At 40.1% G+C, this 144179-nt stretch overlaps 1 protein-coding gene across 1 annotated transcript; it reads left to right on the forward strand.

Annotated features, from left to right (window-relative positions):
• Positions 1 to 18138: 18138 nt before the first annotated feature.
• On the forward strand, positions 18139 to 113615 carry PHEX (phosphate regulating endopeptidase X-linked). The gene is made up of 22 exons (XM_061453271.1): positions 18139 to 18766; positions 22729 to 22797; positions 25220 to 25381; positions 41184 to 41270; positions 42325 to 42551; positions 46113 to 46181; positions 47004 to 47120; positions 50416 to 50499; positions 50805 to 50950; positions 57033 to 57126; positions 60735 to 60863; positions 64409 to 64510; positions 80802 to 80879; positions 82502 to 82605; positions 90033 to 90091; positions 98123 to 98177; positions 101262 to 101329; positions 103110 to 103240; positions 106310 to 106375; positions 106483 to 106587; positions 108257 to 108333; positions 111845 to 113615. The coding sequence occupies exons 1-22, from the start codon at positions 18655 to 18657 to the stop codon at positions 111945 to 111947; spliced, it is 2244 nt and encodes a 747-aa protein (XP_061309255.1). The 5' UTR covers positions 18139 to 18654; the 3' UTR covers positions 111948 to 113615.
• The last annotated feature ends 30564 nt before the right edge of the window (positions 113616 to 144179 follow it).

The following is a 144179-nucleotide window of genomic DNA, read 5'->3' on the forward strand; positions in this document are numbered from 1 at the left end:
ACATAAAGGAGCATCGGTCACACTGCCTAGTTTATCTTGTGAAGGGATTTTTTTTTTTGATTGTTTTTTGTTCTTTTTTGCTTTGATTGCAAGATGGCTCCTAAGTGTTCTAGGAGGAAAAGAATGCTGGAAATTAAATTATGACCAAAAGGAAACTTCAGATCAAGGAGTGTTTAGGGTGGACCCAGGAAAATAAATACAAACTTCTTGAAGCTCAAAGGAAAGGGAACTGTGGGATTTAGCTGTCAGGGGTTGTCACTGTGAGCATGGAAGTGTGAAAGGCAGATACTGGTAGCATCTCTGCTGTCTTCAGCTTGTGGAATTGGGAAGACTGGTGAGAATTGGCAAATGTATGAAAACCACTGCTACAGCCATTACAGGCTATTTTTGTGTGACTTCAAAGTGCACAGGTAACTGTTGTAAGTTACCCGACAGGATAAATTCTATGACCTTGATGATGAATGCACAACACAGTGTGCTGTATTGCATGTGCAGCCTTATTAGTGCGATTTACATTGAAAGACCCAAAGGCAAAAGTATTTTGTTGATGCATAATGGAAACATCTTGGTGAGTGGTCTTTTAATATACAAAGACAAGCAGCAGTGGAATTTTAAAATAAGAGTTTTAGTAGGTGAGAATAACAAAGGTCAGTACATGTGAAGCTTGTTTGTTGTTGTTCTGGTAGGTGCTAACGCTTCCCTATTTAACTTGTATTTAGTTATTGAAACAGATGCTTTAGCTTCTTTAAAGAAACATTTTATTCCTTGTTTTGTCCAAATCTGCTCTTAAGCTTCACAGTGGTACATTGTGGGAAATGCTTCCTAATGACTACCATCCCATGTAATACTCAAGTGTTTTGATGTTTTATGACCACTGGTTAGTTATTTGGGGTGGAAGGATGACTGAAGGTTTTTTTTAAGGCAGGAAGATTTTAACAATTCTTTTTTTAAACCCTTATGGGGTTCTTTTTAAACCCCTGTATTCTGTCATGGAACATGCACTGATGTCTGTTTTTAAGAAGGGTAGGATCCTTTTTGAAAGTTTTACCTGTGTCACATAGTAAAATGTTTCTCTACAGTTTTAACATTCTTACTGTATAGATAACAGGTAAATACTGGGGAAAGAGGAGATACCTGCTCACGATTTCAGGAGTTGGTTTTCAGATAGCCATGTGTGTTAAGAAGTTATAATTGAGATGCACTTAAAGAATCATAGAATTATGTAGGCTGGAAAAGATACTCAAGATCATTGAGTCAAGGGATGGTGACTCAACCACTTGGTCAGCCTATTCCAGCCAAAGCTCTCTGTTCGGCCAGGCTGGTTGCCCTTATTGCTGACTTCAAGTCTACTTCTTTGAGATCTTGACCTACTTAGTGAAGCCCTGTAAGCCTTTACTGCTGTGGTGGCTGGGATCAGGTAGACCTCTGGCTATATGAAATGAAGAAGTGGTTGAGCATGCCTAGGACTGCAGCTGAAGCTTGGCAGTGGTAAGGAAAGCAGAGAAAGTCTCTGCCCTCTACATGCCGATGCATGAATGGAGTACACCAAAGCCACAGAGTATAGGTAGCTTAACATGCAGTAACATGTACCTGACATACTGCATGAACATGCTGTTCGGGGACTGCACCCGGCAGATACTGTTGCATCCAGCTGACAGCTTGGCAGTTGATTCACTAGCCTTAAGCTTTGGGCATGCTTTAACAGTCTGCCTTATGTTGACTGTTTATCTCTGCAGGTGCTAGAAGACTTCCGCCTCTCCTGGAGACCTGATGATCTTAATACATTATATGTTTTCATGATGCACATTTTTTGTTGTCCTAGACCCTGTATGTGGTGTGAGCTACAAACTGCTGAAGGTACCTCAGAAGCAGAAGGCTGACCCAAGCTAAAACATTGGAAATGGGACTAGCATGTGGTGGACTGCCAGCACACTTACAGATAAAATACTGGCTCATCCTATCACATACACTGACTTCTGTATCAAAACTGTCCAGGCTGTCACTTGCATGTCTAATAGTGCAAAACAGATGGTACTGTCACATTCCAGCATCTGATGATGGATAGCAATTCTCACAATTAGCTTGCGGTAATGCAGAGGTGCCTTAGAGCTGGTATAGAGCCCAGGCTGTGAGATATGGAGAGCTTGCTTCTGTGTGCACTCCAAAACCATCAGCATGTAGAATGGGGAGTCACTGTGCTTGACTGTCCCAGCCTTGAGTTAAATCTACAGAAGTGAACTGCTTCCAGACTTAAGCAGTGTGATTATTTGGTCTATGGGCCATGCTAGAACTATTTTAAGAGCTTGCTTACAAGACAGACGTAACTACTGGGTTTGCTGAGTCTAAAAAGTATAGTCCTCTTTGTCTCTTGTGTCTCTGAACTTTTCTTTCTAGATGTGCTGCAAATACTCATGAATATACAGAGATGTATAAAAAAATTAATTGACAGTAACTTCTCAGAGTTCAAAAATATTTCAGACTTCATCGACTGGAGTGTTTTCTAAAATCTATGCAATCCAGTCCCCTCAACCCTGCAGCTTGTATGAGGGGTTTGCTCTCTAGGCAATTCTTCTGGTAACTGTGCCATACATATGGTCCCAGCCTTTTTTTCTACACTTCCACGTCTTCATTCTCACCCTGCATTAGCTTGTCTGCTGACAGACCTGCAGCTACTTCTTCTGAGACCATATGGCAAACCAACTAGGTTAAAAATGAGCAAGCAGGAACATTAAAGGGAGATAGAATAATAGAATAGTTAGGGTTGGAAAGGACCTTAAGATCATCCAGTTCCAACTCCCCTGCCATGCACAGGCACACCTCACACTTGTTCCAACAGTTCCCTGCCCTTTTTATATTGAGGACACCAGAACTGCACACAATACTCCAGGTGAGGTCTCACAAGAGCAGAGTAGAGGGACAGGATCACCTCCTTGGACCTGCTGGTCACGCTCCTTTTGATGCAGCCCAGGATACGGTTGGCTTTCTGGGCTGCAAGCGCACGCTGAAGCCGGCTCATGTTCATTTTCTCATTGACCAGCACCCCCAAGTCCTTCTCCACAGGGCTGCTTTGAATCTCTTCTCTGCCCAACCTGTAGCTGTGCCTGGGATTGCTCCGACCCAGCTGTAGGACCTTGCACTTGGCATGGTTAAACTTCATGAGGCTGACATCCGCCCACCTCACAAGAGTGTCGAGGTCCCTCTGGATGGCATTCCTTCCCTCCAGGGTATCAACCGAGCCAGAAGCTTGGTGTCATCGGTAAACTTGCTGAGGGCGCACTCAATCCCACTGTCCATGTCAGCGACAAAGATGTTGAACAAGACCGGTCCCAACACCAATCCCTGAGGGACACCACTCGTTACTGGTCTCCAGAAGGACATTGAGCCATTGATCACAACTCTTTGTGTCCAGCCAGTTATTTATCTACTGAGTGGTCCACCCATCAAATTGATGTCTCTCCAATTTAGAGACAAGGATGCTGTGGGACAGTGTTGAACGCTTTGCACAAGTCCAGGTAGATGACATCAACTGCTCTGCCCCTGTCCATCAGTTCTGTAGCCCCATCATAGAAGGCCACCAAATTGGTCAGGCAGGATTTCCCCTTAGTGAAGCCATGTTGGCTGTCACCAAGCACCTCATTGTTTTTCATGTGCCTTAGCATGCCTTCCAGGAGAATCTGCTCCAAGATTTTGCCAGGCACAGAGGTGAGACTGACTGGTCTGTAATTCCCTGGGTCATCCATTTTCCCTTTCTTGAAAATGTGGGTTATATTTCCCTTTTTCCAGTTGTTGGTGTCGTGGTTTAAACCCAGTCAGGTAAGTCATTCACTCATTTCCCCCCCCTTCTTTTTCTCCCCCCTGCTCCCACAGGGACGGAGAGGAGAATCAAAAGAATGCAACTCCCACAGGTTGAGATAAGAACAGTTTAGTAACTAAGGTATGACACAGATCACTGCTGCTACCACCAATAATAATAATGATAAAGGAAATAACAAGGGAAGAGAATACAACACCTCACCACCAGCCGACCAAAAGCTTGCCCCCCCCCAAGCCCAATCAAGCACTGACCGATACCTCCTTCTACCCTGCAGTCCCAGCCCTTCTGGGTAACTCCCAGTTACATCCTGGGCATGACGTGCTATGGTATGGAATACCTCTTTGGTCAGTTTGGGTCAGGTGTCCTGTCTCTGCTTCCTCCCAGCTTCCCCTCCTCCCTGGCAGAGCACGGGGCTCACAAAGTCCTTGGCCAAACCAAAACATCCTTGTTATCAGCTCAGTTCCCAGCCCGAAAGTCAAAACACTGCACTGCACCAGCTACCAAGAAGGAGAAACATGACTGCTACTGCTGAACCCAGGACAGTTGGGAGCTTCACCTGACTGCCATGATTTTGCAAATATGATGGACAGTGTCTTAGCAACTTCATTTGCCAGCTCCTTCATGACCCATGGATGGATTTCATCAGGTCCCATGGTCTTGTGTACATTCAAGTTCTTAAGATGGTCTCGAATCAGATCCTCTCCTACAGTGGGCTCAAGGTCTTCATTCTCACAGTCCTTGTGTCTGCCTTCCAAGGCTTGGGTGGTGTGGTCAGAGTACTTGCTGATGAAGACCGAGGCAAAGAAGTCATTCAGAACCTCAGCCTTCTCCAAATCTAGGGTAGCCAGTTCTCCCGATAGCTTCTGGAGAGGGCCCACATTGTCACTAGTCTGTCTTTTGTTAGCAATATACCTATAGAATCCCTTCCTGCTATCCTTCACATCCCTACCCAAGTTTAATTCTAACTGGGCCTTAGATTTCCTAACCTGGTCCCCAGCTTCCCAGACAACATCCCTGTATTCTTCCCAGGCCACCTGTCCTTGCTTCCACCTTTTATAAGTCTCTTTTTTCATTTGAATTTTCCTCAGCAGCTCCTTATCCATCCAAGGAGGTCTCCTGGCCCTCCTGCTGCACTTCCTTCTAGTTGGGATGCAACACTCCTGAGCTTGTAGCAGGTGATCCTTGAATATCAGCCAAGAGTCTTGGGTCCCTCTGCCCTCTAGGGCTGTATCCCATGGAACCTTACTAAGCAGGTTCCTGAAGAGGCCAAAGTCTGCTCTTTTGAAGTCCAGGGCAGTGAGCTTGCTGCACGCTCTTCTCACTGTCCTGAGGATCTCAAATTCAACCATCTTGTGATCGCTGCATCCAAGGCTGCCCTGGAGCGTCACATTTCCAACGAGCCCTTCCCTGTTAGTGAGCACGAGGTCAAGCACGGCACCTCTCCTTGTCGGCTCCTCTATTACTTGCAGGAGGAAGTTGTCTTCTACACAATCGAGGAACCTCCTGGATTGCTTGTGCCGGGCCGTACCGTCCTTCCAACAGATGTCAGGGTGGTTGAAGTCATCCGTGAGAGCAAGGTCCTGTGAACGTGAGGCTTTTCCTATCTGTCTATGGAGTGCTTCATCCGCAGGCTCTCCTTGATCAGGTGGTCTGTAACAGATCCCCCCAGTAATGTCTCCCATCGCTATTCTCCCTTTAACCCTGACCCACAAACTCTCTGTTGACTGCTCACCTGTCCCCAGACAGAGTTCCATGCTCTCCAGCCTATCCCTAACATAAATAGCTACTCCCCTTCCCCGGCTGCCAGGCCTGTCTTTTCTAAAGAGCCTGTAACCTTCCATTCCAACACTCCAGTCATAGGAGCCATCCCACCATGTTTCTGTGATGCCTGTTATATCATACCCCTGTAGACGTGCACACACCTCTAATTCCTCTTGTTTGTTCCCCATGCTACGGATGTTTGTATAGAGGCATCTGAGCCAAGCTCCAAATGAAGCTGGCTTATTGGCTGGAGCCTTCCCTAATCCCATGTGCTGAGTCGTTTATGGGTCCCTTCCAGCTTGAGATACTCTACTACATTACGACATAAATTATCCAGAAGTTTGAAATAGCTGCTCCCAAAAATTTGAACTAAAAGGTGAACCAGCAGAAACCAGATGCCACTTTGATCTAATGGAATTTAAGAGCTTTATCTATGTCAATACTCTGCATGTAGCTTTTGTAGAGAGGTGTGATGTTTTTCAATTACTTGTTCATAGAATCATAGAATGGTTTGGGTTGGAAAGGACCTTAAGGTCATCCAGTTCCAACCACCCTGCCACAGGCAGGGACAACTCCCAGTAGACCATGTTGCTGAAGGCCTTTTGCCATTCATACCTTCAAAACTTTTAAACAAAATTTTATTTATGGCAGAAATTCAACTCTTCCAGTTCATTTCAGGTAAATGGATGGATTTTGTTTCTGACGTTAAAAACAATTATCATAATGCCACTCAAGTTTCGAACACATTTTTTCATGAGGGGTTTGGTTTGAAGAGTACACGGACATCACCCATTTCATGCATATAAACTGCCTGGATGTTGATCTTCTTTGCTATTGTCCTGGGTTCAGCAGTAGCAGTCATTTTTCTCCTTAGTACCTGCTGCAGTGCTGTGTTTTTGACTTTCAGCCTGGGAACAGCGCTGATAACACCGGTGGTTTTAGTTGTTGCTCAGTAGTGTTTCCTCTGACCAAGGACTTTCAGAGTCTTATGGTCTCTACTGTGGCCTGAACAAAGTCACGCCACCATTGAGTGCTGCCGTACCGGACATGCTAGAACTTCAGTCTGAGCTGGAGTCCAAGGCAGCCAAGTGGTATGCCACGATTGATATTGCCAATGCATTTTTCTCAATTCCTTTGGCAGCAGAGTGCAGGCCACAGTTTGCTTTTACTTGGAGGGGTGTCCAGTTCACTTGGAACCGACTGCCCAGGGGTGGAAACACAGCCCTACCATTTGCCATGGACTGATCCAGACTGCACTGGAACAGGGGCAAGCTCCAGAACACCTGCAATACATTGATGACATTATTGCGTGGGGCAATACAGCGGAAGAAGTCTTTGAGAAAGGGAGGAAAATAATCCAAATCCTGCTGAAAGCCGGTTTTGCCATAAAACTGAGTAAGGTCAAGGGACCAGCACAGGAGATTCAATTTTGGGGAATAAAATGGCAAGATGGACGTAGACAGATCCCCACAGATGTGATCAACAAGATAACAGCAATGTCTCCACCAACTAATAAGAAAGAAACACAAGCTTTCTTGGGTGCAGTGGGGTTCTGGAGAATGCACATCCCAAATTACAGTTTGATTGTAAGCCCTCTCTATCATGTGACCCAGAAGAAGAATGATTTTAAATGGGGCCCTGAGCAGCAACAAGCCTTTGAGCAAATTAAACGCGAGAGTTCACGCAGTAGCCCTTGGACCAGTCCGGACCGGACCAGATGTAAAAAATGTACTGTACACTGCAGCTGGGGAGAACGGTCCTACCTGGAGCCTCTGGCAGAAAGCTCCAGGGGAGACTCGAGGTCGACCCCTCGGCTTTTGGAGTCTGGGGTATAAAGGATCTGAGGCCAGCTATACCCCAACTGAGAAAGAGATACTGGCAGCCTGTGAAGGGGTTCGAGCTGCTTCGGAAGTGATTGGCACTGAAGCACAGCTCCTCCTGGCACCCTGGTTGCCCGTGCTGGGCTGAGTGTTCAAAGGCAGGGTCTCCTCTATACATCATGCAACTGATGCTATGTGTAGTAAATGGGCTGCACTAATTACACAACGAACTCGAATAGGAAATCCCAGTCATCCAGGAATTCTAGAGGTCATCATGGACTGGCCAGAGGGCAAAGATTTTGGAATGTCACCAGAGGAGGAGGTGGTGCGCGCTGAAGAGGCCCCACCATATAATAAACTGTCAGAAAGTGAAAAGCAGTATGCCTTGTTTACTGATGGCTCTTGCCGTACTGTGGGAAAGCATCAGAGATGGAAGGCAGCTGTATGGAGTCCTGGACGACAAGTTGCAGAAACTGCTGAAGGAGAGGGTGAATCGAGTCAATTTGCCGAGGTGAAAGCCATCCAGCTGGCCCCGGACATTGCTGAATGAGAAAAGTGGCCAGTACTTTACCTCTATGCTGACTCATGGATGGTGGCAAATGCCCTGTGGGGGTGGTTGAAGCAATGGAAGCAGAGCAACTGGCAATGCAGAGGTAAACCCATCTGGGCTGCTGCACTGTGGAAAGATATCGCTGCCCGGGTGCAGAACCTGGTGGTGAAGGTACGTCATGTAGATGCCCATGTACCCAAGAGTCGGGCCACTGAGGAGCACCAGAACAACCAACAAGTGGATAAAGCGGCTAAGATTGAAGTGGCTCAGATGGACTTAGATTGGCAACATAAAGGTGAATTATTTTTGGCCTGGTGGGCCCATGACACTCCAGGCCATCAGGGCAGAGATGCAACATATAGATGGGCCTGTGATCGAGGGGTGGACTTAACAATGGACACTATTGCCCAGGTTATTCATGAGTGTGAAACATGTGCTGCAATTAAACAAGCCAAGCGGTTAAAGCCTCTTTGGTATGGAGGACGATGGTTGAAGTATAAATATGGGGAGGCCTGGCAGATTGACTATATCACACTGCTGACATCCCGCCAAGGCAAGCGCCATGTGCTTACCATGGTGGAAGCAACCACCAGGTGGCTGGAAACATACGCTGTGCCCCATGCCACTGCCTGGAACACTATCCTGGGCCTTGAGAAACAGATTTTGTGGTGACACGGCACCCCAGGGATAGCTGAGTCAGACAGTGGGACTCATTTCCAGAACAGCCTTATAGATACTTGGGCCAAAGAGCATGGCATTGAGTGGGTATATCACATCCCCTACCATGCACCAGCCTCTGGGAAAATCGAACGGTACAATGGGCTGTTAAAAACTACACTGAGAGCAATGGGTGGGGGAACTTTCACGCATTGGGATACACGTTTACAAAAAGCCACCTGGTTGATCAACACCAGAGGATCTGCCAACAGGGCTGGCCCAGCCCAGTCAGAACTTTTACATATTGTAGAGGGGGACAAAGTTCCCGTGGTGCATATGAAGAATTTGCTGGGGAAGACAGTCTGGGTTATTCCTGCTTCAGGTAAAGGCAAACCCACTCATGGGATTGATTTTGCTCAGGGACCTGGATATACTTGGTGGGTAATGCGGGAAGATGGGGAAGTTCTATGTGTACCTCAAGGGGATTTGATTTTAGGGGAAAACAGCCAATGAATTCAATTGTATGCTGTTGCCTGCTGTGTAATACTTGTATAGCCCACCAACTAGATGTCTTTAGGTCACCAGCGACTGGCCCTGACTTCCCTCCAACCATCATCCCAACAAAGAATGAACTTTGATGAAACCAGATGAGTTCTGCGGTGTCATCAGCAGGCAACAATCCAACACTGCACACAGTCTCTCCTGCTCTGAAAGACTGTATCAAGAGATGGAACCCAATATCATGGACCAGATGAACTCAGCAGCTTTATAGGGATTCGTCCATGCACTAAGGAATGATATCTCTCTCTCTTTGCATGTGTGTGGATATATATATATATGTATGTATATGAGACAAGAGTGATGGCATATTGAAAAATGTGGGATCTGAGCATGATGTGAATGGTAAGGACTAAGGGGTGGATACTGTCCTGGGTTCAGCAGCAGCAGTCATTTTTGTCCTTCTTAGTAGCTGGTGCAGTGCTGTGGTTTTTGACTTTCAGCCTGGGAACAGCGCTGATAACACCGATGTTTTTAGTTGTTCCTCAGTAATGTTTACTCTGACCAAGGACTTTGTGAGTCCCATGCTCTGCCAGGGGAAGCCGGGAGGAAACAGAGACAGGACACGTGACCTGAACTAGCCAAAGAGGCATTCCATACCACAGCACATCATGCCCAGTATATAAACTGGGGGCAGTTACCTGGAAGGGCTAGATCACTGCTCGGGTCAGGCTGAATATCGATTGGCGGGTGGTGAGTGGTTGTATTCTCTTCCCCTGTTATTTCCTGTATCGTTATTATTATTGGTGGTAGCAGCAGTGATTTGTGTTATACCTTAGTTACTGGACTGCTCTTATCTCAACCCATGGGAGTTACATTCTTTCAATCATCCTCCCCATCCCTCCAGGAGACGGGGGAGGAAGGGGGGGAGTGAGACAGAGACTGCATGGTTCTGGATTGCCAGATGGGCTTAAACCATGACAGCTATTTTCTTCAAAAATAAATGCAAGACCTGTTATTTAATTTTATTTTCACTACAAGCAAAGTCAGCAACATGGTTTTAGATCCATGTGCAGGAGCACTATCACATATTACTACAAAGGAAAGCACCGGCTCAGTGAGCTACGGCTGGAAGCACTTCAAGGTGATTTCCTTCACCTAGTAGAGTGCTTCTCTGTAGTAAGCATGTGTTATTCAGGAGTGCAGAAGAATGTGGGCTAGGTCTGGATAATGCTTGTGACCTGGCTTCCTGTGCATCCTCACAGCCCAGAAAGTGAACTGTATTCTGGGCTGCATCAAAAGGAGTGTGATCAGCAGGTCAAGGGAGGTGATTCTGCCCCTCTGCTCTCATGAGACCCCATCTGGAGTACTGCATCCAGCTCTGGGTTCCCAAACACAAGACGGACGTGGACCTGTTGGAGCGAGTACAGAGGAGGGCTGTGAAGACGCTCTGAGGGCTGGAGCTCCTCTCCTATGAAGACAGGCTGAGACAGGTTGTTCAGCTTGGAGAAGGAAAGATTTATTTCCTGGCTGCAGTTTTGCCTAGGTAAAGCAGATGCTATGAATGTATTCTGGCCAATCTTACTTCTGTTCATAGTCTTAAATTGCAAGATACTTACCATGACTACCACTTTGTATTAAAAGCACAATCTTCATGACACTTTGACTTGAGTATTGTAAAACCAGATAATGACTCTCCCATTTCAGTCAACCAGTTCAGCTAAGGAAGGCTAATCATGTTTGCAGTAATTTTCAAGAACTATAAAAGCAGAATTAACATCAAAATTAAGGAATTGTAATTCATCAACATCTTTTAAAGGACTGAAATTCTGGTCCTGGCTTGAGAAGTGCATATTGAAGAAGTAAGGGAACTTTTTCAGAAGAGTGTAATCCTTTCTGCAAGCTTCACAAAGGATTTAGGTTTGGTCATTATAATTTTCTGGTAAGCATGCTTGATTGTGACTCTTTTTGTCATATTTATTAGCTTTGCTAACAGTCCTGCAGATTTCCTTACACAGTTGTTACAATGTCTAAGAGTGGCTAGTTTAGAACCATGCTGAGACACTTTCATCAGAGGGTCCCTGGTCCAAACACTTGTTTTCAGGTTCTAGTGAAAATTTTTTGGGAGCAAAGTCAAATAATCCAGCTTTTGATATCTGACAAGTAATTTGTATGTGTTTGACACAGAGCTCAGTACTGCAATCCTTATTCTGATGTCTGTTTTCCCTTTTCCTTTTTCCTCAGGGTAGATAAAGACATTGACACTGTACTGCCACTGACTCTTATATGCTGCAGCCTCCCAGCTGCTAATCTCAGCTGACATCTCTCTTTGTCAGAGCATCCCTTTAAATTTTCATTATTTCACTTACTCTTCTTTTGGCCTGTGAGGGCTAAGGCAAAGTTGTGAATGTCTTCAGCAATGTGCCATCCCTGAGTCTTTGGAACCCCTTATAAGTTGCAGCCACTTTTTCTAATGCTATTTTAATTTTACTGTGATGCTTCTATTAGATTTTTGCCTTTTACAGAGGTATGAATGTTTTTCTTAAATTACTCTGCTCAGAGCAGAAACAATATTTGACATTTTTACTTAAGCCCCTTTCAGATGTGTGCTCTCCTCATGTAAGTTTTTTCTGATGCTAGAAACCAAGTAATCCAGAACACCTACTTTCCTACTCCGGTGTACGCAGGTAAGTCACAAAAGAAAATCGCTACATTTTTTTGGTTGGTCCTAAATAAATCCTGTACCCAACCAGTACACTACTCATCTCAAATTTAGCACTACATTTGGGAAACATATATATGAGTACAGTAATTAGTCCATGTGAGTGTCCACAGGTTTTAGTCAAATTTTGTTTTGTTTTTAATCAGGTTTGGTTATAGATGGGTAAAATGTAAGGCAGTGACAAATCAGTGTACGTTTTATAGCCATGTGCCAATAGAAAAGCAAAACAGGGAAGCTTTATTTTAAATAGAGATGTTGGAAATTGTAGGGAAAGGCTGTCAGAGACATAGCAATTTGGCTTGCAAAGATGATTATATTTGGTGCCTAACTATTTGGTTCTTGAGGATTTCTGTGGCTTCAGGAAAGCAAATGTTTGGTCTTGATGATGGTGCTGTGGTTTAAACCTCATCTGATCTGCCTTCCCTTTCCCAGGAACCTGACCGAATGCATTTAAACCCTCCTGAGGAGCTGCTGTGCATTGTTGTAAGACATGGGCATAATCACTGGAATAGCACCAAGACTGGGACAAGAATATATAATATCTAGAAATACCTCCACTGAGGTATATGTATATCATCCATAAATCTCATGTTGTCATGGGCATTTTATTTAGGACATCGTATTTAAAGTGGGATTTTTTTATGGCTTTTACCTGTGTGCAAAGTTAATTGTGATCTCATTTTGTGATGAGGGAGAAGAAAAAGAATCCACTTGAGTGAAATGCATCAAAATAAAACTAACTTAAGGAAGATCCCAAGCTGGTTGTAGCAATACCCTGGAAGAGCAAGGTTGGGGTTTTTTGGTTTTGTTTTTTTCTCCAGCCTGTTTCCTCTGAAAAGAGAGATTATGCAGTTGTGCTTTCCCTTATGTGTGCCCAATCCCTCCTGCCCAGCCTTGCTCAGTAACACTGGAGCTTGTCAGCCAACTTAAACCAGATTTGACAAGAGGGAATTTGGGCTCAAAGGTATTAAATTCTAACAACTTTTTGCCCTGGTGAAAAGGGTCTCTTGTTTCTGATACAAAGGCTTCTGAAGATAGATTTGTGTTGCTGGAGATCCAAGTGTGAGAGTAGGCAGCAGCCGTTGCTTTTGCAGAGACAGTCATGCTTCTCTGAGGGATGGGGGAGCACAGTGGGGGAATCTCTTTGGAGCAGCCACACGCAGGTCTGGTAGCTTTCCTTCACTTTTGTTTCCAAGTGTCAGTGAATATGTAGAGTCATAGAGCCATAGAATTGTTTGGGTTGGAAGGGAACATGAAGACCATCCAGTTCTAACCCCCCTCACTATGGGCAGGGGCACCTTACATTAGACCAAGTTGCTTAAAGCCCCATCCAACCTGGCCTTGAGCACTTCCAGGGATGGGGCTGCCACAGCTTCTCTGGGCAAGTTGTGCCAGTGCCTCATCACCCTCACAGTAAATAATTTCTTCGTAATGTCTAATCTAAATCTCCCCTCTTTCAGTTTAAAGTCATTGCCCCTTGCTTTATGCCTACATGCTCTTGTAAAATGTTCCTCTCCAGCTTTCTTTTTGGCTCTTTCACGTACTGGAAGCTGCCCTAAGGTCGCCCCACAGCCTTCTCCAGGCTGAACAAGCCCAACTCTCTTAGCCTGTCTTCATAGGAGAGGTCTAAAGAGACCTCAGCTCCCTGCACCCTCCCAGCCTCCTTGTACTGAAGTGTGACTCAGACTTTGGGCTTTATCTATGTGGTTAGAACTGCATGAAGCTCCCATCCCATGACTTTTGGTCCAGACAATCCTTAGTGGACCTGTCCAAGTCCTGAGCAGACTTCTCAAATTCTTGTCTACAACATTCCTGACTCTTTCTAATATTTCTTATTATACATCTGGAAATTCATCCATTAGACACAAACTCACTGGACACCAAGCTTCCTTGCTTCCACTGTTCATATAAATAGTCAGTTGTGAGTGAGCCTCTGGGACAGAACAAAATAAGCGGATAAAGCTCTGGTGGCCCTAATGCAATATTGATAGATGTGATAGTTGTATCCTATCTACGCCCTTGCACCTACAGCTCTGGCCATTGGAAATGTCACATTTTCCAGCAATGTCTTTTTCAGTGCTCTTTCAATTAGATCATATGAGAAAGTGAAAACAATTACTCTGAGTTACCTCAGGTTTAATCCCCATTTAACATGCCTCTTTAGAGTCCATGTCAGCATGTACACTGGGCACAGACTCCAGGTTTAATCTGTGGGATGACAGACGCATGTGATGACTTGACACACATGTTATAGTGTGAATGTGTCCTTTAGGAGAAGTAGTGTTTAGCTATAATGTAAGCTGCTTCTTGAAGAAAAATTGCTGGAAGACCTAAAGCAGTTCTTTCTGCTCAAGAATATATGGATTGTTTCATTAAAGTGCTTTTTCAAGAGCAGCTCTAAAAAAGCTTGCAAAATTGAGTGGTTTAACTTTAATCATCCCAGATGTTTGCTTTCATAATGAGTTGCTGTTTGGGTTAGATACAAGCACCTTTTAGTCAGAGAATGCAGTGTTTCCTACAGCAGGAACAAGTTTTTCTTGGAGTAATAAGAACAGCTTAACCTACTTGGAATTAAAAAAGAAAAATAGTAATTGATTTAGAGAATAAAGTGTTAGAGAACAAAATTTTCTCCTTCACAGGCTGTCCTCTCCACAGTTGTGCTTATAGTTAGTGGAAGAGCTTGCCACCAGCAGTGTTCAGAGCTCTGCAAGGCCTGTTGGCTCTGTATTGGCTCTTAATTAATGACCCGCATTCTCACAGCTGCAGAGACCTTCTGTGATGTGGCTGTACCAGCAGAAAACAATGGAGTTCTTTATTTCCAGCTGTATCTGTCACATGAATAAAGGACGTGAATTTGTGCTGGAGGGTTGCTGTTGGCTGCAGCATGGACATTTGGGGGAGTTTGTGGCAAAGAGAGTATCATTTATAAGATTTAGAGGTCTGAGGACAAATGGTTAATCTGTCTTCAAATGCAACATGCTGGGTTTTTCTCAAGCACACCATGTAAGTGAAGCCCAGTTGGCCAATTCTGGCTACAAACAGCTGCATTGTTTGAAAAAAAAGTTCAAGGCCCCATAGCGGAAGACTTGAAATGAAATGGAATGCAGCCTTTACAAATGGTCAAGCTGTATTAATCTCATGCTTATTAATCTTTTTCAACAAAGCCAGCATATATCTCTGCTTTTCTGCTGAAGCCACTCAAGCTGTATCTGGTGGCTGTGCCACCAACAGTGGTAGAGGCTAAATTCTTCCTTTTACCATGAGCTATAAGTGCTCATAGGACATCATCAGAGCTGTGATGCTTTGATTCTGAACTGCTCCTGTCAAGCTCAACTAATTCCTCTAAGGTAACCTTCAGTTGCCTCCCACATAGGGCAAGTATTTAATGTGCACCATGAGGACAGCATCTCCAAGGAAATGTCTTCTGTAGCTAATGTATTGTGTAACTCAGCATCAAACATCAAGAAATGTGAACTTCCTTGAACCAGCCTATGTAGGGAGAAGTTGACATAGTACTATTGATTTTGGCTCTGATTAAGCACTTTTGCCCAACTCTGGCATAGTGGTTGGAAGTGAGAACTGTGTTTGCTTGTGAAAGAACAAGGTCATACACACATGCTTGTATTTGCTAGTGAATGTTCATATGCATACACGCACACTTACATATGTAGACAGACTTTTTCTAGAAGTGGGGATACTCTTGCTGTGGTTCAGGCCAGTGCATGTTCCAGAGGATTTGCCAGCTTCTGCATATGGGTTTGGGTGGAAATATTTGCACATTGTCCTGCCATTGTTTTAAGTGCCAGAGCAATCCCATTGTTTGAACAGGATCTTGATCAGAGGCGATTCGCCTTCACTCTGAGGGAAGAGTGATTCAGAGCATGTTGCAATTAATTATTGCTTCCCCCCCCCCTTCCCCCATGACTATTCAGTTTTTATGAATGCTTAACAGAATCTTTGCCTAGCTTCATTAAGTGCCTTACTGGGCAAAAATAGCCAGAAGTGCTGTTAGCCTTTCCACCAGTAAGCGTGGCCATGTATTGTGTACCTGCCAAAGAGCTGGAGGAGTTATTACAAGCAACCAACCAAATCCTACCACACTCATCAGAAACACGTATCAAATTCCACAAACTTCTGTTACTGATCAGCAGTATCAGAAGCTGGTTCACATGTGCTCCATGCACCTTTACAAGTATTGCCAGAAACAGACCTCTGCAGCTGTTGCCTGCAGCTGTTTGTGTTTTAGCCCTGATTTCATAGCTCTGTACATGCTGGAGAAACCAAGATGAGTGACTGCAACCAGTCTCTACAGCCACAGGGAAGGACTCATACTATGCCACAATGTAAGTAAGGCCACAAACACGAACATAGAGAAGTCATACTGCTTCTGGCAGCTGATTTGTGATTTTCTTGCCAGATGGGTCACGTACTGCTTGTGGCTGACCCTCCAGAGAAGTCCTGCAGTTGGAGCTTGCTGGTTCTTCTTGGGATATCTCCATGCTCCCATAGCCTCACCTTCTCTTTAGCTGTGCAGGAGAGGGGACTGAATTGTCCAGCCTCTCCCTCTAATCTTCTTCCCTGTCTTCCTTTTCTCTCTTCCCCCCCCGCCCGCCACAATTTTCCCAGGGGAAATAACTGGTTTCTGCTTTGCACCGTTGAAAGCTGTTCTTGGTTTCTGGCCTGATGTTGTCCTAGAGAGAGATCACACCTTGAAAGCAAAATGCTGTTAGTGAAACACTAACAGAGCATGATATTCAGTACATGGTAGCACTTCTCTAGGAAGCAAAAGTTTGAGTTATAAAGTATGGGACAGTTTGAGCAAGGATATGAACATTTAATGTTGGTTGGAGGCATAGAAAGATGATGGACAGTACGCATATGTCTAATAACTGTTCAGCATTTGTACTGTCAGTGGTTCAATACTGACACAGAAGGAAAACCATCATGCAACCAAGAGCAAATGCTTGTCAGATGGTTTTGAGATTTACTCAGCATTCAGATTATGGGCAAAGTTGGTTCAGTGTTGAGATCACAGCATGTCCATGCATTTTCTGTGTCAATACCTTGCCCTTTTGGCATCCACATTGAGACTTCTAGTAATTTCTGATATAAAGACTCAATAGTCAAGTGTCACTTAAATACCTTCTCAAACCTGTGCTACTCTTGTGTTAAGGATTGTTTATTCCAGGGATCTGCTCACACCCATGGAGTCATTCAGGTGTGAATGGGAACTCTTGTGCTGGAAGGTACATGGTCCTCTTGGCTTCATGGCATTTTTTCCCTCTTTCTTCAGCAGATGGATGTCAAAAATTATAGTTTAAATGTGGGAAAAGTAGGCAGGTGAAAATAAATAAATGCTTTTTTGCTGTTCTGTGCCAAGCAGAGATGAAAATTCCTTCCTGGAGCTTGCTGGCAAAGAAGGACAGGAGTAAGAAATGAGGGCATTTTCTTTGCAGGACCACAGCTGGGCTGTCCAGGGGTTGAGGAGTGAGGGTTTCAGGACCTTCAAACTCTTCTGGATGGGGTGGGTTTCCACTTTATGTCCATCTGGTATCCGGGACAACCTGTGTGCAGGGGCTCACATGGGGAAGAAACATTCAGTCTCTAAATTGGCAACTTTGCCATCATATGCACCTTGTGATATATACCTTTCTTCTCTCTGCTTGTGCAGTTTTTTTTTAACACATGGGTGGGGGCTGAGAAAAGAACTCCTAAATCTGCACAGAAATAACTCAAACACATAACTGTTCTGGGAGCATGAGCATGGCAATGCCTCTCCCTGCATCTTTTTGTGTTACCTGAGAATCCAGCTCTGGAGGGAGTGAGAGCTCCTCAGAAGGCTGAATGTCACAGTCAGCTCAGAGAAATTCACCCTGAAATGATTATCAAGTCTAAGCCAAAAACTGAAAAATCCATTTAAATAAAGCTTATTATTGTTATTATTATTATTATTACCCACCAACTTGAAGTGCTAAATAGATACTTTCCACTAAACTCATACTAGTACTTGACTTGGAAACAAAGGATCACCTCCTAAGATTCGTTATGTATCAGTAAGGACTAAAATAACTTGACTGGAAAAAATAAAAAGTAAAATCTAGCTTTTAAAGCATCCCTATTCCGTAGGTTGTGCTGATTATTGCTTTGTGCTGCAGGACTGTGATTTTTGGCACGCAGTGTCACATACCAAATTCCCAAAATAAAATGCTACATGATATTCTAAGAGCGCCTCAGAAGCTTTAAAAAGGGATTTGTCCACCGAGTGGGTATCTCTTCTGGTGAAGCCAAATGATGCAGCAGGAATGGTTTAAGAGGCGAAAACTTTAAACAGCAGATAATTAGTCATTTTAAATAAGCACGAGGAGAAAAAAAGGAAACCTTCCATCAGTTTTATGTTCATAAAAGTTGTCAGCTATCATGCTTTGATTGTAAAGAGTTTACAGCTATATGTTTGAATAGCTAAAACATCTGTTCAGCAACATTGTGAAATCATCGTTTTCGGAGCCCTTGATAAGGGGGACTGCTGAGTGATTGGCTCATACCGGCTCTACAGGCAGCAAGGGCTGTACACTCAGTGGTCACCACTCGCCTTTCCTCCTCCTGGTCAGAGGAAAACGTAGGAGACAGCTACTATTTTACACGCAATTTTCCTTTGAGAGGCAGAGAGCAGGAAGTGCCTAGGAAATGGTTCACGACAGAAACCTGGAGCTGTAAATAGGAGAGAGGAGGAGGAGAGCTCATGGGTGCAGTTTGTGAAAGCTGAAATACTGATACTACAGCAGCAGAGGAAACCCAGACTTCTGTAAGAGCAAGCACATCCTAGGCCATCCCAATGGAAGGAGAGACGGTACCTGAGTCCAGCAGAGCAGCCAGCAAAGCCACGCGAATTGCTCTTGGGATCTTTGTGAGTGGCACTGTTGTGCTTGGCACTGCACTTTTCTTGGGTAAGTGAAAAGGTTGAGGATAACCTCAATGCAACCCTCCCCAGCGTGGCTTCTTGATGCCAGAGTTTGTGCTCCACAGTCTGTTTTCGTGAAAATCTCAGTCTTTTCTTCTTTTCCCCTCATTTTATACTTATGCTGAAATGGAAATGTGTCAGGAGAAGGATTTGTTGTGGGAACACTAGAGCTAGAAGATGCAATGTGAGCTCATGTAACTTTCTGAATGCTAAATTTATGTTTGGATACTCAGTTGAATGTGTTCTCACCAGAACTGGGTTCTTGCACAAAACAGGGAGAAACGGGTGAAACTATGCATGTCACTAATGCTGGTTCCAAATGCACAGTTTATGATCGATGTGCAATAATACTCTCTGTTTCCTGAAAATGAATCTGTAGTGCACACATTTTATGGAATCTTTTGGGTTTTCCTTCATTTGGTTTTCATTTAGGGCTTGACTAATATTCCTGTAGAAGGCTTCAATAGTGCATATGCTTGCACATTTTTTAGATCTTTCTCGTCTTCTATGATGAATCGCAAAGTCGGCTTTGCAAAAATCAGAAAGATTATATCCAGGATAAGATTAAAACTTTTTGATCACATTCATAAGCTGTAACTGGATGAAATAGAGAAGGAATTAGTTTTTCTTTTCCAGCATTTGGACTCATCTGTAGATTGGTTTTGTTGGAGTATTGCTTGGAAACATACATCTGCACCTATAAAATGATGTGAAGAAGTATAAACGAACCCAGAGCCACAAAGCAGAAAAAAGAAGAGAAACCAGTGTTATATCTTGTAAGAACTTTCAGAGGCAGATACTGTCTGAGAATAATTCAGCCCAACTCTTCATTTCTTTAGACCAACACAGATTTCCCTGGACTAGAGGGAACGTAGCCTCTAACCATTCTTTTGATTCCCTCCAATCCTTTATAATTTTGTGATCTTGTTAAAAGGTTGCAAATAGTTAGTGTTTTTCTGTTCTAGAGCAAAATCTCCAAACATTTGAAGGCAAGTAGCTTGTGTACAAGTGAGTAATCCCACTCGGTTCAACCAAACCCTTCATAAATGTGAGTAGGTTTGAATCTTCAACTTGCTAGTACAAAATGTTGTTTCTAGATGAAAAACAATGTTTTTAATCTCAAGAATAAAGTATCAAACACCAGAAGGTAATGGAGAGACCTTATTTCCATTTTATTTTTTTTAGCACTAGATTGTTTGTTTATTGCTTGTAAAAAGCAGACATTTGCCACCGTAGCTTGTCAGAGATAGAATTGTTTTATCCATAGACCAGACATAAAAATTTAAGCCAATATATTAATTCTTAGACATAGTTTCTAAGGGTGCTGAGGTCTATTCCATAGCCAGTGTCAAAATTTTCATTGGCATAACTGCTGAGAAAATAAAAACGCTGGCTGTGGGTCAACAAAAATGTTTGTAGGATTTATTTGGGAGTTGTCCAAGGTTTTCAACCAAAAGAATAAAGGAAAAAAGTTAAATTGTTTTGGCTCAACATTTTATCAATACAATGTTTCAGAGTTTCATTGTGACACTCTTGTTTGTAAGTTTAACTCTTTTTTTAGATTTGTTAAACTGTAGAAAGGAGACTGTTATTACTGGTCCTGTGAAACATTTTAGGCACCTCAAAATGACTTCTTCAGTTTTCATTTATTTTACAAAACTTGCTGTTTCTGGTACACCTGGAATGATTTCCCTTCAATTTCTCACACTGAGGAGTGACACGTAGCCTTCTTCTGCTTCTCTTGTTTTTCTTCTCATGGGTTCCTGCAACTCTAAGAAGGAATCTGAGAGAATTACATATTTTTATTTACTGTTGCTCGGTCTTTCCAGCTGTAGCCATACTATGACTCCAGCAGGAGCTACCAGGGGAGTCACTTGGCATCAGATTGGGTCCTGCCTGCAGCTCTCTGGACGGTAGTGTGGGTTGTAGCAGGAAAGGAGCCACTTCCTGCTTAGGAGCCAGGGTCAGAGCAAAAGGAAGCAATTCATTCTCCAGTTCCCCTGGGCAGGAAAGAAGTCATGCAACTTTGAACTTTAATTCGGTAGCCTCTCCTCCCGACTTGGTAGACCCTGGATTTCTCAGATTATAGGAACATCCACACCATTTGCTTCTGCATATTGGTGTTTTCCCTTTCCGTTTTTTTTTAGGAGAACTTAACTACAATGTGTATTTGCTTAAGAATCTGGAAACAGGTTTATAAAGGAAGAAGCTGGGACATTGAGTGTTATAACAACTGTAGGTAATAATGTAATGGTTAGTTCTCTTAACAACAACAAAAAGGTACAAGAAAGAAGCCAAGTAAAAATTTTCAATCAATATTAGCTGTTCATTGAAAGGTAAATGTTACTGCCAAATAATTGTTTTTAGTTTGCTCTAATGGTGATGTTGTAAATGGAATAAAACCAGTTGAAATGGTATTTTGCATTTGTTTATAAGTATCAAAACTCTGAGGGCTACTTCAGATTCTCTACTGATTCGTTTTAGTTCTCCCTGACTTCCCACTAAGTACGAAAGAATGTGCTTTGTTAAGGAAAAAAATCTAGAAAACTTTCAAGACCTGGATGGGTTGTAAAAGGCTAACTTTAAAAAAGGGACAAGATAAGCTGAGAGGAGAGCAACAATTAATAGGCATATTATTCATTATTTGTGCTTCATGTGGCTCAAAATCGTATTTTGGAGACCTCCATTTCTCTTGTTTTTTACTATTCTTCAATCTTTATATGTTTCAAAATCTCATGTATTTCTTGGCTAATTTACAAAGGTGGTTTCAATGTGTTCATGCAAGCTTTGGTAAAGTTATCCAGAAACAGTTTTACATTCTCAGTTTCTAAGTAAATCTGATTGTAATCCAGCAATTTCTGTTGTTAATTGTCATTAAAGCTATGGGGCTGGAAGAGATTAAACTCTTACTTTAGTTATTTTATCGTAAAATTTTCCTGTGCTGAAATACCATTTCACATTTTCCTATCCCTTTTGAGCAGTATATAACCACAGGAGAAACTGCTTTATAATTATCAGTGCTGGTGAAATTATGATACCTTGATACATTCCATTGTTGTTGTTGTTTTTAATTTATTTTTTATTTTGCCATGGACCAAGTTATTAATATAATTAATATAATTAAACATTTGTCTACTGAACACATCTACTGAGTCTTCATCTACCCCTTGGGATTCTCCCATCCTCATCCAAAGTATCAATTATCTGCGTATTTGCTGCCTGACAACAGTGTCTGCAATTAAGCTTCTGTGGCAGCTGTAATACAAATTTTTAAAAGATGGGCAAAATTAACTGACAATTTAATAGTTCTCATCCGCAAAGGTTTTGGAAGCAAATGCAGTTACAATACATTTGGGAGACAATTCAGACAGAAACTGTGCTGTGCTTTATAAACCACAGCTATCCCTATGCCCATTGCTGACTGGTGTATTCTAGGCTGGAATAAGGGGACCCTGAAAGCATCCTGTTGGTGCTGGGTCATGCTGGTGGGGCTGTGCAGCTTGGTGCTTCCAAGCAGTGTGAGCCCCACAGCTCAGGAGGAGCTGTGGATACCCTGTGGAAGGTGGCTAGATCATTCCATGTTGCACTGCCAGCTGTGGAAGTTGCATCTCTGGAGGATGGTAGTGACAATGATTAATTGTCTGCATTGTGTTGGTGAGTAGGGCTGAAATGCTGTGACAGGTGCTGTGCAAACCATATGCTGAGAAACAGCCCTTTCTCCATCCTGCCTACAAGCAAAGGCAGAGAAATGAGGCACAGGAGGGCAAAGGTTTTTTTACAAGCTGCAGTATTTACTTAATATGAGTTCTAAATTCTTTAAATCAGTGTAGTCAGAGATGTGTTGAGGCCAGAGCTTGCACGGACATTTGAATGATCAGGTACACAACATTTGGCTGCAATGGTCAAAATTCACTACAAATGATCTCATAATGGTTTTCCATTTTGCAGTTAGCCAAGGTATTATAAAGTTTCAGCCAAAGCAACAGTACTGTTTGACCGCAGAATGCATTGAAGCTGGTAAGCAACAATTTTATTTTCTCTATTGTATCACAATTGTAGTATGTTAATGAAATAATTATCCTGTTTAGTTTTTTTCATGAGACATTTTACTCAGAAATCATCATTAATGAGGGGAAAAAAGTCAACAAAGTTTTAGAAAGTCACTGTTTAAGTTGCTAAAGATCTGTGTATATTCTGCAATTGAAATTAATGTTTTAAATTTTTTTAACTCTATTCTACCCAGGTTAACTCAAAGTTTCCCATAGGGCTTATTTATTTTTTGTCTAGAAACAAAATATTGGGTGACTTGACCTTCAGGTGTATTTTGGTGTTCCAGTAGTCAGCAAACTAGCAAGTGAATTGCTAAGCACAGAAATGCATTAGGGCCAGATCTTGCACAGATTGCACAATTGTAATGTGGTGACTGTGACTCAAAATCTGCTAATTCCCTATCAGCAGGCTCTTTTCCCAACACAGAGATACATGTGGTAACCTTCGTAGAGCTGGGACATCTATTCATATTAAATGTGAGCTAAAGGGACCAAGATTGGTAGGACACCAATTTTGCGCCGGTCAGTTTTGAGAGTTTTCCTCACACTAAATAAGAGTCTTACAATTGAGTATAAAGATCAAACAGTAGTAACCACATCTGGAAATCTGCCCCTAGAGTTATTTTACTGGAAACAAAGTGGACATTGTGCGAATTTATAAGAGTATTTATTTCCATTTTGAGTCATTTGAAGCTGATATTGTGAGGTGTTTGGCATGAGAAATTCTGTGGGACTCTGTAAATTGCAAAATTTGCAGATCTCAGCATTACCAGGATGTTTCTTGTCATTCTGCTTCCACTCTGTGATGCGCTGATGGTGCTCTTGGTCACCGTGAGCACCATGCTCTAGGGCTGATTCTTGAATGAGTGCAAATACCTAAGTAAGGTGTGATGACTAATCAAAATACTACCACTGCCAAAAACCCAACCAAAACAAACAATTGTAGGGGCTTCATCATGAGCTTCACAACAAAAAAAATGTCACAAGTTTAAATCTAAATTGGCTTTCTTCTTCTCCCATGCACACAAAATAACATGGAATTTTGGGTAGGCTCAGCCGGAGCTGGGATTTTAACCAGAGCAGACTTGGACACCTGCACTTTCTAGCTCAAAGTGCGCTGAGTAGTGACTACATAGTATCTCAAGGCCTAAGCCCTGCCCTGCTGTACAGCTTTTCATGAAAGAGAGAAAATTACCAAGGATGGAAATGTCTTCAATGTAGTCAGTTTGAGAGTTTCTTATGTGAGAAAGAGAGTTGCAGCTGAGATATACCATTGGAAGATTTACTCTAAGTGTATGAAGAAGTTACTGCATGATAGAAATAGTACCATAAAGTCTGTAAAAGTTATGTGAATTCCTGCTAGAAATTTGAATCAGTTATTTGGCTAAATCTCAAAGCACATGGTCATTCAGCCAAAAAAATGTAGAGTATCCACATATTCCATGTTACTCAACCCATGCAGATTTATGGCACGGTCACTATAATGTGTGAAAGGGCTAATGGTTTTAAGCTAAAAGAGAGTAGACTGACACTACATATAAGGAAGAAATGTTTTACTATGAGGGTGGTAAAATACTGGAACATGTTGCCCAGAGAGGTGGTGGATGTGCCACTGCTGGGGACATTCAAGGCCAGGCTGGATGTGGTTCTGGGCAACCTGATCTAGTTGAAGATGTCCCTGTTCATTGCAGGCGAGTTTGACTAGGTGACCTCTGAAGGTCCCTTCCAACCCAGTCTATCTTATGATTCTATGATTAGGTACTCAGAAACTACTAAGTCTCTAGCTTGTCAGATGAATCTCTTACCAGTCTCACCTGCAATAGCAACTAGCGAGGATGCAGTCACAAAATGGAGCTGAAAATACTACAATTATCTTTTCCAGTGAATGGTAGATGAGAACTTGATTTGTTTTCCTGTGCAGCTATTCAGCTTAAGGTAAACAGTGCATAATTTCTGGAATACTAATTACAATCTGATTGATATGTGTGCTACTAAATTCTTCAGGCAATTAATTCTATCATGGCAACAATGAAGAGCCTGTCTTCAGGTGCCTGGCTCCAGCAGTTCACATTCCTGCAGTGGTTCCATGGTCATTGCTGTACAGCACTTAGGGACATTCATTGGAGGCATTTTGCAGGGGGTTTTGCTTCCCATGCAGGCACTGTTGGATGCTAGAGACGCTGGGTGGTATTTTTAACACTATTTGAAAAATTACAGAGATCAGGGCAAACATCAGTCCCAAAATGGGCAAGGCTTAGCTTGCAAGTGAGGTCAGCATCATGCTGCAGAGACTGGTAGATGTTAATACTCGTTTGTGGAATGTGGCCTCGTGGAATTCTCCGTTTAGGAAAAAATGTTCCACAAAATCTGTGTGGTGTCTTTTTTTACAGCTGCTGGCATCCTAAGCAAGATAAATCAATCTGTAGATCCGTGTGAGAATTTTTATCGATTTGCATGTGATGGCTGGATATATAATCACCCTATTCCTGAAGACATGTCAAACTATGGTGTTTATCCTTGGCTGAGACACAATGTAGACCTCAGACTAAAGGGTAAGTATGTCATTACTGAAATTGGTTGGTTGCCCTGTTACTGTAGCTTGTTAATGGGCTCATTTTGAAATGAATGAAATATGTTATTGTTGGTTTCTTATTGAAAGTAACATTGAGACAAAGTGAATTATAACAGAATCAGAATTTGGGAGGAAGAATACAGCTGCTCAAAACCCTGCCAGTAAAGAGTAGAGGGACAAAAAGATATTCCTTATACCAAAAGAAAAGGCGAAGGGATTTGACCACTTTCCACCTTGCAGTGTAGACTGGAGTGCAGGAGCACAGCACTCACATTTAAGATTGTCGCAGATCCAGACAAACATCAGGCTAGGAGAATGCTTTGTCTGTAGCAGTGGCCAATAGCAGGAAAAAAATACAATAAGGCAAAACCAGAGTGATATTTTTCAGTACACTCACCTAGCTCTTGGCAGGAGGCAATTTACAGATTTCCGGAGACAGAGGTTGTTTGGGTATTGAGTTTCCTTCGTGTTGCAGTTTAAGCTGCCATTGAAGTACCTGAGCTGTCATCAGTGAAACAGAATGCTGCTTAAGAATGTGTGTCTGGAGGAAAAAATAGCCCTGGGGTGGAAGCGTGTAGGAAGAGAGGTATTTTAATGTGCGTGTGACTTGACTTTGTGCTATACTTTGCAGCAAGGCCAAAGGCTTCATCAGGAAGCTGTGCAGACCAACTGGGGAGAAAGGGTGATGATTACTGTTGGGTAGGAAAACCCTGCCAGATTCTTATAATCTTCATTAAAAGTGAGTCATGCATAAGAAGGGAGATGGGCAAGATTTTATTATTGTTGGTGGTTTGCTTGAGCATTGCACACCTTGAGCACATTGTTGACATAAGAGCCTGATTTGAGGTCACCACAGAACAGAGGTCAGTTTCACAATGCTGTATTTAATTGTAGCATTTATTTGTCTCTTAGATTTTGTACATATGTGCATGTGTAGGCATCAAAGCTCTTCTCCACTTGCTTTCTTCAGCCATATCATGTTCTATTTTTCCACCACTGAGTATTTTTAAAGCTGCATTCAGTTTCAGAATATTAATTTGGAATCTCAGTATAGGATATGATCTGATGACTGCTGTTTTGAGTCTGCTGAAGATGTCACAGAAGGAAAGATGTCACACAAAGGAAAAAATATTGCCAGGGCCTGTTTTAAGTTATGTTTTGCATTCTAATTGTTCTGCGGCCAGAATCAGGCTGTATTAGATAACTGCACATCCTGCACAAACCACAGCCACAGTGAAGCCAGTCCTAATTGAATATAGAGTAGTAAGCTGTGACTCATCCTTAATTTCCTCTTTTTACAGAGCCTAATCAAGAACATCATGCTATGCCACATTTTTATATGGTTTTCTTACTGCAGTCCCTTTAGAAGCTGCTAATCCATAGCTAGTAAAGTGTAAGACAAAGAAAGAAACTTCTAAGTGAGAAGTATTTGCTTAATGGAAACTCTATATCAAAAAAGGGGTGTAATGAAGTGCCTGATAATAATACGTGGCCTAAACTGCTCCTTGGCATGGTAAAAGGACAAAGATGTGAAACGTTGGGTGGTGTAGAGGAGTTGATTTAATATAACATTTTTCATCCTCTTCTTAGCTTTCTATTTAATAAAGTTTTCAAAATGTAATATTGGTAATAAAAAAAGGAAAAGGAAAGAAAAAGAAAAAAAACAGTGTTGGATGTCACTGTTGGTACCTGAAATAAGAAGGCATCACTTCAGCCTCTACGTGTATGTTTCAGCTTGAGTCACCTTGATAAATTAGCTTGATACCGAGTTATTAATTTGTGGATGACCAAAACCTTGCTATCAAAAGTTTTAGCAAGATGAAGAACTCTTGCATAGGGAAACTGGTATATGGCTGACCAGACATTGGACGCCATTTTAATTTCTCTTTCCTAAAGAACACTTAGTGGAACTATATACTTCCCTTTAAATATCCCTGTTTGCATTCAGTAGATGAAAAAAGACTCAGTCTTTAAAGAGCTGATTATTAAGTAAGTTCTATTTTATGAAATATTTATCACATTAAAGAAAACTATTAATCTCCAAGTGATAACATGGCTTGGCCAGAAAGCCACATTTTTCATATTTGATGTTCTTTGATGTGATATAGACGAAAGTATTTATTCAGGCAATATGTTAAAAAATGGTGCTACTTAAAATAAATTATTTGAAAACATCCAATCTTTTTTCTGGTCTGTGAATTTTCCTGAGCCTTAGGCAAAAAAAGTATCTGTGCAAAGACCTGTGTGTAGCCTTTGTTACACAAGGATATCTTCAGTCTTCTGGAAGCTTCATTTCTTGTTGAGGGACAATTGCTAGGGAAGATCTTCCAGTTGATAATGGGTAGCAAGTGTAAGAATTAGTTTTGCCTTACCAAAAAGTGATAAGTGTAGCTGTATAATGTACTGAACCCTGCATTAAGCATTACTGGGTTTGAGAGAAAAGCTTTTTCTTTTTCCTTTTTTTTGAGGTTGCAGACACGCAAGAGCATACAACTTTGCAAGTGTCAGCTTCAAAAAAGGGCAGAACATTTTCTGTATCAGTGAACATTTTCAGAGCAGAACATTTTCTGTATCAGTCTTTTTCAACTTGTTTATCAATGACCTGGGTGAAGGGCTAGAATATGCCCTCAGCAAGACTGCTGATTACACAAAGCTGGGGGCAGTGGCTGATACAACTGAAAATTGTACTGCCATTCAGTGTGACCTTGATAGGCTGGAAAATTGGGCAGGGAGAAACCCAATGAGGTTCGACAAGGGCAAGTGTAGGGTACTACGCCTGGTGAAGAAGAGCCCCAAGCACCAGAGGAGGTTAGGGGCTGACCTCCTGGAGAGCAGTTCAGCTTAGAAGGACCTGGGAGTATGGGTAGGTGATAAGTTGACTATGAACTATGACTATATGAATCATATATATTTATTACTCCCATGGCTTTCTCTGGTTGTTTTAGGATGGATTCAAACTAAAATCAAATAACAATTTTCTCTTTATTTTCCATCCTTTGAGGGTCACTTGGATTTCTTTTTCTCCTCACAGAGGACTCTACAAACCACATGTGTAACTCACGTTGGTCTCCTAGCTATGCAAAATGAGTAAAGTCCTAACCTGGTGAAAGCAGTGGTAGGTCTCTCCTTGGACATCAACAGCAGGATTTCATGCATTGTGGAGAAATACACAGAAGATAATTGTAGATAGCCAAAGATATGTCAAAAGCAGAGATTTAGGGGCTTGGTTATGACCCAGATCCAGGTAATGAACATCTAATATTTAGATTAAAATTTTTAGTTCCTTATAGAACTGTCCTGGATCAAAGTACTCCTACTTCCAGTTAAGCGTTCCTATCTGGACCAGGCTGTCTGTGACTTGAAGACAGCCTTTCATTTGCTCATATGCTGCAGGCTTGTTAAAAAGTCCCTCTCACTGGTTAAACACTTTCAGGGTCGATGGGCTTCTGCAGAAGTTCTTGGAGTACTTCAAAATGGAAAAAATTGCTTTGACTGTGGCAAAAAGCAAAAGCTACCTCAAACTGCAACTGTTTCAGCCTTATGTCAAGATTGCAATGTCTCTGTGAGTTAATAAATGTTTTTCACTTGCCATAAAATTTCCTGCAAAGCTCTTTGTGTTCCTGATGATTTTTTCCAGTTTGATTGGTGACTTTAATTAAGAGTTTAGGAGCACTATTGTCTTACTATTGAAATGCAAGTGTTTTTTTTGTGAATAATTCAGAACTTGGAAGTCTGAGGCAAGTAAATCAGTGCCTATTGCCTGTGGTGAATGTTGATCCTGAACCAAGCAGTTTCTTTTCCTTTCTCTGAAGTCTGCAGAACAATGATGTACAACTGGGGCTTTTGCTCGGCTTTTTTTTTTTTTTCCATTTTTTTTTTCCAAGTGACCATGCAGGAAGCAATAAATTAAAAATAAAAAAAAAACAACAAACCACACAAACATTCCTAAATCTCAGCACTGCAAACGAGCTGCTTTGAATTATGTGAATCATTTGTGAACGAGTCTTCCAGGCCTTTTAACTTTGATTTATGTCTGTGGAAACCAGTTTACAGATTAGGTCTCCATACTGATCTTGGCCCAGTGAGAGACCTACTTCAGACTAATTTGCTGCACTAAGCTTTCTAGTGTGGCTATTTTCCGAATAACAGTCAATTTAAAGTGAGGAATTTCCAATGTGGCAAAGAGAAAGAAATGGAGACTTTTAGGAGGATATGGTGTGTGGGTTTTTATAGAACATGAGACAGACAGCAAACAAAATAACTTGGCAGTGTAGGCAACTTTTCCCAAGATGATCTTCAGTGGTGTTCTTTAGAAAATATATTGTTTTTAAAGTAGAACCAGTAAGATAAAAATATCTCAGTGTGGAAATACATACTGTTTGGCCATAGCATAGTTTTTTCAGGCAAATCCCAGAAGCTGGTGTTGAGTAGCTACTGTCAGTGTTGAGTGGCTGCTGTCCTGCATGGAGGGCCCTGTGCAGCAGGGCTCTCTGGGGCTGTTTTCTCTTCTCCCACCCTTCAACAGGTGCTCAGCTGGGACTACTGGGATGGCTTGGATGTGGTCCATGAAATCTGTAATGTAGATGCTGACACCCATCCCTAGGTTTCTGTATTAGCTGACCTGTCTTGGAATTTTTTTCCTCCAGAGGTATCTGGTTGAGACCTACCCCTAGCAGAGAGGGAGAATACCAACAGTAATTAAAAAGCAAAGCAAAACCCCCAAACTCAGAAGGTATTTATGTTATTGCCTCCAATATCTTCGTGTTGGATAGGTGCTCCCAGATAACAAGATAGCAGCAATCAGCAACGATGCTTAATGCGATTTTGCTTGATCTTTTCTACCACAAATGGATCTCTTTTCAATGGTGCAGACTTTTTTTTTTCTCAGTGGTCCAGATCTTTCCTGTAACGGTTTATTCATTTAAATGTAAGAGAAAACATAAGTGGACAAGTCAGGTAAGTATCTCTGAGCAAAAAGTTGAGAGCTTTTCATTATAATTAGGTACCTGAGTTAAAGGTGGAGAAGTTAGGATTTTTTCCAGGCTTTGTGGCTGCTCAATATGAAAACTGTATTTGAAATGGATGATTTTGGGAAACCATGAGTACAGAAAGGAGATAATTTTGGTTCCTAAATGAGGTTTTAAGTCAGTAGAATAACCGAGCCACATGATTCCCACAGCATCTCTCTTGTTGGGACGCCAGAGTGGCATCCAGAGCCCTGCACTGGAATGGTAGTGGGCCTTAAAGCACGCTGCCGTTCCACATGCAGCACATTTCCCCTGGATTTACAGTGAACCTCTGTTTTGGCTGTTGCCTGTAGGAGGATGATATGTTTATTATATCTCCAGATACTGAATTTCAAAATGCCTATATGTCTGTACTTTGGACTGGTAGCTTTGCAGAAAGAAGATAATGTACCTTGGAAGGTATAGCGACCCACCACATCTTATTCCCGTTTTCTGAGTGAGAAAAATAATTACACAAATATGTGTTGAAAGTCTCAATATAATAAAGTAAACCTAATGCTGCCATTTAGTACAGATATCTGCCTATATTATAACAACTGGGGATCTTGCAGTCTTCTTGTTTAAATGCAGTTTAAGCTCTTGTGCCTAACGTTATAATGCATGTGTTATCTCATACAGCATAATACTGGGAGGATGGGGGGGGGGGGGGGGGGGTAAAGGAAGGGAAGGGGGGGAATATTGTTCAATGGATTAAGACATTATTGAAATTAGATTTATGAACAGAGGCTCTCACATCCCCATAAGATGATTTTTGGTTTTGCTGTAGTTTGTGTACAATTATGTTAATTGACTTTTGGAGGAGCTCACAGGATGTGCTTATCTTTTCATATACAAACTCAGAGAATTTACAAAATGCTGAAACTAGAAGCCACCAACATTGTCATTTAGGAAACACACTGTATATTTGGGCACTGAGCAGCATTAGGAAGCACTTATGTAAGCACAGCTGTTTGAATGCCATTTCCATGGAAACTTCCATACTGCCAAAATGGATATTCAAGAAGGGAATTGGGCAAAGTCTTCATCTTCTCAAAGGGTGAGGGGGAACCCATAAATGTCAGCATATTAGTTGGGCTGGTTTGTGTGAATATAGCATCCTTTCATGAAACTGCTATTTGGGAACATTTGTTTGATTTACTTGATTTATGTTACCTGGGAATATAAATGAATTAATTAATTACTAAATCTTCATGCATTCCTGTGGACATGCATATTAATTACATCCTCTATTAACACAAAATTAATTCATAATGATTAAATGTTCTATCATAATGTCAGAGGAACTAGTAATGATGGGCTGGTTATTTTCAAGAGTCACTAGTCTATCCACAGTGACATGGACGCTGCCGTCAAGAAATAGGTTGATGGGCATTAATTGTAGCAAGTATAAAACGTTTGCCTGAATTGATTAATGTGTTGATCCTCATTAAATGCCTTTAAGAAAAACCCAAAAAAACCAACAAATAAACAAAGAACCCTGCCAGCCAAAGCCACAAAATAAAAGAAGAGGTGGGGGAGACAGTTTATCAAAACAAGGCAGGCCTAGATTAAAGCATCAGCTCTACAAAGGCAATTCTGCAGAATGAGCTTCTGGAGCTCCAGAATACACAGTAACTTTTATTGAAAATTAAAAAAAAAAACCCAACAAAAACACAAACAAACAAACAAAACCAACAAAAAACCCACTTAAGCAACAAAACAAAAATTTAATGGTTTGAAAATATGGAAATGATCATATTTTAAGGCATATCTGAGGCTATGTAAAAAAAGGCCTTCCAAAAGGGACCAATAACCACATTGATTGGCATCCTGTCTGCTACTGCCTTCCGAAGACGTAGCAATATAGAATATGGCAGGTGGTAGGACAATCTGAGTTGTGTCTTGTACCCCGCATTATTTCATATTCCTGTGTGAACAAGGAGTTTGCTTGTATGAAAGTTGCTTGAAGTAATTATTTTGAGTTCTTATGTATTCCAGTAAGATGATTCTGGTGACCTGATTATGGGGAACTGAGGGGAAAAACAAGAAAGTAGCAGAAGGCTGATTAAGGAGGGAACACAAAATATGTGAAAGTGGAAATAATATATACTTTGGTAAAATTTAAAAGCTACATTATAAGCACTAGAAAAGTGTATTTACTAGCTATTTGATTTTATTTTAGACTCAAAGGGAAAAGCTTTATTTAGGCAAGGATAGTTTTAAACATATAGAGAAAGATTTTTGCAAGCCTTTGATATTTGTTTTTCCATGTATATATTTAGCAAACACAAGAGAAATCTGGACCATACCACATTAGAAATTTAAAATAGGTATTTATAAAATGCATTTAAATAATTTTTGTAGTGCATTAGACTCTAAGTTCTTCCTTTCCAGTCCTCTGAAACTGAACAATGTTTACAGCCACCAAAAAAAAAGGGAACAAATAGCCTTAATGTCAGTAAGGTATTTTTAAAAATTTTTTGACTACAGTGGTGAGAAAATTTTCCTTAATTGTCATCTTAGTTGTGAGGGAGTGAAAATTACATCTTTAAACAGCGTGTTTTCCTTTTTTGAATCCTGGAAACAAAGTTTTATTTAAAATCTGATCATTTGCAACTCACTTCTTGTAAAGAGTCTGGTGGAGATGAGGACTCCAGACTGTACATGGCAAACTATAAGTCTGCACCAGACACCTAAGGTAGCAAGAAGCACTGCAGGATGATTCACAGAACGGTAGTTTACAAAATAGTAGATGAATTTAGGTCAGTTCATATTTTAGGGAAGCCTCAAAACCCAAATATTGCTATCAATTGTTAATAGAGGAAATGGGTTGTACTATACACTAAAGTTGAATAGCAGGAGAAATTCTCAGAATAACTTGTCTTTTAAAAGCATAAAGGAATTTAATCCAGACTTGAAATTATGTATTTGAAGTGGGGTTACACTGGTGTCGGAAGAGCTGTAAGTAGGCTTCTGCACCCTACACTGAGGTTTGACTCTGGCGTTTTCCAGGCAAGAGAGAACTTGCTCTGCTTTTCTCCCAAGACTTCCAGATGCAAAGCAGCTCTGAAATGGAAGATGGGCAGTTGCATTAATGTGGGAGTTTGACCTACGCTTATAAGCCTGTGAAGAGGGATAAAGTTGTACTGAAACATTAAAACTTGTGACCTACAGTAGGAGATGTCCATGTCTTTTTCAGGAGAGTACTCTAAGAGAACAGATTTAAATCTAAGAATAACCTTGGCTTGACTATACTTGTCTTGTTCCCAAGAAGTACATGCAGCTTTGAAATATGTCAGTAAAGTCTGTCACTTCCTTTTAGAACATATACACACACATATGTATATATTTATATTCTTCACCCTCCTCTCTATACCTCTCTCCAGCTATAGGGGTCAGGTTTTAAAACTGACGAGAATAAAAATATGTGTATCAGATTTTCTACTTGGACGATATTGTAACCTGGACTGCTTGTGTTGCAGTACATTAAACTCATATTTTCATGTCACAAGACAGGAAAGTTACCATTGGTCAAGTGATCACAACAGTCTGGTGTATAATATTCAGATGATGTGGCCAGTGCTTTTTATTTTGAGGTAGAACATTGTGCATCTGGTAGGCCTTCATCATAAAACTTACCATTGTTTGCTCTCCTTTGATTGACTTCAGGCTCTGGAAAAAAGAAATTGGAAACCAAATATTCTAAATGAATATCAGCTGACTCCAAACCATTCTAAAAAAATCACTCTTGGAAGATGCAAGTTCCCATTACAGTAATTAAGACTATGCATTAGTCTAGCTGTGATTTCCATAACAGCAGCATGGTTCTGAAGTTTTTTTGTATGCCTGTTGGCATCTTGGCCACATCATTGCTCTGTGAACTGTACTAAACTTGACTTTTTAAATCCAGTTTAGAGGGAGTTTGAAGAAAGGGCAGTGTCTTCATGACACAGTTGAATTCCTTAGATACCCTTAGTGGCACAAGTGTAGTTTTCTACTTCAGTTTTAGGGGTTACGGTTACTTTTCAGGAACTCTTTTGCCATAGTTCTTTAGTGTGAAGAAAATATGGGATTTAAGGGTTAGACATTCTATATGAAGACTAGATTAATCATAATTTACTTATGGCTCAGTGTTCTCTGGGAATGACAGAGAACAAGTGTTGTGTGTTTGTTTATATTTTGGCAATCAAACCAAGCTCTGAGTAAGTTTTTCTCTACTTTTAAGACGAAATTCCTCACAGGACATCCTTAAAACAGCCAGCTGCTGGCATCAGAGGATCTCTTTCAAATTTCCAAAGGATAACTTGGGTTTTGCTGCTTCACAGAGGTAGCACATAGTAGTGTTAACCTGAGAAGGAAACAAAGCTTGTGGCTGACAGCTGATAGGTCTTTTATTTTTTCTTCTCATCGGTTTAGAAATCTGACCTCTATAGGTGTAGACCAGCATAGAGAGGAGGGTGAAGAACAAGGTATTGTTCAAAAATTGAAACAAATATCCACCTTTTCTGTCATCATTATTTTGCAAAGAAATTCCCTTTCCACAGGCAGAATTCCTGTATTTTGGTCTAAGAAACTGAAGCTCATAAACATGCAATATGGAGCAAATGCTGGTTGCTGTCTACTGCTACCCAAACCAAAGGGAGAGTGTGCTATTGCATTAAGGCTTTTATAGGGCCTTACTGTGGACAACAGAGCAGCTTCTGCCTTTGGCCCAGTGAATGGGAAGGCATGGGTATATGAGAAGTCTTTGGGCTGTTTTCTGGATCTGCTTCTGGAAACAATACATTACAAACTGTTTTCAGTTGTAGTACTGAGCATCATCTAAGCAGTGCTGACCAACTCCCACTGTCACTGACATTAAAGGGACTAAAGGGGCATTCACCATCTCCAAAACATCAAGCCCTTTGAGTGTTTGGATCAGCTTCAGCAAGCTCATAAAGGAGCACCATTACAATCAGTAGGACTCTGATATGAATTAGATAAGGAGGAATTTATCCTCTGTGGCTCACTTTCTTTGTCTGCAACAATGGATAATGTCTGTATCTCCTTGGTCCCAGATGTCTAAGAGTGCTTTGAGATCCTTATCCTAAATGTATAAAGTGCAGCTCCGGGAGTAACCATTAGATTATCTCTTATGACCTTTCTTGTATCACAGACAATTACATTACCTGTGTAATGAAGCTCAATAGCTTGCACTGGGATAAAACATAATTCACATTGGCTAAAGCTGATCATCCAGAAATGCATCAAGTCTTGAAGACGTTAAGGGTTAGAGAAGCCATTATCTCCTCTGGTCGCTTGGCTCCAGTGATTAATCACTGTCACTGCTAAATTTGTCTTCATCTTCCAACTGTTAGTTTTCTCTGTGCCTTTTTTCGATAAAGACCTCTTTGGCACCAAGATTTTTCTAAGGGTGGAGTGCTTTCATGCTGTGATCCAATCACCCTTCCACCATCTCTCATGAGACAGATAATGCTCCCTCACTAAATGGCTTCCCCTTGCCCTTCTATTTCTCAAGATACTCCACTCAAAGAAAAACCAAATGGTTGTGATGTTTTCTGCACCCTGTCCAGCTGTTCAACATTGTTTTTACAGTATGGACAGCCAAAGGGCAGGTAGTGTTCCAGTCTGTCTCACCAGTCTGTGTACAACAATAAGATAATCTCCCCATCTGATGCTTTTCTCTTTTTGCAGTCCAAGACTGATGCTTGTGTTGCTCTGGGAGTTCATGCTGAATTAGTTGTCTGTTTCCAGCTTTTCACTCTTCCCGAGTTACAACTTTGGAGGAAATGGGATGTTCCCTTTGGGCTCTTGTATAGTTTTGGGGTTTTTTGTTTAAAGCCCAAGCATATTCCCACTGGGACATTTGCACATGCAGTTGTTTGGGTTTTTTTTTCAAGATATAAAGTATTATAATATATTTCAGATCACCATCTTATATCACTGTGCAAACACTTCAGTTTGCATTTTCCACATACAGAAGATGTTTGTAGAAGGATAATGGAAAGAAAAAAGGTGTTACTATCTTTACTAGCGCAATGTATTCTCCATATCTGGGGTTGGAAATTGCAGAGAAATCTTCCTTTTTTCGCTCTAGAACAAGAAATAGCTTAGCAAATTACAGTGTCTCTCAAGAATGCAACTCAACTGTATATGTTAGAATACTGTCTGATAGCGTATAGAATATATACAATTTGCAGATCACACTGATAAATTGAATCAATATTTCTAATCTGAATAAATGGTATGTATGATTCTTTTCCCTGCAAATCTGGCTGTACAATCCCCTTTTAATGCACTCCAAGTCTGAAGACAGAAAGGTACAGGATTTCTCAGTACTGTAAATAAAATGCAGCAGTTGAAAACCAAAGTGAAGCTCTGAAAGACAGTAGGCTGGAAAATCAACAAGGGCTAGAAATGGAAAGTAAGATTAAAGGTGACACTTAGCCACAAGACTATTCTTAGCAGCTTCAGAATAGTATGCAGTTAAATAAACACACACACACCAGCAAAGCTTACTTTGTAAAGTGCCTTGCTCTCACTTTTAACAGCAGATGATTGCTATTTACTGCAGGGTAGTAAACCACAGGAAGCTGGCCTTTTTTAGTGCTCTTGCCCTGGAAAAAAAAAAAGTGTCTGAAGGCAACTCAATATAAACTCTTTAAACTCTCTTCCTTCCCTTCCCAACCCCAGCTCCCCACGCCCCTATCCCAGCTGTGGCTTTTCTTCCTTGGCTGTCTATCTGAGCATCTACCATTCAGACAACTGAAGGTCATTCCCAGCTATGGAGTGTTTTGTTGTTGGTGATGTTGAGTCTTTGTGTTTTGTACAAGAGCCAGGGAAAACAATGATGCAAAGCCAACCTGGGCTGCCAGAAGTGCAAGAACTTTGATTTGCAATGGCAACCTCCCTGCCCTCATCCCCTGGCTAGAAGAAAATGAATGATGAAACAATTTACAACCTCAGAAATTTTAAGATATCATGAACACCTTTAGCCAGTTGCTGACTGTATAAGTGGTAGTTGCTTAATAAGATGAGTTACGGTATTTCAGTGCTGAGGAGCAGAATTACCATTAGGTTTTGACACTTGCCATAACTAAGTTTTAAGCGAAGGAAAGCACAAATTTTGTGTGTGGACATCCTGTGCATATGGAAACATGGACAATTAGGGGCTGAGATCAGGAGCACAGGCCAAGATCCCTTTTGTCTTAAAGAATGACTTTGGAATTAATTTGAAAGTGAAGGAAGTAAGAGATATGACTAAATAAGAGCTGCTTTGCATTCAAACATGTACTTCATGTTTGGTTGGGGAAACATGATCATTGACTTTATATTCAAGGTGGCTTAAGCTACCCTGGCTCTCTTTGCATGTCCTGGTGACTTTTTGCTGTGATTTTCTGCTTCGTATTATTGGCAGGCTGGTGTTGTGGGTCAGTAGCTGCAATAAGTTGTTAAATTGTGGTTCGTGCTAATAATGATTCTGTTCTTTTTCAGAAGTTTGTAAATAAGCTTAGATTGTGGTTTTTTTTAATCTCTAAAGCTAAATTCCAACTCTAGAACTGTGACATTTAACTGGGAGCTAACAAATGAACTATTATTTCAAGGGCTGTTTTTTCATATCATTGGAGTGCTGTGTGTTTCTTGTCTGGCCAAAACAATTTGTTCCTAAAAAATCTTATTTAAAAATAAATGTTTGGAGTCCTAAACTGGAATATTGCTTCGGGGCATTGGAGCTTTTAATTTGAAAGAAGGCTAAGTTAAAGAAAAAGAAATAAGTTGCAATAAGAACAAACTCAATATCCTTCTCAGGACTGAGAAAACTGCTTTAGTCAAAATGCTGGTAACCCTGATCTCCCTAACTTGGCCACAGTTTTTAACTCCAGCTCCTGGGCTTGAGAAAAGCCTGCTAAACTGAACTTCTCAGTGTATTTGTACAAATACAGAATCCCCTAGTGAGGGGTGAGAGCAGGTGATTGGAAAGACAGAGTGGGGAACTAAACAGCAGGTCTGTGATTATCTCATGAAGCTGAACATTAATTGATGTGTGGTGGTCTTTCACTTCCTATCCCTTAGAAAACCTTGTAGGTTTTGCTTTCATTCTGGTGTCCAAAGGGAAAGTATCTGAAGCCATTAAAATTTTTCAAGGTGGGAAGCGTCTTTCCAGCCAGATATAATTAAGAGCTGAATTTTTTCAGAGGGGCTCCAGCTCTCCAGAATGCTGTGCTGCAGAACTTGGCATGCACTGACCCACATGATCAGAAATGCTCAGTGCAGGAGGGGGGCTGCTGCAACCTGCTGCTATGGCGAAGCTACTCACAGTACCTGACATTGCTGATTTAAAGATAGCTTGATGTGTCTACATTGATTTCATTCACAGTACTGACTTTCTTTCCATGGATACAGCAAATGGTAGGTAGCCTAATTGATTACCCATATTTTTGATTAGCATACGTTGCTTCTTGTCTTTTCTTGCTTTTCTTCTTTAAGAAGAAGTTAGATATTCAAGGACATATATAATCCATATGTATTTATGAGTTAAATAAGAAGTGAAATTCTAGACCTTGTATTGGATTTTATACTAGCTAATGCAGAAATCAAGTGGATGTAACCATTGCTCCAAGTTTGAGCTTGTAACTCTCTCTGGAAGCTTAAGATTAAGGCTGTGAAAACTTCATAGCCTGAAGAGCACTCCTGGATCACATCCTCTATATCAGTGACAGCAGGATTCAACCACCTTATCAAAGCTTTCATTGTTTGATCACTGGACTGTACATCATCAGAACCAAGAATTTTCTTCATAAATGAATTCTTAGCAAATTGACAGCATCTACCCTACCTCATCCTTTGCAATAGTGCAAGGAGTGTTACAGCTTCTTCTGTTGCATAATAAAATGGCTTGATGGGAAAACATCAGGTCTGATTTTAACAGGATTTGATGCAAGTGTGTTCCTAGAGTTTATTTTGTTTTACTGAATCTCATCCTCTGCATCTCTCCTGAGCTTTAGCTGGGCTTCAGCCATTGAATTTTATTAGCTTCAAAATTTCATGGCTGTGCAGTTCACTGGCAAGGAACAAAAGTTATTGCAACGGCTTTAATAGGAGTGTATTTTTTTCATCCTCAGTTTAATGGAGGTTTCAGTTACGGTTTCTTTTAAAATGCCATTCTTAAAACACGAACAGGTCCAATTATTCTACTAAGAACTGTGGACATTGAAGATATGTGTTGATGATTTGCATTATATTGTATTTAACAAGCTGAGGATTTGAAGCCAAAACTATTGGGAATTGTATCCAGCAGTATTTTTAGGGAAAATCTTATCTATAAATAAGAGAGAAGGATCTCATTACATCTCCCAAGGATCCAAGCAAATGAGTTTGACTTGGTTTTGGTTGTTTTGTTGGGTTTTTTTTTTTTGTTTCTTTTTTTCTGGGGGGGTGTGGGGTGTGGGGTGTGTTGTGGTTTTATTTTATTTTTTTTTTTAAGGAGAAAAAGGATTGAAGGGAGCATACAAGTGGCATTTTCTCATCACCAGGGCATTCTTTGACTACTAAACAGTTTGAGGTCAGCAGTATGGACCTGGGAATCTTCTTTTGCACATTTTTCCCTCTTTTGTGTATGGCATGCTTCTTAGCTCAATACACAGGGCCAATCTGCACTGTGCCTTTACTCATTTGAAACCATAGCACAGAGAAGGCACTTCTGAATTTTTTAAGACATTTTAGCTCTGGCTGAGCATTCAGCAGGAGGGACTTGGGATGGTTCCAGCAAAGCCACTCTTTCCAGTAGTCCTAGTAACAATAAGCTAATGCTGTGCAGGACCTGTTTGGGTCTTACAAAACCAGGTGAGGTCCAACAGGGTTTACTAGGTTTCTGTGCTGTGCTTAAGTACTACTCTGCTTTTCTTCACCATGGAAGTGCTAATGCTGTGCTGCACCTAAGCAGATAGATCTTGTTGAAGCTAAGTTGCCTCTGTATTTAGTTGTAGTATGGGTATCTGCAGCTGCATCATGGCTGATTTACATCTTGGATAAAATGGCTTGAGGCAGCTGAAAGTGGACTGCTCAGATTCACATGCAGTTTTCACGCTATTATACTTCCATAAGGAAATGTGGGGAATGCAAGCAGTAGAGAGAGATGATGGTTTAGAAAAGCTAGTTTGGCTTTCGGTCACCAAGGAGACTGATACCCACAGTGTGAGAGAGCTATGTAGTGTAGCTTTTCAGGTAATAGTTGGACACTTGGCCATCTTTGTCATTTACAAGAATGAGGCTGTGTGTGTTTGACAGCCACAGGGTAGTTCTCTGCTACTTTTTTCAACAGCAGCAGATCTGGCAAAAGTGAATGCCACTGGTCTCGTTCCTGGGATTCTGTCATCTCTGTTAGACCCCAATTTCATAACATACCAACACCAGAGGCTGAGCCACTTGAAAGACTCTCTGCCTCCCTGCCCTATTCACTGGTTCCCTTCCATCCTCATCCCGTGATTCACTATCCACTCATTTTGCTAAGGGTTGCCGTTTGAGAGGATGAGTCATACGCAGTATCTGTTACCTGCCTTTAAATCTGTCCTCTTAAAAATAAATAAATAAATAAATAAATAGTTATTCTCTGTTGGGGATCGAAATAAGTGCAATTATGTCTTTGTTACTGCTTAAGAAAATATACACAGAACCTCAACCTTAATTAAACGCTACGATTAAAGTAAATGCTGGGACAGACAAACAGACAGTTTCTACATTTTTTGATGCATTGAAAATAATTTGGTTTTTTTTCAGCATTGCTTGAGAAACCCATCAGCAAAAGGCGAGACAGTGAAGCTGTGCAGAAGGCCAAGATCCTTTATGCATCCTGCATGAATGAGAGTAAGTGGCCTGATTTGAGAGGAACACATATATATTACCTGTGTTTATAAAGCAGGCTTTTTCGCTCTCTGCTGAGGACAGTAAAGCTTTGTGCAGAGGCACAGATTTCAGTGATTCAACTGAACATGGAGGATTTTCTACATATTTCTGAAGGTGTCTATCAAGACTGAGGTACACCAAGGCACAAGAAGTCAGTTTTATGGAGACCTCTGCTTGTCAGAAAACTGTGAAGGGATGTTTACCTCTGCAAAAGTATGCCAAACCATGCCTTGGAGTTGTGGGGGTAGCGCCTAGTAAATCAGCGGAATCCTCTGATGAAATTTCATACTGACACTTTCAAGACCCTATTGCTTAGTATCTTCTACCTTTCTTTAAATTTACTTGATCAAAACTCTTCCACAGGGCTGGGTACAGACAGCCCGTGACTCTTTAGCTTAAAATGAACTAATGAGCCAAGCAAGTCTGGAGAAGGACCCATATAGCCACATATGTGGAATGATTTTCCTGAGTTTGAAATGTTGCTGTAAGGTGATGCACACTAGTCTGGGACACATCACTACCTTATGTATCTGCATGGGTGAAAGATGAGTTGGGAGTGCCCTTTGTCCTGACTCTTTCAGACTTTATTTCCTGCACAATTTTCTTACAGCACAGCCTGAGACTGACTGTCAGCAATTGAGACAGCCTGCCCTGCAACCTCGGTGCCAAGATGCTGACCTCTCTAGCTTTGATTAAGTACAATAGCTCCCTCCCAGAAATAGTGAAGTTCCTATGCTCGTTCTTAAGTGAGGATTTTTTTTTTTTTAATTTATTTAATTCTAGCCCTTTCCCTTTTTGAAAGGCACTGATTTGTCTCTCTTTTTCTTGATGCAGATAAACTGGTTTGGACTCCCATTCTTCTGTGCTTACAGGAATAGCAGAGCCTTTGGGTTTCAGCTTTTGTGCTTTGTCTTGCCTAGAAGTCAATCAACACCGATAAATCTTTGTGCTTGTGCGGCTGCCACTGGATTTGAATTGTCTGGAATGTAATTGTTGTCATACTTTGACATTTCAGATAAAATTGAAAAAGCTGACGTGAAACCCCTGTTAAGTATACTGAGACACTCACCTTTCCAGTGGCCTGTGCTGGAATCCAACATTGGACCTGAAGGGCTATGGTCAGAAAGGAGGTTTAGCTTAGTCCAAGCCTTGGCAACTCTTCGTGGTCAACACAGTAACTCTGTCTTCATCCGTTTATATGTGGCTGCTGATGACAAAATCTCCAATCGTTATATCCTGAAGGTACTGGATAACACATCTAATGGGTTACTTTGCATGGTATCTTGTGGTCTCATTTTTTAAAAAACATGTTTGCATACCAAATGTTTACACTTGATTATTGTTGGTGTTATCTACTGATTTACAGATGAACATAGGAGGTGATTTGTGGGAAAGTAGAAACCACTAGGAACCACATGCTATTGAAAAATATTTCTGTAAAGGATATTTTCTTCTTTCAAATGACAAACAAGGTAAAAAGTTCTCATTGGACCAATGTTCAGGGTGTAGGTACATGAAAATGAGAAAGGCGCACATCTAGTCCAGGTGGTGTTCTTGTGTGCTGCTTATGACTGCTGCTTATGACTCATCAGTTACATGAAGAATGTTTTGTGTTTGTGAAGATGAAGAATGGTGCATCAATAGCATATAGCTTGAGCTATTTTTCTTGAGATAGAAACACATTGCTTTGTGCCTATACTGCATATAATAGCACAGGTGTATCCCAAGCACTATTAAACCTGAAATACAGGATTGATCCTGTTACTGAAATGTTATAGCTTTTGGACCAAAGGGTTACCAGTTTGTTAATAGTGCATGGCATTACACAACAGTTTAGATTACTGAGGAAAAGACCCTAGAAATGTTGCCTCACTGTAGTCTGACAAAACTCCAGGGAGAGTTTTATTACTGTGAGATGTCACTGTGGCAAGAGTGATTGCCTGGGCCGGATGCATTGCTGTTTAAGAAGTACAGATCAGTAGCCAGAGCAGACCAGCCCTACACTGCTACAAGAAAATAGTTTATGAAAGCAAGAGCGAAAGGACAAAGAAGAAAGTTATGATGCCATTCATCACAGCAAAATAGGATCTATGATCCTTACATTGCTAGCATCTTGGCTAGTTGTAGGGATGTAGTCAGGAATACGCTGTACTTGAGGATCAAACAGCAGTTAACTGTGGTGGTACTAGAGTGGATGTTGATTCTGAGACAGTTTTTTGAAATGCCTTTTGACTGAGGCATTAACCTGGTATATATTTGAAGGGTAACTTTTCCCCATCTCTAGGACATTTTCCTGAATAGTCAGGTCAACAGCAGATCAACAGTTCTCTGTATTAAAGATGTCACACTGCTAAGACATTGTTCAGATCCTGTGAGGACCACTTTGCCTGGAGATTTCTTTAAAAGAACTGAAACAGTAGAATCAGGAGAGCTATTTAGTTGTCTCTTGTCATGATATTTCAGGCCAAGTCACCTGTCAACAAAAGGCTGGGCAGTTATATCCTTGTTCCTGGTCTCTTGGAAACAAAAGTATCACAGTATCACAGTATGCTAGAGATTGGAAGGGACCTCGAAAGGTCATCTAGTCCAATCCCGCTGCCGGAGCAGGAACACCTAGATAAGGTTACACAGGAATGTGTCCAGGCGGGTTTTGAATGTCTCCAGAGAAGGAGACTCCACAACCTCCCTGGGCAGCCTGTTCCAGTGTTCCGTCACCCTCACTGAGAAGAAGTTTCTTCTCAAGTTTAAGTGGAACCTCTTGTGTTCCAGTTTGTATCCATTACCCCTTGTCCTATCATTGTTTGCCACTGAGTAGAGCCTGGCTCCATCCTCGTGACACTCCCCCTTTATATATTTATATAGTATCTTCACTCAGTATGCTTAGTGGCACCTAAAAATTAGACATCTAAATAACTGAAGCACTACGTGGTATAAATGATCTATTATTCCATAGGGTATTCTGTTGTTGTAAATTTTACTAAATCTTGATCTGCAGAATGTATCCAACAGTATTTGACTTTGTCCGTGTTTTAACAAATTCCCAGGGGAGCAGAGTAATACCACAGAGTGTTTCAAATATGCCTGTGAAAATGGCTCTATTGCAAAATTCTTTTTGTTCAGCATTGCAAAATCATGAGTGGATCAGACAAAAAGTAGAAATTCCAAATAAAACTTTGTTCAGGTTTCAACATGGTCTTTTCTTTTTTTTTTTTGAGAGCTGAAGAAGTTGGTGAACTTTTTTGTTTATATTTCATATTTGTGCTTCTTGGTTTCAATGTGTTGTCAAATGTAACCCTTCAGCCAGGAAAATTTGGATAAGCATTTTATGCAACAATCACATAATTGAAATAGATCAAATCATCTGAAGTTGACTATTACCAGGACACACACATGCAGAGCATAAGAGTATATTATTTTTACTTTGATATGAAAAACGAAGGTGATATTATTTTTCAAAGAATCAGGGTTGCACTGAGCATCACAACTACTCTCCTTTTAGTGGGTGGTTTATTTATTTATTTATGGTATGCTTTAAAGGTTGAGAACATCAACAAGTAGAGGAAAAAATGACATTCATTAATTCATTTTTAGATTCTAGGTTGTATTTATTTAGGTCATTTTTATAAATGTAGAAAATGTGAAATATAAATGATGCAGGATTTAGATTAAAAAAGACTGTGAAATTATTTTAATAAATACACTCTCTCTTCACTAGACTTATCTTGTAAAAGCAAATACAGCATCAAAATAACAATTTTAAAACATCAAAACTGTTCTTTCTGCTCTAGTTAGTATCTTATTCAGAGTCTGGATGCTGGCTGAATTTTTTCAGCTTCAGCTTCCATACCCTAACTTGACCTCATTGAATTGAAATATTTTTAGAAATCTCAGTTTCCAGTGGTGATTTTAAGATAGATGCTGTGCTGTGAATTTTGCCTGGTGAGGAACTTGAAATAGTAAGCAAATTCTCCCATGTAATCATTTCACACAAAAGGCTAAGCGCAGATCTCAATGAACTTTCAGGTCTGGTTTAATTATCTTGAGAACCTTACTCCAATATATGGGTGACTGTAGAACAACAAATTTGATCCATGTTTAAGTCAAAAATATAAGTAGAAGTCAAAGATCCACCTGGAATTACCAGACGTTTTTAGCTAGTGTACTGGAGGCATAGCAATTTCCTGTGCATAAGGGCAGTAATTTCTGTGGCTAATATCCAGCTGCTTTAGTACATCTGTTCAATAAACCCAAATACAGCACTTAGTGCTGGTCTAGGGTGAAGATCAAAAGTGTAACCTAATTTTGATCAAAAAGGTTAGTGATGCTTTCCAGATACACAGCAGCAAATATGCTCCTGTACCTAATGAGAACTTGGTCCATGTACTAGACTAGTGTTTGTCTCAAGCTGACTGTTGTACCCCGGAAATATCTATAGGATGAATGGTCATCACCACCAACTGTAGACCCAGTGCTAGTGCATTACCTGCTTGCTAACAGAGTCATAAACACATACATTGTGTAGGTGATTCTTTGCTGTAGTATGTGGCTCAGATATTGCAGTGGGCATCTGAGGCTTCCCAGATCACAGTGATGTGATTTAAGTATTGTCTGTCAGCACAGTATAACATTTTTCTGTTGTTTTGAAATCCTGTGAAACTTAGGCTGGTGCAATGTATTAAGCATTAGATATTTTCACACATCTACCATAACTGCCAGAAGAACAAACCTTGCAAGGTTTCTTACTGGGCTACCTTTGAATTCTGATGAATTTACACACTGAACGCTGCTTGTCATTTTTAACAGCTTGACCAAGCAAGCCTCTCTCTTGCATCTCGAGAGGATTACCTGGAGAACACCACAGAAGCCAAATCTGTAAGTATCATTAACAGGACATGAGAATGACTATTCCCCCCCCCCCCTCCATTTTTTCCATTGTTGCTTTTTTTTCTCAAACTCCAGACTCAGAAAGGAATGCAGCTTGTTTGGATCAAAATTTTTCAGGGTATCTTCTATCAGAAAATACCACCACTACAAACACTCTTGCAAAATTTCTCAAATGAAGATTTTTGTAAGACTTGGGGTCCCCATGCTTTTGTTCTTTCTTGGAAGGGGCCTCCAGAGTTCAACTTGTCCAACCCTCTGCTCAAGCAGTGTTGATGTCTGGAGTACAATACTAGTGACTGTCCTCCAAGTCTTTGTGCTGCTGATCACAATCCTCTGGATCTGACTCGGCTCGTTTTCTATCCACTTCAATGTGCACTTCTCTAACCTGTACTTTTTCAACCTGGTAAACAACCAGAACTGCTCTCCTGTCTTTCACCAAGAAATTAATGTAATTGTAGAAAGTAATCAGGTAGGTTAAGTATGATTTTCATACACATTGTCTAATCCCACTTTAAGAGATGTAAGTGTTGTCAGTCTAATCCAGAAGTGTCATTTGCATTCCCTGAGATTTATACTCCGTGAACCACAGTGGGTATCTCTCTGTTATGCGCAGTATGTTTACAGTGTTATTTCTCCTTTTTTCCTTGATGACAGCTGGCATTCAATGTAAGGAAAGGACAATTTTGGTTGCTAGGTCATGAAAGTACAAAGTATTATACACTTTGCAATAGCTGGGCATTTCTGGTCTACTGCTACAGCTGTGCTCACAATAAATCCAGTGGTAATTTTACTCTTTTTGTTTCTTTACAGTATCGAGATGCCTTTTTGCAGTTCATGGTTGATACAGCAGTGCTTCTGGGAGCAAATGCTTCACGAGCTGAGTCTGATATGAAATCGGTTTTAAGACTAGAAGTTAAAATAGCTGAGGTTGGTAACCTAATGCAGGCCTGAAGCTAGCTTTTACCTCACAAAAGTGCAATACTTCTTCAAAATGAAAAGCCATTATATCAACAACCTTAGCAATAATTTTTTCAGTCTAGCCTTGAATACTGCCAGGGATGGAGCATTTACCACTTGATGGAGTGTCTACCACTTCTTTGGGCAACCTGTTCCAGTGCCACCCTATGTTAACCAGACTCACTAGAGGTAAGCCTAGGGTTGTCATTCCAGTGTTTGCAGGACTGTGCTGACAAGGTTGCTTGATTTGCCGTCTCAGTGGAGGTAAAGGATGGAGATCCATGCGGCAGCAAAGACACAAGGGTTATTGATCTATTGGAAACCATAGAAACACCTGAGAATGGTCATGTAGGAATTTGGGCTTCTCCCCCTCCAAAATGTGGTGGCATCAATAGCTCAACTCAAGTGCATCTACACCAATGCATTGAAAGCCACTGTGCAGCTAGAAACCTATGATCAATGGGCTGATGCCAAGTGTATGAAGTTTTAGATTGTATATTAGGAAAAATCTCTTCACCAAAAGGGTTTTCAAGCACTGGAACAGGCTGCCCAGGGAAGTGGCTGAGTCACCATCCATGGAGGTATGTAAAAGATGTGCAGATGAGGTGCTTAGGGACGTGATTTAGTGGTGGACTTGGCTGTGCTAAGTTTACAGTTGGACTCAATGATCTGAAAGGTCTTTCCCAACCTAAACAATTCTGTGAGTCTATGATTCTATAATTTTGAGCTTGGGCAGAATTTGAGTCCCTGATGTGCAGTTATGTTGAGAATACTTTACCATGTATTCAAGAATCAGATCAGGCTGATTCTCTGAACAGTCTAAAAGCAGTGCAACACTGAGGTGTGACATTGCTGCTTGATAGCGAGAGGGCAGTGGTTACAGTCACATGGCAGTTAGCTCCTGAATTGCTTCAAGGGGCACCTTTGGAGAGGGGCCGAGAAACTCCATGAATTTTGATTTAGCAGACCAACTGAATTTGGTAAAGCTAAGCAGAGTTAAACCTGGTACTTGGTTCTGACTTATTTACTTGGTGACATTATTTACCCCCTTGTGGATTTTAATTTATGCATTAGGACTATTGCAGGCTGAAGGAGCATTTCTGCTTCCCCATAGCCCTGTTTCAGTATGGCTGCTGCAGGAATCCTGTTCCTCAGAGCTGCAAATCCACTATCATTTCCACTTCTTCTAAAGCTAGAGAGAAGAGTTAACCTCAGTGTTGGGAAAACAGCAAAAGTTAAGGCTACAAACTTGACACTGATTTGCAGAACTGTCAGCTGAGCTATTCCTTCATATCACCATGGAAATAAGCTATCCCTTGTGAAATGCTGAGTATCCTGTTAAAAGAGAAACCTGTTTCATAGGACAGGTGATGCAGCAGAGTACTTTTCCCCTGGTTCTGCTGTTGCAGTCTGCAGGAGGAAAGGCAGTGATGCTTCTTAGTGGTTTATACAGAATTGAGGGTCATTAACAGTAGTAGTAAATCAGTGTTTTCATCTCTGCCAAAAGAGATGAAATTTTGCCGGACTCTTAAATAAAGTCCAATATTCAGCTTCAGATATGCAATGTAGATGGACTAATGAGCATATACTTCATAGTGACCCAGTAGACTTGAAAAACAGAAACTGGTTTTTGTGTTTATTGGTGATGTGATAAGAAGATGCATTGCTGCTTCTGGTAACTCTAATGCTTTACTTAGCAAATGTCTTACAGAGCTTTAACCCACAAAATATATAGGTGCAGTTACCATATACAATGACATGGATCATGTAATGCATAGTCATGCAACTGTCATTTTCTCAGGTTCTGTAATGCATAATTATGCAAGAAGCCACACTTGACTTGCTCATGGTTACCTAATTTCTCTTTAGTATGAATACTCTTAAAATATATCTAGATTATTAGGCATGAGTCCAGGGACAAGGGTTTTGGATAATCCCTAACGAGCACAATGATTTGTATAAACATTTACCATGATTTCGAAGGAGATCTGTTTGTTTCTTCTAGGCTTCTACTATATTCTGTGCTCCTCTGCATTCATTTTAAGTGAATGTATGTAATGGAGAATTTATGTGTCCAGGAAGAGACAGGAAGGATAAAGGAAGGATACTTTGGATATAGGAAGAAGTGTCATGCTTCAAGAGAGTTTATTACATACAAGGAAGATTTCAATTAGGTTTGAATTTCTGGAGGAAGGGGAAAAGATTCGAGAGGAAGGGAGCAGACAGGTTCAAGAAGAGTTTAGAGACTTGTCAGGTAAATGAAATTAGCAAAAAGGGAGAAGAAAGTTATATTTTTTTCTGAGTGGCTTGAGCAATAGTAAAACCACAGGCACTTACTGGAGAATTCTGGTTGGAGAACCACCAGCTGTATGGTTACTCTAGCGTCGACCTCTGTCCTCTTTAAACTGCATAGCGTACAGCCTGTCATATAAGATTTACCTTAGAGCAGGGATGGAATTGCCATCAGGAATTCTTGTTTCTCTTGAACACTGAGAAAATTTTGAGCTCTGTCTTGTGCTTGTTTTTTTTTTTCTCTTATGAATCATACTGCCATCTTGGAATCTGAATGTCCTTTGTCAATTACGAAAGGACTTGTTTTGTGTTTAGGGTTTCTTTTTGCTGTGTCCTTGGGCTTTGGCACTAGAGAAAATCCTGAGGGCTGGCTCCTCTGGTCACCCAGATGAGAGACCTAGTTGGAGAATGCTTTAGATCATGTGTGGCCTATATACCCAGGTTTTCTGGTAATGAGGATGGTGGAGTAAAGTGAAGAAATACTTGTATGTATCTGGCTCTTCCCTCAGATGGAGACAGGCCATAGCAAGAAAGTGTTCAAATCCAAGAGACAAGATGCAATTCCACCATACCTATCTCAGATTTGACCTTTTAAACCATATAGTTTGGAGCTGGCTTCTACCTGACATGATGGGGTGAATAAATATTAGTGGTCTCAGTATGCTTTTACCTCTTATGAATCAGCATGCATTTCCTTAGAACAATCAGAGCTAAAATTGGTCTAATATGTTGAAAGAAGACATGCAGCTCATTAAATTTCCCAGTAATGAGTTAAACTGGCAATGGGCTGTGTTCCATTTCTCCTAGTTAAATGTCATCCTTAGAAAAGGAAGTTAATGTTTTGCTTGGAAAGCAGGTGGTGAGATATTTCTGCACTAGGATTTATGATGGACAGCAATAATGTAAGAGCAGGTACTTACCTTATTTTGATGATTTTGGTTTGGTTTTGATTTTTTTTTTTTTTTTTCCCCAGATCATGATTCCATACGAAAATAGAACAAGTGAGGTGATGTACAATAAAATGAACATATCGGAGCTTAGTGCCATGATTCCACAGGTTCGTTGGGAATAATTGCAAAGCTATTCTTTTAATGTCTAACCTATGTAATTTAGATTGCCTTTAGTGGTCAGAGCAGCATGTTAAAGGAACATCATCAGGAATGTGTGTACTCAATTATGGCAGATGTCATTTTAAATACAGTTACGAGTTTACTGAGGTTTGAAAACACATGTAAAGACAAAATGAGATAGTTTCTAAAGTCTTCATAAGATTTGAGACCATTGCTCTCAATGGTGCACTTTAGTTAATAAATCATCTGTCTTCATAATCTGCTTTAACCAGCCTCTCTTTTGTCATTGCAGTTTGACTGGCTGGGATACATCAAGAAGGTGATTGACACCAGACTCTATCCTGAGCTCAAAGATATAGGTCCTTCAGAAAATGTGATTGTCCGTGTTCCCCAGTACTTCAAAGATTTATTCAGGATACTAGAAAATGAAAGGAAAAAGTAAGGATCCTATGATAGTTTCACGCACATTTATGAGAGGACATCGCTTTTCCTGTTTTTCTTTTTTTTTATTTGCTTTTTTTTTTTAATGTGTTTCAGATAATCTTGGAATCAAGTCTCTAGGCAAAAGGTCTGTTTGGTTTTTTCTGAATGAGGATATAGATATTAGCTTGTGTGTAGCAGGAGAATTTGCAGTTTCAACACCTTAATTTATGGAAAACGTGTTGCATTAAAGCTGCTCTTTGCAGGTGCATTCAGCATCTCTTACTTTTATGGGGTCTTGTACATTGTCAGATTATTTACACCCATAGGACATAGTTGCAACATGCAGGTAGCTTAGATTAAACATAGTAGATGTGCTTTGCACAGGGAAGCAACACACCTTTGGGCAGTGTGATGAAAAAGTGTATGTGAACATGACAACCGATTTCAAAACATCATTATTGATGTCATCCAAGTGATCTCTGTTGGGGCATGTCTCTGAGCTTTTAAAAAAATATTGTTAGGCTGTTGTTTCAAAAAATAATTTTTTGCTGATTATGCAGTACTGCCACAAATAAGCTTATGTTTCAGAAAAAAAGACTAATTCAGAAGCATTATATTGTTGCTCTGTGTCTCCAGTGACAGAATGTTTACATTAATTTGTAGTACCTGTAAAAATAACACAGAAATTGAACAATACAAAAAATAAAAATGATTGATCTGCCTTCAGATAAACAAAACATCCTTTCTTTATAAAATTCTAACAGATATCATTAGTGTGCCACCAATCTTAATCTACTGAAGAAGGTCTTCTAAATATTTTGGGCTGTCCATGCTTTTTTGTATCTCATAGTTAGTTACGTCACTGGGTATAAAGTGGTGATTTAAGAGGATGTGTATATAGCAAGACAACAGATAATTAGCTATTGCCTCTCTACAAATGCACTTAAACACAAATTTATTCCGTAACTACAGGGTAAATACCTGGAGACTTTTCCTGTTAAGGTCTTATTCAGGGAAAATCTGAGTACTGAAGAGGAGTTAAGCCAGCTGGTGACATGACAGAGGGAGGCTGGAATAATGACTAGAGAGAATGGCAATGCCTGTCTTCAGCAGAGCCCAATACCAGCTTCCTGACTCACACAGGTCAGGAAGTGGGCAAAAGCAGAAGTATATTCATGCTGCATATCTTACAGATGATAATGGTTTGGGCATTTTCTTCTCAGTCTTACTGTTAGAAATTTGCATCATGAAATGTTAGAAGTTGCAAATAGCGCTAAATTCAACCCAAGCAGGCTTCAAATTCTTGTTTGTAAAACCCATCCAAACAGTCTCTGCATGGTAACAAAGATCATGTTTATATGTTAGATGATGATTTTCATTACTTAAAATGTCACAGTCTGCTCCAGAAGTAACCTTGTTATCCGGTCTGAGAAAATTAGGAAATCATCTTAACGTGAACTCCTAACAATGAGGTCTTAACCTTTCCATGTAATGCAAACTCTGAAAGCTAAGAAAGGGCATTTTCTTTCAGGTAATCTCATTTCTTGTTCTCCATATGATATTTTAAAGGTTAAATTAATGCAAACAACATGAATTTGGGTTTTTACTGCAAATATCTAGACCAATCGAATTTGTAGTAAAGCATTCCCAAATTTTGGATTTACTTGAGTGATTAGAATGCCAATTAACTTCTCACCATTTCAGGAGATGCAGCGTCATTAGAAGAAGCAGGTACTTTCATCAAATTCATATCATTTTCCATTACAAACCTTCTATCCCTAAAGTATACTTTTATTCCAATGCCTTGTGTGTCCCCTTCCCAGATGAGCAACCTGCTGTCATAGGTACTATTCAAAATGGCAGAAAAAAGTAAGGATCTGTCAAAGTACTCTGTGAAATTTGTTTCAGGTGGAGGGAAGAATGGAGGGAAAATTAAGTCTAGTTACAGAAGCTGTTCTTCATGATGAAGGTGACAAGCTGTGCGGACTCACAATAATCATATTAAAAATTGCTTCCTTGGAGAACCTGCTGAATAATCTTGAATTGTGAAATCATTCACATGGCAATATTATTAGAAAATAGCACTTTGGCAGGCTGTAGAGTGAACTTTGTAGAATGAGGAAGTTATCTACTTGACAACCCTGCTGCATATAATCATGTTACTGTGTAGAGTTTGAAGTATGTGTAGCTGTGTAGTTTGGAGGTCTGTCTGAAATTCCCAAGCCAGGGCACTCCTGTGAATCCAGCCTAGGAGCATGGCTGTCTGTTGAAAGCTGCCCAAGAAGCTGGGTAACTAGCCTAGCAGGAGTTTCCATTAGCCCTGAGCTAGGAAATTTAAATCATGCCAGGTGTTCAGTGCTGAAATCAAACTTTGTAAGAAGTCTTCAGGGATTTCTTTAGTTTTTTAAGGTACTGACTAATTTTAAATGGAGTTTATATCTATTACAGGAAGAAGAGTATTGTTGAAAACCTAGATGTAGCTGTGGTATCAATAAGATAATGGCAGAGCTCAAATACAGCTGTGCCATGTAAGACAATAAACAGGACTGCGCTATCACCTCTTGGGAGCCCCTTATACCCCTTCCCTTTTTACTTGTGTGCTGGGGCTTTATGTGTAAGCTGTAAAGAGGACACAGTATATTGTGTCATTGTTGGAAATGTTTTCAGCTGTTGAAGGAAGCAGCTTTATCATTCTCATGGATGTCGGAATGAATAACTGGTTTCCTTTGCCTTACCTTACCCTCCATCTTTATAGTGTAGGACAATTAATAGAGAAGCACATTGTAATTCCTGAAGCATGAGAGGCATTTTCTTTAGGGAGGGATGGGGGCACTAGATCTCCTTTCTGGTCTTCACATCCTCTGAAACATTAGAGAGAAGTTACAATAGCTTGAGTTGAACTAGTGCCTCTAGCAATAGAGGTGGAATTTTTTCAGTACTTATAGTTTGATTCCTGACTCAATTCTGAATATGATTTTCAAACAGATCTCAATATTTCTGAAAGGGATTTTTTCCTTAAAATGTCAAGTAATTTGTCCATCTATCTCATATTTAATCTATCCTCTTTAATTACTACAGTGTCTGTTGATTAAAATATTACAAATTCACAAAATTTCACATCAGCAATCTACTTTATTCCCAGACAGGGTAGAGAGTTCCTTAGTAAATATTCATAAGATGTGGTGTAATTTTAACTGTCCCAGCAAACAAGCTCTCTACCACTTCCTGTGGGAGTGTGTATCACACTAATGGTCATATTGGTTAAGAGCAAGCCTACGCTTTCTGTAACAGTCTTTTTGATGTTAAAATAGGGTACTATGTACTGTACTCTTCTGACAGGTTACAAAAACAAATGCCCTGATTTTATTGAAAGAATAGAGAAGATTTTTATGTTTTATGTGTGCGTTGGATTTTGCTCTGACCCTCAGTGTACTTACTTGTGAAACTGGGATGAAAATCACCTCAAGATATCACTGTTGGCATTTACTAACCAAAATGTGTCGGTTTCTAAACCAAATGAAGATGACCAATTAATTTTGTATAGTTAGCCAAAAAAGGTAAAATGATCATCCCCAAAATAGGTAAACAAATTCAAACAAAATATGATTTCTTTTTTGTTTTGAAAAACAAAATAAAGAACACTGCCCCTCGAAGAAACTTACAACAGCAAAACCCCTCATGCTTTGCCCCCATTGCTGCCCTCCATCAAATAGACATATCTGGGCTTTGAAGCAAAGCCTTCCTATTGTTTTTTGGTTTTTTTTTTTTCATCTTATGCATTGGCGAATTCTGGTGTGATTGCAATCAGGAATTATTATAATCTCATCAGGCGACTTGGTTTTAGGATGTGTCAGCCTTCTTTCCCTTTCCAAATTAAAACAAACCTCAATTAGTTGTGAGATATTTCCTGAAACTGACAGCTGCCTTCATTATTTACGTCTGATACAAAAGTTTCTGAATTCCTGTTGGCATTAGTGTCTGTGAATAAGTCACCTTTTGGAGACTCATCCTTGACATATTTTAGTCTTTTATACACTACCAATTTGACAGAGATTCCCCAGCTTAACCAGAAGGAAAAACAGCACTGGATGAGAACAGGAAGCACACAGAATGGAGAATTGATTTTTTTTTTTTTTTGGTAGCAATTAAATACTGAATTGTAACCTATAATTGGTTTATGATAGAGATCTGTTTAGCTGGGGTTTTTAACCTAAGACTTTTAATCGAAATGAAGTCTTTAAACCTTTTAGTCTTTAGGACTTGCATAAGTACTGTTGTAGATCCACAGAGTAGTTACAGCAGGAGCATGGATGCTATTCAGCTCTGCTGAAAAACATGAGGCAGAGTTGTGAGGCTTGTGGAGTTCTAGTCATTTACAAAAACAACAAGAGCTGAGCATTTTTAGGGTGCTTCAGTTGCTATTGAGTAAGGAAATTCCACATTGTCAGAAATATGTTAAATGGAAGATCTATACTTTCTGGTATTTCATAGGTTGGAATTAATTTTTGATGACCCTAAAGCATTATCTCAGAATGGTTTGATCATCTAAGCAGAGCTAACTGTTTTAAATTTTGTAACATGTACTGTGTTATAAATGTACATTATTCATGCTAAAAAGAACTTTTTTGGATCCGTTTTACAATTGTTGTGGGAATTTGTGTATACTATATGATATATCTGTATACTAAAAGATGGAATATGTCCAGTGTGAGAGACGAAGTGTATAACAGGCAGGATTTATATATACACCACAGCAATTCTCTACTCTCCTGTAGAAGCTGCACTGGTCACAAAGACCAGTAAGTATCAAGCCTTTGAAGTGGCAGTTGGCTTGAGATTGCCACCCATCTGCTCTTGGTGTAGTGTCCCACTTGGATGTGTACATGCTGCTGAAGTTACTGGGTCATCATGTGCTCAGTCACCTATAGAAAATATGTAGTTATAGTTTGCCTTAAACCTCTCCATTCTCACCTCTTGGTCACCCAGCCAGGGAGGTGATAAAGAGTATAAGCTTCCATCAACATATCCTGAGCTGGAGGCTTTGTGTGGGTGTATTGGAGCCTGGCTAGAAGCAGTCCATAGCAGCATATTTGCTGCAAAGGAGCAGTTTTCCTCCCTATGGAGAAGTTTGTGGCCTACCCCAAATGTTATATATATCCCAATGTAGAGCAAACAACACGTGGATATCCATAATCTTAGAGCAATGGCTATCCATGCAAAATATATTGTGTAACACAAGATGAGAATAATATGTGTAGGTGATTATTGGACTTGTTTTGGGGCTGAAGTTGAATTGCATATTTCACAATGCACATTTACCTCACAGAGCCACTGCTGAGCATGGGGAGAGCTCTCAACCTAGACTAGATAAATCCTCCATTCAAGCGCTTGAAGTTTTAGAAAAGGGACATAGGTGTCAGGTCTCCTGGGAATTTTAAACAAGTTCTTCCAGGATCTCTCAGCCTCACTTTTTATGATTGTTGTTACCGAGACCTCAATTTTTGGTATTTCAATTATTCATCTGACAAAATAAGAGGGGTAGTACTTTAATAACTGTATGGGTAGTAAGAACTTCTAAAAGCATACTGATAACTTATAATGTAAGATACGAATATGAGGTATTGATAGGATATTTGAGATGAACTGTTATCTATTCTGTTTCATAGTTATGATTTATGTGGTCTAGCAATGAAGAGAGATAACATTCACTTTTATTTACAAAAGAAAAAAGAGTTATTTTCTTATCTCTGGATAGAACTTTTATGCAACTCTTCTTATGACATGTTTCTTGCCACTTCTATAGAAAACAAAAAAGGTCTTTTGAAAAAAATAATTACCTGAAAATAACATACTAAGAAATTGGCTCATTATAAATATCCCCTAGAAGATGATTTCATGGTACAATTACATATTAGGTGATTGCATTCGTACAGATTCTTCTGTGTGATAGGGATTTATCAATTTGGTCGTCACTCATTAATTTTCAAGGTGAAATTTCCACCATTCAGTTGAAATGTTTGCAGAGATATTTATGTGAGTAGTTTGTAGTACCTCATATGCTATTAGATGTCTGATAAAAATATGTCTAATTTAACAGGACTCTTGCTAACTATCTGGTGTGGAGGATGGTTTATTCAAGGTTATTTAACCTCAGCAGACGTTTTCAGTACCGGTGGCTGGAATTTTCTCGGGTAAGTTAGGGCTTTTATAGCATTTACAACAGTACCAGTGTCAATAATATTGGTTTCCCTTACAGCTGCTTATACCTTTGCAAAATATGGAATGTTTTCCATGCTAGGTAAATTTCTTGAATGAACATTTGTTGTTGAAGACTCCCTCTAAACCAATCAAGACATACATATTCTTGCATATGACACAAAGGAAAACTTTTATGTTAAGGAGTTTTTGAGACACCTCTTTAAAAACCTTAGTCTTCGTATGCAGAAACCTGACAGCTGTAAAATTTTCCAGTTAAATGCCAAGGCTGTGACCTGTGCTGTTCCTGCAAGCCAAAATTGTTTAGCCAAAATCCAATTTTAAGAAAAAACTCCTACTGTTTACGCATGCATGAATATAGCTCTGGTAAAACTAAAGTCCAAGATTTCATCTTCTCTGAGCTTGTTCAAACCTCTCTCATGCTCTAGTGCCAGCTTTACATGAGCTCTGGCACATACATACAGCAGCCATTTCTACAGAGAAGCCAATTAGATGCCTTCCAGCCTGGGGCTGCAGAAGCCCCAGAACACATTCGTCACCAGCCCAGTCTGTGAGAGTAGACCTAATTATCTATGAAGTTATATGGGCATTTATGTAAAACACATTTATTTGATTAAGTGAAGCCTGAACAGAAAACCACCCTGATAATCCTATAGGCAGCATAGAGGCTCTTTAAGCAAGCCAAGGATGAAACTGAAACTGAAAGATGCTTTGTCTTGTTTCTAAGCTACCATAGTTTAAAATGTGAACTTTTTGTTTGTCATTGAGAAAATTAGCTGCTTGGTGACATTATGACAACTTGAGTCTGGCATGATGCTGCCAGTGATGTGGTACAGGAGGTGTGGGTGCTCTGTTCTCCCTAGTGAGGCATGCAGGTGCCTAATTGAAGCACCCATAATGTCTTTCCTTGAACAGTAGTGGAACAGTTCTGAGTGGATCACATGCCTAAAAATCAACTCAAATATCTTGATGGAATCTATGCAGGAAAGGCAGTTTCTTACATTTCTGAAATCATATTCAAATCAGTCTTGCTAAAGATACCATTTTCTTCATGCCAAAAATATGAGAAACAGCCTGTCAGAATCACAGCGACAAGTTTGTGTGTCCCCTCCTTGGGTATTCCTAGCTAGCCAGGTAAAATAGATTGATGCTGGCCATTAGCCATTCTGCAGCATAATACTGAGTTATATTGAACTATAATATTGCCAGGAAAATTCCTAAAAGGAAACCTTAAACTTTGAATATTATGCTTTTTGATATGGTAAGTAGCTGTTGACACTGGGTATTTTCTCCAGAAGCTTAAGGATGAATCTAATTCACTTTGATTCAGTCCTTATTAACAATGTCATCAAGGGTTTTCATGTAAGTAGCTGTGAAAACTTAAGAACAGCACAGCAATGGCAGTGAGTCAGCAGCTCATTCCCATTATCTGCCCGTGGGATCTGGAGATGGAGAGTTAGTTAAGTGCAGTAAACAGCAATAGCTAATAGTTAATAGCTAAGGTTAAGTGCAGTAAAGAGCTCAGGGGAACAGACTTCAGAGGTCAACAGAAAGGACATGGGAAATGGAGTCCAAGGCAAAGGTTTGAAAGGCTTTTTTGAATAGATTTGTTCTGTCAGAGGCTGGATGACTAAGGGCACACAGATCCTTTGGGATCGTAAAAGGAACCCAGCAACCTCTTGCCAGGTGAGTGAAGAAAACATTGGATGACTTGTTAAAAGTCATGACCATTAGATGAATCAGTGACCCCTAAAGAAAACGATATAATTAATTAATTAATTCATTCATTCATTCAGCCTCACCCATCATAAACATAGTATTTTTTCACTAGGTTTTCACTTTCTAGTGGTGCTTTTTTACATCTTTGTATTGAGACACTTAAAATCTTTGCAAAGAGAGGAAAAAAGGCATGATGAAACGTCAAAAATCTTCAGGTTGAGAAATAGGACAGACCTGCTGACTCCAGAGAAAATACTTTGATTACCACATCAGCAACTACTAGCAGCTCCTCTGCAGTGGCGCTTTGAGTCATAGCGAATGTGCAGTGGCACCTGGGAAGAGATCAGTTAACTGTGCTGTGGAGCTCTAAATTGACTGGGAGGGCTTGAAACCTGCTATTTATAGTCGCTGTTACTACCTGAAGTATTGTGTTTTAGAGTGGTATATTAATATTAGGAGGACTGTTTTAAGGGAGTTCTAGTTGGCTGTTGTAACATAAATATCAATAAACCAGCTGTGAGGTATAATCCATTCCTCTAGGCTCTATTTTTATTGGTCTCACAGCCTGTGCTGCCTTTCTGTCCTCCTTACAGTCTAGCTGCTCTCAAAATAACGATAATTATTGTGTTGAAATAATAATACGTCACATTCTAAAAGCCAGCTTTGTCTCCTGACTTTTTCTGCGGCTGATGTATAGTCAAAGCTTTTGGAAGGAATTTCAAGCTCTGATGACTAATGCCATGACTCCCTTTCTTTCCCTGCATCAGGAAAAAGCTCTATTGTAGTTTTGCTTGGACCTTGGAGAGAAATTTTCCTCTCTACCTTTTTTTTCTTTTTCTTTTCCTTTTTCTTCCCCCCTTTTTTTTTCCTTTTTTTTTTTCAATGCTTTGTCATATGTTTTAGAAAAGGAGCTTGTTTTCAAACTTGGCTCTATTTAGGAAACTATTACCTTATTATGTATTGGTTTGGCTAACGTGGTTTTCTTACAGAAACAGTGTTCTCTCTGTCATTGAAAATCTATTCGCAAACCTACAGTATTAATAAAGAGCATTTGAAAATGCAATTCACTGGTGGCTTTAAGTACAAGTCATTGATTAAGCTTAATTACAGACAATTTGATGGAGAAAATCAGTCTTTGAGCTACCAAATTATCTAACCTTCAATAGCTGAGGGATAAGCTACTCTGGAATTTTCCAATGGAATCCTTTCCTACTGGAAAACAACAAATCCAAAACCACCAGTTTTGCTAGAAATTTAATCTTGAGCTCAAAGGAGGAGAAAACTGGGAAAAAGGCTCAAAAACTGCTGATCAATGTTTAAAAGGCTTTCATAATCTGTGAAAGGCCAAAATCCCTATCCATCCTAACCTGGTCTGGTGTTGACTGTATTCTGCTTTTGCATAGCTGACTGGTGTTAACTACTGAACTGTGATTTTGCTTATTCTCTGTGAAAAATCTTAAGAAGTTCCTTAAGTGGAAAGGGAACTCTTTGAACCTTGAAAACAAAAAAGAATTTCTTAAATCAGCACTGCTATTGTTTACATGGACCCATCTTGTATTTTGTTGTATTTTCTTATTGTATTTTTTTTTTTAAATGAACTTCTACCTTGATGAGAAAATGTAATGTTGAGGGGGTAAGCAACCGCAGTAACTTTATTCTCATAAGAAACAGAAACAAAAGCAGCAATGTGCTTGAGCTCAGAGATTTGTCATAGCACTTGATGAAAATGTTAATAACTGTATTGTTATTGTTTCCTTTTAGTAACTATTTGACAAGCACACTTTAGACTATCCTGTATACAGATGCAGACTTGTTCTTCTTAAACAGTATAATGTTATGACCTACTATCTACACCTGCCAACAGGTGATCCATGGAACCACAACTTTGCTGCCCCAGTGGGATAAATGTGTGGACCTTGTTGAAAATGCTCTCCCTTATGTTGTGGGTAAGATGTTTGTGAATGCCCATTTCCAAGAAGACAAGAAAGAGATGGTGAGTCCTCTGAGATCTCTGTGGCTTCCTCCTCTCAAATTGCCCCTGATGTTAGATCAAAATTTAAAAAGAGACAAGAATCTTTAAAATACTTGAATAGGGGAAAAAAATATAGGGAAAAAGTGGAACAAATCTGAAGAACCGTCACCTTTCTGTCCATCTGGGCACTTATCATTCTTTCCATCTGCAGCTCTTTAGACAAATATGTAACCAGATCAAAACTAGGTTGAACATAATTAATTTGTGTAAATGATGACAATCAGGCTGTGCAGGAAGAGAGTGAGGGGTATTGATGAGAAATGGTTTAATATAGCTAGTGTAACTCAAAGTTTTAGCTGCCTAGTTAAAAGACTAGTCAAGACTGCTTCAGGGAGACCCTTTTAAAAGCTGACTTTGCTACACCTGTAGTCCAAACAAGAAAAGTGTAACTGATGTCTGGCCTGAATTAAAGGAAGCTTAGAGCCATATAGAGTTTATATTTGTGATTCAAACCTTTTCAAATCTCTTTTGCTCCATGGTGAAGGAAAATAGTCTTCCATGCTGCTGAGTTCAGCAAACAGCTTTTAGCTGGACATTCATCCTCTCTCTAAATCTTCAAGCATAGCTGCATTATCACTTTTCTTAATAATATATTCAAATGGTTATTTACTTTTCACAGTAAGTTATGACTTTCAGTTAATATTTTTCTCATAAAGGTTTCCAATATCTGCTTTTCTGGCCATTGATTTCCCAACAATAATCAGTTTAAAATCAGCTAATTTAGTCATTGAACTTAGCTCTCAGTGCAGGAGCGCCAAAACCATGTGAAATAGCATCCTGCACTGAGAGCAACAGCTCTGTGATAGCCCTTCACTGCCCTGGCTCAGTAGCCTCAGCTTGTCTGTTTGACTTTGTCTGGTTTGACTGTTTTCTCAGGGAAGGACTCCATTATAGACAGACCAACACTCTGATTTGGCTTGTCCAAATATCTGTGACATGTGTTTCCCTCTCAGGTCCTGCATTTCTTCTGCTACAGCTGGTGTTTCTTTGGCCTTCAAACGGAGTTTCCTCTATGAGATCCAGTTTGTCAGTCTCCTGCTTCTTGATTGAGTTTGTAATGCGCTATTTGCCAGTTTAGTGGCAAATACATTTCAGGGATACACAGTATGACTTCTGCGCAGGATAAGAGGGAAGAAACTGTAAGAAATGTACACGTTATGGAGGCCATATGGATGAAAAACTTTTTCATGTTTGTATATGGAAGGAGAATTATGAAAAGTCGATAGAGAATGATTTTCTGTTGAAATGTGGCCTAATTAAAATATTTCTTAGCGTGTATATTCAATTCAGACCAACTTTTTGCAAAACAATTAAGTCTGAAATCACAATAGCCTCCATAGTAAGAAATTAATATACAATTTATAGTGTAGATCAAAAGATTCAGACTTGTAGCGACCTGCCCTTGGAGATAAATCAGATACAAGTGAAATTTGTTTCAATCTGTTTAAAAGTGTGTTTTTCAAGGTAGTCATTTGCGGTGTTATAGTTTTTGTTTCACTGGATTTCAGTTCTATTTTTCTTTATTAAGCACTAAGGAGGCACTTGAGAAAAGTACTCTTATTTGTACAGACTTTTTTTTATCTTTTTTTTCTTATATCTTTTTTTCTTTTTTCCTTCTGGCTCATGGCATATATCTGTCTATGATAAGCAAATCCTGAGTTGTGGATAGTATGCGTTCTTTTTCCTCACGTTTTGTGCCTGATGTTTCATACCTTAGACACTTCACTCCTTTCATCAAGAAAGACATTATTTGTGTCTAAATATAGCACTGTTTCTAGCCCAGAGTGCCTGCGGTGTTTCTTACAGCTATGCCTGAGCAGTTTCAGTAATAACTTTGATAGCAGGAATAGGTTTCTCCCCCTGCCCCCTGCAGCTACAACTGGTGCGTAAAACCTAAGTATGCACCGGGGCCCAGCTGCAGAGCTTGAGTTTGAACTTGCAACCTGCAAATAGAGGGAGTTCACCTCATTAGTGCACTAAGTTAATTGAGTCAGTGCTCTGTCATCAATATCTTTAAGTTACCCTATTCCCTGGGATGCAGTTTACTGTGACTGTTGAATGTTCAGTCATATTTAATGCTAGACCTGTTCCAATTGTTCCATATTGCCTCTAAAAACAATAAAATGTTTTTTGAAAAGAGTAGTAAAAACTGAGTAATCAGTGGAGCTTTGCTATGTTTCGTCTGGCTCTACCACAAATAAAGAAGAGTTCCAGCTTAAAATATACAGCCGATATATATATGGCAATTTAGGTAAAGGTAACATTATTTTCCAGGATTTAGTCCCCACGTTTCGGAGCTACTAGGTCCATAAAATAAAATTATATAAATCTCTGGTACTTGATGTTTTCATTATTATTAAATGCAACGTAACTGATAGTACAAAGATGCAGTAAGTCTTCATCCAATGATTATCTGTCATGTCTTGTGCTATCTCAACTTTGGTTTGGTCTGTACTAAGGGACTCAAGCAATGACTGGATCCCCCCAGTTACCTCACTCTCACACTGTTCTCAGTGGCTACCTGTTATGAAGTTCATCTATTGATATATAAATAGAAGCAGCTGATTGCATACACCTTTCTGGTCTGTGTTACCAGGTGGATACATAGCCATGAGGGCTTTTCTGATCTTTAGACTGATATAATGCATGTCTTAGTGACTAGATTTCTTGTTTTCTGTCATTTAATGTGCATACTCACTAAACACTGCTATTATTATTTCTTTACTTGCCTGTGATACGCTGGTGGGTTTGTATAGATGTCTGAAGAAGCAGTTAAGATAAAACGGGTGTGGGTTTCCTTAGCTTTGCACAAATGCAAGCTGTCACTGGTGGTTCAAGACCACAGAAACAGTTAAGGCTGCTCAGTGTTGAGAGCCATGCCCTCTGTTCCTGCAGTAAGTAAAGGGTAGGAGTCCTTCACAAATACAGCTAAATACAGGCCAAATATTTGCATACTGCTTTGTATTTGGATCATGATACTGTTAGCCCAAATTCCACCCCTTGGCAGTATTGTAAGGCATGTCTCAGTCTGACATAAACCAAACAAGGCTACAGATGCTGTTTCTGGAGAAAAGGCTTTGTTTGTGCAAATGCCTTGCAGCTAGCTCCTTCTTCTCCATGGTCTAGTGATCTAGAGCCAAAGTATCAGAAATCTTCCCAAATCACTGCAAATCTCCCAGTATTTTTTATGATTTTAAGATAGACATTCTCACAATTGTGACATGAAAAGATCAGCAGTGAACAGGTTGTGTGGTACATGTGAAGGAAAAGAAAATGGAAAGAAAGTTATTTTCAGAAGAAGTGTCTGGATTTGAAACTCCTCTGGATTTCTCCAGAGAACTGGAGAAAAAACAAATTAGCCGTCAAGGAAAAGAGCAGGTACTGTCTGATTTGGAATCATTCCTGGTCTAACCAAATCAATTACTCCTGCATGCATCAAACCTTTTCTTGCAATGATTCTGCCATGACATATTTTACTTGGGAGGATTTTGCTAAATATTTTTCAGATGGAGGAGTTGACTGAAGGAATTCGCTGGGCTTTTATTGACATGTTGGAGAAGGAAAATGACTGGATGGACTCTGAAACAAAGAGAAAAGCTTATGAGAAGGTAACAAATATAAATGTTGAATGGGTAAATTCCTGTTATGGTGAAGGTTTGATTTGAGTGAAAACAGAATGTCATGAACTGTACTTGCAGTTCCAGTTAGCTACTCGTCATTTTGTTCATGAAGGAACACGTGCCACATTTGTACAGCTAGAAGTTAAGCCGTCTGAACTCCTGCTTCTCTGCTGAAGTTACTTTTATTACCACTCACCTGCCGACCGATACCCAGCCCAACTGAGCAGTGATCTAGCCCTTCCAGGTAACTGTCCCCAGTTTATATATTGGGCATAATGTGCTGTGGTATGGAATACCTCTTTGGCTAGTTTGGGTCAGGTGTCCTGTCTCTGCTTCCTCCCATCTTCCCCTCCTCCCTGGCAGAGTATGAGTCACAGAAAGTCCTTGGTCAGAGTAAACATTCTGGCCAGCAACTAAAAACATCGGTGTTATCAGCGCTGTTCCCAGGCTGAAAGTCAAAAACACAGCACTGCACCAGCTACTGAGAAGGAGAAAAATGACTGCTACTGCTGAAGCCAGGACATAGGATCACACCAACCTACAAACTGAAAACGGTGTCTAAAATATCTGGGACAGTTGAGGGTATTTGGCTTGAAGATGGAGGATCCAGCCTTGAAGGGAATATGCAAATGGTCCAGGTCCTGTACCTTGTCCAGTGCCATGGTGGGAGGCCTACCTTGAAAGCCATTTTCCAGGAGTGCAATGACCATTCCAGCTGACACCCATCTGCCAGTAGAATAATGCCAGTTATGAAGTGTTATGATCAAGGATGGCATTACAGGTCCTGATTACTTTCAGATGGAGTGATGGTAAAATGCAGGAGGTAAAGACAAAGGCCGGCAGAAGTACTCAAAGCTCCCTTTTCACTCTTCTCCCACATTTACAGCATATGATACATTGCAAGGGAGCTTGTCCAAATTCAGAGCTCTGCCCCAGAACAGCAGTCAGAAAAGGCATAAACAAAGAAGAGTGGAAGGCAATGTGTAGGACTGTCTCCTTGTTTGTTGAGGCAATGGGATATTAGTAAACTAGTAAGTACCCTCTGAATAAAATGACATGCAAATGCATCTGAACTGTTCCTGCTTGCTGTGCTTGAATAAAAATAGCAGTGTTTTGTTTTAAAAGCAGATACAGACTTCAAATTATAATTTTTTTTTTAAATTCTGATGAAAGGGCTGTTGAGACATATTTTCATTGAAAAGTTTTAAATTCCATACACAGCCCGTTTAACTTTTACACAGCAGTGCTCTTCACAGATGTGCAAATGAAACAGAGCTGCCTAAATGCACCAATAAATTCAATAGCAAAAGAACAAGAGTAAGATGCCATTTATTTTCTGCTAACCTGCTGGTTAATAGACTGCAGTTATTACTTCTTACTGGCTGTTATGCTTGGATTTTTACTAGAAATACCGTTGGAAATATAATGATCTTTAATTTAGATATTTGACAAATTTAGTGTAAAATAAGAGCAGGAAGATTTTCTAATTATGTTCTTAACAGATATATCTAACTTTACAGGCATATGCATATCTGATGTTGAGTTTTCTAGCAAACAATCTGCTTAACCATTTTGTTCACAATTTTCTACCTGCCTTTCAGCAGAGAAACAATACAAGCATTGCTGCAAACTAAAAAGCCCTTCTGAAAAGGTCCCCCTTTCCCAGTTTAAGGAGAGTTTTGTTTGAAAGGTAGGTTAGATCTTTTGTAGGTAGAGATGTCTGTTTCTGTTGACACACTGAGCAAGCTTTCTGTACTTTGCTCCCAATTTAGGCATCTCCTTTAAGTTTCTAAAGTTGATGGGGTGTGTCTGTGCTGAACACGTGACAAACTAAATTCAAGCAATACAATAAGACATAGTACTACAAATAGCAAATTGTTTAAATCCATTCTCATTGAAAATTGATCAAAATTACTTGAAAAACAATTTTATAGTTTACTGATATAAGAGCAAGGTCAAGCTTGTAAGACACAAGCGTTATGTGATGACTTAGAAATTACACCAACAATTACATAGTAGGGCTTATAAATTTAAGTTCAAATTCACAGAAACTGCTAGATGGCTAGAAGGAAAGCCTCCAGAGAGACACCCTAGTAGATTTCCAGACATGCAGTTTGTGCATGCTTATTAAATGCTACTTATTGCTAATGATAGGTACTGGCTTTGTCCCAGGACATTTGGATGGGCATGTTTTTAGTTCAAGAGATAGATTCATTAGATGTATTGTCAGATAATTCACTGGGGAAATCTTCAAAATCTGTTACTGTGTTCCAGTTAAATCCCATGAGCCCAGCACTTTATGCTGTCACTTTTTAAATACTTAGACTTTGATACAGCAGCACAGGCAACTGGAATTTGGAAGTGGGGATTGTTTGGTTGTTTAAAAAAAAATCAAGTCCAGGCTGAATGAGCAACCTGGTCTAGTGGGAGGTGTATCTGCCCATGGCATAGGGGTTGGAACGAGATGATCTTTCAGGTCCCTCCCAGCTCCTTATGATTCTATGATTACTTTATAATATGCATCTATAAAAGTGACATTTCGTTGCCAATATTTGTCACCCACACCTTGAAGACAGTGCCAGTACTGTGGATTTCACAACTCAGGAAGGAACTTAGTTTGTTCTTGAATTGAAAAGCAAGTTGTGTTTTCTGGGGGGGGGGGGGGGGGGGTGGTTCTTCTCAGGTTCACATTCTGGACCACTATCAAAATATAGGCAAGTGCTATGACAGTACAGTGGGATGCTGAATGTAGCTTCTTCCAGATGAAGGCAACTTCATTGCTCTCTACAGCCTCCCGAGGAGGGGAATTGGATGGGAAGGTGCTGATCTCTTCTCCCTGGTATCCAGTGGTAGGATGTGTGAGAATGGTTCAAAGCTGTGTCAGGGGAGGTTCAAACTTCACATTAGGAAACATTTTTTTTTACAGAGAAGGTGTTCAAACACTGGAAAAGGCTTCTTAGACAAGCCTGTCCATGACTAAGTCATTTGGACAATGCCCTTAACAACATACTTTAACTTTTGCTCAGCCCTAAATTGGTCAGACAGTTGGAGTAGATGATTCTTGTAAGTCCCTTACAACTGAAATATTCTATATTCTATTCTATTTTTTTCTTTTTATCAATTAAGTAAAGAAAAGAAGTCATTAGGTAAAGAATATCTTGAGTTTTCGTTTACATCAGTAGCTGTCACATTGTCCCTTATAGCAATGCAGAGTAAAGTTCTATGGCAGAACCGCATGCTGCATGGAAATAACTGATTCCTATAATTTTCTTTTTTTCTGAATTTTAATCTCACTGCATTTTTTAATTTTTCAAATGCTCTGGAAAGAAAGGAACTGTAGAAACCTAGTGAGTTTTGTTTACTGGTCCTGATCCATTTAATTTGTCATTAATCCTTTCTTTAACTTCAGGCATAGTTTAATCATTAAAAAAATTTTTACTCATTTCCTGAAAGAAGAATAAGGTCGGTGTGAGATCTGGGTGTCTGGACTGTGAGCATGGAGAGCCTTCCTAGAAAAACTCTTATGCTCCTAATGGTGATTGTATCTTTAGATGACAACACGGTGATGCAAATGGCTTGGCAGGCTTTAAAGAGAATTAGCTGCAAATAGTCTCTGTGATTTGGAAACTCACTGGTTTCCATGTTTTCTGCTGCCTGTTTTCTGACTGGTGCCCACCTTTCTTTTGCTTGGCTGAGACCAAACTTGTATACCTTGCTGTCAGCCTGATGTTTTGCAATCAAAGGGACCATCGACCTCCAAAGGACTTACAAAAGGCCCTCTGGTAGAATCGATGCTTGAATTTTGCTTTAGGCAGCCTGTCAGCTCTATCTAATCACAGTAATGTTTCTCCATCTGTGACTCTCTTTGTGTCTGTCCTGTTGTTTTAAGTTGCTCAGAGGGGATACTACTAATTTGATGAGGACAAACCATATCAAAAGCATCAAATCTGTTAGGCTATTCGATTTAGGGAACAACTGTCTTGCAGTTTAGATTTCCGAGAATTGTCGTTTTAGCCCTTGTGTACTTTGGAGTGAAGGTTTGACTTTCCCTCTGTAACAAAACAATGTAACGAGATAACATCTAATAAATTCATTCTATCCTCCCTCCGTTCCTCTCTTTCTGCGATCGAAACATGGATTTAATCCAGACTCTCTGAAAGCCAGTCTTGCAAAGAAAGTTTTTAACAAGGTTAGGTGAGTTGCCTGTCCTCACGTGCAGTTCTCACCTAGCTCTCTGGATGGAGCTCATGCTGCTTCCAAACATGCTCCGAGCCGGAGAGAAGCAGTCGGCTGTGCTGCGATGCTCTGTTTTCTGCCCTGTCCTTCCTCTGCTCTGTTCAAACCTTGCTTTATTGCTCTGTATTTGTCTACCATCTAAAATTTGCTTAAATCGTGCCTGTCAACCTCGCGAGTTTTCAACGGAGATATCTGATTTTAAAAAGCAAACAGACAAACAAAAAACCAAGCAAAGGTTAATCTTCTTGTGGATTTAGCCTCTCTTTTTTTGTAAGGGTCATTAAATTTTGTCCTCATTCAAAGAACAGAGAAATTATCCAAATGAGTGCATCTCCAAGGGTGTGTCTGGCAACTGCCTTCAAGTATGTGGTCTGTGAGTTACACAGTTAAGGCAATGCAGAAAGGCTCCCCCATCGGCTGCCCAGGCACCTGGTGAGCTCAGGCCACCTTGCAGCCTCAGAGAAGGGATGAGCAGGTGAAGAGAGGGGGGAGAGAGAGGAGAGCCTTTTGTTTCACTTACAATGGAGGTGGAGCTTGCAGCCACCTATGTCAGCCAAATGGTATTGACAGCTGCATTTTATAAGGGCAGACTGCAGGGAAAAGGGAGAACCTGCAACTGAAACTTCATTGACATGACTTGTGTGACTCTCATCTTTAAAATAGTAATTTATTGCTGCTGCTCTTTAGAGGATAATTCAATGGAAGATCGTCACTGAGATGTAAAATTGTTCCCTTTCTTGGGCAGGCGCTATTAATCACTATTTTTCCTTCATGAAATACCTTTTGTGCTTGGCTTTAACTGGAAGCTTGAAAAAGAGACTTTTACATAAATGTCTGTTTTTTGAAAGTTTGCAAATCTCCTGTAAAATAGCCTGTATTGTAGAAAAGTTGGTGAGGTTTCTTTTGCTTTGCAATACTATTTTTAAAGTATGGGTGATAAGCCAAAAAAAGCTTGTTTTTCCTATAATAAGATTTTTCTGTAACATTATTAACTTCTTTAGGTCACAGAACATAAATCCCAAGGTCACTGTACAATCATTTTTTGCCTTCTGAACTTGCCTGCGGCTTGGCTGTATTTCTCTCTAAGGAAGTTGCATATGCAACGTTTGTTTTCTTTGCATTTCTCTGAGTCTGAAGGCTGAAGCAAGAGGACCTCAGGAAAATATAAGGACAGTCCATAACTATCTGTATCTCTCTCAGGCAGCCTTAGGTACCTTTGTTTAGCCTAAGGGGTTTGTTCTGCTGCTTTAGAGAGCTACATCAAACCTCCCTAGATAACAGTGTAATTTAGGCCAGTAGTCCTTAGGAAATCAGGAGCCATCTGTATAAGCCTCGATTTAACAAAGTATGGGTACTTTAAATGAGGTAGGTGTTCATAGGTTATCCCACTGAAGCCATTCTCTTCTCAGCTGGAACTTACTGGTAACTGGTCCCCTACTCTCTTTCCTAGTTCTCTGTCATTTTTCTCTCTCCACATTTCGGTGATTTCACTACGAATGTGACAGCCATACTGCTCAGACCAGAGGTCCAATGTCTGGTTCGGACAGCGGCCAAACAGTAGCAGATGTTTGGAGATGAACATAAGGACAGGGCAAGCATGAAGGGATATATTTCCACTATCCTCTCCTGGCCTCTAACAACCTGCAGCCCAGTTGCTTCGTGAACCAGAAGTACTGTCTTTGTATTTATTCATATTTTTCTGGTATAAGTTTGTCTAATGACTTTTTGAACCTCTCCTGGGTTCAGCAGTAGCAGTCATGTTTCTCCTTTGTGGTAGCTGGTGCAGTGCTGTGTTTTGACTTCCAGCCTGGGAACAGTGCTGGTGATACCAATGTTTTTCGGTTGTTGCTAAGTGATGTTTACCCTGACCAAGGACTTTGTGAGGCTCATGCCCTGCCAGGGAGGAGGGGAAGCCGTGAGGAAGCAGAGACGGGGCGCCTGACCCAGGCTAGCCAAGGAGGTATTCCATACCACAGCACGTCATGGCCGGGGTGGGGGGTAACTGGGAGTTACTCGGAAGGACACAGGCTTCTGGGTCGGACTCGTTTCTTGGCCGGTGGTATTGTATTCTCTTCCCTTGTTATTTTCCCTTATCATTGTTGTTGGTGGTAGCGGTGGTGTTTTGTGTTGTACATTGGTTGCTGGACTGTTCTTGTCTCAACCCGTGGGAGTTGCACTCTTTCGATCCTCCTCCCCATCCCTCTGGGATAGGATAAGGGGAGAGCCCCGGGGAGGAGGGGCTCAATTGCTCTCAGCCCGGCGCCACTCACTGGGAGTGAGTGAACAAGCTGTCTGGGTAGGGTTTAAACCACGACAGAACCCACAATTTTTATCATCCATAACTTCCCAATACAGTGAGTTCTGCTGCCTTACTGCATCTGCTTTTGCTTGTCTGGGAAATGTCACCTTCTCCTCCTATGTTCTTGTAGCGGGAAAACAAGAGAATCATAATTGCCTCTTCTTTTCTTGTGCCCACTCTTGCTTCCGTATAAAGCTAGCACAGCAATACATCCAGGGAGTATTTAAGCCTCCTGCATTCGTTCACATAGACTATCCAGGGTGTGCACTAGATACAGTTCTGAAAAACAACTTTTAATTAAGACCCGAGACATACCCAGACAAAAAGGCCAGACACCACCGCTTCAAGAACGGAAATTAATCTTGCTTAATGCCATGCTAACTTTGCACGAAGATGACAAATCATCCAATCTGAAGAGCGGTCACTGGCTGCTCTGCAAAAAGAAAAAATGTCTTTTGTGTCTTGTGCGGTCTGTGGACCCATCCTTTGTAAAATAATGCAAAAATATGACAGAGGAACCAGCCTTCTGTATCTCAAGTGGCCTTATTCTAGAATGAAAGCTAGCGTAAGGCTGACAGAACACTACATTTGGTAAAAGAGGGGGATGGCATTTCTTTCCAGGTTCTTTTAAGATGACTTTATATCTTTGCTTCAAGTATCTCAGAGAACTTTGCAAAGTGTAAGACTGCCTCAGAGCACTAACAGAAACTGCCAGACTCACTTCAGAAGACCTAGGAAAAGAAGGAGAAATTTTGAAAGCCTCTTGAAAGGCATTTGGGCTCTTCACTTCTGTTTAAAAGACAATAGCAGTGACTGCTGACTTTCAAATTTACTGCTTTTATTGAAACTTTGATTTAGATCTTCTTGAAACAACCTTGTAATTTCTAAACTGGAAAGCATAATTCTGCTTAGTGCCACTTGAACCTTGGCCACTCTTTTCCATTGTGGAATTAAGGTTTCTGAAATCAGGGTGGTCTCTGTCTGGATGCAAAAATTCAAGGTCCTGCCTGTATTGTAGAGGTTGCATTTCAAGGAACAGTGAGCAAGTCTCCTGATAAAGTTGAAACATGAGTTAGAGTTCAGAAAAGGCAGGCTCAAGGCAGGCTCACATTTTAACTCTCTTCCTACGTGTCTAAAGCTCCCTTGGACATCAAATATATCACCAGGAGCTTTTATCTTCGTGGTGTAACTCATCTTTATTTTGCTGTGTGCAGGGACTTGTGAAAAGAAGGGGACAACTGGATAGGAATCGGAAAGTGAAGCTGTGCTGCTTGGAAACAATGTAGGGGATTTGAAAAGTTTGCTCTATTTTTCTTGTTTTGGAATTTGGTCTGGACATTGAGGCTACTGCTCCCATACCATCCCTGAGAAGCTGTTTAGAAAATGCCAATGTTTAGAGTAACATTTTTCACCTGGAAGATACAAAGAACGCAAGGTGCTTTCCCTCTAACATAGAAGTGTTCCACACTTCCTCTGAATAAAAAATAGGTCTTCACTTTCCATCAGATTAACAACACTTCTCCTTTTTTTTTTCTTTTTTCTTTTTTTTTGTTTTCAGTCAAATGTTTACTTTTCATTACAATCATTAATTTTTGAACTTAAAGAATAATCTCTCTCACATCCTGAATTTAATTTAACCTTCTCAGAAGGACTGGGCTTTCCTGTTTAGGAACCACAGGAGATGTTCTTCTCCACTGGCCAGAGCTGAAACTAATACCCATGGCATGTTTGTTTATCTCTTATCTCTGGGGTTAGATCACTGCTGTCAGCTTCTCCCTTGTTATCCAGCTCCTGCTACTGCTCACTCAGTTGTGCAGGGATGTCAGTTCCATTAATAACCTGAACACCGTGCAAACAGATAGTGCAAAACAGGTGAAGGGAGAGGAAATTGTATTTAACCCCGATGTTGAAGCTGTCATTTTTCAGACTTGGCCATAACTCCGTAAGGCCAGAACGTGCATGACATCAAACACTTGTGACAAATCTCATGCTTGAAATAGAAAGAGGGAGAAAGACGGATGGGCACACCTGCAGATGACCAGGGACCAGGGTGAATCTGAAGTTTTTGTAGCAGAAAAGCAACATGAAAGCATTGGTATGCCAGAAGACAGATTGCTTCTTCCAAAGGGCAGCAAGTCCTCCACTGCCCCGGGAAGTCTCAGGCAGTTCCAGCTTTAGCTTTCATTATCTTTGTTGTTTCACCAAGTCAAACTTCCTTCTGTAGAGGAACAAAGACATTGTAGTGCCCCTGGCTCAGCAGTAACAGATATTGACGTATGTGAGACCCATTCTCTGTATGGAGGAGTCTACAAGGACATGCTCAGGTGTCTACTTGTCATTACCTCTCTATTTTCAATGAATATGCATTTCCTGACTGAGGTGATCTCTATGTCCTGTGGTCCTGGGTTCAGCCCACCTGAGCCACCAAGAGGAAAGCTGCCTGCCCTCTGGGAGTGAGCAGAAAGTTCAGCAAGGCAGGGCTGTGGGCTGTGGTTCCCACAAGAATCCTCAGCCTTGGGCATCGAGCTGTCCAGGAACAGCAGCCTGAGCAGCACTTTAACTTGCCCCGGTATTGTACTAGTCATGGAGGTTTGAAGCAAAGCTGTGAAATATTTAAATGGCTTCAGGTACTAGTATTGTTGGAGTTTACTTTTAGAGGTGCTTTATCACAAGGAGGTAATTCCTTTAGAGGCCTTTCAGATGCCAAGACACTGTGCCTAAGAATAAAGCCTTCTTCAGCTGTCCTTCTTTGTGAGGGAGCTGTGAGGTTTCTTGTGCCCAGCTTTCTGGGTAAGTGGCGAGTTCCATCAAAGTGAAAATAAATATATATGTATAATTCATTTAAAAAATAAAAATATACAAAGTTAGGAAATAGTGAGGGATTTGGTCTTGAGTAGAAATTAGAGCATTTCCTGCATATGTTTTTTCTATATTCTGCAGCCTACATTTTTGCCTGTGTATACATTTGCTTTCTCCCATATATTATAAGGCATGGGCAACCTGCAGCATCCTTATTGGTACACTGCTGGTCAGGGTCTCTGTTCAAGCAAAAGGAATTTCTCCCCAGAGGGAAAACTTGCAAGTCCTGAGCCAAGTAATTCTTGTGTTTAGGTCCTTGGTCCCTATTTCAGTTTTAGAATCATGTAAGAACAAGTCTCTACCATGCCTGCTCTCAGCTATATCTAGACTGGATCTGATTCTCACTGGTGGCTAGAAACAAAAAGAGAATTTTTCACATCCTATTCACTAACAAAAAAAAAAAAAAAAAATTGCTCTGCAACCTTTGCTTAAACAAAAACAGCCTTGAAAAAGGTAAAAGAATATGAAGTGATGGAAGCAGAAACTAAGGTCAGAAGTTGTCCTTCCCTGGAACAGGTTATTCAGAGTTTTGCATAAAACTGCCAAAGGAAAAGCTGTGGTTACCCATATCCCATACAGCTGTGAGGGAGAGAGAGAGTCCTTGCCCTTTCCTGGTCCCTGAGGCTGCTCCTCTCTTAGTGTTTGGTGCTAGAGATCTCTTCAGCACACCAGGCTTTTTGGGTCCTTGGGACTTTTATTTTGTCAGTGCAGTGGTTTTTCTTAAACCTGTTGTTTTCCAGAGCTAAACCAAAAACAACAGAGAAGATTTTGCAGCAAGGTGGGTGTGTTTCTTGCAAGAAGTGGCATTAAAGTGGGAGTACGGATTGACTGATGAGCTCTGGGGGTGAACAGTGGAATGAATGCAGGAAGGAGTTTCAACAAAAAAATGCAATATAGCAATTTCTGCAGCTCACTAACATGCCAAAGCCCAGTTAGTTTTTTTTGTTGTGTCATTCCAAATCCTTGGGATTCTGGTGCAAAATTAATTTCGTAAGGATATGTAAAACGTAATTTCAAAAGACAGATACATGAATTTTGAGTTAGGGATGTGTGTTTGGTTGTGATTTGTTGTTTGTTGGAGTTTTTTGTTTGTTTGTTTGTGGGTTGTTTTTTTGTTTTTGTGTGTGTGTTTTGGTTTTGTTTTAAGAGAAAATTTAATTGGAAAACACAGAGGATTGCCTGAAAATAAAGGCATGACAAGGTACAGTCTTCTAAAGTGCTAAGGACATATCCAATATTAACTAGAGTGCATGGGCTATTAGAGCCCCATGAAAGGCAGCATATATATATATATATATATATACCTGCATAATATTAATTACAGTCTGTACTTCCAGCTCTTGTTTCTGGCTTGTTTAAAGTGCAGCTGGAGGAGCTCCTACTGTCCACATATACCCCAGTATAGTCATACCCTAAGTGATCTGCAGGTTTTTAGAGGGGAATCCAGTGCAGAAATCTCCATGCTGGAGTGGACCTGTCACTGCTGCCACGGTGCTGTGATGCCATAGCTGGACCTAGTGCAGGCTCTGCATATCTGTGCACTATCCTTTCTTGTGGTCTGTAGGCATGATCCCAGGTCCCCTGAGAACCCAGAGACCCTTAAATCTGCCTGAAGAGCTGTGGAAAGTAATGGTTATGTGCTAAACACATCTTTTGCCAGGGACTCAGTTGTGCTGCTTTGCTGTGTAAGTGCATGTATGTATTGTATAATTACAGAGGAAGAAGACATTTGCTGTATGCCATGAAGAAATTTATTTCGTTTACAGAGCTGTGGTTCTGTTTATCAAAGACAGCATTTATGTCTGTCACATATAATATTCTTTATATAAAATAATGGAATTGTGGTAATTGTCATACAGAAGTTATAAATGAAAAATATAATTTAAATAAAATTGAATTCTTAGCAAAATTAAGACAAAGCTGGCAGCAGAATGAGATTGGAACTAAGCTGGTAGGAGAAAATATGAGTAGATCTATTAATTATACTGCTGCATTGAACTGAGGAGTTACATTTGTGAATTTTTCACAGTGAATTTGTGTATTTATAGAAGTAAAACTGTTTCACATTTTCTGTGATCTAGTTCAGTTCTATTGCTAAAAGAATATAAATAATATACAGGATTAGTTTAAACTGAAAGTTTAATTCCAGTGAAATTGTCATCATAGTGCTTGAACCACTGAAAGCCAGAAGCAAAAGGGATTTAGGGCTGGGAAGAGTGACATTTTGATGTATATTGTTGCTTTTCACTCTTCTGTGCATGGCAGTCCTAGTAAACTTTTAGGTGCTTGCAACTTTATGGTTAGTAATAATAATATTGTCATTTATTGTCTAATTTTGGATATTAAGACTGAGTATATAATCCCAACCAACAGTTTGCTCTGAAAATTTTGTCCCTTTTGCCTCTGTTTCCTAGGATGGTAATGTATGGTATGGTATTCTGAAGTGTAGTAGGTAATATTTTCTTGTCGGTAGGTTTCCTTTGAATAAGGCTTTGGTTTCAAAAGATGATGAAGACAAAGAGGTAACTAATGTAACACACAACCCATTGCTGTTCCTTCCCCAGTTTTCCACATTGTATGTTCTGAGCACTTGTCTTGTACTAGTTCCAACAGTTGCTGGGTCCGTGTAGTGAGTGATTCAGCTCATTGATGTGTCAGAAAATTAGCTGGGGGAAAAACTTGCATAGATTTATGCTGTGTTAGTGAGCTAAACAGCCTCCCAGAAAGATGTGGCGAGAGGTGAGGCAGCCTTTGGAGGCTGTGAGTGAGCAGAAGCATGGAGAGAGATGTGAAGAGCAGGGGAGAAGAGCAAGGACTAGGACATACTTTTTTCATTTGGCAGGACAAAGCTGTCAGATGGGCTCAACTACTTTTAAAACCACAGTGTATATTTTACTGAAAACAGCTTTCTGTGTATGTGATGAGTGTGATTATTCACATAAGTCTATCTATTTATCTATCTATCTATCTATCTATCTATCTATCTATCTATCTATCTATCTATTTTTAACCCCTAGCCTCAAGCTATTACAGGAATGGAATGATAGCTGTATTTTCCATCTTCATAATAGAATAATTTAGAATACCAAAACCAATTACTGAAATACAGAGGGGAGGGTTATGGTGCAGTGTGAGGTGGTGGTATGTGAATGATTATTAAATGAAACACCAACTCTGTAAATCTTGAAAAGTCTACAGACTTTACATTATTGTGATATGCAAATATAAGAGAAAAGTTAAAGCCAAAGTTTAACAATAAGTAGTTTTATGATTAGCTATATTCTGGAGTATGGATTACAGTCAGTTCACTGCATGTCAGGCACTCTTAAAAACAACCATTTCAGGCCAAGTGTTTGTATTTGAGTTGCCACTTCACTTTTTAATTGCAGTTGATGATGTGCAAATCCCTGATATTTTATGTGGCCCCTGCATATGAATGCATGAAATAATACACACCATTAAGGTGGGCCCAGTCCATCTCCCACTCAAGTCAGTGGCTCACTTCCTACCGATTTCTGTAGGATTGGGCATTAGCCCTGTGGTGAAAGTTTTCCATATTTTGCACTCTATTTTTCTAGTTTTTCTATACACAAAACCTACATAGATGCAGTGATATTTATGCAGCAGTTTTAGCAGATGGCTCTTGAATCATCTGTTTTCAATGAAAAATGAAAAGACCAGACACATACATAAAGGCTGAATTAATCTTTGTAATTAAATGGAACATTGCTGTGAATTATTTTAGCTTTCCGAATGTATTTCATGCTAATTTTTCAGTGAACTGTAATTGTATTAAATTTTTATATTTTTAGAAGCTTGAAAATTATCTTCACAAAGTTATTGTGAGTCAAGTTGATATATAGAAGATCTGTGTCAGACTCATAAAACTTTGTCAGGGTGAGATATATGTTTTGTTTTGATTTAGTTTGGGTTTTTTACAGCAAGTACAATACGTCAGTAAGTGATGTTGCTAGCAGGCCTATAAAATACCCAAATCATATTCCAATTGTCAGAAGGCTCACATGCTAAGCTTGGCTGTCAAGTGAAAATTCAACCAGACTGGAAATTGGGATGCTTTGTAGCACTGAAAAACATGTGCATTCCCACATTGGCAAGTTGTTAAGTCAAAAGTGAAAGGTCATTTATTATTTTGTGTCTGTAGTAAACTGACTTGCAATGCTCTCATCCTGCCAGAAAGACATACTGATGATGAAATCCTGTGTGGAAATCAGTGGGGAAACTTCCATGCGTAATTAGCGGTAGAGGGAGTAGTCCCACTCTGAGTCTTCTGCTTGAAGCCTGCTCTCGCTGGCTGCTGGGATAGAAAACAGTTATCATGACTTACTCTAAAGCACTCTGCTTCTCTGCGTCACCCCCTGCAAGAGCCTGTTGGTTTTAGTGGCAGGGGAGGAAGCATGCAGTGATGAGTTTTAATTTATTCGACAGCCTAAGGTAGGCTGACTACTTAATAATAGCTGGGGGGAGAACCCCATCACCTCTTTTCTTCCTGTACACATGGTTATTTAATATGCAAATTAGAGAAAGGAGTTAAATGAGCCTTTAAACCATAAAAAAGTTGTGCACGGTGTGTTTATGGTTGAGTCATGTGCGATTACCGCACGGCTGGTTCTTGTACATTTGTCACATTTCATTTGCTTTCCCTGTATGTATGTGCATACCTCCTGGAAGGCCAGTCTCTTAAACATACTTTTAATCTTATCAACGGGAAAATACTGAATTCATTATCAAAGAGCAAGCCAGTTGTAGAAGAGTTATCCACTTCTTGTGCTGTATGAATAAGGAGTCTTTGAGATGCTGTTAAATATTACCCAAGTGAACAGAAAAGAGCCAAGTAAGCAATATGGAAATTTAGAAACCTGCTCTTAATACAATGCTTTCTAACTAGTCTGTTGTGTAAATTGGGCTGTTTGCTGGGCTCCACTGAATAGGCTTGGACCTCATACAAAGCCTGTGGGAAGAATCTGCTGTGGAAGAAGAGATCCAGATGGATGTAGCAGATATTCCACAAAGACCCCAAAATATTCATGCAGTGAAGTGGGGATGGACATAGCATGGTCACAACCAAACAATGGTTGTGCACCATGGGTTTCAGGGCAGGGCCCATCTCTGCTTCTTTCAACAAAGAAGAACTGCCGGATCTAGGCTGGCTTCATAGTCCTCTGTGTTTACAGCCAGTGAGGCATGAATTTATTTGCTTTTATTTGGAAGACAGGAAGAAATGAAGAGTGTCTTTAAATGATATAACACAGCTCAAATCCAAAAATATTCTTTTATGTGTCAAGAAAAAAAAAGATCAATAATTTTTGATCGACACTGTACTGGCTAAATCATTAATGAAATATACTGACACAGATAATCCTTACTTTTTCTTTAAAAGACTCTCATGATTTTTCACAAGTTGTGCTATAAATTGTTTTTAGAGGGTTTGCTTTTCATCGTGTAAGTTGGGGTTTAGATTAAATCTGTTTAATCAAAATGTGAAGGGGCTCAATTAAGTAGACTTAACACAGATACTACTGTGATTCAGTTAGGTACTTGGGAACACATGCAGAAGATTAGAGATTCATCAGACTCGTTTAAGCAGCTGATTTAGTAGAAAGTAAAACTGATGAGTTTTGCTCTTTGCTTTCTCAAGACTAGTTGCAACTAGGATTAAAGCACTGGAAATGGAAAAGGAAATTTTCCAGTTCCTTGCAAAGTTCAGTCACCTGGGCCTGACAACACCATCAGGAAAAAAAGAGACACTCTTGATTATATACAGGCTTGCAGATGAACTGTGCTTCCCCCCACTACCACCTTTTTATTCCCAGCCCATGGACTTAAAATACCTTGAAAAACTGCTCTACCTTCTGGAAAATTGAGAAAACATTGTTGAGAGTTAATTTGGCTCATTTCATATTTCCTGTTCAGCATTTGTCTTCCATTGCTTTTTTTTTTTTATCACTAGGGACATTTGCATGACAATGGGATTTTTCTTGTTTAAGAGATCATCTGCTGCTGCCACTAATTGCCTACCTGAAGTTGTAATCTTCTGTTTGTGACATCTTAATTATCTCAACCACAATTAATTGTGATGTCACAAATGGAGGATTATGACTTTGGGTTGGAAATGCAATAAAGAAATTGAAGTTTGATGAAGCAAAGAGGCCTTCTTGAAAAATAAAAGATGGGACAAAATAATTTTGATTAAATGAAGGCAATCCTCCATGAGCTTCCTTTTTACAGTCCTGGAACAGACATTTCTAATTCTTGCTGTCATAGGAGGCCCTCTTGTATTGAGACAGTATGGATGGGGAGATCAGAGAGAGAATTTCATTGTGCAGGAAGAGAGATCTTCCAGGGGAATTGTCCCTTGAACAGTCACTCGCTGCAGCAAGAGGGAAAGTTGGTGGACCCCAGAGAGGTTCAGGATTTGCCTGCAGAGAGCAGAATGCAGGGTTGGTATGGCTGCAGTTGGTTTAAAGACCTGCCCATTTATAGCACTTCATATCTTGCAATATTCATTTGAGTTTAGACATCTGAGTTTGAAGAACAAATTTCCAGAAGAGCTTTTTTTGATCAGCGAGGAGAATTCCAAAGAATTCAGGAGAAATTATACTCAGCATCCTGAAAACATACAAAGTAAAAGCTTTGTGCTACCCTTTTGTGCTACCTTTATTTCATCATGTCTTTAATTTATTCTTTGTACTTGTCGTATTCGACTTCATGGTATGTTGCCTTACCCTTTTGTATCCTGCTGCTTTTGTTCTGGAAATATGTTGTTTCCACAAAGATGCTGGGTGGCTGGTGAGGGTTAAAAAAAGCCATATGCTGAGAAATAGTTATATCTGCCAACACTTTGTTTTATTTTTAATTTTTTCAAAGGCAAACGCAGTTATGGCAAAAGTTGGTTACCCTCAATTTATAATGAATGAAACATATATTAATGAAGACATCAAAACAGTAAGTGTCAGACTTGCAGATTTCTTCTTTTACATATTGCATCCATCTTTTACATATTGCATCCATCTTTTACATATTGCATCCATTCTTTGCTCTGTTTCACTGCTATCTAAAATCAAAGCTTCTCTTTTGTTTGGCATGCATCTGGAGTTCTGATTTCCTGGTTATTTTTAGATATTGAATTAAGCATGCTAACTCTAATATCTAAATTGTTGATCCCTGTCTGTCTAAGTGAGATGACCATGAGGCCTGCAAAGAACCTTACTGCTATTAAGCATTTTAAAGGTTAGGCATACACAGCCATAAATTTTGCAATTACTTACATAAGTGAAGCAAACCAAAAGCATTTATTCTCAAAGTAATGGTCTTCAAAAATTGTAATGCATATTTCCTTAAAATATCACAATTTATGATGCCCAATGTAAGCTCTCCTCTCCATTGTCTACTGTATTGCTTATAACTGTAACTAGAGGTCCTAACCAACGTATAGGCCTAGTGTGCTGGCTGCTGGACAAGGATACTGTGGAGGCACTCCTTCCTGACTCACTATCTCTTCAGCCTAACTAAGGCAGGAAGGCAGATGATCAATAATAATATATTTTACCATTTTCCAAAGGGAAAAATGTGGCATGCATGTCCTCAATTTTATTTTACAGACAAAGTAGAATCACAACTTGATCCTGAACTGCTAAGATACAAGAGTGCTAGTCATTTTAGCCAGAGAACATGAACAGACACTAGAGGCATAATTTATTCAGAAAACTTTGAAGAACTAACTCTACCAACCTAGTACTTGTTCCTGGAAAGAGCAGAGTAAGATGGTGCTGTGAAGGCAGTGTAATGAGAGAGAGGATGTGACCAACTTTATCACTCATTGTGCAGATTTTTTTTTGCCCAGATAAGTAGTAATGTCTAGTGAAAAACACTTGTTAATCATGGGTGCAAAACCAGAGTTTATATCTGAAGTTCCGCATCCTTACAAGTCCCAGGATTGACTGAAACCGGTGACAAGGATATCATCTGGACTTATCATCTTCCCTTTTCTTGCATAGTTAATTGTGTGCATGTGTAAGGGTTGTTTTAGATTTGGAGGTTTATAGAAGCATGGAGTCCTCTGTCTGTATACATTTAATGTGTGAAACAGTAAGAAAGCAGTGGCAGAACTGTTGGAGAGTACAGAGTATGAAGAATTTGTAATAAAATGCAAAATGAACTGAAAAAGAGGGCTTTCTTACTTTTTTTTTTTTAAGTGGTTTTAAGATGCACTTTTAAAAATAAAAGTAAACCTATTTCCTTCTGGAAAAGAGGTTGTCTTAATAACAGCCATAGAAATGTGCAGTCTGCAATTCATCATTGGGCATTTCTGATTTCCTCAGCTGCTCTCTGATCAGCGAAGAGCTTTTCCAGTGTTCCAGTCCCTCTTGTAGATCTGTTCAGCCACTGTTTCTTAACTAAGCTCGCATAATATTTTTTCCTCCTACCAACTGTAAACATTTTACTTCCTTTGATAATGGCTAAAAAATCAGGTGATTACGTTGTTTAAAATGAAAGTCATGTTTGTTTTCTGTCAGCTTTTGTTTCCTTGGATGTGCTTTAAAAATGCCTGTGCTTTGTCTGTACAGCTGAAGTTTACAGAAAGTGACTATTTTGGCAATGTGTTGCAAACTCGCAAATATGCAGCTCAATCTGATTTCTACTGGCTGAGAAAAGAAGTTCCAAAAACTGAGTGAGTAGACAAAAGGCAAATCTACATAATCTTCTATCAATATGTTAATTCATATTATCTGATTTATACAGTTGATGTTTTAATAGAATTATATACTCTGCAACATATTAGGATACTAAAGGCCTACAGGGAACCCCCCAGTAATTCTGAAACTCATGTGGATAGTTTTTTTTGTTGATTTCTAGGTATGCCTGCTCTGATGCACAGCAGTCAGATACTTGCAGCTTAATTTAATGAAAAAAGGGGTAATTGAATCTCAACTAAAAATGGATTATGTCACAGTTAAAATTTGGAATGGTACAGCAGGGATTATGAAAGAAATTTTCTAAGAATGGAAAAATGAGTAAGAGATAATGTTATCATTGGTAATAATAACCAGCATTGTTAGTTACCTGCTGATGATAGCAATGATATGGAATAAAACATAATACAATTTATATATGTTTTTATTTATTTGTAAACATCAGGGTGCAGATTGTGTCACATACTGTCATAAAATACATGAGAGAATCAATCTCTTTCCTTACTGGTGGGTAATCAAATCCTTAAAATGCAAATTAAAACCTAAACAGAACTTAATTAGTTTAATCATGCTACTTAAAAATTATTCCTTCTGAACACAGACTGAAATTGGTGCTGCTGCTCAGCTCCTCTGTGGTATTTTCTTAGGGCTCCAGAAATTCTAACTCAGTCTCAATCATACCTTGTTCTGGGGGTAACTGAGCTGTGAGTGAGGCAGGTAAAGGATATCAGCAAGACAGGCACAGGCTATTCCTGATTAGAATATTGTAACCTGGCCCCTTATTTTTGAGAGGTTATTTATAAGATAGTTTAATTGCAAATTTTACTTTCTCATCACACCCTTGCCTGACACTGCAATGGTTAATCCCAGGGAATGAATTTACAGCCTTTCCTTCTGCCCTGGATGCCAGGGCTAGATTGTGACAGTACATTCTCTTCTGACCAATAGTTTTCATGAAAGCAGTGAGATAATACTTGCCCTTCTATAGCAACGGTGATCAGCAACCTCTTCCCCTTGAACAGCATTGGGCCAGCACTAACACAGAGCACACAGTTTCTTGGCACAGTGGGAAATCTTTCCTGTAAGGAAATTAACTAGCAGGTAATCCCTGACTGTACTCCTCAATGGCTGTAATGTGAGAACTGTTGCATGGATATGCTTAAAAAATGAAAGTTTTACTTGATTGCCCACTAGAAGATTGAACACTTTGTCATGCTTGTCTTTACCATCTTATTTCAGGGACTACTTGACATCAGTCCCTTCATCAACATTATCTTGCTTTTCTTGGCATCCCGCAGGGCATACTCTGGCCTGGGGGATCCCAGCTGGATTTTTGCTGTCTTTCCTTTGTCAGCATAGCTATATGCTCTGCCTTTGCAGGGCTAGGGCTAATCCCCACCTGAGCCCTCTGTCATAATTATTCATGCTAGGAGATTATTCTACCTTTGTGCCTGTTTGGTGATTGAAAAGGGCTCTGAAAGTGATGTCACACTGTTTGCTTTTCTGTGTCTGCTGAGGGGTGTGAAGGTGCTGACAGCGATTGTCATCTCCAGTCTTTTTTATTGCAGTAAACCGGTAACTCCCAACCGCTGACCTGAGGCGTCTCAAATGTGGTCTTAAAAATATCAGTACTTGCCACATTTTAACTATCGCACTCTACTGCTTTCTCATGTTTTCACTTCTCTTTTTTTTCTTTCCTTTTTTTTCTCCTGCTTTTGTTTTGGTTTGGTTTTTGTTGGTTTTTTTTTTTTTGAGCTTTTGTACTTCATAGAACTCTCAGATCTTTGGTCCACGCTGAAGCTTCCCACTGTGTTAAGACCTACCTTTGGCGTTTTGTTTGTTTGCTTCATTTCTTCTTCTCTCTAGTTCAGTAGGTTGTAGCATAGCATTTACATTTCGAGATCAATTTTATGAGATTGTCCAAATTGTGAACTGGAAAAGATAAATAGGAAAATGAGTGCTTAAAGAAGTTGCCTGCTGGTAAAGTAATATTACTCCAAAAATGTAAACCGCTATATTTACTGTCCAGATTTCTCAGCAATATTATTTCAAACTGGACTCACTTTCCTCACCATAGTCAAGTAAATGGAAAATCAAAATGATGGTTCACTCAAAGCACCAAGGAAACACCACATAGGAGCTGGGAGATACAAAACAATGGAGTTTGATAAAGCAAGGAGAAATGTGAATATCGAAGTGGAAATCAGTTATTCTGGAAATTCAACAGTTTTGTAATCTAAAAAGAGGAAATTTCCCCAAAAGCAGAAGTAATGATAAAAATTCTTGTCCTCTTTTCTGCTCCCTCTCATCCTAGCAGTTATCTGCCTTACAGGAAAAAAGAAGTATGGGGGAAGTCAGGTGAGGCATTGCTCAGGGCATGGATGGGGGGACATACCCAGCCCAAGCTGGTACTAAGAAGCTGTGACAAGGCATGAGGGTGCTGAAGCTTCCTATTCTGCCAGTCCCAGGGGCCAGGGCTCCCTGTGGGCACCACAGATGCCAGAGGTACAATTTGCTGGCCTCAATTGCTGATTTGGATGCCAGCTGTGATCCTAACAGCTGGCTGGGGAAATGGTTGTCATCTTCACAGCTGGCTCTGTCAAACAAGAGAAGTGTTCAGGTATCAGGAGAGAAGCATACAAAAGGGATTTGTGGCAGGAGCTGGGGAATATGATGCATATTCCTCAGGTTGAATTGAAGGAGCTGAATGGAGAAAGTGAAGCTGGAAGAGGGGAGCATGGGAGGAAGTGGACCAGGTATGAAGGCGTTTATAACCCAGGTGAGACACAGAGCAGAGGGAGGTGAAAGGCAATGTGTGGGGAAGTGGTGGCCATGTGGAAGGGAGAGATAAAGGAAAACCAGGGATTGAGTGGTATTTGCTTATCCATCAGTGGAGCTGTATACATTCATACATACAAACATACATACATGTGTGTGTATATGCAAGCACAGATCCGTACCTTTTTAACAGAGATTTGATCTGTCCTTAATGCTGACATAATAGTTAGTGACAGATAGATAGCAAGGCATCAGAGGACTTCTTGGGCATATCATTTCATTATTATTAATCACTCTCCTTTGAAATCAGGACATCTACCTTAAAGTTTTCTAGACCTGGCCAAATCTTTCTTCACTTTTGACTCAGCTTTCAGTGCTGGAGATGTTGGTATCTAGTAACCCTGTAAGAGGACACAGCAGAAGCATACTATGAGAAGATTCCTGGGAGTCCTTCAGGACCTATTCCAGTTTCTTGACCACACATTAATGTTTGTAAGCCCTCGCTCTTGGTTCTCCACAGGGGAGGGCAGCTCTGAGAAGTGCTGGGCTGGATGCCATTAGGGACAGTATAAAAACTCCTTCTGCATAAAGGGAAAAGAAGCCATGAAAGACACTGGGCAGGCTGTTGTCTGCTGAAGAGATGCTGTTGGTAAGCTCAGAAATCCTGTGGGTGGACCTGCCCTGGAGAGGAAAGAAGGGAAAGAAGCCTCCTGGAACCGTTTCTTGGTCTTTGAATCTCATTTTAAGCAGTGGTGTGGCACTGGAAGCTGTGCCCAGCCTTACTATCCCAGTTTCATGCCCAGTCCCAGGGGAGACTGATGGCAGCCTGGCTTAGGTGGCTAATCCTCTCTGAGTCTACACAGAAAAATGTATAAAACAGTCTAACAACAGGAAGATTAAATACATTTTTGAAAGTTACCTTGAAGATTGCCCTTTAGAAGTTTTTCTTTATAATTCTTTCTTCAGAAGCAATTTTCCAGATTCCAGCCTCATTAACAACTTTGTACAGCCTTTCACTCCTAACCAGGTTAGATGTTTTGCATTCACAAGTTCTTTTTTCTTTACTTATATGAGCTTAAAAAAAAAAAATCTTACTTGGGACATTGAACACAAAATCCTGCTCCACTTGAGAGATTTCTTCTAATTAAAATGGTTGACAGAAAAAAATTGAAAATTCAGTTTGTGCTTTACAGACAAATTAACAAGCTTTTCCCTGTACAGTAAAAATTTCCAGCCACCCCTCTTCACCCTTGGCAATGTAGTACACTATACTCTTAACTTGGAAAGGAAGATATCACAGAGAAAACTGTAGCCTAAATGAACATAAACCTAATAGAGCATCTGCCCCACTTGCTATCTCAGTGCAGGTTTCAGATTTCAATTCTACAGGAAAAATTTCAAACTTACAAGTGTCAAGTCTACAGATTAGGTTTCCTCTGATGCAGTAGGCAATAGGTAAGGTTATGGGACATCATTCAGAGCTGTCCTTTTTCACATGTTAATAGCAAATGAAAACAGTGTAAACAATTCTAGATGTTTTTGTATTTCGTTTAAAAAGTTTAGAGGTTAAATAGGTGAAGAGGTTAACATCTGTTATACCTGTCTTTTTTTTTTCTATCCTTCTGCTAATAGATCAAATGAAATTGTAACCAGACCCAGAGCAAATGCCCAGGCAACCTGACTCCAAATAGGAATGGGAGAACTATCTCTAAATTTGCTTCACCTTAAAATTTAACAGTGACATCTATTTGTTACAGACCTTCATATAGTAATTCAGTGTGTTATTAGTTAAGGTCTGTCACTGAACGTTCAAACAATTCAAGAAGCTCATTGAAAGAGGATGACAGATGAGAGGTGAAGCTGTTCTGCTAATCTGAATGGAAACAGTCTTGGTTATTTCTGTTTTTTTTTTGTGTAAAATGCTCCCTAAATCTTTTTGAGGGTGGCTCAGAATGGTACAACAAAATGCTGGAGTGAAAATATGCTCCTTGCTGAGTGTCTAAACATCAAATATGAAATTCAGCAGTCTACTCTGCTTGTCACTGGAGAAATCATATTCTTCCCAACTCCTTGTCTCAGCTGCTAAGTCTTCTCTTTCTAGCTGCTTAAAAACATAACAAACTTTATACAAGGTAATTCTCGAGGCCTCATTATGAAAGAGTAATTTGGAAAGAACTTAGTGCAGTTTTATAGTGAGAAAATGGAGGCTGATATCAGTCTTTGGCTCATATTATGTTCAGGAAACAGGATGGGCTCTGTTATTGTAGTGGTAGATCATAAAGAAAGAAGCATTCTCGGGATGGGAATGTTGTGATGAGACTTAGCTGCTAGCATGTCAGTTACAAGTCTATGAGTTCACAGATATGAAAGCCTGGTGTGATGTCTTCCCTTAGTAGCTGCAGACTAAATGGCAACAGCCTTTGCAGTTGTTCTCCAGTAGAGTGAGGTGCATCTCTGCTGGCAAGTATGTTAATCGCTGGTTAGCTCCTCAATAAAAACGGGTGCAAACTTGTTCTATTACAGAGGTGTTGCATGTCAATTAAGAGCTCTTTAACCAATGCTTGTGGGGGTTCCTATCTTGAACTACCTGTGGTGAGCCCCTGGGGCTGGAGCAGCTAGGAGGGTGGGGAGAAGAGCAAAGCACATTAATCTGTTTTGAAGTATTTGTTATCCATCTCAGACTGTTGATCCTATGACTGGAAATGAGAGGCCCTGTAAGATACTTGTTATGAGAAGGATTTGTAAAAACGGAGGATTTGTTGCCCTGGAAGTTTTTCTCATGCTTAAAACTTACTGTTTGAGAGCACAGAATGGCTGTTTTAAGTAGAACAAGCCAGCAGGGTGAGGTAGAAGTCACAGCACTATGTGTCTTTGTTCAAACTTACAGTAAAATCTAAATTAAAGTGTTGAGTGTGTCAGATGCGTTCTTTCCTCATGAAAAAAGGGATAGAGTCCTCCAGAGCCACCGCTAATTCTGGAGAGCAGGTCCCACCACAGAGGTGGCTGGCTTCCATCCTTCAAAACAGTAGAGCTGATTGCTGATGTGAACAAACTTGACATTGATACATAGCTAATTAAGCCCCCTAATTTTTACTTTATCCCCTCATCATAAGCATTCTTTCTTCAGTTTCCCATTAACTCACTACATTACCTCTAACATTTAATCTCATTATTATAGAGGAAACGGAAAACAACCTCCCCCTGCTCCTCCCCTTCAGAATCTCCGAGTAAAAAACCCAGGGAGAGTGATACGTGGCAATTAGAGCCTATAATGCAATGGATGGTTAAGATACTTACATGATATCACTCTTTGCTTTCATTGGTTAGTTTTTCTTGTTGCTGCACTATAAAATAAGCCACTCAGCTTTGAAGATTGGAGAAATAGATAAATTTATTGATAAAAGACAGAATTCTGCCATACTAAAACTCTCCCCTTTTTTTTTCAGTTTATGTGAGAACATCAGTTGTCAGAAAACCAGTCAGGATCTGCAGATAACTCATTCATTTGATGGTGCTATTCTGAAGCACAGATTGTGTATGCCACTGTCACTGACATCACACTTCCTGTGTTCTGATAGACCTTCCTTTGTCTTACTCTTTGTTTTGAGCTCCTATTTCTTATCTTTGAAAGAAATTTTCCAAATCAATTGCATTCCATTCATTTGACTTTACAAAACTTCCAAGTAATGCATTGCTAAAGACATCAGGATCTTCCTGTTTGGACATTTACTAGAGCTGTTTCTAATTTATTATGAATTAACCCCTAATTCTCATGATTTTACTACTTTTATCTCAGTTCTTCCTTATAAGATCAGAGTGGAATCTTGGACTCAACTCAGAGTTTCATCTGAGGGGATCTGGATCTTGCTGAAGGCAGCTGAGATTTTCCACACATATGGGTGAAGCCATTATCAGTGTAGATGAGGTTAAACTAAGCAGATTCATAAATCCTATTTGCTATTCAAACCTAGGTTTCCCTCCAGTATGCACGAGAAATCTAACTATGAGAAGAAATCCTAATATTCTTTTAAAATTTGATTTGCCTTGCAAGAGGTCCATGTGTTTATAAGCATGCTGATGGCCATTTTCATTGAGTAGGGCACAGAATCTGTTTATTTTGAATTTAGGTTCCCAGAAAGCACCTGCCCATGTTTCTGGCATCATCCTAATTATTCAAGTTGTTGTTCAGCAAAGTGCCTGAAGCCACTTCACTTGTTTCAAAATTCTCTAATTTCAAGAGGGAATTTCTCCACACGTGGTTGAAAGGCACCTAACAAAGTTTTCACAGCTGCTATCAGTGTTGCAGCTTCTGTTGGGTGAACTTCAGCTTATCAGCCTGGCAGATCTCACAAGCAAGAGGGTAACTTAGAATTAAAAGGATTAGGTAATAGGAAACCTAACAATCACTTCTCTTGAACTTTCATTGCACTTAAAATAAATCCATTAAACAGTAGCTTTCAATGTTCCAGAAAGCATCTAGGTAACATGTTGAAATGGAGAAATACTTTAATGTAGCTTGTCCTTGACATTTTCCTTCCTTTTCACTGAGTTCACTCTACCTTTGCTCATTCTGTTCATAAAGTTGTGTAAGTGTACTGACAGCTTATTTCTTTTGCTCTTACTACAGGTGGTTTACAAGCCCAACGACTGTAAATGCTTTTTATAGTGCATCTACCAACCAAATCAGTGAGTATCTGACTTCTGAGCTTCCTTATAAAGTGCTTGTTTAGGAGTTGTATGTGTCAAGCTCCAGATAATATCTGTACAGTTTTGTGTGTTTGTGACTGAAAATAAGTGAGAAGGTAGTTCTGGAAACCCCAGGGTTCCCACAGATTTAAATTACTGTTGCTTGACAAGTTACCACATGTCAGCTGAGTCGTAGTGGCCATTAGCTTAAATCACTTTTATTAAAGCTTAATGTTTCTGTCTTCTGTTTTCTGTAGCAAAAAGATGTGTACACATACCTCCATAAATATACAGTGATAGCTGCCTTCAGTCCTCTAGTTTTAATAAATATGTATCAGTAAGCATGACTAGAGAAGACTGTGAGACAGACCAGAAAATCTAAGAACTGGTGGCCAGTGGGTTTGTTCAATGCTTTCAAGGACAAGAAGTGGTATCTGTAGTTAACTTAAAATTCTTACCTGTAGAGTCTGATGAAATTATCTCGCATGCACAGTAAAACCTTTCTTCTGCTAATTTTAGTTACTGGCGGGTTTTAGAGAGCATAAATCTGGATTTGGAAGCACATGAGGTGAAAGAGCTGAGTTTTTCAAAGATGTGTGTGGATCTGGATATTCACTCCCATTTATTTTAATGGGACTTTGCATCAGAAATTTCTAAGTGGCTATTAAAGTCTACACCAGTATTTCTGTGTACAACAGCACTACCTTTACCCTGACATTCTTTGCTCTTATATAAGGCTTGCAGGTTAAATCAGCCTTCTTGCTCTGTGCTGTCAGTGTCTGGAAGGCAGCTGCCATAATCTCTGTGGTCTCAGTCCCCAAGGACAGGCATGTCTAAAATCGTTGAGTGACTTCCCCTTTTACTTCTGCATCTCTTTTGGTTGCAGAGAGAATTACTTTTTGACAGGGACAATGTGAATATATCACACTGAACAGGTTACAGCAGAGGACTCACAATCTGGGTCTGCTGGTATCTTCTCCTACCTATTTCTGTAAACAGTTTTTGCTGTCAGACCACTCACTTAAATTCTTTCGACTCCAAGTGAGATCATTTGTAAAGTGTGTGTGACAATTAAGCAGTTCTTTTGCTTAAATCTATTTCTAGGCATAGACCTCTCTACCTTCACTAGAAGGTTCCCATCATTAAACAGCCACTTTTTTGCTGATCATCTGAGGCAGATTTCCCTGAGCTGATCACAGCTCAGAAGTACCTGTAAAGTGTGACAAGTGCTTTTTCTGCTGAACTAAGCACCAGCCACCACTGCTGCTTCAGATGTACTGTGTGAAGAGAGAGGAAGACTGGCCACTGCAAAATGAGAACCGTTGCTCTTATGTCTTCTTTAATATTGGGTCCTTTCAAGTTTCAGTAGCATTCGGCTGTCTCAGCCTCTCTGCCATGGCACATTAGAGAAAGCTGTAACAGAGGCTGGAGTGACTGAAGCTAAATTTCCCACTCACTGTCTTTAACAGTGTCACAAAGCAGAGAGCTGTCAAATGTAACCTATCAGTCATGGGTGTCGAGGCAACTGTATTTTCTATCATAACTGCTGACCTTATTATACTGCTGCTCACTGTCTTTAGGACTGTTCCTAAAAGGAAAAGGATTTAGGTGGCTCTTTCTGAATAAAACCCTCTCCTACCTGAGAGAACGGTACAAATGTAATCATGCCCTAAAAGCAATGTACATTAAGAGGGAAGATTTAAAGAAAGGCACAGTACAAAGTCTTCCGCTGTTGGCTGATGTGATTTGCAAGGGAAGAGGCCCCAGCGGATGTGGGAGGAACATGCTTAGGCCTGAAGCTGCTGATGAATATTCAGCACATCGCTGTTGAGTTCCCATTAATGCTGCTGGGAAAGAACTTCAGTGCAGGAAACTGAAGTTTGTGAGCCCATACATACTTGTATAGCGTGATGTATATGCCACACAAATCTCACCCACAGCAGTTACAAGCTTACTGCTTTGCAGCTAAGCTTTCAGTAGTAATCCATACAAAGTTCTGCCAGCGTTGGTGATATGCTACAAAAACTGTGGTCTTTTTAAAGCTTAGTTAAACAACAGAAAAAAGTTCTACAATAGAGAGTAAGTTGAGAATAAGAAATAAGCATGAACAATAAGCAATTATAAAATAAAATATAAGGTTGTGATAAAGCAAGCCCAAAAATATTTTGAAGATCAACTTTCTAAGAACATAAGAAATAATAATAAAACCTTTTTTCAAACACACTGAAAGAGGAGAGTGTCAAAAATAAGCATACGATAATTCTTTGCATTGGAAAAGTTTGTGAAGTTCTTATCCTGGAGGTTTTTCTGATGGGAAGTAAGACCCATGAATTCAAATCTAGGGTCAATAGAAGGTACTTTAGAAGAAATTCATAAATGAACTGTGACAAATATAAAGACCAGATTATGTTCTCCCAGGTATTTCAAAGGAACTTAGACAAGAAATTGCCAAACAACCAGCTTTGATGTATAGCTTATCACTTACAGTGGCCTTAGCACAGGAAGAATAGGTGTGGCACGTGTTGAATGCTATTTTTCAAAAGGGAATCCAGAGGGATCTGCATAAAAAGTCATTCTAGAGCCTATTTGAAGGAAACTATGTTCGCAACATGAATGAATAAGAGAGAAGGAATAACCATATGATACAATTTTTAGAAAAAAAAAGTTCTTTTTTTTTTGAAATCCAGAAAACGAATAAGTGTTCATGATGTGCTATCTTTATTCCATAGAGCACTTTCCCAATGCTATTAACTGGACGTTATCTTGGGAAAGAAAGGTTCCTTGTTTTCAAAATAGGAGTTATGAGGATCTGTGCTGGGAAGCAGATGATCTGAAAAAGAGGGCATTCTGTTCTGAACAAAAGAGCAGATGGATATAAACTTGTTCCAGGAGGAAAGGTCTCTCTGCTACTGATTGCTGGAGGGTAGAAAGATACACTAGTAGAAAAATTGCTTCCCAGATAGGTGCCTGATGCTCTTTCCCTACACATCTACTGGTTACTGCTGTTTTTGCTCTTGGTAAATGAGTTTAGTAAGAAGGACAATTTCAGGAACAAGAATTTGCAAATGCACAATAAAAATTGTTTCTGGAAAGCAGCTTCTACGTTAACTGGAAAATACCTGGTCCCAAAGTTGATTTTAAAAATTAAGACTGTTCAGTTTGGAAATGGAAATGTACTGTGCGATGTTACGAACATATAACCACAGCTACTCTAAACTTGGTTGGTTACCGAAGGCTTTGTGAAAGGGTTTAGAGAAAAAGCAGCATCAGTGCCTTGAACCACGGAGCCTGAAAAGGAGCTGTCATGAGGTACCTGCAGAAGTGGAGGAGAGCTTGAAGATTCTGATCACATCTGAATTTTAGGAAGCTGCTTTTGCTTTTTGTGCTCAGAGCACAGAGAGGTCTCTCATACACTCCTGGTGGAAGAATTAGAAGCTCTTTTGCCTCTGTAGTCTGTATCACTGGATGTAGGCTTTAAACAAGAAATCACTGCAATCTCCAAACAAGTCTATGAAATCTTCATATGCAGGCAAAGTGTTAGTGTTTTTAACTTGACCACTTGACTACTCCATTACTTGAAAGAAAAGGTCTTTCTTCACAAAAACTGAAATTATTGGAGACTAGAAACTTGATAATTTAGAAAATTATTAGATTTTTGAGAATACAGCAAAACTTGCACATGAAGTAAATTGTAACAAATCTTGCTGCACATCAGTGCAAGCAGCCATATGTTTGCTATTGCTTCATTTAGTTTTCATTACTAAACTACTGATAACTTGAATAGACAACAATTCTGTTAATATCTCCAAAGCAGAAATAAGTAGATGTATCAAGATAAGATGTGCTGGAAAGAGCAGAGTTAAAAAAGTGGTACATATAGTTTATCCTATTACTATGCAAATTCACTCCTGATGTTTTCTTTACATGAGTTCTATTTATTTATTTCCTCTTTTACCATAATACAAAGTGTCTTAGATTAACAGCCATGCATGTTTATAATGGTTGTTAATATTTTTTTTAATCCTAGTTTGGATAATTATTTTATTTTCTTTGCATTTGCTCATCAATTTCTCCCCAGATGTATGGGCACTTAAAATAAAAAAGACACATGTCACTGCCTTTAGATTCTAAAAAGGTGTCTAAGTGCACTTCCTATATTCTAAGCATACTATCTTTTTAACTATCATAAGTGGAATGCAAAAACATTTTCTGAAAGACTCTGTTTATTGTAATGCACTCAAAAGCAGTCAACAAATATGTGTTGAAAATAGATACAAGTGATGATCAAAGTATGCTAGCATACTTCTTTTAGAGAGAAGGTTTTATTTTATTACAGCACTAAAATATTGGCCCTTGAATATGTTAAGGATATAAGGGAATTGCTCATTAGACATTTGGTGTATTTAATTTTTTTTTCCAAGTGTAAATCTGTATGTCTGTAGAATATATCAAAAAAAGTACCATTTGTGGGTTGTGAACAGTAATGAAAACTGGATTTACAGTGAACTGAGGAAAATATAAGCAACACATTCATGAGGTATAAGCTTGAATAGATGTATTGGATAATTAACTACTGTTGATATTATCTCCATAAGTTTATACCCATGCTCCTTCTAAGTCATCTGTGCTTGTATTGCAGTTCTCTAGTGAAAGTCAAGAGGCCCCTTTAGAGAGCGGCTTCATTACATGTTACAGGAAGAAGATATAATCTAAACCAAAATTCTAAAATTACTTTTGAATTAGCATCCATAGAGAGAACCACAGATGAGAGCTCATATTAGCCAGTAAGTATCATCTTTATAGAAAGCAGCAAACAGATATTGATGCTGGCAGCTTGCTGATGCTGTGAGTTGCAAGGGAGAACTCTTATCTTGCCAAGAGCCAGGGAAGTGCTGGCAAACAGCACACAGTGCTGTGGCCAGGGGAGGGCAAGAGAACTGCTCATAGGGGCCCTTTCTCTTCTCTTAAGAACTAGACTAATTGGAAGGTTATTGATGAAGTAGTTTCAAGTGTGCCATTAGTTTCCAAGAGGTTAATAAACATAACAGTTTTGGACTGAACACTTTCTGAGCCCTGTTATTAAGTAAGCTTTAAATGTTCTTAAGTGAGCCTTCATTTCAATTTCCCTGTTTACTAATGACCAATATTCTCTTTTATTTAATTACAGTCATAGGTGAGATGATGCCCAGTCCTTACATCCTTTCTTAATTTCTTCTTCCTAAGAGTCTTATCTATATATGTATAAAACAGGAGAACATTTTCTTTGATTTTTTTTTTTTTTCTCTGTTTATTTGTGGTTTTGTGTGGGTTTTTGTTTTGTTTTTTTTTGTTTGTTTGGTTGGTTTTTTTCTTCTTCTTCTAGGGAATCCAGAGAGTGTTTTCCTTCAGAAAATAAACGTCAGAGTTTCTTGTAAAAACGTGTTTTCACAGGTTTCCTAGTCCCTTAGCATACAGTATTCATTGGCCCCTCGCAAGCCATTCTCCCATAGAGGCTGGGAAATTTGGGTTCTTGCTTTTTCATAAACACAAAGAGCCTTTTGTCAGGTAGAGCATAAACTGAGCCAAGAATTGAACCAGAGGCTGCTGAGTCCTCTGCTTTAAAGACGACCACTTCTTTTTATCTGTTAATGAATTTATTTCCTACTCATCAGAAAGTTAAGCTTTGTATTCACACATAGCATGGAACAGTTACTCTGCCTTACACAATTTATATTTTCTATCCTCATTTTCCACAAAACTTGAAATTAAACATAGGATTCAGGTCCGTGTTATGACAGAGATTTTGATCCTAATCACTTACGTATGGTGCTCAAAGCTGTCTGAGATGGTTTACAGCATCCATAACGTTTCCCCATTTTGGCGTATTTGAGAGAACTAGCAGGACACCCTTGCAGAGGCAGGATATGCAAAGTCAAAAGGCGCTGGGAAGAGCTTCAGTTGTTCAAACAGAACTCCGTGGAACCATTTTAAACAAATGTATCCTCCCTTTCATGCTGTTTTTAGGTAACTAAACACCCTGGTTGTCTTTATGTTAATTCCTTATGTGAAATCACTATCCTTTGTTTACTGACCAGCAGTTAGTCTTCTGCTTATATCTTATCTCCTTAGAACTCTCCCTCTGAATTCATTCAATAACACTTGTAAAACAAGTTACAACTGTTGAACACATCTGAGAATTGCCAGTACAACAACAGAGTACCCTGTATACCACACAATTTAGCACAGCTGTCTTCCATATCCATTGCTTACATACTGGATTCACTAGCCTGTCAGAAGTTGCTTTAAACAAGCCAAATAATATTGGAAATTGTAAATGCACTAACTTGGAATAAGGCTTTAGTAGATCTTGTCTTTCTTAGTTAAAGATACCATGCAATATAACTGAATAATGTAATCGAACTATAGAGTTTGAATTCATATTTAGATTTGGACTCCAAATTTCCTCATGATTTAGTGAGCCATGTCATGTGTTTTTAGTTTATTTCATCTATTCTTAGTCTGCACTGTTTCATTAAACTAACAGATGAAATGTGATTGCTTGTGTCTCCTCAGTGAAGTAACAATATTACACTGAGTCTCAGGATTTTCATCTGCAAAATGTGTATAGCAATACCATGAAGGTATTAGCTGGTAAATGCATTCATTAATGGCAGTAAAGCCCTCGTAAAATTGAACAAAACCCCCAAACTTTCATACCTGAAATACAACCTTTATAGCACCTTGCTGAGGAGAGAGGTCAAAAATAATATAATGGATAAAATGAAGCTAGAAACCTTCAATTAAGTTAAAAATAGTCCAGTGCAGAGTGCTGTCAGAGCTTCAAGATCAGCATAAATACAGAGTGAAATATTTGAAATGAAACAGATGTACTCCGCTGCCTGAAATGTCCCTGTGCTCCCGAGCAGTAAGGAAAGGGGAAAGTTCAGCAAAGAGTCACTGTCCAAAGGTCCTGAAACAGGGTTAGGAAAGCCAAAGCCTACCTGCAATCTTATTAGGGATATGAAGTGCAACAAGAAAAGTTTCTGTAAGTGTAGCAGCAGAAGAAGAAAATGTAGGGAACACGTGGTCCTGCAGCTGAATGGGGGCAGGAGACCTGGTGACAAATGACATGGAGAAGACCAAGGTACACAATGCCTTTATTACCTCAGTCTTTACTGGTAAGACTGGCTTTCAGGAATCCCAGGCCCTTGAGACCAGAGCAGAAATCTGGATCAAGGGGATTTCCCCCCAGTGGAGGAGAAGGTGGTTAGGGAGCATTTAAATACACTGTGCAGACACAAGACTGTTGGATCTGGCAGGGTTCACCTGGGTGCTAAAAGAGCTCGTGATGTCGTCATGAGACCACTCTTGACTATCTTTGAAAGGTTGTGGTGATTGGGAAGGTTCCTGAGAACTGAAAAAAACAAATATCACTCCTACCTCCTACCCAGGGAACTACAGGTTAGTCAGCCTCACATTAGTCCCTGTGTACAAGATGGAGTAAATCCTGGGAACAGTTTCCTTGACCAGCTTTTTATGATGAGATGACTAGTTTATGTTCATTTACCTTTGATTTTCATAGAATGAATAGAATAAGGCTTACTTTTTATCACTTTCATACCCTGAAGCAGTCTCTTGCTGCACTGAAGCCTCACTAAGCTAATACTTTCTGAATTCTTGTTGTATTTTATATATATATTGCCTGTGGATCTGTCAGCATATCTCAGGGCAACCCAACAATTTTCTTCACAAGAAACACTGGGTGTTTATTCATAGGTACACATGCACTTTCACATGTATGTAGCCATGGAAGAAAATTAGGTTCTTGCAGTGCAGCATCTTGTTACCATTGTGGTCCTGAGGAAGGGAGGATCTCTGTTTCTTCTCAAAGATCCTCTCTACTTCACTCTGAAACTACCACCTGGGGAAAGCTCCTCTAGCAAAACCTTCTGAAGCTAAAAAAAAGGTCATAAAATCTAAACCCTTGGGTCTTGTGATATACAGCTATTATTCAGCTGTATTGAACTCCCTGTCATTTTTGCTGTTTTGCAGGATTCCCAGCAGGAGAACTTCAAAAGCCTTTCTTTTGGGGAACAGAGTATCCTAGGTAAGTACTGCATCAGGGAATCTCATACAGTGGAAATGAGGAATAACAGGGATTTGAAATACATACAGACAAAGAAGAGGGCATGGAGAAGAAGGTTACTCTGCTGAAGACAACTAACAAGTGGTGCACAGGAATTTTGCGTTGTCATTTTGTAGGGAAAGCTTGGCCCTTGGGCTGTGAGTTCTTCCCTGCTGCATCCTGCTTTTACTATTGAAAAAACATACTTTGAAAAGTGCTGCTTTGTGGGATAACTTTTCTTACCCTTGGGAGCTGTCTATGTTGCTGTTGTCTTAAACTGATGACTGATTTCTCTCAGGAACTGATGATTAAATGCACCCGAGTGGATGTGTTTCAGTGCTATAGCATGCAGTTGTAGCAGTGTGCACATGGCAGGTATTAAAAGGAATTGTAAATCAGATAGCTGACACTTCCTGAACAGAAGTGAATACCCCGAGAAGCCATTTATTGTCAGTTTATTGTTCATTTTCTGCTAATACCTAAGATTAACATTGGGCTTTCATCTGTGCCTGTTGAGGTGCATGAGAATATCTCCATGTGCATGAGCAATTGACTGAGCAGGCTCATGTGCTACTATGGCCAAAGAAGAATAATTATAGGTCACATGTATTTAATTTTGAAAAGTCACTGCTTTTATGCAGTTCAATATCTTTTAATTTCAGGCCAGGATATGACAGTGAAAAGTTTCTGACAGCAGATTCTGAAGGTTATTTTGCAGTTATATAAAGTCAGCTAATGGTGAATATCCTTAATAAATCTTTCTTTAAAAAAAATCAGAATTTTTTAACATTTTGGGTTTGCCATCTTCCAATCCTTGTAAACAGGATATTTGGCAATATATGTAGAAAGACACATTCAGTTTAGGAACAAATGAATTTGCATTCAAAGAGAATTCTTATGAGCCAGGTGACTTTCTAAGTGGTAATTGGGGATTGAAGAAAGTCCTTTCTTGTTAAGGTGAACTTATTTTCTGCTGTACGTATTGCAGACCTGTTTCTAGCCTTGCTTTCTGAAGAGATTTCTCTGTACCCTGACCTTCTGTGATAGAGATAAAATTGTGGTTCTTTCAAAGAATTATACTTTGTTCATTTCTCTTCTTTAAAGGTTACCTTAGCTTAAATTGGTTTTGCTTGAGTATGTATCAGAATGAAATTTAGTAAACAAATGTAGCTGGTTTATATCAGACAACAGATTGCTTTTTGTCCTTGAAATATTCTGGATCTGTTTTCTGTCTGCTTAAAAGAAACAGTACATGGCACTGGAACAGAAAAATCATCAGAAAGTCATCAGCACTTGCTGGAAAACCAATTTAGCAAATATTTAACATTTAGTGGCATTTTAGTGTCCAGTTCCAGCATAATCACTGTAAAACAATTGCATCTATTTGCATAAAGGGAAGCTAAGCTATCACCTCACATCTCAGTACATGAAACAAAACATCATTCAAATTCATAGTTAGGAGTCTTCAGTGTCAGGCATATTGAAATAGACTTCAAACTACCTGAGCTGGTAGCTTTCTTACAGTCCTCTTGAGCTTCCCCAGACCCAGAAAGTTCACCTTTCATGTGGTACTTGTCAGGCTGCACATAATCCCATCCATCTCTGTCCAGCTGTGCCTCAGAAGTGAAGAGCATGAACAGATCTGGGAGCATTTCTAGCAAAACTGTTGCTGGACAAAATGCAACAGGGGTTCACAGAAGAAAAGACCAAAATTCATCCCAAACTTCACCCTGTCTTTTGGAGCTGGGGGGAACCCTAAGAGTGCCTGGGCACTAGCCTGTATTTTTGTCCTTGCCGCTTGTGATGACCGGGTAGCCTAGAGGAAAAATGAAATATATTTTTTATTAGGGCTTGTTGTTTTTTCTTGGCCTCTTTATGTGTTTTGTGCCATTCTTTTCATACTTCTCCAGCTGCAAAAGATCCTGTATAATGACTTCAGATATAGAAAACAAGTCTTAAATACTACATTTAGTATGGGTAATTATCACTCTGTGCTACACAAGATTACAAATTTATCACACAAAAGGATGATCTTTCCTGAAATGTATAATTTTAGTAAAGGTTTGCAATAGTACTTGGGGGAAAAAAAAACAGTAGTGAAGACTTTATCACATGCAAATTACTTTTCAGGAAAGAAAAATATAAAGTGAAGAATTGTCAAGGGAGAAGGGGGAATTAAATAATACTTTTTGGGCATGACTTAGATGAGTAATTAGTGTGCTATGGATCATTAGGTCCAGTAATAACATGTTACTTCAAAACCCTCTGCCTTTCTCTTATTTCTATAGAATGTGTTAGAAATACTATAACTATAAGCTACTTTGAAGTATGGCATCTTAATAACTGAAATAAATAAAATCACAATGAACAACATAACATATGAAAGATGCATTTTGTAGATCACTTCATTCCATGGTATCCATTGCATTTATATAAAAAAAGCCCTGAACCTTTCCCTCTTCCATCCTGATTTCTCCCAGATGTATGTTTATTTAGATATAACAAGAAAAACATAAGTAATTGTCAATCAGGAATGCAAAATACGTCTTTCTATTCTGTTTCACCAGTGCATTAGACCTGGCTATAGATCATGTCCTATTCCTCGGCAGGTGCAAGGAAATTGCCTGAACTCTCTTTTTAAGACTGAAAGGAGATCTGCTTAATGCCTTACAAACCAGCGTCAGTCGCTTGCAAGTCTGTTTGTTGCAGTCTTTGATTTATTATTTTTTCATTATGATATTAAGAGAATAATTTCACCTGTAACTTTGTCCCATTCTTAGTTAGGATACTCACAATGCTGTAAGCTGAAGGATACATTTTGGAGCTCACATGATGCCAATAAGGGTATTGTTTAGAAGAATGTTTTTTAAAGTTTTATATTAAAGGTTGATTTCAAAGAAGTAAGAGTTTAACATTCAGGCTTTCAACAACTTTAAGTCAAAATTGTGCAGGTATGATTTTTAGACCCATTCCCCTCCTCCAGTTTAAATAAATAGTCATCTTTGCTGTCCTTTAACATTTATGAGTGTGGACACTTTCTGAGGAAACTGTTTCTTTGTGTTACAGGTCATTAAGCTACGGTGCCATAGGAGTAATTGTTGGCCATGAGTTCACTCATGGATTTGATAGCAACGGTGAGTATTTTATTTTATTTTATTTTTGTTAACAGTGCTGAATTGTGTAAAAAAAAAAGAATGAAATTATAAAGTTGTATCTTTAAATTTATTTACAATATCTTGCTTGTCTGAATGGAGGGTTTTTTTGGTAAGTTGTGCCAGAAGTTTGATGCTTATCTTGAATGGAAACTAAGAGACTCAGAAAGTCCTGGCTGGGGAGAGCGGGAAGGGTAAAGAGATAACTTCCGATTGATGAAAATGACTTCCAAGAAACTTTTTCATTTAAGTTTTGACTGTTTCCAAGAGGTGATTATGTACCAATATTAAAATACAACACTGGAACAAAAGTGGAACAGAAAACCTGTTGCAAAATATATATATATAATTGAGAAAAAAGAAATAGTCTAAAAATGTCAGACCAACTGCCCTGAAAAACTGGGTGGAGCAGGGCATTACCACCATCTAACTTTGGCTATCACAATAAAGTTCTTTTTAAAATCAGGCTCCTGAGAGAGAAGGTGGGGAGGAGAGATAGAAGCACAAACCTCCTCCTCCTCCGGGGAGCAGTTCCGAGTGGCTGACATTCCACTGTAACTCATTGTCAAGAGAAACCTCTTTCCACTGAAAACACAGGGAGTTTAAGGAAAAGGGGGTTCTGCCTCACTGCCTAACTAGTGAGCTAAGTTGCTTATGTTTCATCACATTGAATACCTTTTAAACAATAAAAGGGAAAACTTGTATCCTGTTGGCGCTGCTATGCAATGTTTTGTGTCAGCAAACACTCTAGAACGGAGAAATATTTCTTCCAAACTCGAGTCTCATTTGTAGGTTATCTAATCTCCATCATGTCTCCAGCCTGTTAGAAAGGAGCATAAGATTTGACACCCTAAGCAGACTACTGCCTCTTGCCCAGGCTCTTACCTTCTGAATATAGAAATAAAATACATCTGTAAGGATTTTGTCGTCTTGGACAAGAGAACTAATAGGGAAAAAATAAGGAAAGAAAAAAATTAAAGAAAGCATCTTCAGTACTTGGTATCATGTCTACTGGTTTCTCCCTACCTCCCTTTCCTGCAGTCGTAACGAAGACTCAAATCATAGAGCAAGTCTGTGTCCACACGGACAGCTAAACCTGCTCTCAAAAAGAAGTCCTAACATATCTTGTGTCTTGTGTCTGACTGGCTGGAGACATGATGGAGATTACTCTCCTACAAATGCGATAGAGCAGAGACCTGAGTCCCCATTTTCCGTGAGCCATTGCTGTAACCATCAGCCTAGGGAATTGGATGTATGTATTCTCCTTGCTTCCTTGAATAGGATTCAAATGTTCTGGTTTTGCTGCAAGGCAAAAAATTGAAACTTCAGAAGTTTCCGTCAAATGGATTTTTTTTTTTTTGTTTCTGGTCAAGCGTATAATTAATTAAGAACAAATTAGTTATCATCAGGTTTGCAGAAACAGAGACATATGGGCTGAGGATGAAAAATACTCACAATTATACTTACAAGAAAGCTCATATGCCTCTTACACTATGTAATTATAAAATATAGAACTCATTAGTCATTGCTATTTTTTTCTTTCTAAACATGGAAATTATGACAATAAATAGAACACCATCTTTTCACCACTGACTTGAGTGGGATCAAGATTTTGTACATTGATCTTATACATTTTGTATACACACTTGCATGAGTACATTAGCATCTAATTTCTGTACAGGTGATAGATTCCAAAACTGGAAAACTATGGGGTTTTCTCCTATAAAACCATTTGTTTTCTTTCTTTCTTTTTTTTTTTAAGGTCGTAAATATGACAAAAATGGAAATTTAGACCCGTGGTGGACAACTGACTCTGAAGAAAAATTTAAAGAGAAAACAAAATGCATGATTAATCAGTACACTAATTACTACTGGAAGAGAGCTGGCTTACATGTATGTAAAATACCAGTGATTGAAAGCAATGATGCACAAGGAGTTTGGTTTTGTTGTTTTGTTTTGTTTTTTTATTTGGGTTTTTTGTTTGTTTTGTTTTGGGTTTTTTGTGAGGCTTTTTTTTTTTGGTTTTTTTTTGGTTTTTTTGGGGGGGGTGTTAAATTATCTTTTTATAAATCCCAGTATATTGGGATATTAGTCTACCAACTTCATTTCTCACAACAAATCATTTTTTGAAATGAATAATTGTGATAAAAATTGTCTGTCAGATTTGATTAGTCCAGTCAAATACCACTAGCCACACCTTGGTGACAGGGTTAAACCACTTCTCCACATCATATCATTTTGGAATCAGAGGAGGAAGATGAAGCCACCCATCAGGGCTGGTCTAATTACAGTGAGCATGTTAAATGTCTTCTGAAGATGAGGTCTGTAATGAAAACTGAGCAGTCACTCTTTTTAAAAAGAAGAACATAATATCATGTTTTATAGATTGCTTTAGCAATTCCTCCTGTTATTTATTACAGCTATAAAATGGATGCATAAACTCTATTTCAGATTCAACTCCTGCTATTTCTTCCATGTGTGCATGCAGACCCAGTTTGTATCTCAAATGAAAGAGTATGATAGCAGTAGCTCACAGAAAAAGATTGAGAAAGAAGGTGCAAAGGAATGGTTTCTGTTTCACTGTCTATCAGAGCTATGGGCTTCCCTGAAAATGTGCACATTATAGAAGTGTCTAAGATGAAGTTAAACCAGGTTAAATCCCTGACCTCAAGAAATTAATAGCTAAAGTTCCAATTCCCAGCTGGGACATGACTTTAATCTTAATTTTCAGGAAAAAACACATACCCCACCCCCTACTTAATTCTACCACTTTTACTTACATTTTAGAATCAGAAATACAATTATGTCTTTGTCTTTTAAGAATAGAGAGGACACACCGAATGCTTAGCCTTAACACTTTCCTTAGGCTGTTTGTATTAGTCTCGACAGTAACAAAGCCATATTGTAGCTCAGTCTAAAGTCCAACAACTCAGTCTTGAAGTACTTCATATAAGCCAATTTACAACTAAAAATTCTCAGGCTCATTCCTGAATGTCTCCAGGACAAAAACAGTTAATACAAAAATTCCATTTAAAGAAGGTCATTAAAACCTTCACCAAGGGCTCCTGCCGTTGGCTTGGCCATCCCATTTACCTTCTATGGTGTTTCTTGAGATGGGGTAGGTCTGAGTTTCCCTTCCAATATAGCTACTGCCTTTGAACTCTGTGGATGGGCTTACTAGAGAGATCCTGTTATCCACAGCTTTATCATCTGCAAAGCTTTTTCCTCCTATTTCCATGGGATATATTAAAATACTTTTTTAGATGATAGAAGAATCTTCATATTTTCTGCCATATTTTATAGCTCCTGTATAAAGAGGTATGTATGCAAAGAGCTTTTTTATTTATTAATTTATTTTTGTCTGTCATTTACATCAATTTTCTACAGGTATTTTACCCCTGTACACATATTTTTCATGGCTCAAGAAACCTATTTACTTTTCTTCTTTCTCATTGAGTTGCAATAAAAATGTCTCCAGAAAAAAAGCATAATGAAAGAAAAAGTGGATACAGAAATAGCTTCAGAGTGCAATAATCACATGAAGTCATCTGATCAAATAAAGGGTTTATCATGTCCCTGAGCCCTGTCACGAACTGTCTGTACAGAGTAGTCTCAGATACCTGACCCAGAGCTGCCTGAGATGAGCAGAAAGACTTCTTCCACTTATTAAAATGACCTATGGCCCAAGTGCCACTGCTGGGTTACTCTTATGCTCTAGATCAGTCTACTTCACAAGCCCGCTGTGGGAAAAAATGCATAAGTAGGTAGGCCAGAAAAAAGGCAGTGTGTGCGTATTCCCTGCTGTCCTAGCCCCTTTTATCCTAAAAGCCTCTCTCCCACCTCCATCTCCAGCCTCCTGAGGGGAGAGAGAGCTGATAGGAAAGGGTTACACTTTCCTCCACTGCTCCCATACCTCCTCTATTACACCCTTGAGGAAGATGCCTTGAGTCCAGTCTGGGTGCTTGTCTGCTCTGACTGTTGGGGCTGTGCACATGTGCCTGGGTGTCCCCTAGATCCTTTTACTTCTTCTTCTCCATTTTCCCCTTTACTGTCCTGAAATGAAGGTGAGTACTGATGCCAACCCCTCCTATACTCATCCCTGCAACATGGGAGATCCTATCGTCAGAGCATCTGCAGGCCAGCATTGACCTTCAGAGCTCTACTCAAAACTGCTCTGTTACTGTGCTTATTTGAGGCACAGTAGAAAATAAAACTGCTTACAAATACAGTTTAGTAGCACTAAGACTTTAATGGGCCCGGTGATCAGAGATAAAGCTGCACCTGCAGAAATGAGGATTTCTTCATAATGATACTGCGCTTGGTAATACCGGGAGACTGGCTTTTTCACAAAGTTTAGATAGCTCTGCTTCTCACGATATATTCTTGTTGCTATTGCTCTTGCTTTTGGAATTAATACTGGGGAAAATCTCCTTTGCAGCTATTTTTAGAGCACTGAATCAATTTCAGTTCTGTCTCAGACAGTTATTTTTAATTATGCTGGTTTATGTTATGACTTAAAGGTCATTTTAGCGTGCCAATAATTTTATATAATATAGTTAGTTTTAACATCCCATGAAGAGTTATGTAGAGAAACAAATATAACCTTTTAGGTAAAAGTTTAAGAAAGGGGCTAGTGGATCTCATGAGTAATCAGATAAAATCAGTCTTCAGGGGAAAATTACTGGTGCTCAGATCAAAGATCAAGGACGGATTCTTGAGTGTATTTTATGTATTACATTTTGTGCTACAGAGATCTAGGACCAGAGCCAGGATAACTCATCACAGAAAATTGTTTACTGACAAGTTTTCACATTGAAACCCAGTTTTCTTAACCAGAGATATGGTGTTGAAATTGGCTCAGGTTGTTCTTGCCTTGTTTTATTTTTTCCCCTGCTTCTTGAAGTTCATCAAGAAGGAAGTTCAGAAATGGGTCAAATGACTGATGTCCTTTCACTCTGCCAGGTGAAAGGCAAGAGGACTTTGGCAGAAAACATTGCAGATAATGGAGGTTTGCGAGAGGCTTTCAGGGTAAGTACATGAAAAATATCTGGAACATGGTATTATTTCTTAAAAAAAGGAAAAAGCTGTTTAGGCTCCATGCTGCTGAAAGGCACTTAGTATATCTTTCTTATCAGGCATACAGGAGATGGATTACAGAAAAGAGGGGAGGAGAAGAAGAGCCTTTACTGCCAGGCCTTGAGTTCACACACAACCAGCTTTTCTTTCTGAGTTATGCCCATGTGAGTAGTACAAATGTGTTTCAAATCCCCATCTATTAACCTGCACAGCTGGCAGTGCAGAGATGAGACTGCTTTGTTTCAATAATCTACACCAGTCAAATCAAGACTTTTCAGGCTATAAGCAGAGACTTGCTTTTCCAGGACTATTATTTCTTTTATCTTTTTTTGTCTTTGTCCTCTTCTATCTGCGGTGCCAGAACTGCTAAAATTGTTCTTGGTTTTGCTCAGTGTTGTCAGAGCAGCTTTCTTTCCTCTTGCTGCTTTCCTCCACTACAAGAGTCTTTTTGCATGTATTGACTCCTGAGCCTCTTCCTATTTTAGCTTCCCAGATTTCTGATGCTTGTAATATGCAGCAGTTTCTGAATGCTTCCACTACAGACTGCAAAACTTTGATAAGAGATGTGATTTTTTTAAAGACAAACATGTAGAACAAAGGAGAGAATCAGAAATTATTTACTTGGTTAAGAGTCAGGACAAACACCCCATATAAGAAGTGAAACTTGTGCTATAAAACTGCCCACCAGTTGAAGAAATTAATCATCAAAACTGAAGAAACATGACCTAATGCAAGCAGTACAACCAACTCTGGCTGAAAAATCGTCTCTCTGCTGAGAGTCAGTATGGCAGTGTATGTGTCTATGGCCATTTCAGTTTGACAATATTGACCAATTGAAAGACCCCAGTTAGGTCCTTTAGGCTGAGTTGACTTTCACACTGTGTCAGTTTTTCTCCAAGAAAACTTTGAAGCCATATGGAAGATCTGGGGGTCTCACAGGACCGCTGCAGGAATCATATGTCCAGTGGACCCTCTGATGGGAAGCACATGCACAGTGATAGCAGTGTGTGCCAGTTACCCTTGAGCTCAGCTTATTTCCACAGAGCTCAAGTCACCCAGCAGACTCATTCAAACTGCCAGGGCTGTCTTCAGCCAGGCAAAATTGTACTGAAGTCTGCATATCTCATGGGCAGTCTGGCTTAAAGGATGTTGTCAATAAGAAACATTCAGCACAGAGCTTAGTTAAGGTGGAGACTGGTTAAATGGGAATTTTTCATGTAATGGATACAGCATAAGAGGAATTATTCAGATGTGCAAATATTCTCTCTAGCCTGTTTTATGGTTAGTTACAATTGGGTCAAGTATTGTATCAGGAATAGTAAATTGGGTACCACTGGTATAAACTTGAAAAATGTGTAATTTCAAAAGAACTGACATTCCAACATGGAACAAATACATCAGGTAATATAGCTGCAATTCTAGACATGATAAGCACCATTATGTGTAATAGCTTTGAGACAAAGAAGGAGGCTTGGTAATTATTAAAATTATTAAGGCATAAGGTGCTGCAGCACAAGCTGAAAAGCAAGCTACCATTGAAGAGAAATTCAGAAAAAGAACTAGTAAAGTGGCTATGAGCCAACGATGGGAATGAGTGGGTGAAGAATAACAGTGGATGAAGACTGGATCCATTGCAGGATTTGAAAACCAAGAGAATATGCCAACAGAAACCTACAAGTTAGCAAAGGTGAAACAAAACGCAAGTTTGTGGTGGTTTTCTATTTTGTGCATTCTGTAAGTAATAGGCATCTTAAAAACAGTGGCCTTACATTCTGCTTTGTTATGAAGTCATCCCAGATAACATGTTTATTTCTGCTTTTTGTCTTTTATTAGGTAAGATGCAACTCCTTTAGACCAGAATCTGCAAGAGAGCAAATATATACTGGAGCTCACAGCCCTCCTGAGTTCAGGTAAGTGCAAATAATGCATTTAGTCAGTGTGCATATAGAACCTGTCACTGCAGCACAAAGTGCAGATATTTAGCGTGTTAAAGAGAGGTTTAAAAGCAAACACAAAATTAGCATGTGCTCTCAGGTTAGATTGAAATGGAGCTGTTTTTATTAGGTTATCTAGTGCTATTACAATTGCTCTTCTGTAAAAATGAAGGGCTTACATGTACCTTCAAAAGCAGTTGAACCAGAACACGCTCTGATCCCTGTAATATCCTGTAATCATGGCCTGAGTATCTAAAATGTCTCATCTTTATTTTTTTTCCCCCTGTGCAATTCTAGTTATATATGTTAAGAGGGTCTTTGATTTAATCTTCCTGGATTCATTAAAAGCTTTAAAATTATTACCATGAATTATATTGATAATGCAAGCAAAACATGCCCTGTAAATTCAGTTAGAGATTAAACTCTTCAACCGGTCTTCAATATACACTTTGCTTGCAGGAGCTGTGATAGTCCTGCCATAACAAAGTGTCTGTGTCTTTGCCCAAAAGGCTTCCCACAGGCTACTCAGCCACAGATATCCATGAACCCCAAGAAGGAGAGGCTGGAAAAGAGGGAAGGTTTAAAGACTACATAAGAATTAGGAAGCCAATGTTTGTTTCTCCACTTCTCCACAGAGTTTGTGTAACCAAGAGCTAGTTGTTTCTGTTGAGTTTCTTATTGGTTGCATTTACTTAATTGTGTGTTCATCCTCAGTTGAGTGCTACATTACCATTGTATTTGGAGGAAGGATGTTAACTCCCAAGCTGATTCATAGTGGAGGTATCTCTAATACACTGGATTAGTTGCCTTCTGGAAATTCCTGCTGCTTTCTGTTGACTAAAGAGGGAGCTGGGATTCCACCTTCTCAGTGGGTTACTTTAGGTGATAAAAGCCCTCTTTGCCTCAGCTCTCTCTTGGTAAACTAGAAATAGCAACAGTGCCTTCACAGGGCAGCTGTGGAGTTGCTTCACAGGCACTCTGAAATATTCCCTGGACACAGCCGTATCAAAGCTGAAGATACAAAACTGGCATGCATAACACGCCTTAGGCTACTTATAACCAGAATGGGTTAAGGAATAATGAAACTGGAAACATGATGATACAAAAAATTTTAATATAAACTAATGCTGCAGATGTGTATGCTCAGTCTTGGTAGACTTGTAAACTCTGCATTGAAACCTGCAAAGGTGCATGCCTTTTAGCAATTGAAAGTACACCATGACAATGAGGACAGAAGTCTCAGGCTGATCTCCAGCCTACAGATTGGTATATTTTCAATGGTTCCTACCTTTGGCAAGATTTTGGTAAAATAACCATCTCTTGCCTTTTAAAGTCCTCAGATCTATTTACCTATACACATGATTATATATTCTGAATCATTATATAGCTACATTCCCATGAGATGGAGCAAATCCCAAAATATACAGGGAAGCCTGGGGAGAGAGCATTCATGGGGAAAGCTTATGAAGGAATCAGGCTAACAAAAGAAAATTCCATAGAAAATTAGATTAATTTGGGGTCTAGAAAATACAGACAAAACTTTTTCTTAGTTTTTATATAAGATACTCAGTACAGGCTTCTGTTTCAGACATGAAGAGAAACTGTGATGCTTGTCTGTTCTTGCAAATCATATCAACTGGGTTAACAAATCATATTATCTGTTTCCTTCAGCTTTATATTCTAAGACCATTATGAGTGTCACAGCTGTACAGCTAGTTTCAACATTGATAGCTCCTGCTATCCAAAAAACCCAAACAGTCCTTTTTAAAGTAATTATAAAAAGTAACTATAAAAGCCGTAAGAGATGAGCAACACATATCCTGAGCATAGGCCTGTCCATCTGAGCTAGTCACTCAAGGTTTTCACAGCCAAAAAAGAAGAAAAGGCATTGTGGAAATATATTGATATCTATCATCTTTCTGTAAGTAATAAGTTTAGATTACTTAGACTTTGCAAGTACATGTTTTTTTTTGACCACCAAGGGAGCTCAGGGTGACCCATGCAGGGGAAAGCGTCTCTACTGTAGTTCAATGGGATGAAATCCAGACAACCCACTCTGACTCCACAGTTAATCTCTGACAGTATCAAACCATGGGTAGAAAAGTCATGTGCGTGGGCATGTTATAATCTTTCTCTGACTATATTCTAATATTTTCAGTATTAACGTGTGTCTTCACTGTAGTTGAATGCCAGTTTCAGAGCAAAATCCCTGGCATGGCAGGCAGAACTCCCACCAACTTCAGCAGCAGCTCTACATGACCAACTCTTGTTGTTCCAGTCCCTGAATATGTATTTGCAATGTTGTTATAATAAAACCGTATATCTTCTTTCTTTGTAATTCTACCTAAAAAACTGACCTTTAGACATTTTTTGTGCCAGCTGACTGCAAATTTTCTTACTCACATAAAGTCTATCAATATAGTAAGAATGTTTGCTACCATGCTGAGCTACACTGAGAAGCTGATTGTCTGCAATGGAGAAAAATACCTTCCCACTGCATAGCAAGGGGGGTGAAAAAACATACAATTAATGTCTCAGTCAATACTTCTTTGCTTTTAACTCAGAATGCTGTTTACTGTAACATATTTCAGGTTAGTAAATTCCAAGTTATTTAAAAGCATAGGAAAAATCAGCAAACACCAAAATCCCAAACTAGCAATGGTAAAATAGCACCTTCTGACAGCATCAAATAATATAGACATGAAAGCAGGAGCCAAGGATGACTGAATACAAAGAGCAAGCTCTTCCTCTGTGCCTGAAAGTGCCAGTCTCGGGTGCAGACACATTGTCTAGCTTGCATGAGGCAGTGATGTGCTGCTCTTTCAGTAACACACCATCTGTGGTGCAAGCAATAGAGCTTGAGAGCTGGTCAGGGCAGAAGCCTCAGAAAATGTATTTCCAAAATGTCAGAGGAGTTGAGATGCTCACAAGGTAAGGCTGAGCTAGCCAACAAGAGAGGCTCTGTCTGCTCCCCTTTGCCCCCAACTTCAGGCTGCAAAGTCCCAGGGAGCCAGTGTGTGTGTGTGTGCACAGGTGGACAGAGGATGTTGTTACAAGAACCTGGCTGGCATGAGCCAAATCAAACCACTTCTAGCACAGCCGTGATGTGTCTTTACACACTCTTGCTTGCTGGACTGCAGCATTTTGGCAGGTACTAGAAAAAGGATTCCATCTTGCAAGGCTACTGCTGATCTCCCACCTCTGCTGCCAAGGGTCAAATTGCTCTAAATGGCACAGTACCCTCAAGGTGTAATTGTTTTGTCAAGTTTCTAGCAAAGTAAGATGCTTCTCAAAGCAGTGAATGGAACAATATTATCTTCACATTAACTGGGCTTGCTTCTTCTGAACTTTTGGGGTTTATTTTTTGAAAAATTATATGGAAAGCCTGAAAATTAAACTTGAAGTCAACACAGTGAAACACACACACGCCTGTGGTGTTTAACCAGAGACAGTCTGCACGTCAATCACTTCTGTCTTTTCTTTGCAGAGTTATCGGTGCCATGAGCAACTTTGAAGAGTTCCGTAAAGCTTTCAATTGCCCAACAAATACAACAATGAACCGAGGGGCAGGATCCTGCCGGCTGTGGTAGACGTCCATTCCAGGTCTTCTGTCAAGAGGGGTCTGCAATGTGAATCGCTGCACCTGAGCTCAAGCCTGCTGCTAGAGTTTCAGAATAACATTTTGCAACCTGGAGAGCTGTTACTTCAAATGCATCACCTTATCTATGCTCATTACCTGCATGGATCTAATCACTCTCTATTCAAAGCCTAGAAACACTCAAAATGGAAGAGGATAGGTTTTCTTTTTTATCCATAAAACTACTCCCTCTCATCTTCAGTTGCACTGCTGTTGATGGGTAACTGCCATTATCAATTCTAATTCCTGATTTATAGCTGGGCCAAAGACAAATGCTAAAATCCAGTTTTAATCTATTGCTCTGCAGGGGTGCTATGCAGAATGCTCCCACACAAAATTTATTCTTTCTGGATGAAGGAATTCATGAGACCTGCTATAAAGCAGCTCTGATCTACTGTGTGATACAGCATTTTCATAACTTAAACCGTCACTGCCCAGCATGCCATAAATGATGTTGCATGATGTAAAGGCACACAAGACTTTATATAAATTAGGTTTAATATGTCAGATTAGTGCCTTAGGTTTTGGAACAGTTTCAAACTGAGAAAGCACCTCACGGTTTCCATCTGCTAAGACTAAACAGAAAGCATACTTGTCCGATCATAGCCTCTTCTAATTTTAGAACAGCTTATGATAAAAAACAATGTATGGTGAAAATCAGAGGCTTGCAGAGGGAATTCCCAGCACCATGGTACTTAGAAACATTACAGCACTTATTCCTATTTACAGTGTGGGCAGTTTTTTCCTAAGGAACGATTTTTATCTTGTGCTGAAGGTAGCTTCACCTACATTAATTTTTAAGCCTGAAATACTATACCAGTTTTAATCTAGGAATTTCTTAGTGTCTGGGTCTTACAGAGGAATGTTAGTAGTGTGCATGTTTGTCCTCGTGTTCTAGACAGGGCAGGGTGGCTTTTGATTTTAATGAAAGAATATCTGCCTGAAAAGCAGGGCCAGCAGCATTCAACTTGTCTGAATAAAAAAAGTTCAGTTCAGAAGCAGAGAACTTTTAAATACAATATACATGCAGGCCAGTTGAGTTTTTAATTTGATTTCTAACAATATTCATTAAAAAAACCCAAACATTTTATTGCAGCAGAAGGACTTTAACACATAACTATTACTAAGCAGGGAGGGAAACCAAAACCAGCCCTTTCTTCCCTATCAAAAAGATACGTATTTAACTGCTATTTATTTATACCTTGTGCATTAATTCATTTTTACATGGTAGAATTGTTTGAAATTGAGAGTTTCTTTAGACTGATTTAATTATTGCAAATCTATGTACGTATCTTATATATATACATTTATAGATATATACAAAAAATTATGAATTCTTCTATTTGCTAAAATTTTATTCTAATAATATAGATAGCAAGTTAACAAGATAAACACTTTTTTTACAAGGATTGATTAAATATTGTCCAACTGTCAAGGTGGAGGAAGGTTCAACTGAAGCCAAGTTTTTGCATATGGGATTAGTTTCCTCTGTTTCTTTATAAAGTAGGGTGTCATCATGGAACCATAATTTATGGAAAGATATAGGCCCTCAAGCTACCCTTCAGAGAGAAGGAAGGAGACATTTCTGAACTCAAGGTACTGTTGTCACTTCTTAGTAACGAAGTATTATGTCTTATGGTACCAGGACTTTCTTTTTTCAATTTTTCCCGAAAAAGTCAGTCTTGAGAGGAAAAGCACTTTTGCTTCCTCTAAGACAGCTCTGTTCCTGAATTCCATGGATTACACTTTGTCATTTGAATAGCCACTAGTAAATTTTTTTCCTGGAGGTACTTTTCACATAAACTTTTTATATTTTTATATTTTTATAGAGACTTTCCTAAAACAAGGAAATGGGTCTTGAGCAAAATGATACAATTCTCTTATTAATGGGAAAGTTCCTTAGCACTGACAGGACTTATGTTGGTTGCTTTGGATCAACAGCCCAAAGTGCAGCAGTGACAGTGTGGCCCCATTAAAGGTACTACCGGTCATTGTCCTCAGAAAAGTCAGGACATCAACTCAAACACTTATCTAAACTTTCTAAACTAATGGACTATGCAAAGCCAGTTTCACAACAGTCAGCTTTAAGTTTTCTATTTTTATCTCTCAGATCAGAGATGTATTTCCAAGAGTTCCTCTCTCACGACTATTTTCCAGTGAGAGAGAGTCCTTAATTTTGTGGTTTACGGGGTTGTTTCTCTGCGCTGGATAGCAATTTCTTTCGAAAATGCCTGATGCTTGCTGCCTTAAATGTCACTCTTGCTAGGCTTCTTTTATGTTTAATACCAAGGGGTTTTGAACTGTGGTATGCATACTCGCAACAGCACAGCACCTCAGCAAAACTGTCTCATCCTTGCTAGGGCAGCTGCTGCAGCAGGCAGGGGTCCTGGTCCGAGGCTGGGGGAATAACCAGGGGGTGGAGGGTTTGGGGGAAATGCACTATGAGGGAGGAAGAGAGGGCATGACCACATTTTGCACCCTGATTTTAGCCATTGAGAGGGGCCTACACTCTGTCAAGAAAGCCAGAAGTCCTTGCTGACTGGCACATTGGTCCCAGTTTTTGGAATCCTTGCCGTTGACTCAGTTTTTTGGTGCCTTGGGCTTCAGTCTTGCATATGTCCATGCAAGGATTCTAGCCTGCCTCATCTGCCTTCTTTTTACCTCAAAACAAACAGCCACTGATGCAATTCAAAGTTCATTTTAGAGTCAGATATTTAGGTACCATTTGAAAAGCAAAGCAGAAGGTAATTAAACACATTCTTAAAACTTGGTCACCAAAAATAGCCAAAATACAGTGATGGTTTCTGGGGGCTCTACCCATTGTCCCTGTTCTGCCTGACTCCCTGCCCTGCTTTATTTTTGTATTGTGCCTACTGGGTGTATGCTAGTAATGCCTTCCTGTGCTCCCATCAGGCTCACTTATTACACCTATGCAAACAGAGCCTTCATCATATATATTCTTCTCCCAGGGCCTTTAATTTTTTTTTACTTGCCATGATATTGAGAATTGTTTCTTCCTTTTGGCTCAGAAATCTTTTGCTCCACTGCTCAGGAGGGTAAGGATCACCTGAATGAAACATTTTTACCTGTGTAAATTTGAAGAGATATTTTCTACTGTGTAGACATAAAGGAACAAGCCCTTCTCCTGTCCCATGTCCTCTTATTTGGGTTCTGAAAATATGTAAACCTGTTATGCTATGCTACTCCATGCTATTCCATGCTATGCCTTGCCGTTCCATACATAATATGCTATGCCATGCCATGCTGTTCTGTTCCCTCTTTTTGTGACCCAACCCTGAAAATTCATAGAATCATATGCTAAACCACCACCTTGTACGTTGTATTTCTGCTGATGGCATTGTGAAGAAGCTAGCTTTACATACACAAGTAGCTCTCTGAAAAAGCAGAGGTGCTATTCACCTGTGTAAACTGCATAGGTACATAAATGGTGACCAAGCTGGGTCTGGATGCTGAAGGACCAAAAACCCCAGCTATGTTATAAAGCTCTGCCTCTTGCTCTGCGCAAGGGGACTTTAGAATTCTTTAGGTACATATGCATCATGACACTAAATGTTTGAATTATTTATAAAATAATCAGGTGGTCTTACCTCTAACTTTTTATTTAGTATTATTCAACAGATTACAGGCTTAGAAGAATATTTTATAGTAATATTATATCCATATCTCCAAAGAAATATTAAAAGCCCAGCAAATCAAGAAGCAGAAGTCTAGCCAGTTAAAAGGTCTTTTGTGTTTATGTCTTTTAATCTGCATTTTTATTTTGCTAGTCAGTCTGACTTTTAATTTTTCTTCTTGCATAATGCAGTGATTGTTTTAAAGACAATTTTGTTAGCCAATAAAAGCCAAAGTGGTGAAGATTTTTCCTATGCTTGCAGTACAGCAAAAGCTGCTTGGCCTGTCACTGTACAACTCTACAATGTTACCTCTGTAATATGCAGTCTTTGTAAAATGTAATAAACAGCATAATGACACAGCCCCAGGTTCTCAAGGCTACTGTTACTGCCTGACAGGCTAAAAGATCCTCCTTTGTGAGAGCTGTCTAGCCATCTTGAGCCAGTTTTTCAGGCTTCAATTGCCCCCATTAATCTGCTGGAGGCAATTGAGCATAGGGTGAGCTACTGTGGACACAGGCTGGATGCTGCGGAAATTACAGCAGGACAAGAAGCAGATGTGTTCCCACTGGAAACTATTGGGGCAGAAGAAGAGGGTGGGAGATCCACCTGCCTTTCAGACTCACTCTTCTTCTCTTGCCCCAGTCTGTTCCTGTCTTGGCCCACCCTGTGTAGCCTCACCTGCTTTTTAATTGCGTTTAAGCATTTTCCAGAAGTGTTTTCAACAGGATAACCCTAGTGCCATGCCTGAGTTTGAACTGCTGCTGCTTAGCGACGTCTCTTCCCAGCCAGCACAAAGGAGCAGTTTCTCTGCCTTCCTTGGCTGTGGTGTGACAGCATGTAGCTTACCTTGCTGATGTTCCTCACCACGTACTTCATGAGCCTGACCAAGCATTTGTTCAAGGGCTGTTTGGGCACAGGGGTGGTGCCAATGCCTTGTATATTACCAACTTGGCTCTTCCAGGCTAAGTGCCCTATTTCTTGGTCTCTGAACAGTTTTCTGACACTGCTTGGATACCCATAGGCAATGATGCTGCCCCACCTTAAGGCAGCACAAAGCCTGTGAGCAGTAAGGAGCAATTGTACCTGGTGGGGACTTTGTCTGAAGCTGGCCTTGCCACATCCTTTGAATGATGCTCTGTGGTAGCACAGCTTCTCAAAGCCCATAAATTTGTGCTGGCAATTCTCCACAGAGCTTTTGGTTTGCAGTGGTAGGGACGCTTTTTGTTTTGGAAGCTTACATCAGTTCTGTCACTGACTTTACTGTGCAGCTTGACTAACATTTCTACAGGCAAAAGCAAAGTTTGTATAGAGGAAGATGAATGAACAAAGAAAAGGTTGGGGTTGCAGCATGAAACCAGCCTCAGCACAAGTATTTTGCTCAACTCTCATGGGGTTTGCTGCGCTTGCCCACATCTTGGAAAGATGCTTTAACAGTGGTTGTAGATTGCCCTGAGGAATTCAGGGTTTATCTTTTACAGCAAGAGCCAGCCTTCACTAATCAGACAATTTAATCCCATTTAAAATGTAATATATATTTTTAAAAAAAAAGAAAAGGAATTAAAGATTCCTGAGGTGCTCAGGCAGAGCACTATGTTTTATTAAATATAATGTCAAAGTTGGAAGTTACTGTGAATCAAGATAATGCGTTATGTTGATTTGTGATCGAGGAAAGAGATACAATGGTATAATCCTAATCATCCATAAGCAGCACAGCTGAAACATCTTTACGTACAAGGTCAGACACATACATAGATGCATACATGGGTGTGAACTTATGGTTTTATTTATTTATTTATTTTTCATTCTTAAAAATTTAAAAATGTCTCTAACAATTGCATCACATCCACAGTTCCTAGTGTTTGAACTGGTGAAAATGTGACCTGTTTGTTCAACAAAGCTTGGGGGAGGGCTTCAACACGAATTTTAAAACTTTTTCTACCACAAAGTTTATTTAACGGGCCAGCACTGCTGTGAGCAATGGCAGTGATGGTTGGTTTATATAAACAATACACACTTCCTTTCTGATGATGTGAGCAGCAGAGATTTCAGTACACGAATCTGAAAAACTCTGATATCACATCCTCTTACTTCAACACTAGGCGAGTATTCAGGTAAAACAAGGAAAAAAGAAAATCTTATCAAATACAACAACCAGGGAAACATGAATATACGTATATATGCCATGATATACAACTAAAAAAAGGCTATTGTGGAAGATGCGGTTGCCAGACAGGACTGGTTCACAAACTTACCAGGTCACTTCTGCTGGGAAAAAAACTTGAGAGCAGGAGACCTGTCTGCCTTTGTAGCCCACTGGTGAGTGTCTGGGTGTTAACAGCTCAGTCTTTCTGGGGAGCTCTCAGCACTGTGCCCACTCAGAGGTCACTCCATCAGCCAAGGGGCTGGAAGGGCTATGTGCCTTTTCTAGGATGTCCAAAGCCCCTGAGGAGGCTCGCCTGCAATTCTGCCACTGAATTCTAGCTTTATGCATATTTTCTGTCCTTTTCCTCCAAGCAAACATAAGCCACATGAGTCAACAAATCTCTAAAACAGAGCATTTTAAAGGAAAAAAAAAAAAAAAATGGTGCCTTTATTAGTCTATGCTGCAAAACAACGCAATGCCACTGCATCCATCTTAAAAACACCCACATATTTTGTGGAATAGGGCTGCTCTAATCAGAGACTTAACACATATGTTTTCATGTCATTCCACTAGAATGGAGCTTCAGCCTTTTGCAGTGGACAGAGTAGAGCAACATATGGAGTGATCCCTGAATAGGACAACAAAGAGAAGTTAGAAATGCCTTTCTTCAGTGTTGTAAATCCTTGAAAGCTTTTATAAATCTAGTGTAAGTACTGCTACAAAAGATAATATATATTATACATAGGCACAACACAGGAAGTCTGTAAGTCTGTGCTATTTAAGTGTATACAAAAATGTCAGAAATATGAACTATTTTTAAAAAAATAGAGTCTCGGGGTAGAGCTCTGACCTCGCTGACTACATTGGGTGATTAACGTCTGTGGGGCCAGGATTCTTCTTCATCTGGATAATACACATAGACATTACTGATTTAAAAGTATTTGGGACACATGTATTCTTCTAGCCAGAAAAAAAATTTCTATCCTTTGGGATTTTCAAAATCTGCTCTCTCCTCAGCCATTTGCATAGGACTACCTCTGATTACACTTATCTAGCGTGTATTGCATTTTCACCTTTTTAAATACTTCGAGTTACTTTATCACTGTTTCAGAATTGCAAAGTAGGGCTTTCAACTTGACTTACCCAGATGAGGCTCTATTAACCATTGAAGTAAAAACAATATGTCCTATCAAACTAGATGTAGACTTATTTATGCTACTGAGGCATTTTTGTCTCCATGATGAGACAGAAAATTTCGTGTTACTGGAGTGATGGGGGAATCCAACAGTATCCACAGCAGGAACAGTCCCTCCTGGGTGCAGGTTGGCCAGGGATGATGCAGGTGTTCCACCAGAGAAAGTAAAAGCTGCTTGGCAAGAAGGCAGTGAGTGTTTGCCCTGTGCACCTTGCACTACATCCAACATATTTAAATGGTACCACCTAGCCAAACAAAGACATCTACTGCCTTTTTGAAAATAAAGAAGATAGGAAAACTCTAGCTACCATATTGACTGAGGACAACAATAAAAGCACCCATGTCATGATCCAGCAATGTTACAGCCATGAGCATTTGCAGAACTGCCTCTGCCTGCAGGTTCGTTTTGAGATGACGCAAAAGGCTGTATGGGCTGATTGAGCGACAAAATCTCCCACCATCAGGAGAGAATGCAGAAGGAGGGCTTGATAAGAAACATGGGACCCCCTGTTCTGCTTGTACAGGAGTCACTAGCAGCTCCAGCACCAGTTCCTGCTTCAGCACCTCCTTGCAGTCAGGTATAACCGATTTGGTTAAACCTCTTGCTTCCTTAGGGAAGCCTGCCTATGAAAAAAACAAATTAAATGGGAAGGAGGAAGAGGCTTTGCGCACAGAGATCTGTCTTAGCAGTTGGGCGCATCTTGGTTCACAGAACCATTGGCGCAAGGACTGGCACAAGAAGAGGTGTGCCACCTAACCAAGTACCAGGGTTCATCAGTTTTCCCATATTTCCCGTATAATTCCCTATATTTCACAGCAGGTTGCCAAGCCTGTGTGGGCGTGTTGTCACTGCTGGAGCTAGGCCCTGCGAACAGGGATTGGGTGTGCAGGGTACCTATATGTAACGTGCATAGGTGCAGCATGAGGATGGGCAGTGCACATGTGCAGTGCTCATATGGGCAGTGTGCACGTGCAGTGCACATATGCAGTGTGCCTCCAGTCTGCCCACCACCTTTCCCTTATTCCTTCTCCCTCCTGCAACTAGGTGAAACAAGCTCAAGCAGGAGTGGTAAGGAAGCAGTGTGGCCCTTTTCCAAGCCATTCCAGCTGGACTAATTCACTGGAAGGCTCATCTTGCAGCAATAGCATGTAGCAGCCCCACCTGGTCCCAGGCTGAGACAGTGGAAAGGTGTCAGGTCATTTTAGAGACAATATAAGAACATTCCTCCTCCTAGCCTGGTCATGGTATGGCTCCAGCTAATAATTATTATTTTCGTTCTTCAGCATGTGATAAAGAGCAAAATATGGAGCCTTCCTTTAGGGAACACTTTCATTATTTCAGCCGGGTTTTCCTTTGTTCTGCTGTCAGTTCAGCAAGAGCCAAACTAGCAACAGACCTGCTAGCACAGTACTCCTTGCAAGAACAACATGTGTTGAGGCAATCAGTATGTCTGTATTCAGCATGCTTATTCGGCTTTGTTTTAATAAATCCAGTAATAGGCGTTCAGAAGCAATGAAGGGAAAAGAATAATTTGAGAACAAAGCTGTTGAAAAGAACACAAAGCACACGCAGTAGAGAAGAGTGTGATTTTGGAGGTCTGTGCAGCTGTTTTATTTCTTTAGAGGATTTTAATCAACCTGATTACACTGGGAAACAAAAGGACTTTTAAAACAGTTTGGTGATAATCAGCTGGAAGGAAAACAAGAGGATTTTCCTGCTCTCATATCCCTCTGTTTAATTTTCTCCTTTTCATGTGATTTGACAAATAAAAGTGCTATATTATCTCATTTTAATTAAAAAACTACCCACGCTGGGTTTTTTTGCTAGAGAAGCAATTTTAGTCTTTGCCCACTGTATCATTTAATCAGAGATATCCTAAATGCTTTCAAGATTGCCATAGCTGCACCAGTCCTATTTCCATCCGTGTAATGGCTTCCCCAGTGAATTGGAAAAACCTGTAATTGGACATGTGCCCATCCTTTCAAGTGGGATTAGCAGGTCTGTTGCAGTCTTCCCCAGATTTCAGGGTCTGATGTTCTTCTTTTGCTCCTTCTGTACCTACTGTTGCAAAGCAACTCTCCAACGCCATCTTTTGAATTGGGTTATACAGGCACAGTAAAAAGAAGGAGAACGGAGCTGCACTGCTGTGCAGCCCAGGTCCTTATTCTTTGCCTGCTTTTGTATGTGTAGGAGTACTGACCATAGAGAAATTGGTGCCTTCTGTCTAGAATACAGAGCTCTCCCTCTGCAAACCATTTTTACTCTGTTCTGTGTTAAATGCAGAACTCTAGTTCAAGGTTTAGCATCGTCTTTTGATGATGAAATAGTTCCCTAGTTTAGCTCCTGCTCCTTAGCTTACCCTGTGTTCAGCTGGAAGTGAGTGAGTTTTCTTCTCAGCACAACTCATCTGTCTCTTACCTGTTTCCCAAGTCTGAGCATTTGTGCTCTTCACAGTAAACGGTCTCTTCCAGGAGGTGTAAATGGTCCAGCTCTGATGGGAAATTGAACATTTATTTTAAAAGATTTCAGATTACTTTAAGTGTATCTTAAAAAAAAAACACCAAAACCAAACAAAAAAACAAACTAAGGAGAAATGGAGAAAGAAGTGACATTCACTAATGGACATAATCAGGTGCCAGTCTAAAGTGCATTCCTTTGTTCAGCTGCAAAATATGGCCTTATTGGAGGAATTATGGTGACAATTCTGTTGGTTATCTTACTCAGCTACTCAGTTTTGATATCCGTATGGTCCAAGGCATCTTTCTACTAACCAACTGGCAGGACGGGGAGTACATGAGGGGTATTTAACTGGAGAGAGATGATTTCACACATGAAGATATGGGCTTAAAAAATGGTTGACCTGGGTTTGATGTTTGTTGTGGAGAACTCTCATTTTAAGGCATTTCCAGATCAGTTTGTCATACTGGTGTTATATCAGGCAATGGGTCAGGATACAAAGACAGATCAGGTGGAATTGAAGGTGACACTTCTCTGTCCATGTCCCTCTCTTGGGGCGTTTATGTAAAATATCTTTGGTGTCAAGAGTGCAGTGGAATAGACCCCAAAAGAAAGAACAGAAACACTGACTGTCTCCTTGTCTCCTTATCAAAGCTGAATTTCCCAGGAGCGCAGAGGGCACCTGAAGACTGCCCATGACTTGCTTGGTTCTGCTTGTGCAGAGACTGGATATCTCCAACAAATACAACTGTTTAGAAGGAGCATATAGTCCTGAAAATAGTTGGTTTTGATACACACGATTTTAAAATTAATTTTCAGATAATTCTGGCAGGAATTAACTATGATTATGTAGTATAGGAACTGGAAGAGCCCTGCTTTCCATATCAAGATGGCGCAAAACCATACGATTTTAAGTGTGGTACAACAGAGATTTGAATGTATGGTAGAGCTCATGAATGTTTGAAAGTAAGGGTTTAAAAGTGGTTATTGCAAGCTGAGTGAGATTTGAGTCAAAATATGCAGCAAGAATACAGGAAGATCTAAAATTAACCCCCCATGAAAGCCTTTTCATTTGCCAGGCAAGGCTTCCAGGCCTTAACTGAAGTGGTTAGACAGTCATTAACAAGGAGGGCATCAGCCAAATTTCACACAAAATGAGAAACAGAAAGGTGATTCTCAAGCTGATGTGGGAAGAGTCTGCAAGAGCAAAGAAAACCATCTAAGGTGTAGAAAATCAAGATGAAAACAATCATATCATCACAAAAGAGTATTTCATAGGGGCAACGGATGATATATAAATAGACAGCTTCAAAGCAATGTACTATTTTGACATTTTAAGTTGGAGACCTGCTGCCTCAGATCCCTACCGTAGAGAGAGCAGTGTCCCTGAAGGCAGGGGCTAAAGGAGGGGCCAGGCTGGCTCTGGGCCTTAATATAACAAGTAGTAGATGTCAATGTGTGACCAGGTGTGTGTTTTGTTTTAGTGGAAAATTAAGTGAAACAGGAACTCTTCCTTTATGTATCACTGCAAAAAGTTAACAAGAGATAAAACATTTGACATCAAAGGCAAGAAGAGATAATTTTGGCAAGGTAGCTGGTATTTTTCTCATAGCTTTACAACGACAACCTCAAGCTGGAAAGTCACTTGAGAAAAAAAAAAGACAGGAGTCCAGGCAGCACCTCCTCGGTAGCCTCTGCTTTCTCTTCCTGCCACTTTCACACCCTATTTATTTCATGAGAAAATGCCACAGATTTCTGCTGGTGAAGACAGTGAAAGTGTTGAACTCTCTATGAGCTACACTGTAGCTCACCTGAAATATGAAGGTTAATGCCCGTCAGCAAACTGAAAACTTTAAAGGAAAGATCAAGAACACATTTTCTCTTCTAGAGCTTTTACATTTACATGTTGGAAACATTCTAATCTTTCATTGTGAAGACAAATGGGAATATTACCCTTACTGTTTTCCAAAATTTTGTTTGCACCAAGATTCTCCTAGGAAGGCCTTAGGGAGCAAGGATTTGAAGGATGAAGGATGTCCTTTGTCCCCCGAGTGTGTGATCAACCATAGATTTATATTTTTTCCCAGAGCTGTCTTTCATCTTTCCAAACACACTTGACAGCAGTGGTGGCACTCCCAGTCATCTGAATCCAATTCCAGGCAGATTAATTAATAAAGTGCTTATCTTAATGCCCTATGGGGAAAATTAAAAAGTTTTCCAAGTGAAAATAGATACAATGTGCTGCAGAATGTTAAAATACAATTGGTAATTAGTGTGCATTTTAACTTAAAAAATACACCGTAAAAGTCAGAGTTTGGGAAAGTATTTGAGATGCACAGTAACAAGGCAGAACAATGAATTTTCTCTCTCTCTGATGTGTCTTATAAGATGAATTTTCTATAAGCTTTTTTCTTTGAGGATTTCAAATCTTCCATAGAAGGTTGACATCTGGAAATTATCCCTTTCCATCTGTGTGTTGCTTCCAAACCTTGAAAGATTTAGATGAGTTTGACTAGTTCCCTTGTGTAAATGGCTCCAGGGATTTCTTCCTTAGAGTTTTTCTTCCTACCAATGGGATGAATTTAACTAATTTGCTGTAATAAAAAAACAGAGAGATACCAGAAGAGCAGCTGGAGTTTAAATTAGCAAGAGATGTGAAGGACAACGAGAAGGGCTTCTACAAAAGAATCACAAAAGGAAAACTAAAGGAACTGTGAGCCTCCTGCTAAGTACAGCTATAGATTGAGGGACAAAGAACATGGCAAAGGCTGCAGTGGTCAGTGCCATTTTGCCTTTTTTGCTACTGAAGACTGCCTTCAGAACCTGGTAGCAGAGTTTGTGGGAGTGCAGCAATACAGAGGAGAGGAAGACAGGGAGTACTCAGAGTAAGGGAGACTCAAGCAAGTTGGACATATAAGAGCCAGATGAACCTGACGGGGTGTCTCTGGGAGCACCAGGGGAGGAGGCCAACATCACCATGTGGCTGCTCTGTAGCAGCTTTGGAAAGGCATGACAAAGTTAACAGACCAAGTCCTTTTGAAAGTCCCGTCCAGGGGCTTCAATGCCAAAAGGGGGATTGGAAACAGCGAGCATGGAGTTACTGACATATTGTGCCTGATGAAACCAAACACCTTCTTTGGTGACATAAAGGACTCTCAATGAGAAGAGAGTAGTGAATATTGTATATTTTGACTTTATCAAAGTTTTTGGTGTAGTTTCCTATAGTATCCTGCTAGCCAAACTGGTGAGATATGGTTTATCTGGGTGGACAGTAAGCAGTAAGTTGAATGGGAAATTGTCTGGACTACTGATTTTAAAAGATTGTAATCAATAGTGAAATATTAATGTAGTTGGTGGTAACTAGTGAAAGCCTTTAGGGATTGGTATTAGGGACATAAATTTTTTATGTCTTTTTCAATTGCCTGAGTGGTGGGACACTGCAACACATTGATAGGACCCTCATGAAGTTCAACAAAGGGAAGCGCAAAGTCCTGCACATAGCAAAGGAGAATCCTTGCAACAGTATTGGCCAAAGACTGAGAGGTTAGCAGGTGACCTTGCAGAAAAGGAGCTCGGGACCTTTGTGATACAAGTTGAATATGGAAGAACAGTGTGTCTTTGTGGCAAAGAGGGCAAATCCCATTGTGCACTGTCTTAGCAAAAATGTAGCCAGCAGGTCCAGGGAAGTGACTATTCCCCTCTATTTGGCACTTGTGAGGCTGCGCTGAAAGCTCTGCATTCAGTTTTGGGCTCCCTGTTAAAAGAAAGGGGGACTTTCTGGGCAAGTCCAACTCCACTCACCAAGATGGTCATGGGGCTGGAGCACATGACACAAGTGAAAGATTATGGGAACGGGGTTTTTTTTCAGCCTGGAGAAGACAAAGTGAAGAGGAGATCTAGTTGCTGTACACAAATATCTAATGGGAGGCTGTATAGAAAACAGAGCCAAACTGCTCAGAGGGGTGCAGTGATAAGAGGCAAGAAACAGATATAGCTATAAGGAAAATTGTAAATAAATAGTAGGGGGAAAAAATCTTCACTGTGAGGAAGATCAAACATTGGCACAAATGCCAGCGAGGTTATGGAATCTCCATCCTAGCGAATACTCAAAGCTCCAATGGAGTTACTCAAAGCTCAAATGGAGTGGCTCAAACCCAGGCAATCTGCTCTATCTGGTCCTGCTTTGTGTGGAAAGTGACCTGGAGAGACTGCCGGAGGTCTCTTCCAAACTGAGTCACTCTGTGATTCTCTGATGGTGTTAGTCCCATAACAGGAGCACTGTATGAAAGTAGAAGATGGTGGATTAGAGAACACCGTCAGAACAGCTGTTTTGGTTAGTCAATTTAGGTATGGGGTTACTGAGAATTTTTTAGTTGCAAGGGTAGACGCAAAGGCACTTTGGGATTTGTCTGAAGAGGTGAGCTAGTTTGCAAGAGATAGGGGAAAGAACTGATGCAGTGGCTAAATACAGTACTGTGATGTTATTCAGAGTGTTATGGAGAATCCTGAATAGTTACATGCTTGTTAATGCTGTGCACATAAAATTACATGTTAGCAATCCGAGTACTTTTAGTTAAAGAGACCAGCATTTCATGATCCGCTGTGTTTTTGCACAAATAGCCCTTCCTGAAAAAGTAGCAGGGAGAATCTTAAAAAGATGGTTTATTTAGTGAAGTTAATCTTTAGAGTTGTCATCTGAAGTGTGATGTTTTTTAAACTGACTCTGAATAAATAGGTTGTGTGGCTATTTGTTGTGATCTGACTGTAGTCAATGGCTTCCTTACCATAGCTTTAGCTCAGATGTTAGCTAACCAGTATGACACCCAGTCTATGCTCACTGACCTGAACGTATGGTGCTGATCCCCTTCTTTTGTAGGAGGCCCTAATTAGTACTGCATTTCTCCACAAAATGCATTTTCTTTAACTGCAGAATAAAATTAATTAATTCTGAGAACTCATTTTCATGGTCACAAAAAATATCTCAACATATTCTTGGTTATTATCTAGAAAATGGATGCCAGCATCATGTTATAGGCTGTTTTTTTTTAAGTAAAAATATTTGTTGCAACTTGCTAAATCCTTTTTTGAGGTAGGATGCTAATGTACTTTGGCCGTTATTACATACCTAATAATTGCAAAGGACATAGCTACCTGACTTCAGGATTTTCATTAATAAAATTGCTATTCTCAGAATTCTCAAAAGGCTGTGTTAATGGCATCCTACAATGCTTCTCCACAAACCCATTTGTGTCGGCAAGCTTACAATACTGTTTCTGTCTCTGCTGACATATATTGATCCTAAGTTCTCACGACAGGGATAATGGCTTTGCTAACGGCATGGTAACTATCACAATTTACATCAGCTATAAATCATCCAGCATCTCAAGAGCATACAATCTACCATGAATGAGCTGAGTCCTAAATTGTAGCCCTGCTATACTTGTGCCAGTACAATAAACCTGTATCACTTATCTCTCTCCAGCCCCCACATTTCAAACTGCTACAGAGGAAAAGAAAAAGACAACATATAACTGTAATAATTTACTTCCAGATATGTAAAAACACATCTAAGAATGGTCAGATAGTAAACTCCTTCCTGGGGTTGTTGGCAAAACAAAGTAAAATAGACACAGACTTTAAAAAAGGGCTGACAGCAAAGTCATTTATCTACTCCCTGGTTTTCAAATACACCTGTGGCCTCACCATGTAGGAGAAAAGACATGAGGCCCACAGAAAGCCACACATATGGACAATGCATTAAACAATGCATTAAGCTTTTTGTCCTTCATTATGAGAAAGTGTGGTTGTCTTCAGAAGTGGTGTGGCACTTTCCCAGATCTTTCACCTTGTGAAGGAGCCAAGGGACTCATTTAAATGGTGTTCTCACTGCTCCTTGCTCCCCAGAAAGATGATCTTTCCTGGCTAGGGCACAGGGCAGAGTCACCTGCTGCTTCAGGGGACACAAATGCAGTCTCAATTTTACATAACTGCTTTAAAAATTCAAGCTGTCATGCTCCAAGATGCAAGGACTTGACTGAACCTAAGGAGCAACCTCAGCCAGTTCTAATCTCCATCCTGACTGTATTGTGTTTTATCTGTGCCTGGCACTGACAAACACAGTGGTTGTAAAAGCCTTCAGTAGAAGGAAAAGATGGAAGTAGGGAAGCTAATTAACAAAGAGTTTAGCCTCAAGCTGTTCTCTGCTAAACGTTTTCCTGGCATTTTTTCTGCTGGGGCAGGAATACTTTCGGAGTCAGGGCTGTTTCTATGATGTGCTCTGCCATGTGGGCTTTTAAATTAGTTGGTGTCTGATCAGAGCTTCCATTTGTGTCTCCCATGAGCACTAGTAGTTATGAACAGTACACTTTGTCAGGGTTTCTCTTTGTAAAGCTGTATGTGAACTATTTAGTACTTAACCTATATTACATGCAAGAAATTATATTGGGCTCTTGTACATTTTAGCTTGTGGAAAAACAGATCAGTTTGCTAGATGGCTTATCAGGGTTGCAAAAATAAATCACTGTTTTGTGGGTCTTGGTAGAATTGGCAACGCAAGCCTAGTTCAAATGTTTTGCAGAATCAGAAGCAGCAGTAGAACCAAGCCTGCAAAAACATTTGACATTAATATCAAGAAGGGAGTCTACATAGTAGACGGTTGTGGTACTGTCTTTTGGTGGTTCCATGGCAAGCTGGTTCCATGGAGAGTACTTTTAAATGTTGTGATATCATTCTTAGACAAGGAAAACTCAACACATCACCCACCCATGCTGCAGGAAGGTCTTCAGCTAATTGAGGAGGATACTCAATTCAATTAGCAGGCTATATTATCCATAGTGTTAACACTATCCTCGATATGAACTGAACTAAGATATTTTGTAGGATAAGTGTTTACAAATAGCAATCGTATCTCCTGATCATTGAAAAATTCTAATATTATTTAGAAACATTTCTAATAGAAGTTGTGGCTGGTAGCATAGACTATGCATATAAAAAATTTGCACACAGTAACACAAATTCATCTGTTGAATAGTGAAACAATTGGCTAATTTTGTGCAATGTCTTTTGCTGAGGAAAGCCCAGAGAAACCATGAGAACTGCTGTGCTATATCAAATTATGCGATTTTCACAAAGTCAGCCTAAGATTCTTTACTATTCTGACCAGAGAGGTGAAAGACAGAGTATGGGATTTTCTTACTTCAGGCATTGCAGAAAGTTGAGCAAAAATACTATTATGAAGAGAATGGTAAGCAGAAACCCAATTAACTTCCCTTCACTTTGGACCTGCGCAGTCATTTGTTTGATGTTAAATGCACTTTATAGGAGTCTTTTTTACTTACACTTTCCCTGTGTAAAACCTGTTGAGCTGTTGAAGGCAGATTTCTTGGAAACAGAACAATTACAAGCTAAAATGCTCCCAAATTCACAACTCAGTCTTCTGTGTGTGACAGCACGTGAGAGAGAAGTATGACATGACAGAGTTTTCTGCCCTTCTGTGTATGTTCGTTTTTAGAGTAATAAATAATTTTCTTCATAAGTGAATAATATATGATCTTTAATATTTTAATAGACCCTCAAACTCTAAAATACAGTTAATTTTGAAAAGTTTTACTCTTAAATATAATTAGTATATCTTTCATTACAAAGTTTCTCAAGACATTTCCTATTCCTTTTCCTAAGAAGTGCTCAATCAAACCCAGCTATTCTGGGACTGGAATCCAAGAACTGCTGTGTGATAAGATTATGATACAGTGTGCTTGCAGTGGAATAGGAGCATCTTAGCTCCATAGGGTAGAACTGGTGTCTTCACAAAATGCTTTACATCTATGAAACATGGTACAGATTTTTTTAATTTTTTTTTTTTTTTTAATATTGGGCATTTGGAAAGAGCTAAAGCTTTTTTCAAATCATTATTATTTTCCAGCAAGACTGTTTTAAGTAAATGTCATTTTTCAATAAAATATTTTCACAAAGAAAATACAGAAAGATTTGCAATAATTGCCACCTCTTTTTGTTTCATCTGCAAAGTCACATATTTCACTTTGAATCTTTACCAGCAGACTCTGAGGATAAATAATAGATGCTGTACTATTTGCTAAATGCTATTTTTCAGTTCTTTCTATTCCTGCAAATCCTGCCCTTTTTTAACATTAGAAAAACTCTATCGCTGGTATCTAAAAATATTTCTCAGCATTAAAAGATGATCTTCACTTTCCTTTACTCACTTGTTCTTGACTAAAGTTTATGGGTGCATTTCAGCTAAAAAGAAATTAATACCAGTACTGGGACTCCCTTGATATCACTGCAAAGAGCTGTGGGTGGGAGGAGGAAGAAGAGAAAGGAATGATTGCCTCTCTATAAATAGAATATTTTCTGCACATCACTGATCCTGCAGAGATTTCTGTCAATGACAAAGACTCTGCTTCAAAAATTTAACAAACAGTCGCATTCCTGGCAGAGAGAAGACAATTGACAAATGGACTTGGGTTTCTGAAGCATTTAGTTTGGTAACAGATCTTTGGATACAACCTTACTTTTTTATTTACGGAATAAGTGCTCTTAATTTGATTCCCTTTTATTATTTTTCAGGAGAAAATAAGTAATTACTTTCTAGGTGAAAGTGTTTGTATCACAGTTTAAGTGTCATTATTTTAGTAGGAGAATGTTGATGCAGGAGTCACGGACAACGCAGAGACGATCAATGTGATCAAGCGATTGCCAAATTTATTACAAAGCCTTAACTCCTTATATACTATTTCTTACATGCACTTACAGTGATTTGGCATATTATGATTGGATACATGTCTTGAAGACCCTTAGTGACTAACATATATTTGGTTAAGCACAGGTGTGAGAACTTGACCTCGAAAGCTTGCCAACAGTCCACAGTTCTCATTAACTCAGTGAATTCCAGCTTCTTCTTATCTTGCTTGCTTATGCTTCTTTGGGCCTCTCATGGCCTTGCTGTATCTTTCAGGATTATTCAGAGTTTATATACTGATTATCCATTCTCCCGTGAGAACACTGTCTCCACAGGAGAAAGTAGATGTCGTTGAAGTACTATCTGACTAACCACAGACCTTTTCCCTGGGCAAAGGACAAGCACAATGTTTAATGAGGAAACATGCAAAATCTGAGACACAGCTGATTTCCATGAAGAGAACAGACCTTCTCAGGCAGTGTTTCTTTAAGAGTGTGTTGGTACATCCCTTCCAAATGTCTGTTACGGGATTGTATACTCAGTCTTTCAAGTCTCCAAACCCAAAGTAAATTTCTTTATGGAAATCATTCATAAATTAATGACTCTTATATTGTTATATAAACACTTTTGCCTAGAAAATAATCCAGAATAATAAATTACTGGATTTCCTAGGGGAACATAAGGCAAATTCAATATCCAGGATTATGCACAAGGTCAGATTAGGTAACCTCCTGGTGCCTCCTAGTCTTAAAATCTATGCATCCTTCACAGTATCACAGTATCACAGTATGCTAGAGATTGGAAGGGACCTCGAAAGATCATCTAGTCCAATCCCCCTGCCGGAGCAGGAACACCTAGATAATGTTACACAGGAATGTGTCCAGGTGGGTTTTGAATGTCTCCAGGGAAGGAGACTCCACAACCTCCCTGGGCAGCCTGTTCCAGTGTTCCGTCACCCTCACTGAGAAGAAGTTTCTTCTCAAGTTTAAGTGGAACCTCTTGTGTTCCAGTTTGTACCCATTACCCCTTGTCCTATCATTGTTTGCCACTGAGTAGAGCCTGGCTCCATCCTCGTGACACTCCCCCTCTATATATTTATAGACACTTATAAGGTCACCCTTCAGTCTCCTCTTCTCCAAACTATGGAGACCCAGCTCCCTCAGTCTTTCCTCATAAGGGAGATGCTCCACTCCCTTAATCATCTTTGTTGCCATGCGCTGGACTCTCTCCAGCAGGTCCCTGTCCTTCTTGAACTGAGGGGCCCAGAACTGGACACAATATTCCAGATGGGGTCTCACCAGGGCAGAGTAGAGGGGAAGGAGGACCTCTCTCGACCTACTAACCACCCCCCTTCTAATGCACCCCAGGATGCCATTGGCCTTCTTGGCCACAAGGGCGCAGTGTTGGCTCATGGTCATCCTGTCGTCCACTAGGACCCCCAGGTCCCTTTCCCCTATGCTGCTCTCTAACAGGTAGTTTCCTAACCTATACTGGAACCTGGGGTTGTTCCTGCCCAGATGCAGGACTCTACACTTTCCCTTGTTATATTTCATCAAGTTATTCCCTGCCCAACTCTCCAGCCTGTCCAGGTCTCGCTGGATGGCAGCACAGCCTTCTGGCGTGTCAGCCACTCCTCCCAGCTTAGTGTCATCAGCAAACTTGCTGATAGTACACTCAATTCCCTCATCTAAATCATTGATGAATATATTAAATAATACCGGTCCCAGTACTGACCCTTGAGGCACTCCACTAGTTACAGGCCTCCAACTAGACTCCGCCCCATAGACTACAACTCTCTGGCTTCTCTCCTTCAGCCAGTTCACAGTCCACCTCCCTACCTGATCATCCAGTCCACACTTCCTCAATTTAGCTGTGAGGATGCTGTGGGAGACTGTGTCAAATGCTTTGCTGAAGTCAAGGTAGACCACATCCACTGCTCTGCCATCATCCATCCACCGTGTTATTTCCTCATAAAAGGCTAAGAGATTGGTCAAACATGATTTCCCCCTGGTGAAGCCATGTTGACTGCCCCTCATAACCCTCTTATCCTTGATATGCCTTAAGATGGCACCAAGGATAAGGTGTTCCATCACTTTCCCAGGGATGGAGGTGAGGCTGACCGGTCTGTAGTTACCCGGGTCCTCCTTCTTGCCCTTTTTGAAGACTGGAGTGACATTTGCTTTCCTCCAGTCCTCAGGCACCTCTCCCGTTTCCCAAGACTTGGTAAAGATGATGGAGAGTGGTCTAGCAATGACTTCCGCCAGTTCCCTCAGCACCCGCGGGTACATCCCATCTGGACCCATGGATTTATGGATGTCCAGATTGCTCAACTGATCTCTAACCCATTCCTCATTGACTAAGGCAAACCGCTCCGTCGACCTGACTTCATCTAAGGTCTCAGGGGTACAGGGCTCTTCAGGACTGCCTGCAGCAGAGTAGACAGAGACAAAGAAGGCATTCAGTAACACTGCCATCTCTGTATCTTCTGTCACCAGGGCACCCATCCCGTTCATCAGTGGGCCTACATTGCCTCTGGTGTTAGTTTTGTCTGCCATGTATTTGAAAAAGCTCTTTTTGCTGTCCTTGACCCTTCTCACCAGGTTTAATTCTAAGGATGCCTTAGTCCTCCTAGCTGTCTTCCTACATCCTCTAGCAGCAGCCTTATATTCCTCCCAAGTGGCCAGCCCCTCCTTCCATGACCTGTAAACTCTCCTCTTCCACTTGAGCATACCCAGCAATTCCCTATTTAGCCACGCAGGTCTCTTGGCCCTCTTCCTTGACTTCCTACGTGTCGGGATGCTCCGATCTTGAGCACGGAAAAAGCAATGCTTGAATGTCAACCAACTATCTTGGGCCCCTTTACCTTCAAGCAGCCTTGCCCATGGGATTTCCCCTGGCAATTGCTTGAAAAGGCCAAAGTTTGCCCTGCTAAAGTCCAGGGTTGCAATTCTACTTGCTATTCTACTAGTCCTACCACACAAGATCCTGAACTCCACCATCTCGTGGTCACTGCAACCAAGGCAGCCCTCAACCCTTACTGCTTCGACCAGATCCTCCTTGTTAGTGAGGATGAGATCCAGCAGCGCTCCTCTCCTGGTCGGCTTACCCACCATTTGCAGGAGGAAGTTATCATCCATACACTGGAGGAACCTCCTGGACTGTGGCTGGGTTGCCTAGTGGTCCTTCCAGCAAACATCAGGGAAGTTAAAATCCCCCACGACGACCACAGCCTGTGACTGTGAGGCCGCTCTCAGCTGCCTCTAGAAGGCCTCGTCAACTTCCTCACCCTGATCCGGTGGTCTGTAACAGACACCTACAACAGTATCCCCCCTGCCAGCCTGCCCCTTAATTCTCACCCACAGACTCTCAACTCGCTCGTCATCTGTCCCTGGACAGAACTCGGTGCATTGTAGTTGCTCCCGCACATAAAGAGCAACCCCACCACCCCGCCTGGCTGGCCTGTCTTTCCTGAAAAGGACATAGCCCTCCATGACTATATTCCAGTCATGTGAGCTGTCCCACCACGTCTCTGTAATTGCCACCAGATCATAGTCTCCTGACTTAACACAGGTTTCCAACTCCTCCTGCTTATTTCCCATGCTGCGCACATTGGTGTACAGACATTCCAGGGAGCGAGCTGAACACACCTTAATGATTCACTGGCTAAGTTTCAGACTCTGATAATGAATGCCATCATATAATGCTAAATTATGTGGTTCATAAATACCCCAGACAAGGGTTTACATTGTTCGCTAGCGCCCTCTCATTATAGCAGTGACTGAAACCAACCTGGAAGACTCCTAAAGGGACTAGGACTACTCTATTTATTTTTGCAGTTATTTGACTTCCTTTGCCTAATAATCTATGGATTTGTTCCAGATCAGCTGGCATTAACATGGGGTTGGGATTGAAGAAGACAAGGCACAAGGAAGTGGAAAAGTGTTTCAGGGAGTGTGCGGCTCAAGGCAAGTGCAATGGAAAGGAACCTGGCTGTTGTGATTTGAGACACATGGTACATGTTAGCATGAAGCAAAATACATGCAGGAAGCTAATGGAGCTCTCTTTAAGGAGTTAATTTAAATAAGCTGGATATTTCAACTACCTCTTTTAAAGGCTGAAAGAATTTGGTTCTAATTTCCAAGCAGGGACTTGCAGCCCACACAGCAGTATGTCTTGATAATTATTAATTATATGTTTTTCCTCTGTTCTATATGACATTGTTTGTAAAAGCTGTGTGATAAAGCTAGAATATTAAGAGGTTTATGTGCCCTGGCATGACACCTAGCTGGAAAAAAGGAAAAGATTTAAAGAACAAAAGGATAATCCAAAGTATAACCTTGAATTCACATCCTGAGTGCACTGAAATCAGATTGCACTTGTCCAATGCACACAACAACTGAAAGAGCAAGTAGGTGACTTTATGGCTTAGCTACAATTAAAATTCACACACATTTCCTACTGACAGTTTGACCTAAAATGACAGCAGTCTGCAAAGGCAGGAGGCAACCTGCCCATGCAGGGAATTCTAGCTTGAGAATCTGCATTAGCTTTACCCTAGCAGAGACACAGACACCATTGGCTTTGGCCCAAACATTAGAGTGTATTACAAAAAGGAAAGACCTGGGCACCATGGCAAATCCAAATTAAACAGCAAAAGTAAAACTTTGACATAAAGGTTTTGTCTCTACCTCATCTGCATTACCTAGTACGGAGCTGCACTACCCTCCTACCACAAGATCACTGTGTTCCTCTCCGAATGTGCATGTTAATCTAAAAACCCAGTCTTCTGTAAATGTGAACACTTATGTTGCACTTAGAGAAATGATGCCATCTCACCTATCTCCAGTTGCCCAACTCCCCCAGAAATCACTTTTTTCCCAATAGAAATATGAAACAACCTTGCTTGTAACAGAAGAAAAATGTCCTGTAAACCCTGAAAGCAGGCTTTTTGCCACAGTTACAAGGAAAAAGTATCAGTGGATCTCGAAACAGCGAAGAGTACACATTACTTTTGATTTCTCTGAAAAATCAATTGGCCTTCAAGCCTCAACACACAAGGAAGAAAACTTATTTTCTTATTAACCATGTTTTGGTTTTCTTTTCAGGCCTGGAGCATAACGTCATTCTCTGTATGGTAGCTCCTACAGTGAGTGAATTATTGCAGTGTTGTTGGGGAAAGGGCCTGAAGAGGCTCATGCAGTAGAAAACCGATGTCAGCACACACTTTACTTAATGCTACCACACAACATAAGCACAGAATAACTCAAATTAATTTGGAAATCTCAAGCCTTTTTAGTCCTGCCCGTTTGACTAAAAACATAGAATGCTTCTAGCTCTTTAAATTGAAGAAAGTGGTCTCACTAGAGTAGCAAACTTCTGTGATAAAGACTTATGTACAAATCTGACTGGCAAAAGAGGAAAAAGAAAAGCAGTTTCATGAAAGCATAGATGTCTGCTGCAGAAGGTAGATTGGCTGGGAAAGCTGGTACAAGAATACAACACCCTTTCTAGTCTGAATAATACTTTAAACACAGGAGGTGTCCCTGAAGTCACAGCTTGCAGTGTGATGAGTGCTGCAAGGAGGTCACAGCCAGCTCTCAGAGCTGATTGGTAAATGAAAGAAATTATGAGTTCTGTGTCACCTTGCCTTGTCTTTGTCCTCTCCACATCTGTTTTATCTATCACTTGTGCTTTTCTGATGAATCCATAGCTGTATCCTCTCTATGCTGAAGAACAGCCTTTTTACCCAACTAGCATCTTTTGTTGCCAGTTAATATGGCAGCAATTATATGTATAAAAATACAACAGGGCTCAGCTCCTCCTCCTAACGGCTAGAAACTGAAAACTGGTTAGCAGGAGCCCTGACACTCAGATTAGGTGCTGCCAAAACCAACTGTCTTGGAATAGATTGCACCTAGGCCATTAATTGTATCTCACAAATAAAATAGCTAGCTAATGTGAGGAAACAGAAACTAGATAAAAATGGGAAGAGATTATTACTGCGCCTACCCACTGTCAGTCAACTGAGGCATCAACACTAGATAGAGCTCCTGCAGCTCATGAGCACATTGAGAGTAAAAGCAGAATCATAAGAGGAAAATCTGACAGCAAGGGAAAGCAGCAGTCTTAACACTAACTTTGGTGTCAGCCATGGTTTGGCCCTCAGTCCTCAGAAGAGCAACAGTTACTAGTGGAGTCTGTACGGATGTGCTTTAGAATAGGAAATCTCAAAGAAAGATGTTTTTCAGGTAGAAAAACTCTCTCTGCAACACAAAATCAAGACTGTATGTCTGTGTCAGTTCCTGGGAGCTGCAGGGGTGTAATTGCTTTCCCCTTTATGGTGGTTTATAGGAACACAGACCACCTGGAACATCAGGTCTGCTATTCCACTGCTTTATTCTTAGTGCCCAGACACCAGTTCTTCCTTAACAGCTGCTCATAAACCTCCAGTAATTCACATTTTGTTTTCTCCTTCTTAGTTTAGTTAGATTATCATTTAGAAGCTCAGATGCAATTTAAGGTAAACAATTATAATTAATGCAGCATTAATTTATTTGTAATCCCTACACCCAATGTTACATTTCCAATTAAATATGCTGATAAAATACACAAGTGCTAGAAACATTAGTACAGGGCTATGTAAACAAAGCAGCTGGCACAAAGGAAGATTTATCTTGCTACAGTGTGTTATCATAGGGATTTTACTCAATTAAATTGAGCATGCAGTGAGAGCTCTGTCCACATCAATGAAGAAAATTCCTCAGCAAAGGGAAAACACCAGGGAACAAATGCAATACGCACCAACCTTTTTAACCAGTGTGCATTTCTGACAGCAGCCACCTGGACTCAGATGGGTTTTGAATAGTGTGCCTGGGTTATTATATTTCTGTTGTATGTCAGGGAGATTAGGGTGCTTTTAATCTTATGCATTTACAATAGTTTTGTACAGAATCACATACCTGTCACCTGACAGTATAAGAACACAAAGAGGTAATGGCAATAAGATCTTAATGCTTTCTTCAGGTCCTGAAGCCTTAGTGATTTGGCTTTTTTTTTTTTCCACTAAAATTAATGTATTATATTGCAGTGCCCGAGTTCCTATAACTACAGCTGTCCATAATAATCATTTGTGGCAGAAGAAGAAGGGCTACTCAGCTTTAATGTATGATTTAGCCATGAGAACTTTGGTGTTTGTTAATGAAGTTGATGCCAGTGATGACCTACTTTTAAAATGAGACTTTTACATTGGTGAAGAAAGATGGCAATGTAGTGAAACCATGTTGTCTGGGACAACCAGACCCTCTTAGGTCTGGTTAGTCTCAACTATAGCCTTCTTACGGTATTATGAGCTAATCACTCAGGGCCTCTGTTCCTCAACTATATAATAAAAGTGATTTTTCTTTCCATAACTATTCATTTTTTTCTTGGCTTTTCAAGACATAGTCTGCATGGTGTAGGACCATATATTTTATAGCATTATACAAACATCAAATGTAGGATAAAGCATCTGGTTTTGTTGCTATTACTACAATAAAATAAACCCTATTTTAGATTAAGCAGGGGCTTCAACACAGATGCTAAGTAAGCCACCTATTTAGAGTTACTTTTGGATTAATATATATAATATTTTAAGTAATTCCAGCATATGAATGAACTGTAATGGCATTTTGTTCATGAAGAGTAAAATATTCAAGCTTTACTTTTCTAAGCTTCCTTGCCTGGTTAGAGTGCTTTAGTACATGCTCCATGTTGCATTAATTTTGGCTATGCAAAGCATGGAGTGTGCTGGCTTTTCTTTGCCAGAAAGACAAATTCTGTTTTCTAAGCAGAGAAAGAAACTGTAATGTTCAAAGCTATTGCTTTGAACTACATGGCATCTCTCAGTCTCACTCATGTTTAGCACCATTTGCGACCTTACTGGAACCGGGATTGTGTAGGGGATTTTCCTCCCCTAGTGGGTAAAGGGGACATGCTGGGTGAAGGGTAGCTGGTTTTCACTGTTAAAACATCCAAAGAAGAATTAAGGCAGAAGGTAGAAATACATGAAAGCATGAACTGAGGGGAATTAAGAGTGAGCAGCAGTGCAGCCTGTCCCACTGCAGGGGTAAGTGGTGAGATGCAGGGAAGTGCAACAGCCCTGAGCAGGATGCTGCCATCACTGCAGCTTCAGTGACTCTGCAGGACAGAGACTTTATGAAAACAATCTGACCTGTTTGCATTACATGGGCAATGTGTTTTGGATGAGCCACATTGCCTGCAATCTTCCAGAACCTTTCAGTCATCTTCACAACGAATTCTGCTGTTTGTTTCCCCTGACTGCTTTTTCACATTTTCCTACTCTGTTGCTCAACCAGATACTCTGTCAGAGATCTGTACCACAGGGGAAGGTAACCTGATTGTATTGTCTCTTAGCTTGTCATATTAAACCTCTTCATGCTCTGGGCCTCTCTGGGTCAGGCAGGCTCATGGCACATCTTGCCAAAAGCAGTGGAGGGGATGGGAGAAGCTTTCATACCTGGAGGGGTCCTGGAGACATATATGGACACAGCAGGGTCTTTACTGTTCTTCTGACATATATTCAGTTCTCAGCTTTCATAAATTAGTTTTTATTAAGCCAGAAGTGTTTTCTAGCTTTGTAGATCTTTTTTGCTTTGGCCTGGCTGTTTGTGTATTAACTTGGAAGATTCAACAGATTCCAGTCAACTGTGCTTGTAAGGTTTGAATCACCATGCTGTCCTGCACCTCAACCTTTTTTCTTGAAGCTAATAAAGGAAGACTACAAGTATATTATTTATAGGCAGCATATTGCTGCTTTTCCTTTCCTCCTTCAGCTGTTTTGTAAAAGACACGATACCTTTGCAGCATGCCACAGGGAGGCATGTTTTCTTCCTAAATGCTTTTTTAACCTACACAATCCAAACAACAAATGCCATGTTTTGCATAGTCATGGGGAAGTGGCTTTAACAAGTAATCAATTCCAAGAATCAAACTGTTGCTCCCATTTGCAAATTATCAATAAGAGACCTTGGTTGTAATGATCTGTTACTAAACAATCAGGGAAGATGCTGTAAATTAGTCACAGTGGCTTCACCAAGAAGGTCTGGATGCAGATGGCTGGGATTTTCATGAACAGAATGCAGGGAGTCCAAGAGTCTTCAGGAGGATCAGGTGAAGAGCCTTGGCAAGGGGCTGCTCACAGCCACAGTAGGCTCAGTGTCTAGCTGCAGGAGGTAGCCACTGGGGAAATGCCAGAGCCAGGCAAGTTTTAAATCTTGCCTGTGAGGCAGTCTGCAGGGCCAGTGGGGTGGCCTCCCTACGTGTCCAGTGATGGAGAACATGCAAGCACTTCCTGGTAGAGACCAGAATAGACTAGCATCCCTGCTCTCCTGGTGCTTGCATGGTGACCTAATTACTGTGTCGCCATTGAGCTACTTTTTGCATGTGCCTTCAGACCTAATTACTCTGTGTTTCCTTGCTGTGTGGGATTCCATGTGCCCGGTGCATCAGAGAACACCTGTCCCAGAACCTCCCACAGGATCTGCACTCTCCTGATCAAACAGTCTGGCTTTCTCTGGAAAGTTCACAATCTAACAGGTATCTAAATTGCACTACTCTGCCTCCTCCTGCATTAAATGCAAGCAGCAGTGTGCCACTGTGCCATAAACTCCAAAGTATCCATATGTTTTATGTTTCCTTTAAAAATGCAGATCAATAATTAAAGTAGGGTCTGGAGGGAAGTCATCTTCTGCCTGGGGGTCCATCAGGGTTAGTATCTCTTCAGGCCCATTTAAGGCTGATAGATACACCTAGGAACACTGCGAATGTACATGACTTTTCATCAGAGTTGTAGCTTAGCTCTTTGTGTCTGACTTGTCCTTGGGCTTGGAAGCCCCTGAGAGTTGTATTTCAGTGATTTGAGTCATCTTCTGGGGCATGGGGCAGCCGTGGGCTGACTGCTGGTACGGTGTAGGCACTTAGCTGTGGGGACAGCAAGGGCTGAGTAACGGAGATGAGGCTTTCAGTGCAGAAACTTTCCTCATGGATAAGGCTTGTCATTTCTGTGCAAGTTCCCTTTGAGCATCTCTTAAGCATTTCCCTGGGGTTTAAAGGTTTTAAGGTTATTCACATGACCAAGATCAAGCTGCTGGTACCATGTCTCTGCTAAATATTGCTGTGCACTCCTGCAGATAAATACCTGACTCCTCCAGCCAGGTAGGTTACCCCTCCATGTCTGATCTGTCACAAAAGATTTGTGTTTGAAAGCAAGAGTAAGGGTTTTCTTATTTCATTTTTGATTACCGTAAATATGTCAAAGGGAAGCAGCTGCAGCACAGCTCTGCATCCTGAGGGAAAAGAAGAAAAAACATTGCTTTGGTGGGAAACTCAGCTAAATTGTTAGGAAAAAAGTTAGGAATTAGTGACACTGTGGCTGATGGAGATGCGAATTGAACTGCTTGAAACAAGAAACTGGGAGAAGTCAGAGAAGTTGTGCAAAAAAGATCGTAACACTACCTTTTCTCTGGTGCTTGCTAAACTAATAAGATTTTCTTCATCAATATACCATGCGGTGCTGTGAGGAAATGGTTGATTTAGTGTTGAACAGTAGGGCTGGAGTCTGAAGAAGAGGCAAATAAAATAGAGAAGGAAGTCGAGACTCAAGTTTCAGATCATGTCATTTGATGCTTCTGTGACCTTCTAAGTAGGAAACCTCAGCCTCATGCAACAGCAACACCTCTTTCAGTGGTGGGCAAACACTACCTCACCTGCCCAATGACACTGAGAAGGCTTTGAGCAGGAGCATGTCTGTATTGGGGTGCAGAGTTATCCCAAACCAGTGGGGTAGCCAGACCTGGTGTCTTTCCTGACATCAGGTACCAAGGGGTCTGTCCACCCACCTCTTAACTCACAAGATGAAATCAAATGAGGGTGTGAAATACCAGAGAGATCGGTTTAGAAGAGGTGAGCATGAAAGCGAAGGCAGTGAGCATCCCACAGCCATGTTCGTGCTAGAGGCTGAACAAAGCCAGGAGTGCCATATCTCTCCCTGCAAGTGAAGGGAAGGGCCAGGCTTTGGGGCTTCTCACTGTCTGGGGATGTGAGGTAACCCAAATATTGGGGGCTGGAAGCAATGGGATGACTGAGCTGCTGAAAAGGGTACACTTATTTTACACCAGGACCATTGCCAGCTGCAACCAGATATACAGAGATCTCCTATTTCCCAGGTGCTCCACCAGACATCAGGGGGACCCATGCAGTGTCCTTGAGGCTGCTTCCCACAGTGACCAAAGCACTTGGGTACCTGCTGTGCCAGGAGTTGGTATAGTTTTGCTTCCGGGTTATACTGAGCTAGACAAAAGGCAGACAATGATCTGCAGCAACTGCACAAGGGAAGTGTGAAAGCCTTTGTTGCAACAACAGCAGATGTCCCACAGAAATAGGAGACCTGAGCTCAGCTCCCCTCCTTGTATGCTTAGCTAATGCAAAGCGTGGAGGGGCTACTTTAATTCCCAAAGAAATCTCTTTCTAGTAACACATGTTAGATTAATTCAGGACCTTTACTCATGTTGAGAACTGCTTTACCGCAAAAGGAGGCTTCTGGAAGACAACTAAATTCAGACATAAAAGTCTGGACAAATTGGTGGAGACAATGGTACAAAACAATGTTGCTTTTTGCTACAGAAGGCTATCTTTCACTCCTGAGCAAAGACCAGTGTCCTAAGCTATAAGGAACTCCACTGCAGCACTTTCCATCAGTTAAATTCACAGCTTAAAGTGAGACATTCACCTTCTCCAAGTAAAGAACTACAGACATTGGCAAGGGCTTCACCAGATAGAGCACCTTAACTGGAAATACAAAAAAGGTGGATGTAAAATCCTTGTATCTGAATTGGCAACATTGATTGCACAGATTGGATGTGAGGGAGTACACAGGCAGTATGACTGAACAAGCGTATGAATGCACTATTTATGATAATTGAAGTTTGAAGGGCAAAGTGTTTGTTAGATGCAATTTGCTGCATTGATGTCAAAGCTCTTTACATAAAGATAATTTGTATATTACAGAAATCTGTGCCTCACTTCTGCACGTGCAACCTGGATTGGTAGTGGGAGCTCTGCATGTGTGTCCTGAGTGAATGTGACACACCTTTGAACCCATCCCATGCATGCCAGCCAGGTTAATCTAGGAAATGTGAGATCATTATGAGCCCTCAAATGAGTTTTCTGCAATTACTCAAAGGCAATAAACATTTTTTTTTTTTTAAATGAACAGAACACAGGACAGTAGACATTTCATTAATGATATCTTCACCTTTCTTTAAAGTTATGAGTAGGGAAACATAATGTAGCATTTCCCTGCATTATGAAATTGCTTAGATTTCAATTTCCTCTCCACTAGTTACAAACCCAAATCCAATATTATTGTGGGTTTTGGTGTTTGTTTGGGTTTTTTTTCTCCTACAGATATACCCTATCCAGTGCATTACCTCCAAGCCAAAGCACACATTTCATTTTTATTAGCTGGGCAGTGTGAGTCAAGCTATTAATCGGTATCAGCAGCAACACATCCCCAGACTGTCCTTTGCTGCAGAGCCTATATTTAGAAAGGGAATGAAACTGCCGCTGTGTTATACAATGGTGCAGCTATTTATAGATCTCCATCATACCTAGAGAGCACCATTCTTCCATACAAGGGCTGTGAGCAGCCGTGCTGACAGATGTGTGATTTGGCATCCTCCCTACTGTTCCGCAGACACATTTTTCATTTTGTTTACCTGCCATTATTTCTGTTTATTCCACCTGCAGTAAAAATACATGTGAAATGCTATGTGTTCAGGCAAAAAAAACCCCAACATTTTAGAACTTATTACTGCTTGTGGAAAGGTAACACAGGCAGTCATGATGCCAACAAAATAATTGTATTTTCGTTTATCTCCTTTTTTGATTGTGCTAACCTAGCCAAATATAGCTGCCTATTTAAGGCATGTATTTCTAGTAGCACTGCACCAAAATTCTCAGATTCTGAGGTTTTTACACTTTTTATTTGTTTGTACTGATTTTTGGTGCTACCAGTAGAAAAAACAATGTAAGGCAGATAACTTATTGTTGCGCCTGAGCAAACATAAGATGAGGGAGGCAATCATCTGTGTTGGAGGTAGAAATGTGGTTTCTGCTGCACGTAGCATGTTTCACAACAAAATACTGCTCAGGTCCTGCACAGCAGTTAGTTCAGCTGAAATACCATTTCAGACAAGTAGTTGCAAAGCAGATATTAACAACTGAAGGTGGGCTATGTAAAAGAAGCTCAGGGCATGATCCCTGCGATTACACACCTGAGGCTTTTCAGAGTTTGTGTGCTCCTTTATAAATTGTCTAGAACTGTACATTTACATTTAGATCTGTAAATTGACTAGATTCCTGCCCTGGCTTCTAAGTGCCCTTACCACCCCAAACAGCAGGCTCAGCCTTGGCTAGAACTGCTGAAACAATGCAGCTAGCTCACACTGAAGCACAGTGTCATCCCATAGTAGTGAGCTGGCTGCGGGAAAGCATAAGAGTTTGTAGCTGGTATGAAACTGGAGGGGTAGCTGGTGCACCATCAGGTCATGCTGCCATCCAGCAGGATCTCCATAGTCTGGAGAAATGGGCTGACAGGAACTTCATGAAGTTCAACCAGTGCCAAGTCCTGAACCTGGAGAGGAGCACCTCCATGCACCAGTGCATGCAGGCAGCCAACAGGCATGAAAACAGCTTTGCAGAGAAGGATGAAGGGGTCTGGTGGACACCAGGTTGGAGATGTGCCCTACCTACAGATAAGGCCAACAGCACCCTGTGCTGCATTAGGCAGTGTCACCAGCGGGACAAGTGAGGTGACTTAGCCCTCGTGAGACATATCTGGAGTGCTGGGGCTAGAACTTGACCATCTGCAGAAGCGTCTTCCTGCCTGCAGGCCTGGGAAGGCTATTCTTCAACTGCAGGATTGTGGCTTCATGAACAGAACTGGGTTAGCATGGGGCACTGAGTGCGAGGCACTACTTGGCTGGAGGAACCAATATTA

This window comes from Pezoporus flaviventris, unplaced genomic scaffold (genome assembly GCF_033815535.1).
Source record: "Pezoporus flaviventris isolate CSIRO_AGI_PZ_B2104156 unplaced genomic scaffold, CSIRO_AGI_Pfla_v1 ptg000015l, whole genome shotgun sequence".
NCBI classification, from domain to species: domain Eukaryota; kingdom Metazoa; phylum Chordata; class Aves; order Psittaciformes; family Psittacidae; genus Pezoporus; species Pezoporus flaviventris.

Excerpts from the sequence above, each read along its gene's own strand:
- PHEX (XM_061453271.1), top strand. The coding sequence starts at position 18,655 with ATGGAAGGAGAGACGGTACCTGAGTCCAGCAGAGCAGCCAGCAAAGCC. Across the intron at positions 22,798-25,219 it reads CGCAGAATGCATTGAAGCTG|CTGCTGGCATCCTAAGCAAG; the intron begins GTAAGCAACAAT and ends CTTTTTTTACAG. Across the intron at positions 50,500-50,804 it reads TTAGTGCCATGATTCCACAG|TTTGACTGGCTGGGATACAT; the intron begins GTTCGTTGGGAA and ends TTGTCATTGCAG.